The 144,179-nt window shown below is 35.2% G+C and overlaps 2 protein-coding genes across 2 annotated transcripts in view; one reads left to right on the top strand and one right to left on the bottom strand.

Moving 5' to 3' along the window:
• The first annotated feature begins 25,199 nt into the window (after positions 1 to 25,199).
• Positions 25,200 to 115,964, top strand: LOC149065561 (tyrosine-protein kinase transmembrane receptor Ror-like). Its single transcript, XM_089253787.1, has 9 exons — positions 25,200 to 26,107; positions 84,471 to 84,564; positions 85,584 to 85,645; positions 87,063 to 87,362; positions 92,707 to 92,779; positions 106,604 to 106,769; positions 109,111 to 109,423; positions 112,062 to 112,280; positions 114,437 to 115,964. The coding sequence occupies exons 1-9, from the start codon at positions 25,987 to 25,989 to the stop codon at positions 115,882 to 115,884; spliced, it is 2,796 nt and encodes a 931-aa protein (XP_089109913.1). The 5' UTR covers positions 25,200 to 25,986; the 3' UTR covers positions 115,885 to 115,964.
• A 27,223-nt stretch (positions 115,965 to 143,187) lies between these two features.
• LOC149065560 (uncharacterized) overlaps positions 143,188 to 144,179 on the bottom strand; it is a 3,763-nt gene continuing 2,771 nt past the window's right edge. The window contains exon 2 of the mRNA XM_089254010.1: positions 143,188 to 143,793. Coding sequence (XP_089110136.1) covers positions 143,188 to 143,793 — 606 coding nt within the window. The remainder of the gene's footprint in view (positions 143,794 to 144,179) is intronic.

The raw sequence follows: 144,179 nt of genomic DNA, 5'->3' as shown, positions 1-144,179 counted from the left end.
GAATCTCTAGCTTGTCTTCAGTGGGAGTTTGAGTAAGCAGGTAGGTCGTAGTCGTTTGCAGATCGTGCAAAAGCCTAATTTAATGTGGAAAATATAGAAGTTTTTGACTGGGCAGCATGTGGCCCCGATCTCAAACCTATTGAGAATCTTTGAGGCATGTTGTCGAGAGGTTTATGAAAATAATTAAAGGTATTCATCTGTAGATCTTAGAGTTTTCTTTGAGAGTTATTGGGGCATAATTTTGAACAGCACATAATGCAAAATTTAATTTCTTCGGTGGAAACCTGCATAAGCTTACTTATTATGGAAAAGGGACATTCGACCAGATTTTAGATAATTTTTATTTTGCTGAAAATTTGACTTTGTTTAAACTTTTGTGTCGATTATTTAAATGCTATTTTTGTTTATTTTGTAGCTATGCTGTATGTAAAGAGTGTGTAGTCTAATTTTATTACTTTGACAATAAAGAATACAGTACATGCTTACCACTAATAAGTGGTAATTAATTTGTGGTTTTGCAATTAGTAGTTTTAAGATACTGTGTGATCTCAACTAGTGTCTAAATTTTTGGGATAGTAATAGAGAAATGCAACGTCTCCCATAGAAGCTTCTACGGCCCAGAAACGCACATTTCACTACTACTGGGGTACACCGTACATGTTCTCACCCCATGCTTCCTTTCTTTTTCATTACTGTTTGAAATCTATTTATTTCACCCGGCCCGGTCTTTTTTCATTTTTAGCACTCTAAAAATTATATATTTATAAACAATACTTGGTAATTTTATCAACGTTTAACAACATGTTTGGCGTAAATCGGTGATGTCGCGTGCGTATAAATTACCCAAATGTCCCGTATTTTTCTCGATCAAGCTGATCCCCCTAATCACAAAGAAATAAAAACTTCATAAAAAGCATTTGATTGCTCTGATTATATTTACGCAAAAAATGCCTCGAAAACGTCATCCTAGGTTGTAATAACACCTTGATTATAACGATAAAAATTCGCGGAATCTTTGCAGTCGTTATAACCGAGTTCAAGTGTACATAAAAACACCCTCTGCAAAAATCCACGTCTTGCATATCCATCCCCTCAAAGAAACTCGGGAGACGAGATGAAAAATTCATTTTAATTTTCACCTAACCCCCCCCTCTTTTTTTTTCTCCTTTTTTTTCAATTAAAGAGAGCCGCATTCCATGCAAAATTAAAAATGCACTCACATAAGAAAAAGCAAAAAAAAAATTTAATTTAAACCAAATGAATTGAGGCTATTGGAAAAATAAAAGAAGTAGTACAAGATACGATACAGAGAAAATTTCATTTCAGCAATTTTGGAATTCTAAACATCTTTTTAAGACTTGCTAGAACAAATATTAATAATAATGAGAAGAAAAAAATGTATAATAAGATGCAATAAAAGGACAATAAGTAGAAGTTAAAAAAAAAAAATGGAGGACGTGATATAAGTGCTTTTCTCTTTACGACTTAATTGACATCAACGTCAATCATACGGAGAAGAATTTTTTTTTTTTTTTACTGTGGAAGAATTCGCACTTCCACCACCATATTGTTACAATGTTCGCTTCGATAATGATTTTCTTTTTATTTAATTATTATTATCGTTTTTTGTTTTTTTTTAAAAAAACAGTAAAAATCATTATATAAAGACCGCAACGACGAGAAGTTTATTTTAGTCAGCCATTATAAAGAATGAAAAGAATGAAAGTATTAAAGAAGGAAGGGAAGAGAGGAATCTCATTAGCTTTCATCAGCGATGTCAAAGCTTTAATACTTAAGCACTTGGAAATTCGGAAATAGTGGGAATTATCCGATAGTTATGAGAGAATTTCATTTTTTTTTAAAAAAAAGTAAAAATTCCTCGTTTGATTTTTTTTTTTTTTTCGAAATGTTTTTGTTGCTGGGATTAAGGAAAATTCAAGGATGATGCGACTCTCTGTTATCCGTACGAAGGTTCCAACTGCTGGCATGAATGAATGAATGAATGAATGAACGCGAGGGTCTCTGCCACCGGACTTATCCCGTTGCTGAGATCTCTTCCAGCCCAGCTTCGTGGCAGAGTCTGGAACAAAGTGAGTGCACCTAACAGTCTGAGTGTGTAGCTAGTGTTGTGTATGATATTTCAGTGCTGCCATCTATACTTCAAATTGTGAGTGAAGTGTAATGATTGAATATTTGTAACGTTGTAGGCCTGTTGCTCTCTGTGGCGAGACTTTTTAACGGGGAGATTGGCTCGCATTCGCGCCTTGAAGTTGGGAACCACAGAAAACCAACTTCAGCCGACCATTCCAACTGCTGGCAATTGAGCTAAGATGAATTCAGGAAAGGAGGAAAATTCAACTGCCCTTGCGGGGAATCGAACCCAAGTCTTTTCACTTACTGGTCGCGCGGCCGAATCACGACATTTATTAATTAGAAATAAAACTCATATACACGATTACAGAACTGAAACACAAACGTTGTGCCGGATTTAAAAGTTTAATTTAATCTCTTAAGCATTCCAAAAATGTATTAAAGATAATTATTTAGACATAATTAAACAAACATTTTAAACATTATATTCAATTTGCGTTTGAACCGTATTTAAACTAACTCTAATTAAAAACGTTTCACAAATATAAAAGAATATATTATCGATATATGAACTGCAATGCAGCGTTAGAATTGAGAAACAAGTCACTGGTTCCACGGAGCAGTGAATTCGAGAACCTACTGGTCCGCTAAACGAAATCTGTTCCAAACAGTAGTAATTGATTTTCCCAAATATATTAGCATTTAGAAGAGTGATATATACCACTAAGGGGTCGCAAAAAGCCATAAACAATCCACCGCGGATCGGTGATCTTCCCATAGGAGATTCTTCCGCGACCAATTTATCACCGCGAGGGGGGTGGTGGGGGGGGGGCACGAAGTTTTCGCCGCCAGTCCCGCGGACCACTACAATTTTTTTTCTCAGTAGTCCGATTGTTCAATCAGTCGTCTTGGACCAGCGGACCACCAATGATTTCGAACGCTGTGCAATGCCACACGCACACACAAAATAAATGGTATTTACCAAGTTACTGCTCATCACCATCCTTCCTTGTGGCCGAAGTCAGGCCAGAACGGCTTTTGAATTACATTTTTAATATTTTAAAGGGGGTCCGCTGCCGAATTATAATTTAAAAAAAGCTCAACAGGCGTTCAAAAATTACCCTGTGCCAGTTTTGAGAGTAAAAATACACTTCGTAAAAAATTTAATTTTTTTGTACGGTCCCTCTGTGCTCTAACTCCCAATTAGAAAGTTGTTGCCCCGTCTCTTCTGATGCCAGCAAAAAAAAAAAAAAAAAAAAAAAAATAAGTATAATATTCACAGAGATATTCGAATTCGAAAAACAGAAAAAAATCGGGAAAGGGCAGCTTCAAATGCGGGTGAAACGGTTTTTCTCCACATTTAACGCTGTTCTTGCCCAAATTTCCTCCGCTTTTCGAATTTGAATATCTCTTTGGATATTGCACTTAGAAACATAAAATTTTTTTGTTAGCATCAGGAGAGACAGGCCAACAACTTTCTAATTGGAAGAGCTCAAGGGGACCATATAAAACTTAGATTTTTTATTTTTTTACACTCTGTATGTTCACTCTCAAAACTCGTACAGGGTAATTTTTGAAAGCCTGTTGAGTATTTTTCAAACTGGAATCATATCTCTACGACGGACGGTTGATGAGATGAAGTCCGTGCTAGTACTTACAGGACTCCCTGTATATTTATGGTATATATGAGATACATATTCCATGGAAGCTAAAATTTCACCTTCAATAGGTTTTAAATACAGTCAAACTTGATAATAACGATCTCGGTTTTGATGACACCTCGGTTATAACGTCAATAATTGGCTGTCCTAACTGATCCCCATAGAGAATGATAATGAAACTTTTTTGTAACTGAATGAAAACTTTTTTATAACTAATGAAAACGCCTCGACCTTGGATATAACAAGGTCGAGGTGGACACGACCTTGCCGGTCGTGGACACATTTTTTAATGCATTTGCTTTCGTTTTTATGGCGTTTTCAAGAAATATTCCAAGAAGTAGGCATCACATTAAGGCAGTGTTTCTCAAAGTGTGCGTCGGGGCTCTTTTTGTCACGGGCGTTGCGATTAGCTGTAAATATTGATGTGCAAGGGCGTAGCGAGGCGGGAGGACTTGGGGGTCTGGTCCCCCCCGAGATGTGAGAAAATGATCGAAAAAAGGGAAAAATATAGCCAAATCTATTGTTCTATCATTTTGGTCCCCCCCTCGAAATGAAAGTGTTCCCCCCTGAACGAAATTTCTGGCACGCTCCTGTTGATGTGTGTGTGTGTGTCTATTTATGCTTTGAAGTGGTCCTTTTATGAATGCACAATATCTACTAAACTAGTCTGGGTAGCCCCCGATGAACCATGAATAGGCAAGTGAGCCGCGATATGGGATATTGAGGGAAGAAGCGATAACCCCGAAACTGACAATAAAAGTTTTAGTACAGCTATCCGTTAAAATAATTAACGTAAGGGCTAATTAAGATTTTCAGACCTTTCAAAATCAATTTAATTAAGGTTAACTTCTATGCGAAGGTTAAAATTAGCCTATTTGATGGATACAAGGCATAGGATTTTGATGTGAAACTCTAATGGAGAAGCTATAGCTATGTTGTTTAAATAACGGTATAAAATATACCTACACCTGATTAGGTGCAACAAGAGCAGCGATTCTAGCTGCAAAATTTTGGAAGTTACCCATGGGAAAATATGTGCACACATTTAAACTGGTGTACGTTTTTGTATCTCTGGAACAAAAATCATTGGAAGTGTTTTTGTTGATTTTTTTTACAATTTCACCGTTGTAGATAATTATAAATTTAATATATGATTTAATAACCCACACACACATTTCAGACAGAATTATTCAGGACTCAACTACATCGAATTTGAGGATGGCCAGGAGTCAAAGTCAGAAACAGAGAAGCTTGTTTTTATTTTTTCGAATGATTCTACACTGGTACATATTGTAGCTACTGAATTCATCGCGAATTTTTCAGTTTCATAAAAATGTCAATTATAATTAGTTATGAGCATTTTTTCAAACATTTTTTCATTCAGCCTCGTTGGAAATTTTGCCGGTTGTGGTTTTATTTTTGCGGATACAGAAAACTTGACAGACCAGATTCAAATTTAGTGAGCTCAAACTTTTTTATGTATACAATTTATATTTTCCATAAATTCGAGAGATTTAAACTACGAACACTAATTCAGACTGAAAAAATAAAAATAAAAATCAAGAAACAACATAATTTGGGGTGTTAGTGTGAAGACGAGACTCTCGTGGATCTATCCACTTTGAAACAAGCTTAGCTTTATACCCGAACTTGTCGCAGTTCCTAAGGTACTATTTACATAAACAGTGATTAAATCTTTGTGAAGTCTTCTTAAAGCTTTGAATTTGTTTTCTCCTTCACCCTTCTCTAGGAATGAACATATGCATTCTTGGTTTATATATGTATGCAAATAAAGCTGCGGAACGTGATGGTGCGAAAAGAAAAATCTTCGAATTTGTGAGTGTTGTCGGGAGGGTTGGTTGATAGTAATTGTGATGCTGCTTTTTCAAATAAGAATGGGCGTTCGCGCTGTCATTTACCCTTCACTACTTCAAATTTTAATTCTTTCCAAAAAATAAAAGTGTGCAAAGTTGTTCGTTTCGCTTCAATTAATTTTTTCGCTCTCTTCAGAAAATATGTCCCAGTTCAAATTTAGAATTTTCTTAACAAAAGTTTGAATATCTTTCAGAAAGAAAGTTTCATTTTCTTAATTTTTTCTTCTAGAGGCAGAGAGAGAGACAAAGGGAAACACGTTTAATTCTGCCTGATTAGGCGAGTTTGCGATGGCGGCTGATTATTTGACAGCAAAATTCACCCTCGTTTGTTGGTCTAGACATGCTGAATAATTCAGCGTTTTTTTGTTTCGTATTTGCATAGCGAGTTTATAGAAGAGTTTATATTCCTTCGGGAAAGTTTAAGTTTGACAGACGCGTATGTATTGTTTTATGTATAGGCTATTCACAAATACTTAGTTCATATGTTTATGCATGAAAAGTTTTTGGTGGTGTGTGATCACTCTATAATTAGGTATTATTGTATCTAATGTGATTGGCAAATTTATTTTTAATATGAGTTATTTTTTCATCGACTGTGTTTCCCTTTAAGTGTTTTACAGAGGGGTTTTAACAAAATGGTTTACATTAGGTCAAAACCACCCTGTCGTAACAGTAACGATCAAAGAAGAGAAGACGTCTTGTTACTTTGTGAGCGTAAAATAAATTCAGCAATTCTCAAAAAAAAAAGTATTTTCCTAATGACAGATTAAAAGAGTATAACTCCCGTCGAAAAAGATAGATTGCATCAGAAAAATCTATTCTAGATGTGATATTGAACAGAATGACTTAAGGCTCCTAGAAAGAAGAGCGGAATCATCATCCTCCATCTTTGAACAGAAAACTGGTTTTGCCGCTACAAGCGACGTCTATTCGTTAAAAAGTAACAGATAGGGAACAGTTATTGTGACACTTCTTTCCATACACTTCTAATAACAAACGTCCCTCCTCCCCAATATTCCAAAAATACGCTTGTATATTCATTCAAACATCATCCTTATTCCTAATTTGAAAACGGATGACAGTACACGTACCAAATACATATCATGCATAATCAGAGCTTGCGATATCAAAGTGACCATGTTTTCTCGAGAAAAATATTGCCAACTATGGCCAAATATGATACCAAAACTGAGCAAAGTATCCAATTATTGCTAAAATCTCCAAAAAAAAAAGAAGAAAAAAATCACCAATGGCGAAAGATGAAGTGCTACTGCACATCACAATGGATCAGCAACGAAAAAAAAATTAACATGACAAATATGTGTGACGAATATTCCCAGTCATAATAATCTGCTTGATTTCAGTGAAAAATAAAAATTCAAGTAAGCTTCATTGAAAATGGAAGAAACCGTAAGGAAACGGGAAGAAACCGGAAAATTTTACTATTAAAAAAGCCGGGAGAGCCGAAATCACTGGAAAATACGGGACTGTCCCGGAAAAATTGGGGTTATAATATATATGGCCACCCATAAAACACCTACTTTTCTCTTTTATTTGTGTTACATGTTTTATTCGGCAGCGAAATATTTTGTCACGTGACAAACTACAGATTTTTCAAGTCTGGAAATTGGCACCTATTCAAGTGTCTATACACCATGAGAAATAATAGAGTGAAAGATATCTTATAGAAACCGACTATAAAAGTTTGATAAATTTATAAAGCTTGAAAAATTCGCTTACATTCAAGCGAATTTAACCAATAGGCTTATTGTTGTTTTTTCCAAGTTTTTTAAAAGATCTTTTATCAATCTTATATGGTGTAATACCGGCCCCTTAGATTTAGGCTTCTCCAAACACTAAAAATTTGAGCCGTTTCAAAACCAACCACAAAATTGTAATTTTTATGAAATTACCGAAATTTTAAATAAATGTTTCTATAGTTAGCGAATTGTTGGATTTACTTTAAGTTTTATATCTGTGGCGATATTTGAAAAAACAGAAACAATGCTAAAACAATGAAGTCTCAGACAGAAGCGTGAATTTCAACCACGCATATTCATCAAGTAGTTTATTTCAAATTAGAAATTTTTGCAGCAACTTCCGATTATTTCGTAAGTCAGAGGAAACTCGGACTATTCGAACAATTTGCAGAATTCACTGTTTGTAAATTTAAAGCTTCTCACTTTTATTTAGAAATTGCATCTTCTTTGAAGAAGAGGAGGTTTGTTAAATAATGGAAAAGCAGTCGTGGAATTTCACTTTTAAATTGCTGTAATTGAAATGAGGAACCTTTCCTGGAATTGAAATAAATTTTAATTACTTTTAGTAGTAGGAAAATAATATTAATGAAAAAAAAACACCCTTCACCATTTCAATTTGGAGACAAAAGATTTAAACAAATGTGGCCGTGACATAAATTAGAAGGTTGCCTCCAAGAACTCTTCAATTATATATAAATTTTTTTGTTCGGTATTTTAAATGATTTGTGGGAGGATTTGGATAAACTGTTTAAAATTATTTGCAAAAGAAATTGATTTTTTTTTTGAAAGAAAGTATAATAATAAAATCATATTTCTGAAAATATGTTAGTGTAAATTATTTTCCTCCTCAGAAAATGTCAATGTAGAGAAAAACTCATAAATTTCTTTAATGTCTTGTTCAAAATGATATCGATGAGAGGTTTTCTTCATCATTATCTTTTAAAAAAAGGACAAGACCGAAGGAACACATTAGAATCGATAAAAGTACTCGAAATAATGATTTCAATGTTTTGGCCAAATGATAGATATTTACAAAATGTTTGAATGCTGCGTAGGGTGGTTATTACGAAGAGATCATTCAGCATAAGTAGTCTTGACGCAGGTATTCATCGGAAGCATTACGGCATGCGTTAAATCTTTGTGTAAAGAGATGTCTGCGGCACGCGTTAAGTTTATACGTGTGCATGTATTTTTCACGAGAAGTCTAGACATGAAAGATATTTACTGCAGGATTGAGTCTGAGCGTGTCTATATTTATATTTGTTTCATGTGCAAGCCCATAGATATAAATGCATTTATTGCATGCGACAAGTCTAGACTCTACACATTCAAGGCGTTTATTGTGGCGCGTGAATAACAATAACAAAAGATAGACCAATAATCAGCCAAGAGCTACTGTTTTCTCCACTCCATACAAGCATCAGGCTTAAAGTCTGAGTATGATTATATCTACTACGTATGACAAGTCTATAGAGATGGATGCATAGATGTTTATCACAAATGTAACAAGTCAAGATAACACGTTCATCGTGGAATGTCTACCGCATGTGATAGGTGTATACGTATAAATATAGATGTTTAATCGCGTACAATAGGTGAATACGTATAATATAGATGTTTATCTCATGCATCAAGTATAAACGTATAATACGTATAAATATGGATATTTATCGCACGCAAACAAGTGCATACGTATAAAGTTTAATGCTTATCACAAGCGACAAGTGCACAAGTATTAAAGAAATATGTTTACCGCATGTGACAAGTATGGACGAAACATACATCGCGTGCGGTCTAGTGCGTGGACAGCAAAAGATAGACTCAATAAAATTGGCCAAAAGCAAGAAATCTTCTCCACCCTATATAAAAATCAGGCAATCTTTCTTCTGAGCAACAGATTATTTTACTTCATGAGTGAAGTTTATAGAGATAGAGATACATACATATTTTTATCGCATACCACAAGTCTGTATGTATAGAGATAATCTTTACCGTATGAGAAAAGTTTAGATATAGAGATAAATGTTTCTCCTCATGGGGGCAAGTGTAGACGACACATTCATCGCGTACGTTGAGGCGCGTGAACAACAAATGATAGATAAATAATCAGTCAGGAGCTACTATTTCTTCTACACTACCCATATAAAAGTATTTACATATTTATTCATTCCTGACCACAATTAGCAAAATGAATTTCAGTGAACAGGAGATAAACGCTCACGTATCAACCCTACTCACTCATCCGGAATATGACCATATGTTGATATGATTCCCCCGCAGTTGCTAAATTAAATTAATACTCTTATATTAATTCTCAATACAAGAAACGCCCGTATAAAAAGGAACACACAATTCTAATTTTTCACATCATATATTCAAATACGCTCCTTCAATTATTTTGTCTTAATCGCATTTTAATCAATGTGTTTAGAATTAATGGAATAAAATTTCTCGGAGGAAAATATTTCTTGTAACATGCTCAACACGTTCGAATTATTTCTCTGAACGTGAAAAAAAAGAAAAATTTTTCCTCGCAATAATGAAATGAAATTTAATTCCCAAGATGATTCAAGATTTATTTTAAAAACTTCACGGAAACTTACGAAACAAAAAAAAAAATTCTTCCTCCCCCTGTTGTTATTTTTATTTCTTTTTTTACAGACACATATTATAAAATTAGTTTGCGTGTGAAGAAAATTAAGACACGTTTTCTTTGGCAAGTTGGATACGAGATTATAATTAGAGCATTCTTTTATAAATCACAAGCGGAAAATACCAATTCATTTCAAGTAAAACTTTTGTAATTTTTCCGAAAAATACAACGAAAGTAAAATGAATAATGATCTTTGAAAAGCCAACGCAGAAGTTCTTATTAATTTAGTTTTATATTTTAACGAAATTATTGTCAAAAATTCATCTTTGAATAATTATTTTTACAACCCCAAATCTGATTATTTCTGTTTTGAACAAATACAATGAATTTGTATTGAGCTTTAACGTAGTCCCGTAACCAATGTTCTCCTGAATAAAGTATTTTTTTTTTTTTGGGAAAATTGCTTCAACTTTCTCTTCGTATTTATAATGCGTAAAGAGAGGGGGCAAGAATAAATGTTGGATAGGCGCGACTTAAAATTTGAATTTTCGACTAGACACGGCCCATATCGACCAAGTAGGTAGCCTAGTTTTGGAATTTGATTTAGCTAGGGGTTATGTGTGTGTATGTGTGAGAGCTTTTCGTGAAGGGACTCAAGTCAGAATCTAAACGCATTCCAAACAGAAGGGGGAACACGGAAAATTGGTGAATCATTGTCAACATAGGAAATGAGGGATGGATGCGTTTGTGCACCATCACCGCCAAGGATAAGTTAAGGGGGGAAAGTGGCACAGCCATAGCTGAGAGGAAGAATTACAACTGGTACTACCGCCGGCCTCTATCTGCTGCATCTCACGAAGGCCTTCTGGCCAATTTCTGTCAAGTTCGCCTCTTGGGAAAGCGGAGATTAACTGAAGAAAGTGGAAAATTGTTTCTCCTGAGGTACAAAAAAAATTTCTAACAAGGAAAAAGAGTAACGCGCTTGGGAAAAGTGCAACCATCTCATGAATAACTTTATAGATGGAAAAAGTAGCAGATACAGATTCTATATATGTGCTATCGCGGAAAGGAATTCCAAATTTTCTGTTGAGTTTTTTTTGTGTTCTATTTATTTTATAAAACTGTTTCTGTGAAATCTGTGTGGACTTCATCCAACTTTGCGAGCCCAAGACTTCATTTCAAAAAAAATACATTTTTTTTCAGAGATTTTTTTGAAACTGCACTGGTTTATCAGAGAAGTTTGTTTAGTAAACCATGAAATTGACTAGGATATATCTACATATTTTTGTATTTGAAGTGTTTAATTTTTATATAAAAAGATGCCGCGCTGGTGTTCAAATAAACAAAATCACTTTTTGAAATTCTGAACATGAATGATGTTATTCGCGAATAACATTTTTTTTGATAGACGTGTTTTTATCTTTCTATTTTATACTAAAATACTTCGTGAGCAGAAATTTTATAACTAGTTCATGCTGTCAAGCGTCGGAGTTCTTGTGAAGCTGGCTTAGTTTTTTGGCATAACTTCTGTATCGTAGACAGCCTGGCTCAAATGCCCCGAGTTGATAAAGTCACATTTCGTAGTTTCATGACTCTAATGCTACTCAAAAAATTTATTGAAAGATTATCAAAAAGATATTATTTCTAAAATGTTCAATTTCTATTCTCGATTTCAAAGATAGATGGTCCCACCGACACAAAGTAACTGGAAGTGAGGAAACTGATTTATCAGACATTTCAATGACTGGCGCCCAAACTTCCAACAATGTTTTGTTGGAATAATTTGTTTATCGATGTAAATCTGATTAATCGAAATTGGTTTCAAAATGTAAAGGTTCCAGTCCTTTGAAACAAACATTAGTGTGTTGTGACAGTTATAAAACATGCCAAATTGTCTCAAAATCTTTTCTTCATTTTTTGGATCGTTCAAAACAAATAAATTTTTACACTTTTCACAGCACTTTTTTCACAAAATTTTTCACAGGACTGAATTAGATTGATCGATCATTTTAACACAGATGAATCGCTTCATGCAAAACAGCATCAGTCGCAAAAAATAGTTTGTAGTAAGTGCAAGTAAGTTAAGAAAGTGCAAGAAATTGTTTAAGACTAGTTTTATATATATACATAAATTGTGAAAACTTTGCTACGGATATCTTCAATCAGATAGTACAGAATGACGTATTTTTTTTGCGTAAAACACGTAAAAGCGTATATTGAATTAGAAAAGGTACAGATACAAATACAAAAAAAAACAATTCAAAAAGTGGACTTATGCCATTTTTGCCTGAAGCGATTAAGTTATAAACAGTATTAAAATCCCTGTCGAGCAATAGCCTATGATTTACCGTGAAACTCGGTTATAACGACATCGAAGATTCTCCCAAAATTCTGTCGTTATAACCGAAGTGTCATTACAACCGATTTCAAGATTTTTTGACGAGAAATATAATCAACAGGCAATCAAATACTGTGTATGAAGTTTTTATTTCTTTGCAATTAGGGTAGTGTTTCTCAAAGTGTGCATTGCGGCTTCTAGGGAGTGACGTCAATAATTCTTAAGGGCGTTTCGAGAAACTAGACAGAGTAATGTGCGTCTGCTCAGTGCTTTAAAGGGGCCTTATCCCTAGACCGTTCTGATGACTTGTGGATAAACGATAACTTGACAAGGGAGTCGTGAATCGAAAAAGGTCGAGAAAACCACTGAATTAGGGGGTGAAAAATTTGACCGAGAAAAGTACGGGGAATTGGGAAAATTCATAAGGAACATCGCCAATTCTCGCCAAAAATGTTGCGAAATATCGGTGAAATTGCTAAACATTGCTATATTACCTTGAAAAGAAATACAGTCTGTTAAAATGTATTTGACGGAAAAAAGGACTTGATAAATATGTGAGATGAATATTTAGTCATATTCATTAAAATACAATTTTCCAATAATGCAAATTAATTTTATCCCTGATTCTAGTGAAGAGTCAGAATTTAAGACGAATTCATAGAAAAACGGGACATTAAAAGTTGGGAAGGACAAAATATGGAAATTTTTCGTATAGTGGTCATGTCAATAAGCAAGTCGAAGCGTAAAACATGCAATAAATTTTTCTTTTCAACGTTAGGTATAAATAAACCAACAGACACGAAAATTTCCTGGTTGTGATCAGCTCCAATCTCAAAAATTTCTAGGGAAAACGTCATGGAAACGGAAACAAAAGCAGCGAAAAATTTGTCATTATATCCGAGTTGGTTGTTTTCACCGACGTTATAAGCAACATTCATTAACATTATTCTTTACGGGAATCAGTCCAGACCGCCAATTATTGACGTTATAGCCAAAGCGTCGTTACAATCGAGGTCATTATTACAGAGTTTGACTGTACTAACATTTCTAAAATAACTGTTTTGAGATACGTGATTAAACTTGCTAGCTGCATCAAGATCCTACCTTTCACAACTGATTTATAACACTATGTATGCAATTTAAGAATCTGATTCGTGATGGCAACTTCCATCTTATTCACTATAGTCTTCTGTTAAAATATTGAACGGACGTAATAAAACTTTCTCAACTAAAATGTAAATTATATCTCAGTCTTATACTTCATTGTATATTTAAACCGCCAAAAAATATATCCACAAAAACGAATCATGCCATGTTTCTGGAAATGAAGTTATGTGCTAATGTTGGAGAAGAAGAAGAAAAAGACGATGATGATAACAATAATAATAACAAAAAAAAAGGAAAAAGCAATTTGCTTTATAAGCTAAAACCACCCTCTAAAGTATATATTAAGATTCATTCGTGAATTAAAAATGCAAAGGTCTCGAGCTAAAAAGAAACGTTGGAGCGGAGACAATTTCTTTGCTCGTCCCATGAATTTCTATTAAGGAAATTTCTCATTCCGTCAGCTTTCGAAAGAAATGGAAAAATACATCCTGCTATGACTATTACTAATGAAGATACACAGAAAGGATTTTCATTTTGAAAAACGCTATAAATTTTGGCTGATAAACACAAAGGATATCTTCGAATGCCTCGACACGTACTGTAGAAATTCTTGTTCTGTTTCGGGATTTAGAATTATGATAAAAAGTCCATCCCATTTCTTCTCTTAAATTTCGAAAAGCATTCTAGAAAACATTAAATTTTTGGAATCAGGTATAAAAATGCAATACCTATGGTCTCAATATAGCTCTGATGTTTGAATATTCTTAAAATATATTCTATATTTTGATTTAATATCGCGTTTGATTCCTACAATTGTAATAAATTTCTAGTTTTTATTAATTATTCAAGTTAAAAATGTGTTTGTGTGTTATTTTTAAAGAGATCTTCCTTCGGTGTTTCATTCACCAAGGCTCCATTTTTAACACATAATCAGTGAAATAACTTATGAATGGAAATGAAATTATTTAGGTATAGTTACTTTGGTCTATGATAGTGTTTTTCATATAGTGAGGCAGCCAAAAATCTCCTGAACTATGCGATAGCTATTCGCAATATTTTCAAATACAAATGCAAATACAAAGCCACAACAGGCAAAATGCCCAACGAGGTGGCTGAAAAAAAGTTGCCCATAACAAACATGAATGTCATATATTTCAAAATTCCAGCAACCCAATTAAAAAGGCAATTACAACAATATATACACATGATAAAATATTATACAATGCCCATAAGGAATACTTATGGTTGTCTAATTCTAAGTATGGATAGCTTCTTGATTTACCCCATCATGTTTATTGTATTTCTTTTTAAACGTGTCAGTTGTGTTAGAATTTCCTACCTCTGGGGGCGGGGGGTAAGCTATTCCATTTATTAACAACCCTATTAGAGAAAAATTCCCCGCGACACCATAACCTAGAATTGTCCCTTACCAATCGATACTGGTGTCCCCTTGTAAAAGCAGTCGGTTGACGGTGTACTAATAATTCATGGTCCATCCTATCCATTCCGTTGAAAATTTTGAGCATTTCGATCATATCTCGCAACACCTGCTTCATTCAATGTAAATATATTCAAAAAATGAAGTCTCTCTTCATAACTCAAGCCCCGTGTGTCAATAACGACACGCGTAGCTCTTCTCTGCATCCTTTCAACCAAGTCTATGTCCGATACGTAGGTATGGTCTACAAAACCTTACACCATACTCCAGTTCAGGACGAACTAATCCTCGGAAAAGCGGAAGAATGACTTAAGGAGAACGCGAAGAGGAAGAGACCTTTTTGAAAATGAAACTGAACGTTCTATTCACTTTTTTGACCACTGCTGAACAATGTTCAGAAAACCTAAGCCGCTCGTCAATGAGAATTCCCAAATTGGTGACCCTACTTACTTGCATTCGGGATGGTGACACCATTCAACCCGTAAGAGGAACGTGGGTTGTTAGAACCAAAATGAGCGACCATGCACTTTTCAACGCTAAAAGTGATGCTCCATTCATTTGCCCATGCTCCAATCCTGTTTACGTTGGTCTAGAGAAATTCCCTATCGCATTGATTCCCAACTACCCCGATTAGCTTCACGCAATCTGGGAATTTGCTAGCAATCCCATCAATACCCTGATCGAGTTTATTGACAAAAAGTGAAAAAGTATGGGGCCAAGGACACTTCCTTGAGGAACTCCACTTATGACGCCCGTTCAATTAGAGAATTCTTTGCACGTTAGTGGCGGATAAGGAGGGGGTGCAATGAACAAATCCGCTTTTTGCGAACAAAGTGTATAATATCATGCAAAACAGAGGAGAGTTTCGTTCTGAATTTTTCCCACTGACTTACCAAACCCACTGAGACCAACGAGTCTCTGAAAATTAACCTTAACCTTTCCTTCAAAAGTTCGAAGTTAGTTCTTCGAAAGCAAAGAACCATTTTTTTTATTGTTCGGTTTATGAACAGAAAAGTTATAAAAAAAGGTTAATAACCCGATGATCATTAGATGAAAAGTGTCTCCAAATGAAACATGTTCAACAAGATCCTTGGAACTACTGAGAATCAAGTTCAAAATAGAAGTACCCCTAGTAGCTTGTGATATCTGCTGATAAAATAAATTATCGAGCACAGCTTAAGAAAATCTTTATCATATTGATTCGTAGCCGATAAGTTTTCCCAATCGATGCCCGGATAATTAAAATCCCTTAATATTACTACACTCTCATGTTTACACATGTACGAAATTTTTTCATGAAGCTTGGAGATATAGTTTGAATCTCGATTCAGTGGGTTATAGCAAACTCCTACAATAAGCTTATGACGCTTTTTGTTTTCAAGCTCAATCCATGTACTAGTTTCGATATCGCTTCTCTGTACGTTACACTCTCTAGCCTTCAAACATGATTTCACGCAAATCAAGACCTCCTTTCCTATCAGATTTGTTTTTAAAAAAAAGTATCGTATCCTGAAACGTGTAAGATCTCAGGATAATAATGACAATAAGAATAATAAATCAGTTAAAATTTATAACAATTTTGTCATTATCCGACAGCATTGGAAAAATAACTAGAAAAAAATGTTTAACTGCTGCATATATAGTCGAACTTGGTTAATTCGAAGTCCAAAGTCACACTGGAAAAAAGTTTGAATTATTAAAAATTGAAATTCTCCAATTAATTTATCCCGGATGCGTAAAATGACAACAAATTGCAACTAAATCATCAACATTCACGTAGAATAATAATTATCAATTTTTAAATCCTATCATCAGTTCAAAACTGTTTTCCAAACTTTGCTTATCATTCTCATGCTATCAAGGAAATATACTTTCATTAACGTATTACGATCTGAACTTACTGACACTTTCCATGCTCTTAATGACGACAAAAAGATTCCGATTTTGTTACACTTTATGATCCATAGGTTGAAGAACATAATTGGTATTAAGTGATACACATTCTCGATGCACTTCATCTGAACAATATACAAATACAAATACAACACCACAACAGGCAAAATGCCCAGCGAGGTGGCTGAGAAAAAGATGCCCATAACAAAATGGGCATTGAATTATTAAAAAAACAAAGGAAAACAGAATTTTCAAACTTTTATTTGTCTTCAAAATTTTGTTGTTCAACAACTTGATCGACAAAAGCAATGTCTGAGTTCTTTTAGAATTTTTCCAAGCTAAATTTGCTCCTATAAAAAAATCATGATTTTTTTCCTCCAAAAAAGAAAAACAAAACAAAAAAAAAACACGAAAAAATTTGAATTAAACAAGAAATTGCAACATCAAATGATATAGAGAACTCAAAGGGAGTTCATAAAAATTCGAATTATCCAAAATTTCAATTAACCAATTTCTACTGTACCCTCATTTTACATTAAGATAGAGTGAAGCTGCATCTCGATCTAACTTGGATCACTAAACGATCTGTAATTCAATTGCTGTTTATTTTATGAAAACAGAGAATCAAAAAAGATGGCCGTTTCTTATTTTTCATATACATTTCAATAACTTTTCTTTAAAAAAAAAAAGAGAAGAAATATTCTTTTGGGAAAAATGAGGAAAAGCACAGATGATGGAGGGATGGAATACGAAGTCCGAAGCTTCAAATAATAATAATAAAAAAAAAATGTAAAAATTCAGCTGCGGCAGACATCTCCGAGGAATTCAATTTTTCTCCGCATGGGAGCTGCTTGACTTGGCTAAGGATAATACCTTATTTCTCTTAAAACTTTCCGCCCTCTTTTCTGAGACTTGCAGGTTGGAGAAGAAATGTCTATCAGATACACGAAATGAAGAAACTAAAGAAAAATAAAATAATAAGAGAGAGGTGCAATGAAGTAAGAATAAAAAAATCGAAGTGAAACATATTTTGGCTTTAGAGTCGGAAAGAAATGACAGAAAAATTACTTCGAAAAGTGTTTGAATTTTTTACGGAATTATTTCGGAATAAATATATATATTTTTTATTTTGAAATCATTGAATTATTGTTACTTCTGAAAATAATATTTTGTGAAATATTCGTGATTGATTTACATTGGCCTGGCACATAATCCCAACAGCTGGAATCCCGACAAGGCAAAATTCTGAAAGACCAAAATCCCGAGAGTATCGAAATCTCAACAGTTCGAAATGAATTTCGTTACAAATAAAATATTGATTCTACTGTTTTCATCAATTTATCAACATCATATTGCGGTGCCGAATAAGCTAAGAAATTACGATAAAAAAAACTGCAAGTCACAGTGATTTTCTACAGATAGGTCACACTTTTTGCTTTCCTTGACGACTCGATTTCTCGCGATTGTGAACTACGTGATGTAGCGACGTAGAATAAAATTAGACAGGTGTCAAAAGTGGTGTCCCCCCAAGGAATTGTCTTTGGCCTCATACTTATTTCCCTTCGATAAACGCGATTAGGACATCGATTGGATTGTTAGCAAAAATTTGCAGATGGCGTAAAGTTTAATGGGGGTAGTCGGGAATCAAAGCAATAGGGAGTTGCTCCAGAACAACCTAAACAGGATTGTAGCGTGGGCAAATGAATGGAGCATGTCTTTTAGCTTTGACAAGTGCATGGTCGCTCATTTTGGTTCAAACAACTCACGTTTCACTTACGGGTTGAATGGTGTTATTATTCCGGATGCAACTAGGATCCCTGATCTGGGCATTCTCTTTAATATAAGCGACTTGGGTTTTCTTAACATTTTTTGTTAAGTGGTCAAAAAATCGGATAGAATGCTTAGTTTCATTCTCAAAAAAGTCTCTTCGCCTTCTCCTAAAGTGATCCTTCCAGTTTTCTGGGGCTTAGTTTGCCCTGGATTGGAATACGCCGTCAGGTTTTGGAGACCATACTTACAGAGGGACATACTTGGTCGAGGGGTTGCAAAGAACCGCGCGTGCTCTTGATGGCACACGGAGCTTAAGCTAGGAGGAGAGACTTGAATTTTTGAAAATGTTTACACACACACACATTGGAAGAGTACAGGTGTTGGGGGGGGGATGTGATTGAAGTGTTTAAAATTTTCAACAGGATCGATAAAATGGACCACGAGATATTAATACCTCGTCAATTCCCTGCTTCGACAAGAGGACACCAGTATCGATTAATAAGTGACAATTCTAGGTTGGGGTGTCACAGGGAGTTTTTCTTTAATAGGGTTGTGAATAAATGGAATAGCTTACCTCCGGGGGTCGCGAATTCTAACACATTTGGCACGTTTAAAAAGAAATACGATAAACATATTGGGATGAATCGAGAAGCTATCCACACTTAGATGAGACAACCATAATTTTTATGGGCAGTATATTTATATTTTATCGTAATTATTAGTTTTTTATTGCTCTTATTGGGTTGATGTATTTTTGATATAGTTTAGATATGTATTCGACATTCATATTTTTTACGGTCATCTTTTTTCAGTTAGCTCGTTGGACATTTTGTCTGTTCTGGCCTTTGTATTTGTATTTATAAATTAACAAAAATAAGGTCTATCTGTTGAAAATTACTGGGTTTTTTTGTTTTATATTGTAATCCTTATTGGGTTTTCTATTCAGCAACTTTGTGGGTCTGGGGGCTCTCTGTGGACAGAGGTTGTAAATCGATGTCAAATCTATAATTTTAATATATTTTTTTCATCAACGATGTCATTCTTATGTAGAGATATTGATTTTTGGAGAGAAAAATTAATTTGCTGATTAGAAATGCGCTGATTTCAAAAAACAGTATTTCTATTTACATAACATCCAGTTTTTTCTGTATATCTTGTAATATATTTTATCTTGAAAATATCTACTCAACCCTTGGTAAACTAAAGTTTCGTGGCACATCGTTGCACGGAATAAACGCTGAACTGTATTTCTATCAAGATCTATCTAGCCAATTAACATGCATAAATTTATCGAGAAAGGACTTGATCAGTATATTCATAGCACTAAAATCTTCCGAAATTTTGAGCTTATTTTCAGTGCGAGTTCAGAGAAATTCATTAAACTAGCAGAAATAACCGGTGTTGTGCCCGGGAAAAGTGGTAAATGCACGAAGTGAGTCATTGTGTTTATCAGCATATGCGAACATCATTCGCTATTCAAATAAAAAAAATAATGGTCACTGACTCAAATGAATTATGTAAGAAAACATTTCCATGCTAGCCAATATGGGAGGTGGAAACACCATCTCCCGGAAAAATTTTAAAATACACTTCTATTTATAACCTCTGTTTTTGGGAGAGAATGTCTTCTCCAAAGCACGTTGCTCTTGTAGGAAGCAGTTTACCCAGCAGTAGTTCTGTCTATAGAAACAGGTTTTCTTTCCCGCTAGTGAGAAAAACTGCTTCTCTTATGGATCACAATTAATACGGAAGCAATATTGTCAAGTTTTTGACAATATTGATAGTTCTAAAGTGTGAAAATAAATTTAAGTACACAAAATTTAAGTCATGCCCTTTTTAGCACCGTAAAATGGGGTTACTTGAACCCAAAATGGAAATTTGTTTTTTAAATCATTCGTGGGTCCACTGTTATGCAAATATAGACATGATTCCATATCTCTTCAACAGGTAGCATCACTAGTTAGTGCCTGAAGTGGTAAACTACGTCCCGCTCTTACCACATTTTCTTAGTTGAGGTTATGTTGCTATGTGACAAAAACACGAATTTTTGTGACCTGATAACTTTCATGGAAGAGTAGATCAACTTTGCCCAAGAATATTAAGAAATCAACAAGGAGTAAGGCAAATACACGAAAAATACAAAAACTCCTAACGCATTTCAACCCACGATGGGTGTCGTCTTCAGAGGAAAAAAAAACATTTAACCACTAATCACGCTGACCAAAGATCCCACTTGGGTTGGATGCGAAATCTTGAATCTCGGTTGCTCAGCGGAAAAAAGTACGTCTGTTCACTTCAGACGTTTTGGTCAGAAACGACGTGCAGCTGCAAAATCAGTAGAATGTTCAAATTAGTGTGAGATCAGGAGAAATATCTGAGGAAGACGCATCAGCTGACTTTAAAATAAGTAAATATACTATATAAAATACTATAAAAAATAATTTGAAGAATAATTTATTAAAAACGGACCTGGACATCTAATCGTTTTTACCAATGAAGAAGTGCGATATAAAAAAGAAAATTAGTCCAACAAAACTAATGAAAAGGTGGTTGTTTTCAGTTACAATGTATATAAAGTAGCTTTTTCATACATTATTTATCCTTAGTAGGGCATGTTAGAAAGATATAAAGGGGTGCTATAAAATATTTCATTTTTAACATCCCAGAATTTATGGTGTGTTTTCAAATTTAATATCAAATTACATAAATGTTCATAGAACTAAAATGTGTCTCAAGGGGTTTTATTTCCAGATCCTAGGTCCTACTTTACCCCATTTAGTTAAAGGGCTTTATTTCATGGGAAATGTAGCTTGGGTCCAACTACCTCAAACATGGGGTTATATATGACATGATGTCGCTCTCCACTTGTTAATGCAAGATATACAGAAAACTGGATGTGAAGATATTTATTATTTGCAATGTTGATTTTTTTAAGGACGGAAAAAAACTCACCTCTGCCGGGAGTCGAACCCGGGTCCCTCGATTGCCGGACGAGTGCTCTCACCACTAAGCTACAGAGGAGATAGTTCATTGCACGATTCCGTTCGGCATATATACGCTCTAGGGAAGGGAAAACGCTATCTCCTCTGTAGCTTAGTGGTGAGAGCACTCGTTCGGCAATCGAGGAACCCGGGTTCGAATCCCGGTAGACGCAGAGATGAGTTTTTTTTCCTTCCTTAAAAAAAAATCAACATCTCAAATAATAAATATCCTCACAACATCCAGTTTTTTATATATCTTGCATGGGGGTTATACTTTTGAACCCAAATTTAAATAATTTATTGTATATGCATTGAATTAAAATTTTGGGTTGAAGAAAACCTAGAATCTTAGAAAAATATCACAAAAGTAGTAAAAATTATGTTATATGAGCATAATTATTTTTAAGGCTATCCTCAGGCTCGGAAGAGAAAAGTATCTTTTGTTGTTTATGTTCTTCCCCGAGATCGAACCCGCGGATCTGACGTCTACCTTCACGGTGGTAGACAAGCATCTTACCTCTGTATCACTCGGGCGCACTGCACGTTGGCTGGAAGAGATCTCGGTAACGGGATGAGTCAGGTGGTAGAGTTTCGGAGTCGATTTATTCATACAACGGCTTCCAAAAATTAAGCACGTGACGGCTTATACAACATAACGACGTCACTTAAATCTTGCCCTTCTGGATTGGGCGGTTAGTGGAACATAAAGACATGGTATTCGAGTGTACAGCCTCTTCATGTGGATCTTCCGTGCACAGTGCTGGCAGAATTGCCTTACCAAATGACGCTGTAACCATGGATGTAACAGTTGCCGAGGTCGTTCGTCGATTCCCCTTGGCTAATATAGCAATATACCGACTACGAAAACAATTCCGAACAAGTCAAACATTTGTGCTGAGACCTGTGCTCAGTCGATCAAGGGTTCTTCTTCTGATGATCAGTACATTGCTGTAGTAGCTAAGTGGAATCGACGACGACCTCCACAACTTTACATTCCATGATTGCAGCGTCATTTGGTAAGACAATATCTGCCAGTATTGTGCACCGAAGGCTCCACATGAAGGGACTGTACGCCCGAGTACTAGGTGTTTGTGTTTCACTAACCTTCCGATCCAGAGGAGCAAGATTAAAGTGGTGTCGTAATGTTATATAAGCCGTCGCGTGCTCAACTTTTAGAAGCCAGTGTATCTTCGTTGCCAAAAGAAATCCGAATTCCCGACGAATCAATTTGATCATTTTTGTCGCCCACAGTCATTTTTTGCAATTACACCAGGGCCTACAATTTATTGCCGATTCCGAACGGCATGTTTTTTTATACTCATCGAGAGGTTGGTGCCCTAACCCCTCGGTGTGAGACTCCCTGCGGTAGTAATATTTTCCAGTGGTCACGTCACCGTTTCTATTGTACTCCTGCGTCACCTAAGTTTCTGACAAAGATGAACCTGGTATCAAACTCGCGACACCTCTAAACATGAATAAGTACATTAGTACATTAGACAAGTATCTTATCGACCTAGGTTACTGCACCCGACATGAATTCTCTCTCAGTGCACATTTTTTCCTTAAATTTTTTAAAGTCTAGTGATTTTAGGATCACCCTGTATATTATCACTGTATCTCCAATTTCACAGCTGCCTTCAGCGATTCAATCCAAACACCGAACACGAGACCAAATTAAAGTAAGAGATCCAGACTTCAAAAAAATATTTACATCGTAATTTTTTTTTCTTTCATGTCAGAATAAACTGATGTTTCATATGAGGAAAAAAAATTCAAAATATTCGGAGATACTTCCACCTCATTTGTAGGTTGTTAGAAGATGTTTTTTCCTTCCTATTTTTTCAGGGCCCGGAGCGAACAAGGAATGAAAACGAGTCTTTCTTAGAGGGTTTGCCTTGTATTCATGAGTCATTAGAGAAGGGCGACCGACCATCAGGAGCGCTGCAACTTGCTTCTTTCCACCGATACAAGATGAAGGGAGCAACAAAAAATTTGCAATACGGTGCTAGGATGGAGAGGGGAGAAAAGAACTGACTTGATAGATGAATCATCGCCTTCTCTCTAATGCCAGTCAAAATATCGGGGATGCCTACGTATATACGTCTCAAAAAGATGGGGTATACACACATATATATTCTCCTGCATTTACATACATATATACACCTTATTTAACGTTGACGCTATAATGGGGGGAAATCGACGAATTACAATGTAGTGGGAGAAGAGAGTGATATTAAGGAATGCATTGTAAAATTTAATGTAAAACAGAGAGAGAGAGAGAGAGAAATTTAATGATTTTTTAGCCCCCTTCCTCCTAAAATAATGAATTCTTTTGTTATTACTTGCGTTGTCCGGCAGTGATTGATTTCTCTTCAATCGATGCACGTTATATATTATTAATATTATCCGTTTCCAGCTTGTATTCTTGCCACAGAACTCTCCATAAATTATTTTCAACATTGTATATCAGTCTATAGAGAGCACTCGCCAAACATTTTTAGCTGAAAAACTAGTGATCAGGTAAAATATTTTTTGCCGGAATACTGATTTTTACAGTATGGAGGTCTAATATTTTATTTGAACCTTTATGAATATAATGAATGTTTTTAGCATACAGTTGAAGAACTTAATTTTCAAGTCGGCCTGTGGACCACGTATCCCATCTTTGACCATAGATGGTCTTCGGGCTATGGATTGACAAACGCTGTGTTATACCATAAAATAACATAAATAACTGATTTTTAAAAATAATAGTTTAAAACAATCCTTGTGTGTGACAATTAGCATTTATTAAATTAATTCCGTTTGAGCAATTAGCATAAAATTTAATCATTTTCAGCAATTGACATTTATAAAATGCATTCATTTTACCGAAATCAGCATTCATAAAATTCATTCATTTTCAGCAATTTACATATACATAAAATTAATACCTTTTCAAATTTTTAAACTTAAAAATTTGAAGGTATATTAAAGACTAAATAATGAAAGTGAAACACGGAAAAAGTATTAACATCATTAACTAAAATTTAGTAGTTCAAATGAATCCATTAAATAGCAAATTTAAATATGATATAAATGTAAAATATTTAATTGATATGAAAGCGTTGATATAGTTTGAAACACTTGTAGAAGTTTAAATAGAGTCAAAGTATTTACTCCGACACAAACTTAATTTACATACATCTTTCATAAATTTTTTATTGAAATTAATTTTTGAAATCTTCTTGACCCTTATTCTAAGAATTGAAGTGCGAATTCATTGTCATCTTCAGCGAAAAACTATTAAAATCTTTTCCCAAAAAAAAAGTTGGTATAATAATGACATAGAATTTAATATCCCATTTGATTCCCTTCAGTTGTATCCGAAAAATAACAAAAACTAAATGTTTTTTTGATTTTATTTTCATCTCGTTGATTCCAAAAGATTCGTTTTATTTTAACCTCAGGGGGAAGATCATTAAGAAAAAGAAAAGCAATTGAAAGCCTGTGCTGCCCTGTCTGATATAGAGTGTAACAATCGCCGAAGGCCAGTTAATGGCGGGGTATGATTCTAGGGCTAGGCAAAAGGGGGATAGAAGTATTCTATTCGGAATGGTGTTGGCGATATCTTTGGCGAAGATCGGGGCCGATTCTGGCGTTTGTTAGACGTTTCCATTCAAAACTGTCTGAGTGAGATCCTAACGGGACTTGGGAAAAGAGTCTTGTCTCGCAATCCTACAAGTGACTCGTCTTTGGGAGTAGACGTTATTTTTAGCAACGGAGTGTTTGTTGTGTGTGTGTGTATCTTTTTTATCTCTTTTCCTACGGAATTTAAAGTGGTGTCTATATTATCCACTAGAGAATTTTTTTTTTTTGGAGAAGAAAAGAATCCGGAAAGACTATTGTTTCACTTGTGTTACTATTAAAAAGTTTTTCGTTTTTGTTTGTTAAGAGACAAAAAGTCGTTCGTTAAGAAAGGATCGAAGTTCTATTTTTCCGCAAGAGAAAAAGTTCCAACGTCTTGAGAGACGATGATCCAGGTGAGAGAAGTTGCACGTGCCACGAAGAGTTCCTCTCGTAGATTAAATATTTAGACTTTCGAGACTTTTATTACACATACAAACTTTGAGAATATGTTGAATTTCTCAATATCACCTTAGATTTTTTTTTTCTTCAATACATTTTCTTAATTTTTTTGATGAATTTTTGACTTTTATGGGGAATATTCAAATTCGATACTAAAGTTGAAAAAATAAAAAAAAACTCTTTAAAGATTGATTGAACAGATGAAAATTTGTTATGAACTACTGAAAACTTTTATAGACATGAGGAAATGGACTTCCTTCGAAGTCATGGAATCTCGATGATTAGTGAATAATTGATTTCGGGGAAACTCAAATAAAAATGCTGATGGTGGAAATCTTTGTGTCTTTGTCAAAGAACAATAACTTTTCTAGAATTTTGTGGCATTGAAAAAAAGAATGCTTATCGGAGAAAAATGAAATCTAGAAATTTTCTAACACTTGTTGCTTTACTATTCTGCGGCACATTGACTGTGATCTCCGAAAAGGGTAATGTTGCTAAAATTCCAACGGAAATTGATGCCAAACAAGAAATAGGTGAGTTTTTTAGTGTAATTGAATTTTCTTAATTTTGAAATTTCTTTGTAAAAAGTCTTAAAAATGAAACTACGATTTTTTTTTTGAAATTTTTTCGAAAGTTACCGAATGATGATTTAAAAACGGAAATGTAAGTTCAGTTTTTCTTTAAGGATGTTCGAGGGAATATTTTACGAAATGTGTGTTCGAGATGTCGTATATAAAAAGAAAAAAAAGATTTTTGGTAAATTTGTTTCTTTAATTTTGAATGTCTTTGCCAAAATCCACGAAATTATTACCTTAAAATTTCAAATTTCATTGGCCTCAACAATTTTTTTTAACTTTAAACTAAATTTTACGGAAAATGTTTTAATTTTATCCATTTTTGCTTGAGAAAACAAACTGTTAAATTTGAAAAAAAAAATGCAATTCAGCTTTTTTATATTGATATTTATCAAAATTCATTCTTTCAATGAATCTGATGATTTCTTGCAATTTACCAATTTTTTTATATATCTTTTAGCGTGTATCGTATATACAGTGGTGGTTTTCCTCATGTTTCACAGAGGAAAAAACGTTTTCAAGGTTGAAGTAAATGATAAACACCCAATAAGAGGCATATAAGTATAAAATAATTTATTAAATGCGATCCTATATAATAATCTAGTGCAGCGGTTCTCAACCGGTGCTCCGCGGAGCCCTTGGGGCTCCTTGAGCACTCTCCAGGGGCACCACGGCCGCTCGAGGAAAATAAAAAAAACAGTAAAATATAAAAAAAAGTAATTACAAATATTTTTAAATAGTAAAAATAAATCAGTAACTTTGATGAATAATTAAAAAGTTGGCCCACACGGGGCTCCGCCATAGAATTTTTTTACTTAAAAGGGCTCCGTGAGTCAAAAAGGGTTGAGAACCGCTGATCTAGTGCAATAGTTGTGTTCTCAGTAAGTAATCCTCAAACCATTGGAGGGACCACTCCCCATGGAAAACATCTTAAAAGATGAATTTAAAAAAACTGATTTAAAATAATTTTTCTAGTTTTTTTTCTTCGTTATAATTTCTTCAATTTTGGTTGCTGTACTTAGAAATAATGAACATCTGTATCTGTAGGGACACTTTTTTTCTTCTTTTTTTCGGCCACCTCGTTGGGCAATTCGCTTGCTGTGCCCTTCGAATTAGCATTTATTTTTGAATCTCTCTCTTGATTACATTATGATTTGAAACTCTGTAATACAATTGCGATTGAATCAAATTATCACAAATAGTGAAATATGCAGATAATTTATGTAAATCACATAAAAGGTATTAAAATGGTGAAAGAGTTTCATTTTTGGAAATATAAAATACATAGTATAAGAGACACTTGAAAAGTTTAGGTACTGCTAATATTCAATAATATAATATGAATTTATTTCTTATCTTATACACAGTATCATTATCTCAGTAATATGCCGGTCTTGTTTTTCAACGTCCTTCTTTTACGGGTTTTTTACACTATAAATATCAACTGTACATCTGAGAGAGTCTTCAAGACTTTTCTATCTTCATCTGAGTATCCTAAATTCATCTTCATGGTAGTATTTATAGTATCACTAAAAAGAGCAAGTGAGATAAGGTCAGACGAATCTATTTTTTATTCCTTGGTATTTGGCTTTATAAAATTAATACAGTCAGGATATACGTTCACAGAGGTGATTTATAATATGAGTATTAAAGCTGTGATAATATTGCAAATATTAGCTAACATGAAAGGATAAATTCATGTCACTAAAATGAAGAGAGATGTGTCTATTTTGAAAAGTCTTTACTATGTAGTTTTTATTTATAGTACGAGTATAAAAAACCAGTAGCAGAGACATTGACAAACATGACAAGTACAGGTACGGTGCTGAGATAAGAAAGAGCCTTTTTTGTATTGCTCAACCTGTAGTCATTACTACGAACATTTATCCTTGATTTAAATGATTGCATATAAAAGGGGATAAAAGGAGAATGAAAGATGCTTGTCTGACTTTATTGTAGTCACTTTTATTGGTAAACGTCAATTTCAGATTTTATTCCTTATAAATACTAAATTAGACGCCGAAATCTACAAAATACATTTTTTAACTTAATTTCAGCTACATATATGAAAATGAATTTGTTTATAAGAACTTTGAGCCATTGGGATCTTTATTTACTTCGTCTGACAATGTAATATGATACAACGTTAAAGGAGAGGGAAGTAAAAAGCAAAAGCTAATAATCGTTTCCACGTACGGTCAAAATGTGTGCGGGCCTCTGCAGTTGTTACCAAACTCGAAACGCAGATTGTTTTTTGTTTTATTTATTTATTTTTTCATCTCATAGGAGGTGAGGATGGATTGTGGCTGAAAATCAAGCAGCATGCAATACTAGTGCAGCTATAGCTCCCTTCAGACTGAAACAGACGAACTAATATCCCAAAATGAGAATCCATCGCATTGAATGCGTCAGTGGATTGTTTCCTCTCGATTAGCTGCGAGTTCTGCCACTAGAGTGGTCATATCATATTTTACCAATATGAATCACATCAGCGTGAACGATCTATAGCTGCAAAATAGGAAAGGAATTCTTCCTCTCTTTCCTCTCACCAGAGCAACGTTCTTGTAGGATATCGGGGCAATTTCCTGGGACAACATCAGACAATAGAAACAGTCATAAGGCTTTCAATTTACAACCAGAATCACTTCCGTCGTTTCCGTCTATTTTCTTCAATATTGACGATGGTAGAAGAAGCATACTTGGTTGATCTCAATCCAGCCAGCGAATGGGAGACGGAAAATAACAACTCCTTTATAATATGTTGTAGTAAGAAAGGCTTCTTCATAATTACTCGTACTCTCATATACAACAACGGAATGTGAAACAACCATCAGTCAAGTTGCTTAGAGCTGGGGTTCTTAATCTTTACAGCCGCGACCCAAAGATCAACAGCATGATCAACTTCGCGATCCATCGGCTATTGTTAATTTAAAACTTCTTGTTAAATATTCCTGATAAACAAAATGTTTTTAGTTTTCGAACCTAGTAAAACACCCAGTCCATAGTGTCTTAATTTGTGGACCAACAGTGCCTGAGCCCAGGGATATGGATCAAACGGGGGGGGGGGGGGTGTAGCATCATGATGTTATTAAAAGAATTTAACAATTCCCAAATCATTTCTTTCTTAAAATCTGAATTTTCCTTAACTCTGGAATTTTTTCACTCTCTTTTCAAGTATTTTCAGATATTTTTCATTAATTTCAGAATTGTTTTCATCAATTCTGCAATCATTTTTCATCCATTCTGCAATCGTTTTCTATTAATTAGGAAATGTTTTTCATTAATTCTGTATTGTAAGTGGGATCTTATGACCCATCTCAGGAGATCCCGCAACCCAAGTTTGGGTTGTGACCCATAGGTTAAGAACCCCTGGCTTAGAGGAAAAACTTGCTTGATAGAAAACCAAATTCGGGAAAGTTTTCTTTGATGAACGTCGGACACAATATATTATATTTTTTTTGTATCAATGCCATTTAATCAAAATATTTGCTAGATTTTTCTAGTCATTACGTTTATTGGTATAATGAGTAGAAAATAGAATATTTCTGTCATCTCGACTCATATCTTGAAGATCTAAAAAAATGCTTAATTGGCCCATTCCAAGAAAAATATCAAATCAATCATCATATCTCGCGCGATGTATATCTGTATAAATTCCAGCTACGACGTTTCATACGCAGAGGGATAAAATACATTTGTAGAAACAATCTTTAATATTTTTATTGTAGACAACTCTCTATTTATTAACTTACCCTCAAGTGGCAATATCAACTGATAATCTCAAATGTCTTTGCCATAAGTAAAAGGGGAAAAAAAATATGAAAAAGGCTCTCGTTAACTAACTTGATGTATCTTGACGTTACTATTCCAACTTGCTTGTTCTCATTTCCAAACATCGGAAACAAGTCATTCATTGTGGATTTATCTGCAGGGTGACGACGATTCAACTTGTCATCTTATCAGTAAACATAAGTTCAGGCTCAGGTCGGAGGTTACTGAAGCTTCTTTTTTCACATTTTGCTTTTACTAAAAAAAAAAAACTGAACTGGGTGGTAGACTCGGGTTTGACCTCTGAAAGAAGGGCACGGTGCGAAAAACTATAATGGAAGAAGAGTGTCAAACCTATCAGCATACATCAGCTTCCTGCATGTGAGTGAAAGATACAAGAAGGTTGCTTTCGTGAAGCATTTCTTTGCGAGTGTGGTTTTGACGAGGGGTTGGGGAATGGAATACATTATGTATGGAAACATGCATTTTTACCACCCTCTACATCCGCAACAGCATTCCACTACGCAAATAGTTTCTGAACTCGCAACTCACGCGAAATGGGCAAAGGAAAACGTATATAGAGAAGAATAGTAAAAACTCAAAAACCCTATATTCACGCAAATAGAGCAAGAACATGAAACATCAGACCCTTCATGAAAAGATTCAAATCCCCCATCGGAAAAACAACAAAATTTAAAAGCTTTTTTTTTCCCCCATTTCAACAGATATCAATATTTAAAATCTCGGTACAAACAAGTTGAATTCGGTTTATCATCATTGCGAGATAGTGAGTTCATCCTTCGAGGTGATAAATGGAAGAAAAAATAATAGCATTTTGTAGATGCGTTAAGAATTTATCAACTAAAAGACTTTTAATTACGGTATTTATGATCTTAGTTACGATCCGATTTGAGAGCTTTTTTTACGAGGGTATTAAGACCCGACTTGTAATTACAAGGTATTCATTACCCTTTAATGAGCGGTTTAACTATTTACGATATCTGTGTGCGGGAATTAAGGAGATTTATAACAGAGTTTAACCTGCAAATCCAAAAAAAAAAAAACCTAATTTCCGAAATTTTTGAATTTTATTGTAAGGAAAGAGAAAATTATTGTGAGGGGGGGGGGGGTAATAATATTACTTAAATTCTTATTTTAGCTATTGAAAATTTGAACATTCAACAAGTGAACCGTATTTTTAAAATAAACCGCAATATAGATAAATCAACAGGTGGGAATTTTTACGAAATAAAACAACTACCTTATTAAGAATTTCTTTTTTCCGAGTAAATATTTATCTTTCTTCTCATTTGGGATAATAAATAGAATTTCCTAACAAAGGAGAGATTTTTCTGATTCACGTAGGGGGGGAGGGGCGGAAAGAAATGATAAGAAACAACATCTTTTGAATGGGAAATCATCTCCGATAATTACCTCATCGACTGAATTACCGGAATCGGAAGAGAGCGAAATACCCTGGACTCGGGAATTTTTTGGTAATCGGATAACCTCACGAAAGGTAATTGGAGGAGAGAGCGAACGCACACACAAACCGTTCCGAAACAAATCATTTCGCTTCACCGAATACGGAGTCAATCGTTTTCTCTATGTTCATTATTGATGTCCTTTTCCGTGGCACCTTGAGTTGAATGTAACGAAGTATCTGTTAACGATCTGTTGTCGTGCGACACTTTCTATCTCTTGAGAGCAGCCCTGTGTTTCCCCTTCATCCTGCTGCCCGGGAAGGTGAAAAGAAAAAAAAAATCGACTCGACACCTTTTCACGAAGTCCTTCTTCGAATCAAGTTTTCGATGGTGTCTACCATATAAGATACAAATAATAAGTATCGCACTTCATTATAATGAAATGATATTGATTTAGATCAAGGCTGTGTTTCAACCTTTAGGAGAGTGCGGGCCACTTAATTAAGGGATCCATAACAGCGCCACAGCAAGGACGTAGCGAGGGGGTGGGGACTTGGGGGGTCTGGTCCCCCCCGAAATGTGAGAAACTGACCGAAAAAAGGGAAAAGATGGCCGAATCTATTGTTCTATCACTTTGGTTTCCCCCGAAATGAAAGTGGTCCTTCCCCCGAACGAAATTTCTGGCTACGCCCCTGCGCCACGGGTTACTTAGGTGATGTGTAAAGGCACCGCGGGCCACTTGAGTGATGTGGAGCTGTGCCGTGGGTCGGGCTCACTAGAGCTACCAAGCTGAGACGAGAGATGTGGCCCGGCACCTGGGCTGACCACTGCGATGCAAAGGGCTCACACTAGCTACCAAATCGAAAGGAGTGACATGGTCCAGGACCTGGCCTGGCCACGGTAAACAACAAAGGGCTCACTAGAGCTACAAAGCTAGAGACATAAATTTTGTATACAGGGAATGTTTTCTAACTAACTTTTTAAATTTGTGTATCTACTTTTTTTTTTAAATGTGTTTTATATTCGTGTATATGCATAATAAAGCACCAGACACCGCCCAGCCCTCATCCGGGGCAGTGGCTAAAACTGACATTTGTCGATAGAGACTGGGCATGTACGCTATGAAATGAAATGTGCCGTGGGTCTTTCAAGTGATCTGGAACTGATCCGCGATGATCTGCAAAGATGCTGCAGGTCACTTAAGTCATCTGGGAATGCACCACTGGTCACTTGAATGACATGTATGAGACTGTGCTATGGGTCACTTAAGTGATCTTAAAACGTGTCGCGGGCCATTTAATTTTTTGGAACAGCACCGCAGAATTGCCAAAGTAAGCGCTTGAGTATGCAAGCAGCTCGTGGTGGTAGTAAGATGCTCATCTACTGCCGTGAAGGTTGCTGTAAGGTCCCAGGTTCGAACCGGGGGAAGAATATAGATAACAAGATATTTCCCTAACGAGCTTGAGAGACGACAGATGGCACCTTCATTTCCAACCGAACTCGTTAACAGCAGTAAAATGCAGAGAATAGCTATGTGGTTGGTGTAATATATGAATATATACAGCAGGAGCGAAATGTGCGTCTGCATCGGGCTGTAGAATGTTAGAAGCCATAGAACGGAATTGATATACTGTACATTGATAAAGTATCTCATTTTTACCTGGAGTTCATACAAAGTCATAAGTTTAAATTCAATTTACAGATATAGCGAGATAAAAAATATGTGTCACATACGCCTTAATACAAACAAGAACGTTCTAGTCGATATGTTTGACGGACAACGAAACCAAAATTTTTAGCGGGCTCTACACACACATTCCTCAAACTTTTCTGTTCTACCTCCCCTTTCGAAGAAGAAAATATTTCTCATCGCCACCTTGTTGACGGGACCCATATTATATATGTAGGGCGTTGGTATCACCCACTTTGAAAAACATTGATCTAAAAATGTATTAAGAAAAAAATTAAAAAACAAAAACAACAAATAAGTGATTTCCAAGTCTCTCTAGGGCAGGGGTTTCCAACTTTTTATGAAGCTGTTTCACACGTAGTCGTTCCATGGAACCCAAACAGATTATTTCTCTGATGTACGGGGTGTCGCTTCAAGTTCCCCGCAAGTTCTGCGGTTAAGAAACCTCACACCTAGCGAATAAAAACTTTTCCAGAACAAAAAAAAAAATCGTTTTTACGACTTATGTGGGAATGATCTCCAAAATACAAGTTATATGGTGACCTCAATAATTCGCAGGTAAAACAGTAAATAATATTTCTGGTGCCTTACCATCACATCACATGGAGTTGGAACTAGTTTCTAGTTTAGAAATTCATTGTAAAAAAAAATCCAATAAATTTCAACTTTAAAACACAACAATGATTTGAAGGAAAAAAAAAATCCCAACGCTATATCTCTTTCTTGAATTATTCCCATGGTTCTGATGTCCGCAGTCTTTTCAGTTGTTTGCTCGTTCGCATGGTCTGAATTGATTTAAACGATACTATTTCATTAAAATTCATACTAAAAGAGTTTCAGTTATGCTTTACGCTGATATTAATTTTAAAGTTTCCTGATCATGCTGATTGAATATTACAATTCCTGTTTCCTCATCAACGTTCCAAATTCAGTTGGCTAGCAACAATTTGGGACGTTTTTGACGAGAATGGGCTACAGTTTTTAAAATTCTGCCGCGATTAAACATTACATACTCTATGTCCTAGAAAGGTTGGTTTTGCAAAGTAATAAAAAAGATATGCAGTTTTTACAAACTTGCTATTCCGCAGTGTGCTATAGATCAATAAAAATATTTTCCTGTATGGAAGACTAATATAATCAACTCAGAAATACATTTTAAGCACTGCTTCGTTATGATTTGCCAGCCATTACTCCGATAAATAAATATTTCATCATAAATATTTCATATTTATTTATCAGCCTCTTATATTATATTGCCTCTCGATATACGCAGCTTTTGTAATCTGCGTAAAAGTGAAACTTGAGATCACGTATTTTTCGATTGCCGAACTTGCATAACTTAGCGGGATAATTTCTTGCTCAGGAATCGTATTTCCAATTTTAACCAAGTAATATGTCTGAATAGCTCCAAAATTGAACATCCTTTTTTTTAACTGCTGTTTGAGACATCGTCTTGTCTATGAAGATCTATCTGGAAATTAAAACCAATTTATCAGAGTTTTGATTAATCCAGTCTTGTGTAAATGTGGTTTTATTTTATTTTGCTTTTGCATAATCATTTGTTGTGTGTTTCTGCTTGTATATATAAAAACTTGTATGTTAGTTATTAAACATACATTTTTCTCCCCCACAATGCTATCCCACTAATTTTTTGATTTTGTACGTAAAATGTAACTGTATATTTCTACCTTTAAAATTGGCTCCGCCAAATTAAATAAATTCTGATTCTGATACATATGCCGGAAATCAATACGATATTAATCTTTTAATGAAATTTGTTCAAGGCGCTTAATTGGGACGTTGACCAAGTGCTCGCAGGCACGAAACACCCATTGTGCTCTTGAGCAACGGATTGAAGATGCCTGCTTTACGAGCATCAGTAACAGGAAATTTTTTTTAATTTAAAAGCTCTCCGAGTTCCAGGATTTTTAAATTCTCCGTGATGTTCGATTCTGTGGAATCCTAAAAAAAGCTATCATGGAACCCTAGAGTTGCGTGGAGCACCAGTTATAAAACTATGCTCTAGGGCAGTATTTCTCAAAGTGTGCGTCGCTAACCTTTGTCAGGGGTGTCGCGGCGAGCTGGAGATATAGATTTGTGTGCCTGTTTATGCTTTGGAATTTATAAGTGAAAAATATCTACTACATATAAAAACTATTCTGGGTAGCCGCGTTTGGCAAAAGTTTGAGAACCACTGCTCTATGGGCTACAGAAAAGAACCAGCATTCCCAGTAGCGTCTACTAATAAGATGGATACATAAATCCCCCGAAAAATATTTCTGAGGGTATTTTGCTGTTCAGGTTAGCAACAGAAAACCGCATTTTCTCAATTACTGTAATTCGCATATTTATAATTATTATAGCGTGAAAAATTTTTAAACTGAATTTGCAGACAACATATTCTTATAACGTTTCTTATTCTGCATTTTACTTTCACCCCCGTCAGAGGGGCCAGAGCGTATGCCACGTGAATAAATCACTATATTTTCACGATGAGTTAAACTGGTCCAATACCTGGAAGTACCATCGTGAGAGGGAACTTCTATACGCACTCACATATTCAATTTTGCAACCACACTTACACGGGTCGAAGTTCTCGAGAAAAACAGCAGCTATGAAAAATCAATTGATTCGGTTAACAATCGATCATTTTGTGAGAATAAATTGTATAGGAACCTACGGTTTAAAACCTATTCCTGAATGGCTACAAGAAGGCTTCCATGCTTTAGTACGGCGATTTCAACTAGGCATTTTGATTTGGAGGTCGGGTTGCTGTCAACCACAGCTACGGCTATCAGGACGCATAAACAGAGCCCCACATATTGAAGCCGGCTCGTATTCCAGGACTTATCACGGGCCTCGTTAAAGAAAATTTATAGCGGAAGTCTTCTATTTTTGCCCCCGCCTCAATATTTTGCTCTTCTAAAGTAAAATATTAGTATAGTAGGCAATTGAGCTGTGTGAGAGTTTCATATCAATAAATATGAAATCAAATCATTTGGAGCATATAAAAATTTAAATTTTTATTTAACCTCCTAATGAAAACGAAGTTACTTTTTAAGTTCATCTTTTTTTCCAAAAAAGTACACTCTCTGTAACATTTGAAAATAATTCACTGAGATATCTACGATTGAAATGATTGATTTTTGATACTTTTCGACGTGCTGAAATGTTCAAGTCTAAAAATAACTGTGGAGATAATCATAAGAAGTGGAAAAAATAATTAATTTTAACAACAAATATTTCGAAGAATTTTCCTCCCAATGATGAAAAATTAATTTCTTTTATTATAATAAACAAAAGAGCGAATTTCAGTAATTAAAAGTGGAAAATATATTTTTTTCTATATTACCTCCAATTATTATTTTTAGGCAAAATTTTAATTTTTAGAAAAAATTATTAATTTTATAAATTTAAAATTTGATTTTTTTCTAAATGTACAATTAAAAAGTTATCAAATACAAATACAAGGCCGCAACAGACAAAACAGACAAAATCCCAACGAGGTGGCTGAAAAAAGTTACCCATAACCAATATGGATGTCATATATTTCTAAAATACAGGAACCCAATTAAAAATGCAATTACAAAAACTATAAACAATGTATCAAAAATATTATACAATGCCCATAAAATGTATTTATGGTTGTCTTATTCTAAGTATGGATAGCTTCTCGATTTACCCCAACATGTTTATCGTATTTCTTTTTGAACGTGTCAATTGTGTTACAATTTACTACCTCCGGGGGTAAGCTATTCCATTTATTTACAACCCTATTAGAGAAAAATTCCCTGCGACACCATAACCTAGCATTTTCCCTTAAAAAATAATACTGGTGTCCCCTTGTAAAGGCAGTTGATTGACGGCAAATTAATAAATCATGGTCCATCCTATCATACTTCGATCATTCGATCATATCTCCCCGACATCTGAGTTCATTCAATGTAAACGTACACAGCTGAACAATGTTCACAAAACCTAAACCACTCGTGAATGAGAATTCCCAAATCGGTGACTCTAGTTGCATCCGGGATAGTTATACCATTCAACTCATAAAAGAAACGTGGGTTGTTCGAACCAAAATGAGCGACCTTGCACTTGTCAACGCTAAACTTCATGCTCTATTCATTTGCCCATGTTGCAATCCTGTTCAAGTGGGCCTGGAGCAACTCCCTATTGCTTTGATTCCCGACTATCCCCATTAGCTTCACGTCATCTGCGAATTTGCTAACAATCCCATCGATATGTTGATTGAGTTTATCGATAAAAAGTGAAAAAATATGGGCCCAGGACACTTCCTTGAGGAACTCCACTTGTGACGACTGTCCAATCAGAGAATCCCCCCTTTCACCATATACGATAGATATCATCTGGTCCTGGTGCTTTGCTTGCACATAAATTTTTTAGATTTAGGACCTCCATGTCTTCCACTGTAATATCGTTGAGGATTTGATTACCCCATGCAACACCCCCGTACATTGAATATCAATTTCTCTATTAAATAATGATGCGAAAAAGTCATCGAAAGTACTACACATGCCTACATTGCTCTCTACCCTAGACCCTCCTATCGAGAGGGGGGGCCAAACTCCCTATCCGTAAACCATAGGGAGTGCGATGTACAAACATGCTTTTTTCGAACAAAGGGTATGACATCGATCAAAATAGAGGAGAGCTTCGGACTAAATTCCTCCCATTAACTTGTCACCCCGACTGATACCAACCGGTCTTTGAAACATCCTCTGATCACACCTCAATTATTTTCTTCTTTTGCTCACATATTACTTGAATTTTAGAACCAACCATGAAATTTTAATTCCTTTCTGACACTCTCCGTGAAAAACCCTACATATTTCGGTATAAAACATAATTTATGGTGCATAACATTTTACACTTCTGGAGAAATAAACCAATGGTTATTTAGTCTAAACATCAAAAAAATTCTTTCTGCAGACAATCCTCCTCAATTTTTTAACATAAAAAAAAAAAAAAAAAATTATTATAAAGAAATAAAAGATCAGTTTTTTGAAAAGAAATAATACGATAACAAAAATATGAATGAATTTTTCAAATAATATTTTTCAGAATAGTAAGAATTTTGTTCCCTTTGAAGATCATTGAAAAAAAAAAAAAAGGAATCGGAGCTATTTATTTATGTCCCTCAGAGTATAGAAAAACACGTGTTAAAAGACAAGATAGGAGAAAAAAACATCAAGATCAAGGTGTTTTTCCTATTTTTTTTTCATCGCTTTTCTTCGAAACCAAGGAGTTTTTTTTTTTTTTTTTGAGTTGAAGGGAAAGCCAAAGTCTGATCTCACTATAAAAACCTTTTCCTCAAAGCTTTTACGAAGACAATGGTGACGGAAGCTCCAAGCCATTAAAATGCAATTTACAAACATGGAGGGATACCTTTCGAATTTTCTAGAGAAAATAAATTTTTTCTTTCTCCCTATCCAGTTTTTATTTTGACTGGGGCAATTTACCTTTGAAAGTCTATTTCTTTTAACTTCATAAGGTATAAGAGAAAAATATTTTCTTTTTTTCCTTCAAGGAGAAGACATTTCCTTGGAATATTTTTTCTAGGATTTCCTAGAGATTTTTCGTATGTTTCGGTTTTTACGATGATACGGATTGTTTTGGTGTTTACGCACGTAAAGAAATAAGTCGAGCTTTTATATATGCGCGGACACTTTTGGGAATGATTCAAGAAATATATTTTCATGTACATCTTTGGCATAGGCTAATACATATTATGATGATCCAGAAAAAACAAACAAGAGCGTTAAAAAAATAATAAATGTGTCTTGGATCTTATCCAGAAGCCGTGGATACGCCCTAAAAGAATTTCTGCTCCTTGATTGTTTTTTTTGCTGTCATATATGAAGAAAAGTGAATGGCCCTCTATTTTTTATACTAAAATTAAATTCGATATTTTAGTCAACCCTGATTAAATTCAAAATTTCTCTGGAAGAGTTCTTTCGAATTCACGGGAATCAAATTCTGAGAAAATATTCTATTAAGAGATTCTACCTCGAAAATTAGGTATAAATTGATAAATTCGAATATGATAAACTCTTTTATTGCATTGGCCGTTCGGCCTTTCGCATGGTGAGAACAATTCGATATAATACAAAGATTGGAATATAAAATGAAAATATTAAATTGAAAAAAAAAATGAATACAAAAATTCTAAAAAATTCAATATAAAATTCAGTATAGAAATTCAAACATATAAGAAATAGAAAACGGGAAAAAGAACATGTAAATTATTAGAGATTGAAAAACCGTATTATTTTCAAATTTAAAATATGAATACACCGACACAAGGGAATGCCCCTCTATTTTTCATACTAAAATTTAATTCAGTACTTTATTTAACTCTGACTAAATTCAAACCCTCTATGGAGGAGTTCTTTTGAATTCCCGGAATCAAATTCTGTGAGAAAATTTTCTATTAAAAGATTCTACGTCGAAAATTTGGTATAGAAAACTAGGGGACTGGAAAAGTTATAATCCTATAGATGGAGTTTTCTGTATCCAAATTCGGTAGCCGAATGTGTAATTACTTGGTGTGAGGAAACTCACTCCAGAGTTGAAAATGCTGCAACACCTGGACGTGTGATGATGTTACACGAACACAGTGTGCTGCTGCTGACAGACTATTAGAAACAATCCACTTTACGGTTTGCTGATAAGGAATTAATCTCCGCCATTGTTTCCGTCGACTGAATGAGAGCGAGAGAGAGAGAGAGACAGCGATCGAATTTCAATTAAAAGGGATTAATATCCACTTGCACCAACTCCCTCCTAGTTGACGATGTATAGTGTTTGTGAATCGGCAGTTGCAGAATAGGCTACAACTGCCGATCGGGGTTTCAATAACAAAAAAATACGATATCCTATTCGGAATGTACTTCAGAAATTCTAATGTTTCAAAACAGGCGTTATTTGGAAAAAATATGACAAATAGGACGGAAGGATATCGTTTGGCTTTGTTAATACAAATAGCATCAAGAAACATGGGGAAAAGGTCTAAAATTGAAATAAATATGCGAACGTAAGAGAGTTTCTTTACCCGAAGTCGGCGAAACACGCACCCCTAAGGTACCAAAAGGTAGAGAGTTCCAAGATTTTGTGAGTGTGAAATTCATTCAGAATCTTTCCCGTCACACAGTGGTGAGTTTTGGGAAAAAAAGTGGTCAAAAATCTTTACTCGACTTTGCAATACGTTCTATATTATTGAAAACTGTTCGTAACAAGAGAGAAGTATTATTACAAGATTCCTCGGAGAAATGGTTATATTTGGAAATGATGATTTTGGGAAGAAAATTCATTTCTGCGTCCATGGGGACTCGAACGTCTTTTTCTCGTTTGACGGACGAGTGCTCTACCCCTAAGCTATGGAAACAGATAAAATATTCCTTCCATGGAGCGTATATACAAGGTGTCCTGTAAGTCCAAATTCGACCTTTAATCTCATCATCCTTTCGTCGAACAAATATGGTTTTAATTAAACAAAATACTAAAAATGTTTCAGGGATCACCATGTACAAGTTTTTGGAGTCAAAAACATGGCGAGTCTCAAAATAAAAAAACCAAGTTTTTATACGTTTTCCCTGTCCTCGAACTTCCAATTAAAAGTCGTTGCGCTGTTTCTCTTGAGGCCAACAGAAAAATTACACGTCTTACGTGGTTCGCGTGATTAAAAAAAAAACGAAGTATAATATTCATTCCGATATTTAAATTCAAAATTGGAAAAAAATGAGAAAGAACAGCATAAATGAGGGAAAGAAGCGTTGTCCGTTAGTTTATTGTGCCCTTCCCCTTTTTTCCGCTGATTTTGTAATTCGAATATCTCGGCGAATATAGCACTTGGACACATGGAATTTTTTTATTGGCCTCAAGAGAGACAGGGCAACAACTTTCTATTTGGAAGTTAGAGGACAGAGGGGGGACCGTATAAAAATTTAGATTTTCATTTTATGACATACTGTATTTTCACTCTCGAAACTGGTACAGAATGATTTCTGAACACGTTTTGAACATTTTTTAAATTATAACCATAGTATAGTATAGTATAGAACCGAGCACCTCTACGTATATAACCATACCTCTACGACGAAAGGTTGATGAGATAAAGTCCAAATCAGCACTTACAGGACGCCCTGTATATATTGAATGGCTCTGTACACGGATGGTGGCAGCAATCACCTAATAGCTCGTGAATGACATAGGTCACCAGATGGTGACTTATATGTTGAGAAATATGTCCTCTCCACTTGTTAATAAAGTATTGAAAGACTGGTTGTACTTAAAAGTGATGAGAGAGAGAAAGAGAGAGGTTTTAGGAAGAAAACTCTCAGTTGAGAGATTTTGCTGCCACCACCTATGTACGAAGCCATTCAACATATATATATACAGGGTGCATAGCAAACAGGTTTTTTAATCCTAGAGGTATACTTCAGATTAGAAAAAATGTCCAAATAACGTGTGGTACTCAGACATGATATTCATGCTTCAAGGGGTTGTATTGTTATTAAAATAAAAAAAATTAACTTTTTATAAATTCCTCGTGTGATCCAAAACCCAATTAAAAATTGATTGCCCTTTTTTTTCCTGATGCCAACAAAAAATTTCCATGTTTCTAATTGCAATATTCACTGACATATTCGAATTCAAGAAACGAATTCAAATTTCCAATTCAGGAAATTTAAGAAAAAAAAAACAGTCTAAAAAATGCGGGTAAAACGATTTTTCCGCATTTAGAACTGTTTTTCCCCAACTTTCCTACGTTTTTCGAATTATAATATCTCAGTGAATATTGCACTTAGAAACATGGAATTTTGAGAGACAGGGCAACAACTTTCTAATTGGGTTTTGGGGCACATGGGGATTGTATATAAAACGTCAATTTTTTTATTTCAATAACTATACAACTTCTTGAAACATCAATGGCATATCTGAGTACTACACGTTATTTGAAAACTTTTTCTAACTGGAAGTACATCTTTTTTTTCCCTCTTATTACTCTCAGCAAATTCTGATGCGGTTTCATCACCGATTCCTTATGTTTATTTCACAAGAAAATGAAAACGTTTATTAAGAAAAATTGAGATTTGCAATTTATTTAATTTTTTTGCCTTTCTTGTGCGCCTCTCAAAATTTTGCTTAGTTTTAGCATTTAAAAAACTTGATTCTGAGTTAATTTCTTCAAGTGATAGTGATTTTTTATTCAAATTTAAGCTATGATCTTCAATAGAAATGAATTACCTTTTGATTGAGACAATACTAGGGAAAGACCAACGTGTGTAGACCCAAAATTGCAAAAAGGAACCACGGCTATGATCTTCAATTTTCAATTTTGTTCATCACATCAACAAATACATTGTACAAAACAAAGAAAATCCATCCAAGGGATCGTTGTCGATCCATACTAGTGGACACAATCATTGTTGAATTAATTTTCAATCACGAAAAAATAAATAATAATAAACTAATCATAATAAAGAAAAAGACAAATTACAAGCGAACAAAAGAAAAAACGCAAGATAAAAACATCATCTATGAATATGGCAGATACATATACACAGGCACAAAATGTTACATTGATTTAAAAATTAAGATGAGTGATTTGTTTTTATTCATATAAATGAAGTAAATAATTGGTATTCAAATAAATAATGGCAATAACGGAAGGTGTGATTTGTCTTTTATAAGTATATTTTGGACAAATATCTCTTTTTTTCAGACACCTAGAATCTGAAAATAGAAAGACAACAAAAAAACCTGAAAGATATTTTGCTGCTTTCAATTTTAAAGCTTATTCAATATTCTGGCATGTTTAAAGAAATTTTCTTAAATTCAGATATATTCTGCATTTGTTAAAGGCCTCAGCTATGGTATGTTGTAGAAAAGTCGCTGCGGTCAGCCGATACTGTATTAGCAGCTAATTTCACTTTTGTCATAAACTAAACATGCTAAAGCATGTTGAGAAATGAACTTCAGGATGACACATCAGGACGTTTTTGCAACCACTACTCACAAAAATGAACTTTTTAAACAAATGACTTGGTTGAAACAATAATTTATTTTTTTAATAAAAATAACAAAAAACGAAATTCAAAATGTATTTCTAAATTGCTAACACACTTTAAGGAAAAGAAATAACTGCCTCTAAAACTCCCTGGCGAGCTAAGAAATTTCTGAGCGACGGTGGTTTCGTAAAAGGTTTAGAGCGTTAGACTGATGTGCGGTATACTTTATACCTGAATCACCATATTGGAGTTATTGGGGTTTATTCCGCCTGGGCGGAAATTAAGAGGTGATGAACGGGGGAAAAAAAATACGTCGAGAAGCTGGGGTTTATTCACTTTACATCTGTGAAAAAATCAGGGTTGAGCGGCAGAACCTTTTTTGGGTTTTTTCCCACGATTTTCACAAAACGCACCACTGTGCGACATATAGGTAAAAAAAATACAGCTTTTTCACTTGTGGAAAACAGATAGCACCAAGACGACCATAAAAGCATATGTCCATAGTAAACATTCCTTCGTCGAGTGGTTAGCGTACATAATATCCCAATGATAGACATGGAAGTGAAGCGACGTTAGTGTCACAGTAGCAATCACTCTGCTTGTGATGTACATGTTTTTTTCGTGGTCTGATAAGTCCGCAGCTGAATAGTCCCAAGCATAATCTATTAGAAGTCTGCAAATAGTATACGGCCATGGCAGAAGTTTGATGAGATTTTTGATACACTAAAGGGGAAATGGCCAAAGGCAGCCAACAAGATGCATAATGGTAAAACAGATGATTGCCATTTCACTCTATTAAGGCATTGGACGTATACTAAATACTATAATATTAGGCTATTTTCCAAGTGAACAGCTCTCCGCAGCTATTTGTAGGAAAGTGGTAAGTGAAAATAAATCAAGCATTTTGGGTGATGTTCGCCTGTGTGCTGGAAGACCTGCAGTATCCCCTGGCAATTCTCAGTAAGTATCTAGAATAATTTGCGTACAATATATCACTCATGTGAAGTCGAGCTATCTGGTTTTCTTTTCAATGACTGGTTGTTCTTTTCAATGATGAACTATAGTTCGGCTTGTAAAATAATGACCGTCATCAAGTCATCAAGGGGTAATCAATCACACACAATATTTATTACCTATCATATCTTTAAAATTAAAAAAATTCTTTCTTTTGCAAATAAAGGTTAATTGGTATGGGCTGGAATATTGTTGATAACAACATACTCTTGCCAAATATTTTAGGCAGATAATCCCATTGTTCTTTTCCACAGGGATGAAATTAGAAATTTTGGAATTCAGCTATTAGTTCTAACTTCGTATATTTTCTGAATTATAATACACACACAGTAATTCTTTCAGTAATAATCACTGCACTGGCGAACAACTTCTTGAATACTGAACACGTATTCAAAGCATAGATTGGCAAGGCAGATCTTAAAACTCTAACTCCATAGAGAATGGAAATATGTTTTTAAACAAAGTTTCTGGATGGTAGGAATTACTCACTCACATACTCACAGCTCTTCATAAGTAACGGAAAGCAGCGCTATATATATATACGGAAGGAAGGTACAATAAGATATAGCGTGCATGTCTGCAGTGAACAAAGCATTTTGCATTCTTGAATCAATCAAAACGGAATACGTAACTGGTGTCATGTTATGGTATTTTCAATAAAATTGGACAATAAAGTTTTCCATCATCTTCCTGCAACTGTGGCATGATTGGCGAATTGGTAAAATTTGCCTAACTTTTGTTTCCCACTCTTCAACTGGATCGCTATAGTCAAATTTTAACCGAAATCTTTGTTTCAAACTATTTTTGTTCAAACAGCGGGTACATTTAACAGTTGGAAATGATTTTCCGTCGCTGTTTTCGCTTTTTATATTACTTTCAATACGATATCCAGATATTACAAAAGTGAAATGACTAAATATTTCCGAACATGCTGTACGTGTTTGTTGGAAAAACGCCTAAGGCTCAATCGAACATACAATTGGTGCATTAGGTTATAAGCTTCAAATTTCTTTCTCAAGTTAAGCTCCTTAATTATAATGGGAACACGCCCACAGACAACTAGGAATGATCACTAATCCTCTCTCGATGCACGCTTTTCTCTTACAGGACATAACAGCTCTGTATATTTACTGCTTGTATGACTAACGCTCTCAGCCGTTTTCCTTAGGGGAAATACCAAATGGAAACGGGAAAAAGAACAGGAGCAAAAGTCCTAGTCAAGTGAATATAAAGATGAGGGATATAATTATACGTATAAGGTTCTTCAAGGATCGCTATTTTTTGTGGCTTTATCATTCAGCTTTGAAAGCGATATGATTTACAGTAGGCCTACTTTTAGGGGGAATCATCTGCAATAAAGCCGTTAATAGGAACAAGCGTTAATGTACTCATAGTTATTGCTGAGTGAAAGTGAATTGAATGACTGTACTGAATGTTTCGGAAATACAGTGCACAAAGACACAAATCGGAATCATGTCAACGAAGTTGTCACACTCCTACACTGAAGTACTGAAATACTCACACTGCAGTCCAGACTTATCACTTAGTCACTATCAATTGTTTGCCTTCAGTAATCCTCAAAAAGAATGGAGGTTAGCCTCGGACGTTGAGGTTAATAAAAATATTAAGGATTGAAATCAAAATAGGCTTTCTGGATATTATGCCGAGATGAACAGGAAAAAAGTTCTGTTTCACTCCACCGGGAATCGAATCCAGGACTTCTTGCACACCGGGAAAGCACAATTACCATTATACCGTAGAGAGACAGCCCTTTCTCCCCTTAAAACACGCACAGCAGCGCGATTTTTGCTGAGTAGAGACATTGCAGCCTCTTTTTTTAACATCGAATGGCCTCCAGGTGGCGGCAGTAGAGAGTGTTTTAAGGGAAAATGGATTGGCTCTCTATGGCAAGTGCGCTTGCCCGGTATACAAGAGGTCCTGGGTTCGATTCCCGGTGGAGAGAAACAGCACGTTTTTCCTGTTCACCTCGGAATAATATCCAGAAAGCCTGTTGATTTCATGTATCTTAGCCGAGCATATGAAGGATTGTTTGCTCTCATAGTCCAAGGCTTTCTCTGAGAAGGAACCAGAAAGCGACACAATGGAATCACTTCCTCCAGCCACATGACAGCTATCTGATACGTATATTTTACCGCCAGGGACTCTGGTTAGCTCATCATTTAATTAATCAACTCTAGTGCTACATGAAGAGGTTCACGATGACGTGACGATGAGCATGCTAAACAACGAGTGCCATCTAGGTTATACAGACAGCGTTTGTGTGGACACAATTCTATATCCGAGGATGATGTCACTCTCTGCTATCCATGCAAAGGTTTTTAACAGCTAGATGATGCGAAGATATATTTTGGAAAGAGAGAAAATTCAACTGCCTTTGCGGGTGAATCGAACCCATGTCCTTTCACTTTCCGGGTGAACGCCTAGACCACTAGACTACAGAGGCAACGAATATCTCGATCATTCCTTGGAGATTGTGTGCACTGAAAGGGACCGCACATGGACGACCGGACCTAACTTGGCCCCTTTCAGTACACACGAGCTCCAAGGAAAGATCGGGATATTCGTTGCCTCTGTAGTCTAGTGCGTTCACCGGAAAGTGAAAGGACGTGGGTTCGATTCTCCCCGCAAAGGCAGTTGAATTTTCTCTCTTTCCAAAATATATCTTCGCATCAGCCAGCTGTTTAAAACCTTTGTAAAATTCTATGACTGCAACGTGTCTTTCTGCACCCATCCTAGAATTTAAAGATGCATTTTTGAAACACCATGTACTGTCATTGCGTCGACCATGGATTCAATTTATGGTCCAAGATGTTTCAGATATCCACATTTCAAGTTACATTTGTCCATCGAAAAGATAAGAAAGTGACACACACTCGACAAAATGGCGTTCTATACGAAAAAGAATGGCGACTGACGAAAATATACTAACAATCCACTTCTTAAGTCTCCCTTTTTTTTCATGGTTTTAGGTTGTGTGTGTGAGCGCTCCTTATACGTTCTTTTTTTTTTTCCTATACCTGGGAGTGAGCAAGTGTTAAAATGGTGAAAGAGGGAGCCCCCGACTCTCTCTCTAATGGCAGCCATTCACGGAAATCGCAAAAAATCCGATTTTGAACAGGAACAAAAAAGGGACAAAAAACAGACTAAGGACTACAGAAAATAGGTAACAATGTATAGGGCTAAAAAAGAAACATAGGAAAAATATAAGACAATAAATAAAAGTAAAATAGTAACAACAAACTTTTCCCAACGCGCAACACACGGTCTGGAGCGTTAATCGAAAACACCTTTAGCAATTGATTGCTTTCAAATAATGATCGAATCGATTTAGTATATGCAGTAAAATATAGTAAACAAGACTTCGGAAAATAAAATAATATTTCGTTCTTATCGTAATTTAGTTAGGCGCCATGTTGAGACGCGTTTCACCCAAGAATTCTAGCAAGATAATATCCATTTTTTCGTCACATTTTGTTGTTGTTGTCTAATACTTGAGAAGATAAAAACCAGCATATGTTTACGTTTTTGAACACGTAATATCGGGAATTTTCCAAAAAATGATCAATTCTTTTCGCATTAACAGGATATTTTTGCTGTGTTCTTATCATTTTCTAGTTGATTTTGTTCCTCAACAGTAGCTCCTTGTATAGAACATTTTCTGAAGATATTACAATATATGAAGAAAAACGTAGGTTTATTTATTTAGTTTTTTTTTTTTTGGAACAGCAGGGTGAATGATTAACGCTGCAATCTTTCAATACGTCGTTGATCCCGGTGTTCAAGTCCGGGAAAAGTTCCCGGATGTTTGTGATGTATCGAAGCTGACTTGATAGAAAAATTTCAGGGTTCATGGACTTTCTGAACTCCACTGGGAATACATTTTGTTTTCACATGATTTCTTGACATTTTTTTAATAGATGAAATTTTGAGTGATAACTATAATATTTGATGTAGAAATCAATAGTGTGCAATCTCAGAACGAAATCAAAAATGCGAAGCCCAATTTAGAAAAACCCCAAGTATCCACTAAAGAAGTACAAGCCACATACAAACAACAAATCAGGAGATTGAAAGACATCCAATTGATAATTTTTGCCACATCACGGTCATTTTATGTGTACAAAGGTGAATTGGATCGGGAATTACGGTTTATAGCTGATTACAAACGCTGTTAGAGTGCTAACCACTTAGTGTATGGACATTCCGGTAGTTGGAGTTACCAGACATCCTCATAATCCCCGTACATGTGCATCGAAATTCGCATTTCGCCCAAGCGCCCCGTTATTGTAGGAAGGAGACAGTCCAAAAGAAAACTTTGGAAGAAAACCACGACAGTACCATTACTCGCTTAACAAGCGCTAATGCCGTACATTGCGAGGTGATTACCCACTACCGTCTCAACAGCATCAGAGACTCCCGCGAAAAGCGATATTCCAGGGCTCCTTCTACCTGGCTGGAAACGCCAACCTACCAATTAACTTACTTTTCAAAATCATAGCACCACATCTCATTATCATGGAGTCCCCATGCACAAGGAATCCTGGGCCGTGTCCGGGTAGGCCCGTGAGTTAAAATGGCCTAGGTAATGGGTAAATAGCCCTCTTTCTTCTTCCATTCAGAAACAAACAAAATGAATGTGTGAAACAACACTCAATGCGTGATTCTTTGATAACTACTCCAGTAGAAGAGCACTACATAAAAATCGCTGTATAAATATTAAAAGATATTCTGTTTCGGTTCGGTCGGAAAAGATTTGTAGTGTTCTTCATAACTATAGCGGTGCCATCTGTTGCAAACATATATAAGTGACGTTGTCAATGGTGCGCGCATGCATCCTGATTTCTAAATTTGGAAATCTGATATCCTTACCAGTAGTTAACTACGTATATACCAAATTTTGGTATATTTCAATTTTGGTATATGTACTAGCCGAAGCGTAGTACTCTACGTATATACTGGCACCATCTGTCTCTCAAAAGTCGAAGTAATACTTTTGTGCCAGGCAAGATTCTGACTACAATTTGATTTCTAACTGAATACAGTATAATGTTTTTATTGGTGAGAGAGATACTGAACTTGAGAATCCTTAAATGCCATTTTTTCTCCTCTGGTAAGGTTGGGTGACCTTATCTAATAATTAAGATTATATTCAGACGATCGAAAGTAATTTTTGATAAGAGTAAACTGTTATTGAGTTGTAGAGAATATTTCCTCTTCACTTGTTAATACAAGATTCCTCGAAAGACTGGTTATATTTGGAGATGGTGACTTTAGGAAGAAAATTCTACTCTACCACCACGGTGAATCGGATCCCGGTCTCTCGTTTGTCGGACGAGTGCTCTATCCCTAAACTATCACCTCCAAATAAAAACCAGTCTTTCGAGGAATCTTGTATTAACAAGTGGACAGGACATATTTCTCTACATTGTCACCATCAAGTAGCTTATCAATCACGAGCTATTAGTTGATTTCTACTGCAATCCATGAACGGATCCATTCAATATATACATTTGCTACAAGGAAGAAACATTCTGTTTCCATAGCTTAGGGTAGAGCAGGACCGTAACTAGGTTTTTTGCCGTCCGGGGCAAACATGATTCAGCCACCAGGGGCAAACATTATTTTGCCGCTCCCACAACTTTGAAATTCCATATTTTTATAATGGTATTTTTTGTTCTCACCTAAAATTGCCGTCCCTTAAATTTTTCTGCCCGGGGCAGTTGCCCCCTGTGCCTCCCTCTAGTTCCGGCCCTAAAGTAGAGCACTCGTCTGGCAAACGAGAGACCGGGGTTCGAGTCCTCTTGGAGACGGAGTTGAATTTTCTTCCTAAAATCATCATCTCCAAATATAACCAGTCTTTCGAGGAATCTTGTGTTATTAAGTTATTGCCACAGACATACTAATCATCTCAAGTCAAAATCTGATTCAGAAAATGCATAATCTTTGAATATAAGTCAAGGACTGATGGTCAAAACCGTAATCGATTACAAAACAAAGAAAAGCAAAAATTGGGGAGGGCTTCAAAGTAACAAAAATTAAGGCTTAAAGGAAGTAAAAGGACGCGTTGCTCATCAATCTTCTACCCATGAGACACACAAATTAGAATAACGTGTTCCGCGTGGTGCTTTAAATGCAAAAGACTTCTGATTTTCCACTAAACGAAAAATCCAAGACATTTTTTTTTTTCTCATCCCAGTCCCTTTTCTCGTTTTCAAGTACTTTTAAATCAATTTTATTGTTCTTTTTACAGAATTCTTTTCCTTTAGTAATAGGATATCGTATAACGTCTCTTATATATACATTCTGATTTACTTTCCAATATTTACTTTGAATAAAAGGAAACCGAAGATATATTGAACAGGAGGGAGAAGAGAATATTCTACGAATATGGTGTTGGTAAATTTTTGTAATTTATGAGCTAATGCATTTTAAATTACCTTGCGGAAGGAACAGATTTTTCGAATTTTTCCTCTCTTTTTCCCTTGTTTTTTTGTTTTTTTTGGTTTCGTGGATTCTTCTAGTGTAGTCTAATCAATAAAAATGCTTTACGCGTATTTCATTTTTTTCCCTTAAAATTCATATGTATTAATACAATAAATCTCGATCTTTATATATACGTATGTCCAAGTATTATAAGTATAATCGGAATTGTTTCGTGTATTCTATGTTAAAAGTCTATGGGTTTTTTGTTTTTTTTTGGATCCGTGGTGTGTCTTGGAAAAAAAAAGAAGAGAAATTGGAGCGTATTTCGTGGACGTGATCAACAACGTGTGGAAAACAACATTCAATATTCTGTCTCGGAAGTTACTTGTCTTTGGTGTGTGTGTAAAGGAAAATTCCTTTCTCTTGTTTCCTATTTTTTTTCTTCAAGAAAGCTATAAATTTCTTTGGAATTCCTTTGAAATACCTTTGAAACGAATAAATGCCCTTATGTTTTATTCACCCATTTTCTCCATCTTCTCTTTTCTGTGTATATATATCTGAAGCTCTAGAGAGGTTAGGGGTCTACGTGACTCGGAAGACAAATTTCCTGTTTATTTTCCTTGGTGTTAATCCTTTGCTTTACACCCGCCAATGAAAACCAGCTCATGGTTTGAAAAAAATAAGAACGTATTTCGTTTATTTTCTCTTCGTCAAACTCGAGTTGAATACGATGATATATAGTCTGGATTCATCCAATAGTATATCTATCACGCATGTCTTCTATTGGGAATTTCAATACGATTTCAAAGAACGTTATTATATGTATGAGAGTTTTGTATTGGGTGTGATTCACGATAGTTATAATCATAATGTAACTAAACCATACAGATCGGACACGATTAACAATCAACTGCTGCCAAAAGACGTCTGTGCAAGTTTGAGTGATTATTTTTTGTCAGGTAAATGTCCTTGCATTATTAGGCACGTCAGAACACCCCTTGGAATCGGGTATCAGTGTTATTCGAAAATACAATTTTGAAGAGTAATTTTTCATTCCTTTCGAAAATTTTAAGGGACATTTTTGTAAAAAGAGGGGCATGCGTGCGTGTGTGATTTTTTATCAATAAAAAAATAACTATTAAAAAATTATCTGAAATTTAAAGGAGTATTTTCCCTCCTCAACGAAATTTGGGAGGAGTGAAATTGAATTTTAATGCGCGAGTCACTCATTTAGATGCATATTAGCGAACACTGCAGGATATATATTTCGTCGTGATGAGTAACGGAGGTCAATTATGAGATGTTGTTAATGCACGTTCTTGGCATATATCTGCTTCTGTCGCCAAATAACTTCCACCGTGTCCTTGGTTTAATTCTGCTCTGGCGCTACAAGACAATTTTATAGGATGCTAGAATGGTGCTGAAACGCCAAACGAGAAAGATTTGATGCGTAGCTGCCGAAATGGTTCTCAATCAGGGGTGTACGCAGGATCTGCCTCCGGGGAAGGGCACACTGGCGTAGCAGAGTGAGTGTAGGAGTACATCATTGTATTCAATACAATGATATACTTCTTGGAGATCATAGAGATTAATCCAGCGTCACTGGTAGACTCATCTGCGGGTAGCATGAGCACCGCACGCCACTAATAACATTGCTATAACGCCATAAAGAAAAAATAAACAAAAATGTGAGAGAAATAAGGTCTACCCATGAAAATACAAATACAAATACAAATACAAAAACAACGCCACAACAGGCAAAATGCCCAACGAGGTGGCTGATAAAAAGATGCCCATAACCCATTTTTATTTACAAACCTTGGAAATGTTGCAGTTTTTAATTGGAACAAATCGATAAAAGCCACACAAGAAGACATTTTCCGTTTAAGGTTTTTAACTTTTAAACAAATAATTTTAATTCCTGATCATCCTGGAGGTCCCCCCCCCCCCGTGCCTTCTCTTTCACACCCATCTGTTCTCACGACCACTTTAAATCTGAGAAAATTGTATTATATTCGTGCGACGTCACTAAACGTTCATTCTCGTTCTTCGGGGACTATACAACGCATACTATCTTATTCAATCTGAGAATGATTACGTAAGTGGATATACGGTATGTACAAGAACGAAATTTAATTGGTTTGCATTTCAAATGATCAAGTTTATGTTTTTTGAGAGAAATGCCAGCAGTAGATCAGCAGCATCTCAGAAATGCATCAAAAAGATTGTAGAGGGTAATAGAGGCAAATGCACCGATTAAAACATGTATGCTAGAATTGTTTACATTGTTTCGAGTGTTGTTATGGTGGCTACGACGTCACCGAATATCACAGTAGTGATCACAAAATGGGACCTTAGATGGCCTAGCATTCAGGTCATAACAAATCATTATAACACTTGTATGTACTATGTTAGAATCAGCTCAGTCGGGCCCACTGGCGCAACGGATAATGCGCGCGACTCCAGATGATTTCATGTTCGAATCCTGGATGGCTCGAACAACTTTCTTGGATTTTTAAATGCAATTGTTTTTCGTTGGGTTTAACAGCGCTGAAGAAATCTAAAACACCGCACCAGCACACACACACAAGCCCCTTATACTCTTGAGTAGGTACTTCCCTTTGTCTTCGTCGGCTCACACTGAATTCCTCAAGTTCGCAGGCCACTATATTGTTGCAGTTCAGCTTGTCCAGAGCAATCGGCAGCATGTGTCAAGGTCGTAGTGGGGGGGGGGTGTAGGGGTCCACCCCCCGAAAGGTGAGAAAATGACTGATGCATATGAAATAACTATGCTAAGTCTAAAGCGTTCCATCCAAGGCTGCAACTAGATGCTTGGTCGGCAGGCCTACATTTTGACGAAACACACCAGTTGTCACAATCCAAAAGAAATTTCTGGCTACAGCCCAGACATGCGTAGATTATTTCCAAATGAATTTGTGTGACTTTCAGTGGCAAAAAAAAGTGCGTAGAACATATGGTGACATTGACGAGACGTAGATTATTGATGAAACGTGATAGTATGATTCTCATTATAACTTGGGTGAATAATGGTGGCGAAAACATTTCGAAGTTCTAAACTGGCTCAATCCTTTTTCAAAATGCACACAGAGGAACCACTTCGTCATGTGGAAGTGACATGGCGCCAATACGACAGCACAAGCATATCATTACCATATTCGCATTGTTTTATCCAATATTTTAATACGTAATTTTAAGGATGCGATTATCGTTAATTTTGCGATCTGGACACATCGCCGTATTCAATACAATGATATACTTCTTGAAGATCATAGAGATTAATCCAATGCCATTGGTAGACTCATCTGCGGGTAGCATGAGGACCGCACGCACGCCACTAATAACATTGCTATAACGCCCTATGGAAAAAAATAAAAATGTGACAGAAATAGGGCCTACCCGTGAAAACGTCTACACGCTTTCCATTGTATGTATTGCTACCGACACTATTGCGTTTTTTTATATATTTCTCCTGTTCAATCTCTGCCCACTAAGGGGCACCTCCCAAAGGATATTCTTCTTAAGCCCCAGGTGTGGGGGCCCCCATCAACATACTCTTTGTCAATTTAGAACTTTGCTCTATTGTTAAGCAATCAATGGCTGCTTCGTTGGGGATAGAGGAACACCCCTGGTAGTAGGCTGGGAAAGTATATTCAATTGTCAATCATATAAGCACTAGACGCGATGGTAGTACACACTACTACCGTATATGTCAAGTTTTGCGGGAGAGAAGACGGGAAAAAAGGTTTTAGAGAGAAGCCAGCTGTAGTCAATGAATGGGTCCCACGAATTGAATAAGTTATGTTTGATATTGAATATTTTTGTATTTGATTAACATTTTTTGACATATAATATCGAAGACGAATATTTTTATATTGAAAAAAACGAAACAAAATATCAGTCGTAGTAAATTATAAATGTCGAAAATAGTTCTAGAACTAACCGGGAAAGCCATAAGGCATGTCCAAACGGGAGATTTTTATTTTGATACCAGCGACACAAGTTTTATCTGACAAATAATCGTGTTTCGATATTCAAGCAGGCGTGATGAATTTCCTTAGCGTGTTTTTTTTATTAAGACCTAGGCCTTCCCTGCGCCACTCGTATCTGCCCCTTGTATTCAACTAGGGTGGTCTCTATTCAAAACGATTTCCAATGTGTGACGGCTCAAAAAATATAGAAAAGGCTCTTCTCATCAATGGAGTCATATTTATCTGAGTTTTTTGATGGACCGTGATAAATGAAATTGGGACATCTTTGGGGTCTTTTGTCAACTTTGTCGTCAGTTGATGAATCCTGGGGAGAGTTCTTGTTCAGTTCCCACTGAGAAAAGATGATGTGTAACTATGACGTAGGCCAACATGAGGGTAGATACTCCATTTTGTCTGGTTGTTGCCCCGAGAAAATATTCAACATTGAAAATTTCTATCACAACACTCGGCAATGCCTTTTGACAACAAAGATTACTATCCATAAGAATAATTATCTAAAAGCCATGGACAAAAATTTAAAAAAAAACGACAACATTTTCTGCCCATATCTCATCAAACAATTAACTAATGGCTAAGGGTTCTACGTCTAAACTAAACTATATATAACCGAGAAAAGAGTTGTAAAACTAATTTCGTGATTTCTTCCCGACGAAGTACTATCTCGAGAGATTTTTCCATACCCGGTACAACAATCTTGTGTTGGGAATCCCGTGAGTAATATTGGATGGGAACTACATCACTGTCTATGTCGGTGAAATGAGAAATACAGAGAAAATAAATTGCCGAGGACAAAATAAATTACATTTTACCCTAGAGTGCACTTCAAATAATAGAGTGTTATACACATAGGACTTGCCTTGCATATTAGATACCATTCATGACCTACTAAATATGTGGTCATGGTCATATAAATAACGGAGTAGACTATTATTATTTTTTTGTGTGAGAAGTCCAATTGGATATAACTGATTGTGTCATACGATCCCTTAGAGACCGATATGAAATTCACCGATGGCATAGTATGGGTATGAAATAAGTAAGTGACCCCAGTACAAGAAAAAACGTCCTTATCTTTGGTCTATCACCGGTAAGGGAGTTTTATACCTTGCTAACCTATCAGTGCACGTTTATGTCTGGTTTACTGAGGATGATAAGTGCTCAGAAAGTGCTGCCATCTATCATCCACATTAGCATTGAATGAATGCGCACAAAACGTATTCTTGTGTTGCTAGTCTAACACTCGATGATACTGATACTGCGAGCTATTTAGCAAATTTATTCAAGAAGTTTTTTGCAAATTTATTTGTATAAGGCCGGGATTACACTATTAAAGTTGGATAACAAACTTTTATAAAACTTTAAAAATCCAACCAATAAAGCTAATAGGTTACATTCGAACAAATTCAATGGATAATCTTATTGGTTGAATTTTTTCAAATTTTATAAAAGAACTTTTAGAAAAATTTTATAGTGTAATACCGGCTTTACACACATAGATTTGATTTGAATATAGACGTTATTCATTGCATACCAAATATGCGGACTGTTATTGAATACTAAATACGATCACAGCGTGTTGTTGCTTTTGTATTTTGTGAGAACTTCAGTGGGATATAACAGATTGTGTGCAATACAGAGACATCCTTAGAGAGTGTATGAAGTTTGTTGAGGGCATAAAATACGTAAATGCAATAAAAGAATGCTGTTGTTTCTGATATCTATCGCCATTAAAGAAATTCACTCCCACAAAAAGCAAGCAGCGTGTATGTGTCTTCTGCCATGTGCAATAAGTACCATGTAGGTCCTTCCATCTATTATCCAAAACAGCAGTGGAACGTGTAAAAATGCATTATTGGGTTGTCGGTCTACTCTAGTAATGGGCAAACTATGGCCCGCTGGCCAGATGCGGCCGACTTAGAGGTTCTATCCGGCCCGATGCGATTTCAAAAGAATAGTATAAAAATGTTCAATTTCAGCGTTTTGAACAAGTTAATTTAAGGGAAGGGGTGTTCTTCTTTTTTGCGCATAGAAAATACAGCTATCAGAATTTGAATACTGTAGATATTGATTTAAAAACTTTTGCATATGCAATAAAAATGGAACTCATATGCAATAAAAGCGGAACACATATGCAATAAAATATGCATAAAAGTATTAAATATACTTATTTTTTCACAGTTGTGAAGGATAAACTATTGTATCTCGTTGGGAATGAAACCGTGGCAGTTTCCAAAGCGTAGGCGTACGCAGAATTTTCTCAAGGGGAGGGGGGGGGGTTTCAATTTTTTTTCTTCTCGGGGGGGGGGTTACGTTACGAACCCCAACCCCCCCCCCCTCCCTTTGCGTACGCCAATGCTACAAAGTATACAACACATTCCACTTCGATTCTAAGCATAAAAATTTCTATTATGAATCTCAATGTCCGAATATGTCCGGCCCGCCAAAATTGTTCTTTTTGTTTTTTGGACCGTTCTTAAAAAAGTTTGCCCATCACCGGTCTACAACGAAAGCTGCAAACTTCCAGCAAATTTATTCAACTCAAAAATATATAACAATCAGAAAGATTCTTCAACACAACGACTGCTTCCACAAAGTTTCCATAACTTGATAATCATCGAAGAAACTAGATAAGACAGCTGTCGAAAAATTTCCCATGTAGCGGAAGAAAATTAATGAAAATTTGGACAAAGAAAAAACATGTCTGCAAGAAAGATTTCCAGAAAAGTGCTATCATAGATTTCCTGCTGTAGAACCGGATTAGTTCAGTAACGAAATGGCAGAACATAATGGCAATTAAAAAGCATGTTGATACGAAGCTAACAGATAACAGCTGAAATAAAAAAAGAAATAAAAATTGGATTAGGAACGTCTGTGTAAAATAGAAGCGAACATGTTCCACAGACATAATCAGATATTGGAAAAAGGCTTTTTGATATGCAGAACGACGAATAATGCGGTCTTGAGGAACTTGTCTCAGTTGTATGACTCATTATCATCCCTTCGACTTAATTAGCTCAGTTCAATTAGTATTCAACCTTTGCTTTAGGCGAGGGGAAATGAAATGATATAAATTTTTCTCGACACACGCTCGGAACTTTGTACATGGACCGCGTTTGTGTGTTCAGAGTAAACTTTTACCATTGAGAGTAATTTTTTTTTCCCTCTCTTATACTCACCGTCTTCCCCTAATGAGAAAAAGAAATGAGAAAATGTATGTAATTTAAAGGATATATATATTCATTTACTTAATTCGAATTCTTAGAAAGTAAAATTACTAAAAAAAAGATTAGATTGATATCTTGTATAACAATGGTGAATAATCAAATACTTGGTACAAAGACATTTTTTTTATCTATTATTTACAGTCTAATTTTTATCACAATTTAATTTTTTTTTGTTTTTAGGTATTCAATATATCAGTTTTTTTTTTGACGTGAATATGTCTTCAATTTCACGTGGGAAAAAACCGATCGTCGTTGAAATAGACGAGTTTTGTTTTGAGAATGTCTCTTTTTTTTTTTTTGAAACCGAGCACAACTCAGGTCTATCGCCATAGGCAATTTACTATATAGTGAGTTGTGCCGGAAGTGTAAGTGTGTGTACCTAATAGTCTGAGTGCGTATCTAGTGTTGTGTATGATTTTTCAGTGCTGCCATCTATATCTCAGGAGTGTAGTGACTGAATATTTGTACTGTTTGTAGGACTGTTGCTCTCTGTAGCGAGACTTTTTAACGGGGAGATCGGCTCGCATTTGCGCCTCGAAGTTGGGAACCACAGAAAACCAACTTCAGCCGACCACCACTGTGGCGACGGTGGGGCTTGAACCCGGGTCCCCGCGATGCGAGTCCGTCACTATGACCACTCGACCACCACAGCGGCAGAATGTCTCTTAGAGCAACCTGTAAAAAAAAAATAAATAAATAAAAGCGAAAAATATTTGGAGGATTTGAGAAAAATAAATGGGGGAAATAATTTATGGACCGGCTAGAAATAAATGAATGGGATAAAAATAATTTGAGGACCGGTAAAAAATTAATAGTATAAAAAATTTAGGATTCAATGGGAAGAACACATCCCTAAGAACATACACGAAACAATTTGGGTGTCCTTTTTTTGTTAAAAAGTTGATGATTTAATCTTCACGCCACAGTGCGTGAAATAATGAAGGCAGGGTCGTGTCTCCAGTGGTGTAGGTGGTAGCATTCTTTCCCGGTTCGCAAGAGGGCCTGGGTTTGAGTTCAGACCAGATGGCTTTTTTTCCCCCGAGTTCACCTCGGCATAATATCCAGAAAATATCTATTTCCTTTACTTAATCCTTTGTTCCAACAAAACGAGGCTATGGACCCCTTTACCAAATAATATTCAGCATATGATAATGTAAAGACAACAAGTTAATTGTTTTCTCATCCAATCTCACGGACTCTCCCGCCCCCCGCTTCCCTCCTAAAATCTCTATAAGGGTTCCACGAAACCCTTGATTAGAGCACACTAATTGGACGTATTCATGTTAAATAAAATACTTGCATTTTATCTCCAAAAAAAAAAAAAAAAAAAAAAGCGTACCTATAACTTTTTTTTAGATGATTCTGTTATTAGAGACGTTTATACGGGAAATTCCCGAAAAGCCATAAACTCATTCCCCTCCACGATTGCTATTAATTAAAGCTACAATTTAATTTGCATAACTTTTACCGAATACTGAGCAACCGATTCGTTGGCAAGAGGATCCAGCTCGAGTGGTTGGTGTCGGGTATTCTAGTATTTTCTGATAGGAGGCCTCTCTCTCTCTCTGTATTTCATGCTTTCGTAATTTTCGGAAGCCGGATTCGTAATTCCCCGCTTGCAGAGTTCCTTTTCCATTAGGTGCTTTCTTTGCTCCGAAATCTGATACGTACCAAAACATGCATGGACGGTTATGAAAATTTCGGAATTTATGCACCCGTAGGTTCCCACTCCTCTACTACAGTATATATGCGGGATTTCAACTCGACTCAGAAAAGTATCGAAAAGTACATATATATATACAGTATAAGAGATCAGAGAAGAGGGTAGGTATATATATATATTCCCTCTTTTCAAGGAAGCAAACAAACTTTTCACTGATATGGGTTTCCATATTGAATTTTTCGATTTCCTCAAAATTTTAAAGTTTAGGAGTAGAACTTTGCTCTTTCAGCCGAGTAACATGCGGGTTTCGTTTCTCGTACATAGGTGCCGTTGATTAAAAATTCTACCCAGTTCCTTGGAATGCTGATGTACTGTCCACGGTACTGTTGGCAACAAGATAATACAGAAAACGACGCTTTTTTGCATATTCTATAAAATTCAAATTAAGAAGAGTTGATACCTTTAACATTATGATAAACTATGCTCTAATAAAAATATCATTAAAAATACTATTTAACAATTAATTTATTTCAAATTTCTACACATGTTATTGATTACATGTGCTATCCTTTGGTGATATAAAGTTTTACATATTTAGGATACGTAATTTTTTTGTAAATTTTCAAAAAAAACATTAAAAAATCATTACAAACAGCTTGTGCACATGATAAAATACTATGACATCAATGTATAATTGAATGAAAATATTGATTTAAACTAAAGGACCGTTCAGGACCGTTTTTGATTTAAAACCGTTCAGTTCATGAAATTAAGCAAAAGGTTGAGACTTCATTGACTCAATCTTATTTAAATTTTAAATAAGATTGAGTCAATGAAATCGCATTGCTAAATAAAAGAACTGTGTGTTTGTAGGCCACCTTCAGAATCATCACGGACCACCTCTGTTCCGCGGACCATAGGTTGAGAAACACTGTATTATAGAAATTTTTTTGAATATGCATGTTTATGGGTTTACCGTAGCCAACTATCCGACTGTAAACGTCTTTTAGTTTTTGTCGGCCATTACTCAGATGCGTGTGACTAAAAACAAAATTTTGTTGTGGCACGGAAATTTCTGCTATGTGTGTGTGTGAAAAAATGGTTAGCAAAGATGATTAAGACGTAGTAAATGTGTGAAAAAGAATGTGTTATTCTCAGATTAAAATACGATTAAAGTCGGCATATGCAATTGCTAAGAATTGAATATTTCATGTAGAAAACAGCGTTCAAAACTACCATCAAAACGGAATCATGCCAATCTCAAATTTCGTACGAAAAATGTCACGGTTGTCCATGTTCTGCTATTTGCCAGAAGAATGTTATAGTTTGTAGTTATTTTTGATTTAACCCTGAAATGCGTAGCTTTGCGTATATGCAAAGGGTTTTTTAGACGTTTATTACTGCGGTCAGTTTAAAGATAAAATGTTTTGTTTGCTTTTATTTATTTTTTTACCTTTCAAGTTCGCAACCCAATCTTTTTTCTTATTATACTGCGAACCAGAAAGAAGGTAATTATATATTTGGAATGTAATATATTACTTAAATATATTTATTTTATGGGCAATTTTTTAGGCTGTATACGGCATTTTTAAGGCCCTGTATAAATTTACAATTCGGGATAGATCTTTTTAAATGATTTTTCAGGCTTTCTATACGTGTCATCTTCTATGAAGAAAATTATCAGCTCGGAAAAAACGCATGACGTTCAAATGAAAATTTCTTATTACTCTGTTTCTTGCTAAAAATGCTTTAATGACATTTTGGTACCCCTCGTATCAATATAATAACAATTTCAGGTCGCTTGGTTTTTAAAAATATGTTTCAACACGCTTGGCACCAAATGGGAATAATACTTTTTTTAGTCATTTTTTTGTCCCCCGCGTCTCGAATTCCATTGGAATGCATGATTTTTTAAAATTTGCTCTGTAGACATATATCAATGAATGTAACATGCATTTTACTGTGTTATTTTATTTTCATGATAATTTTGGTAAAAAAAGTTGAAAATGATGAAAAATTTGTAAATTTGCGCCATAAAAACAGATTTATATTTTTTATTCATTCATGGTTTCTCATAATACAAAATGCATGCTACAATTTATTGATATATGCTTACAGAGCAAAATGAAAAAAAAATTGATGCCTTTTAATGAAATTTGAGACGCATGGGACAAAAAACGACCGTTCCAATTTGGTGCCTTTTGGTGTATAAATAAGTCGCTAAGCTTGTTGAAACATATTTTTTAAACTAAGAGACCTGAAATTTGTTATTATATTGATACTGAAATGTTATTACGGCATTTTTAGCAAGAAATATTGAGTTATAAGGAATTTCTATTTGAACGTCATGTGCCACCCCTTAAGAGTTAAATTCAACTCATATATATACGATGATTTTTAATGGACATTTCGTTGGTTTCATAATATCGAACAGATACAGACTTGATCTTCAAAATACGGATGTCCGATAACCCTATTAATGTAGGTATTAATTACGTACGACTTAATCTAGAAATGAAACCTCAAACGATTCAAGTTCTGAATTTACAACTTGAATAAGGTCTATGCCAAGTAAATAATGTATTTGAAAATGACCACGAGAGTCAGTATATTGAAAACGAAAGCCTGGAAACGGAAATTTATGGCGTAATTGTCATGCAATATACATGGTTTTAATTTTTAGTATCTCGCTGGACAATCTTTTTAAGATATAATGTTCTATATTTAGGTTCTCTCGAATTTCTATGAATTACTTTATTAAGCCAAATGTATGAGAAATTCAAAAGCTTATTTACCCGCGAAATTGCCGCTTTCAGTTCTGAATGGTTTTTCCCCGAAATGTATTCAGAGATATTGTCCGCGGAATCGAATGACTCTTCAAAGCTTCCAGAGTGTCCATCCATCGAATAAAGCGTGCGCAGCTGCTGGGAGATTGGGAATATGTTCAATAGCGTGGTCCTATTAATATGATAAATTCTGACGGATACAAGAGAGAGAGCGTTGATTCCTATATATAGCGAAACCGTCCGTTTGTTGGCCATTGCTGTCTAGAGTCTCTCGTTCTTCACTTTATTAGAGGAAGCAGATGGATCATCCAATTAAATGGCTGCTCTGGCTGGCTCTTCTCAAACTGATTCAGAACGTGGCCGGCCAAAGAAGTGACCCTTCTCTTTCCTTTAACAACAAAAGGTATCACAAACAGTTAGGTTCTTCGGATGTGATGATAATACGTAATATATTTTTGGTCTGTAGGTTTTTTAGTAGCCCTTGGCGGAAAAGAAAAACGAACATAAAAAAACAAACTATATTTTGTTCTTGAACAAATATATTGAGTATCTCAAGATACTAATGGAAGAATTTTTTGACGTTAAGGTATCATTGATTCACTCTCGGGATAATAATTCAATTGTAGTGAGTTACTATATTGAACGCATTTGGTACTGCACATATCAGAAGAGCTTACAATGTCTTGGATTTTTATGGGTTCGATGCGTGGAGCTTTGGTTTTAACCGAGGCTGTGTCGTTATGGCATATTTGGTTGACGTAAGCACACAAATGTATATCAGAATTGCGATATGGGTGCTGTTCTACTGTTTAACAGACGGTCATCGTGACGTGAGAAAGGTTGGAGATCCCTGCTATAGAATATCGCATTTGTAACTGGAAGAATCCAAAAGTTCTATACAATACAAACACAACGCCACAACAGGCAAAATGCCCAACGAGGTGGCTGAGACTTAGAATATCTAACCTTGAATACATTAGTTTAAAATACTGATACACTACTATCTTCAAAATTACCCCCCCCCTCGGGCGTCAATACACATTTGATGCTTTAAACCGTATTTTACAACCACCGGTAATAATCCCTGCGATGTTGCTTTTACCTCATTCGATGACACAAAACGACATCCCCGCAGATTTTGTTTGGTCAGTGAAAACAAGTAAACCATAAATACAACCGTAAATACTATTAGAGACTGATCCACCAATCCAAAAGGTGCTAATGTCCACTTCACCACACCTCAATCGTTTACGACGAATTGATTCGTGTAAGTGACGGAAAATATCTAAAAAACGCTCCTCGTTCACTGTTTTGACCTCGGGAATAAATTTACGTCATTTGCGGGACTCCATTCGTCGTAAACGATTTAAGATGTGGCAAAATCGACAATGGCACCTTCTATAATGGTCCATCAGTCCCTTGTGATGCTCACTTCACTTGTTGTTACTGATTAAGCTAAATCTGCAAAGAGGTAATTTTGTGTTATCAGATGAGATAAAAACATCTCAGGAGACATTAGGTGATTACGAAGGATGGCTTCCAGAAACACTACGAGAATTGTCAAATGTGTATTGATGACTAAGAGGATTATTTTGAGGATTGCTTTTCGGTATTTTAAGGGGTCTCACACCTTTCAACATGGTGAAAATTATGATCTAGTAGAAATATCAAACATATATATGAAACATAAATATCATATAACTATTGATTTATTTCAAATTTTTACATATATTTTTGATAATATGTACTATCTTATATTTTAGTATAAATTTTTATATATTTCTAATACTTATTTTTCTGAAAATTTTCAAAAAAAAAGTATTAAAAAAATAGCTTGCGCGCATGATAAAATATAGCATGAATAAAATAGCATGACATCAATGTAATTGAATAAAAACTGATTCAAAATATATAAAGGAAACTGTTCAGTTCAAGAAATGAAGCAAAAGATTGAGATTTCATTGGCTCAAGTTTATTTATAATTAAATTTAAAATTTTATATTTTGAAAATATGTGTAAAAAAATTGAAATAAGTCAATGGTTAAGTATTATTTTTAATGGTATTTCTACTAGAGCATAGTTTTCACCATGTTGAAAGATATGAGACCCCTTAAACTATTCAAAGTAAGAAATCGTTAAAGTCCCCAAACGTTTCGATGTAGATCCGTTTTATCAATCCTATATGCAACCTGTGAGCTAAAACCATTGTCCTCAATTGTCCACGTGTTCCACTCTCCTCAGGCCCTGCGTCGTCTGTGAGAGACACTGTACGGAACTTTAAAAACAGTCCGCCTAGCTAAATGAGATGCTCACAGAGACCTCAACATTAGTTCTAGATGTTGTAAACATTTGTTAGTAACTCATTCATACTCATCTGTTGACAGAAACTAACTTTAAGCAGTAACCACAGTTGAAAATAATCGTAAAAAAAAACGTAAAATTCAAAATTAAAAGTTTCCTTCCGGACTGAAGATGTTATGATAAAAATTGGATTTATAGAGACACGAAAGATTTCCAATCCACTTCACAGCCATTGCACATTTATCTGGTACACTAAGATCTGTCTTCTCTTGGAAAAGATAGTGTACGAGGTGAAACCTTTGGTATATTTGGATGATGTTACCCTTTCTTCAATGAGAAATCCCTTTACGAATTTTCTAGAGTCTAACTCCTTAGTGATTGCTCTAGGACACGTGAAATAATCGTCCACCTGTCTGCCATTTCCCACTCGTTCATCTCGAGACATCGTATTTCCTCTACCTAATAGATCTTGGAAAAAAAAATAAGAGTATGAGGAGGAAATAGAACTCTCTTCTTCTCTGTCATGTAGCCTAACTTTCTTCCCATCCAGCCCAGGGTCTTCCCCAAATTTCAGCTCTTCCCGCACTGTACGATGAACAGAGTTTTACTCAAGATAAATGACACAATGGCAACCTCCACGATCCTTTTATGCCTTCGACGAATTTGCTGCTGCTTCTACTGTACGTACCACACACAACCAACACTCTACTCAGCAGGAGAGTGAGTGAGTATGAGAGAGAGAGAGAGAGAGGAATTTGAGGAAAATATTAGGGATTCACCAGAAACGGAGACTGTATTTCCATAATGGACCTTCGATTCGCTTTTGTCGTAAAGTGTGTGTGTGTGAGAGAGAGTATGTGTAATGATGTTACTGAGGAGAGTTAAGTAACCTAAAACTTCACCAAAACTCTTGAGGAACTAACTGTATGTATGTGTGGTAGTAGGCATATATACCACGTGCCAAAGCGTTTTCACAACTCATAATTTCATTTTCGGCAGAGACAGAGGAAAAATGCCATTAAATAAAGTGCGTGTCGCGAAAAATAATTTCGGAGTTAACTAATCCTGAGAAGTTAGTATTACCTTTGAACACGTCCTCGCGTGCCAACAAACCATCTTTAAGGAAGGATGTTCTGAAGAAAAGCCATCTACTGATGTCTTTCGCATTTGCAATTTACGCAAAGATTCAAGATCGCTTCTCTCTCCGCTAAACATATTTAAATACGCGCGATATAACATTTACCGAAACGAAAAATAATCGCCAAAATACGAAAAATATAAATGGAAATTTTTCGATTCCGTCCGATTTAATTTTTTTTTGAAAGACATTGATTTGTTTTTAATGGATATTTTTTTTTTTGCATTGTTTGTTGAGCTTCACTAACATTCGTTAAGGAGGTAAGGAAGCTTAACTTAAGCTTTTAAGAAGAAAAATCAATTTTTTTATTGCTTTATCTACGAAATCTGAAGTCTATAAAGTGCTTTTAGTTCAGTATGCATTCAAAAGAGATAGTTTTTTTATCGTTCCATGGTCAATGCTGGCTGATTTCGACCCGTTATTTGTCCACACGGCTTACACAGATACAAATATAGAACCATTAAATCAAGGTTGAAGCTCCAACCCGGGGAGGGGGGGGGGGTTCTTCAACCTTTCTTGAATCTCGAGCACTGCCCATACTTATCGTTAAACACAGAGCGCCCCTTAAGGCAAAGGTGCCCAACCTTTAGGAGAAAGCGATCCACTTCATTGGTTTGAAAATATGTCGCAGGCCATTTACGTACGCGACATCCACTTGAGTGATCTGTGAATGTGCCGCGGGTCACTTGTGTAATTTGGAACTGTGCCCCAGGTCACTTAAGTGATCTGTAGACATGCCGCGGGCCACTTGTTTGATCTGAAACTGTGTCACACATCCCTCGAGTCATATTTGAACGTGCCGCGTGAGTCACTTAATTAATGTAGAACTGCATTACGGTTCACTTGAGTGATCTGTAAATGTGCCGCTAAATTTTTCACAAAATTATGGTTTGAGGTCGCGGGTCATGAGTTGATCACGTAAGCCTCACGGCAACGTTTACATACGTATGCTTGAACTCTTGAATGAAATTTTTACAGGGTATTTAATTGAATAGTTGATCAAGAGCTAGCGAGCACAAAATTCGGCATGAGAATGGAGCAAAAAATTTTAAAGCTGCATCGTTCTTAAAAGTGCCACCAGGTATATCCGAAATTTCTCAAATTTCTATTTTTAAAAATTAGTGAAGCCAGTGACGTAATAAGTGCATTTATAACATGACAGTAAGTGGATTCCTACTACCCATCTCGGAGATCCATGCGAAACTAGTTTTGGTCGTAACTCATATCTCAAGGCTCCCTGGCTGTAAGTAAGTTCGCAGGACCTATTTCAGAAGCCCGCGCGACCCAAGATTGGGCCATAACCCATAATTTAAGAAACCTGGCTTTAACTGATCCTTCTACATTACACGGGGTGCTAAAACGAATGCTTGCTCCGGCTGACAAAGTATGTAGTTGCGGCCCTGCTCGGTCATACTAATAGGAAATAAATAGGAAAAATGAAACGGTGAATCCCCCCATGGACCAGTTTGACTGATGTCAGGACCCGGTACCGGTCAGTGGCCCGACGGTTGAGAAACTCTTACCTATGCCATCGTCGCGGATCATACGTTGAGGAACGCTGCGCTAGGGTACTTCACATAATCACAGAATAAAGGCGATAAATTTCAAATTTACCAACGACACTCGTGTGAGGCTTGAGTATTTATTATGCATATTCACCGTGAAAGTCAAATTCATCAAACTCACCAAGACGATTGGTAAGTATGCATAATAACCGGTTATTACGTATAATAACCAATTTTATCTCACATTTACCTTACCATAACCATACTTCGAACCCAAATTCCTCATCAGTATTTCCAACCAATCCAATAGAAAAATTCGAATTTGTATGCATACCGCACATTTTTATTGTATGAATATTTGCGGCATGCCGGTAAATACGTAAAAAAAAATATAATAATAATAATAATAATAATAATAATAATAATGGAGTCTTTCATATAATCTCTCATAAAATGCAATTTGAATGAATGCATTTATCGAGAGAGAAAAGACGAGAGAGAAATTCTGATCATCTCCTGAGAAGAAAAGAGAGAAGAGAGACGCCATTTTTTTTTTTTTTTTTTGCTGTCTCTCTTTCTTTAAGAAAATACAAACAAAGTAAAGAAAGCAATTCATTTATTTCGACTGTACATGGGCCAATGAAGTCCTTATCACCTCAAATCCGGTGTTTCTCGCCATTGTTTTCTTGGTCTTAGAGAACAATATTGAAGAAAAAGATTTTTGTTTCAAAAAAAAAAAAATAAATAAATAAATATAATAATGAAATAAATTTCGAGGGCGAGGGTTTGGCTAATCCAAGATTTAATTTACTGAGCAAGCTCAATGGACATACAACAGCAACAATAATGAAAAAAATAAATTCTAGAGAGAGAGAGAGAGTAGGAAAAGCAACAAAAGGGAGAATAGGTTATTATTATTATTATTATAAATTTTTTAAATATATATATATTTTTTTGGCTTCCATTTTTCATCAGCGGTATTATTATTGTTCCTTATCTATTAAAGGAAGATAGGCGGCGGGGACGCAGGAGGAGGGCTTCTTAATTAAATAAAGATGAAAGCAGAGCTAATCCTGATTAGATTTTTATGAAAGTACTTTTCCGAGGTAATGACAGAACCTTAAGGTGACAATAAGAGAGGAGGTTTGTCTCACCTGTTGGAAACACTCGGTTTTTTTTGTGTGTGTGTGTGCGTGCGGGGATATTAATTATTTTTATTCATAAATTTATTAAGAAATAAGAATTTTCGTTTCTAGATTTCTACAAATTCCAACGAGGTGGCTGAAAAAATTACGCCCATAAAAAAATAAATGTCAAATATAACCGAAATGCCCAATATAAAAGCATATATCACCGGAAAAATAATAAAATATATTGTGTATATATTATTTTTATAATATATATATATATATAATACACTGCCCATAAAAAAAGATTATGGTTGTCTTATCTAAGCATGGATAGCTTCTCGATTTATCCTTCTATGTTTATCGTACTTCTTTTTAAACGTGTGAATTATGTCAGAATTCACAACCGCCGGAGGTAAGCTATTCCATTTATTGAAAACTACATTAGAGAAAAACTCACACCACAACCTGGAATTGTCCCTTACTAAACAATAATGGTGTCCCCTTGTAGAAGCAGTTGACTGACGGTGTATTAATAACTCATGGTCAACCCTATCCATCCAGTTGAATATTTCAAATATTTCGATCATATCTACTCAACACCGGCGTTCCTCCAACGTAAACATATTCAAGAAATCGAGGCACGAGTAGCTCTTTTCTGCACCCCCTCGACCACAAGTCAATGTCCCTCTGTAGGTATGGTTTCCAAAACCGTACGGCATACTGCAGTACAGAAGGAATTGAGCCTCAGAAACGCGGAAGAATGGCTTTAGGAGAACTCGAAGAGACCTTTTTAAGCATGAGCCCAAGCATTCTATTCGCTTTTCTGACCACTGCTGAACAATTTTCAGAAACCTAAGCTACTCGTAAATGAGAATTCCCAAATCTGTGACCCTAGTTGCATCCGGGATAGTGACACCATTCAACTCGTAACAGAACCGTCAGTTGTTTGAACCAAAATGAGCGACCATTGCACTTGTCAACGCTAAAACACATGCTCCATTCATCCAGCTCATACTACAATCCGGTTTAAGTTGGTCTGGAGCAACACACTATCGCTATGATTTCCGACTGACTACCTCCATTAGCTTCGCGTCATCTGCGAATTTGCTAACAATCTTATCGATGCCCTGATCGAGTTTATCGATAAAAAGTGAAATACAAAATTATTTTGTATTGTATTTTTTATGGATTAATTTTTTTTTTATTATTAAGACGGATTTCACTTATATTCGCACGTTTGTTGACAGTTGCTGTACAGTAATTTTAAGTTTACAAGAATATCAGATAGCACGTAATTGTTACTAACACATATACAGCTGTCAATGCTAACAATTTGTTAGCATTGACAGGTGTATATTTATATGTGATACTGCCGAATCGCGAATTACCGAAGTAAATAATTAAAGAATCATTTAAAGCATAGTTACCAAAACATTTTGTTCCATCGCCCCCTTCTTGAGAAATGCCTTTCACTCATCGCCCTTTAACTCAAGCGTGCCCATAGGATCTTATGTTATACCCGTAGCTTCTATCGTCCCCTGGACAATTCCACGCCCACCAGGGGGTGATATTGTCCACTTTGGAAGACACTAATTTAAAGGGATTTCAGATTAAAATTATTCTCAGAATTAATTAGTTTAATCCGTAATTAATCAAAAGCTTTTTCAGAATTAGTGAAAAAAATGATTTCAGAATTGATGATTATCAATCTCAAATATAATTTGATAATTATTGTCGAAATTGATAATTATTAAAAGAAATAATTTCAAAATGAATAAAAGAGTAGGGGGTAAGCGAAGTAAGGGATAGGAGAAAAAGTTTTTTCATCAGCAATCAGTTTTACAATATATGTGGACCAAAATAAGAGGCTTTTAAGAAGGCGAGACATCTCGTCAATGTCGTTGAAAGGATTAATTTTTTCCTCAAATTTTGTGTATATTTTTATACAATTTAACGAGAAGACTTTAGGCTAATATATATTTTTTGAATATTGAAAAACTTCAACATCAATTTTTTCAAAAATCACCAAACTTTACACATATTTCATGCATAACATTTCTTGATATCATTTCAATAAAAAATTCTCTCGTCAAAGCATGCAATAACACAGTATCAACAGACATGCAAAGTTTCAAGTCATCTGAATTAGTAAAGTCTGAAAATTTTCCTTACCGGACAAAAAACATAGTTTTGAGAAAAAAGAATTTTAACGGAAAAACATAGCACAAATAACTCTTTCAACTTACATTAAAATATATTAAAAATACTTATGGTGCGCAGATAGAACAAAAATTCAAACGCAGTTAGACGCGGAAAAGTTCAAAGTAGGCCTATTTAAAAATTGAAAATGTTTGCAATTTTTCGTGTACCAACCTCCTTAATTTTTTGAAACAAACTTAAAAGTTATATATCCATTGGTTATTATAAATACAGTGAGCCTTGCTACAATGATACACGATATAAAGAAGAGAGTAAATCCTTCTACAATGATATTTTTTCAAATCTTGCTTGGAATGGTCTATAGTCTAATGTTAAACTCCTCTCGATACAACAATATCCTTTACTACGATAGACCCCCCTCTATAACGATATTAGTTTAGAGGAATTTGAAACCATTACCAAAAAAACAAAACAAAAAAAAACGACAGTACATATTTTTTATATTTCACACTCGTAATATCCTGCAATATACTTTTAAACTACTCGTCACATGTTTTAGTTCTTCCAAGGAAGTCTAATAATATCGGAATTCGGTACCACCTGATTACCGAAAGTACTGTTGTACACTGAAAATCAGTGTACTCAGTACTACCGAAAGTGTTGATGAAGTTTTTGGTATCGTTATTTTTTGTGTGATACACACAAAAGTGTATTAAGTGGTAAACCTCTTTGCAGGGATAATACATCTAAGGACGGTATTACACTATAAAAGTTTGATAAAAGTTCTATTAAAAAACTTGAAAATGCAACCAATAAGCGTATCGGTTACATTCAAGCGAGTAGTGCATGCAATAGGTTTATTGGTTGTTTTTTCAAGTTTTGTAAAATATCTTTTATCAAACTTTCATAGTGCGATCCAGGCCTAACTGAAATTCGTTCACCAACTAATCAAATTAAAATTTCAGCGATGGTGTTACTGACAATGCCAATTGAGAAAAGATGCCAACAACAGCATAAATTTGATGGCACGTGATGATAATGTTGCCTGTCGATATATATATAACGATAAATCTCTATACAATGATATTTTTTCTTGGCCGTAGAATATCGTTGTTCCGAGGTTTCACTGTAGCTGAAAATAACTGTCTTATCTGACAAAAAACATTGTTTTGAGGAAAAATCATAGATAATTCTTGCCTAACTTATATTAAAATATATTAAAAATACGTTTGTGGTGCCAGATAGAAAAAGAAATTCCAACGCAGTTAGATGCAGAAAAGTTCAAAGCAGGCCTAAATTTAAAAATTTAAAAAAAAAAAAACCGCGAATATTTCTGAAAGTTTTCGTGTATCAACCTCTTTAATATTTTGAAGCAAACTGAAGAAAGTTGGAGATCTATAAATTATCATAAATAGCTGAAAATAACTTCTTGAAAACTTTATAAGATTGATATGCAGCCGGGATCGCGTTTCAGAGTTGACTTAAAACGGTAATGCGTGGGCGTGAAGCTGTCAACAAACCATTTTTTTTAGTTTTCACGAAATTTATTTTGAGTGTAATCCGAGTGAGGTCGAGTGATACCAATACTGCACATACACAACACTCTCTGAATGTTTGGCAAAGAATAATCCGATTTTTTCTCCCCCCATCTCCTTGCAGCAGTTAGGAGCATATTACTTGAAACCATATTTTCCACTATGCAAACATCATATCCCATCCATATTTCCCAGTACCTCCCTGCTTGCCCATCTTTTTTTTTTTTGCCTGTCTTCTCGCCACAGCCCTACACCTTACAATATTTAACGCTTGTGGTTTCGCAGTGCCAAACCTCACAGCATATTCAGCCCTGCCCTCAGTCAGTCGTCCATCCAAAACTCACCCCTCCTCTCACTCACTCACTCAAACCTTGGTTCCATCTGTTTCGTCCATGGAATTGAAGGAAGAGGAACTGGAGTGTCATGTGTGGGTCAACTTGGGGTCGCACCATGTCACTCATTCCATGGGAGGGGGGGGGGGTTCAGTAACCGGGTGGGGGAAGAGCGGTTGAACTCAGTCAACAGCACGTAACATATGGGGTGGAATGACAGTGTTAGTGGGTGTCTTGTTGACTTGGCGACTGTGGTCTTTGGATTTGGCGTACTGTCAAGTTTTGGATCTGGAACTTACAAAAAATAACTTTTATACATAGTAATGATAGATTGAAATTAACACGAGTGAAATTTACATATTTTCGGTTTCAATGGAGCGTCTGAGATCAAGCATGCGGCCGCTTCCGGTCGTAAAACGGGGTTAAAATAAATTTTGATTTCAAGAGCTTGAAATTCCATAATTTTATAAATACTTTATATGAAAAATGTGAGTCTTTTAAGAAGATTTATATTAACAAACACATCTGCATATACAGACGCACAAGCCTGTTTAGTCTAAGGTTTTTGATGATCTCTGCCCAACGTAGCCTGCGATAGAGAGCTCTCTATCGCAATGAATTCATGAGGTAAATCCCGATTCTATGCGCTAAAATCCTGTCACCTATCCCCTTATAAGAAACTATGCATACAAACTGTGCCATCTTAATTCTTCAACCGACATAGCAGAAACAACTAAACCTCCTGTAAAATAAATTTTATGAAGTGGACTTTCTTTCGATTTTTTCAGCAGATGCAAAGCAAGAGAGATACGAAAATGTGTTCCACTGAAAAAATCAGCTTTTCAAACTATCTGGATTTGTCTCATTCCTAAAATAAAAGACTTTTAAGAAGGCGAGATATCTCAATCGATGCCAGTTAGAGCGTTAAGATCACCATAGCCCTTGCAAAGTAATTTTTTTTAGGATCCCGACCTGGCTAGAAATTTCTGCCTACTAATTTACATATAAAATTACTTACATACTTCTCGAAAATTGTAACCTATCATCATAGTAAATTGTAGATCTCAATTATCTCATATGACGCCCTCTCTGCACCTGAGGCTCCCGGAATATGCTCGGTGTTGGCCCATGCGTTAAGACGGCACTGCATACAGGATTTTAGAGTATCACAAAATGATTTCATACGGGGCCTCCGAAAAACGCCCAATTTCAACCCAAATCAGTTGATTATATAAAAATAACTTATTTTATAAATTTTTTTGCTGAAAACTATACAATTTCTACATGACAAGATCGACCGTTATGAATGCTGAAAAAATTAAAAAACATTAAAAACTAGGTCTGGTCCGATTGATCGATCAATTGTTAATCACAGTTAAGAATTTTAGTTGAGTAAGGGCCGTATTCACCGACATGGTTTAAACCTGTAGTTACAATTTTTGGATAAGAGATTGACATAGATTGGTCAAAACCTTGAATTTAACCAATCCGTGTCGATCTCTTATCAAAAAATTGTGACTATAGCTTAAACCATGTCGGTGAATACCGCCCTTAATCGACACTCGTTCAATCCGATAAAAATTCTATTTAAATTTTTATTAAAAGTTTATAATTTAACTTGATTTGTTTGAATAAACCGATTAAAAATATCTTATATAAATTATGTTCCTATACGAAACACATCAGGGCCGCAACTAGATGCTTGGTCATCCGGGGCAAGCACGCATTTTGACGCCGCCTTGTAATGTTGAAGGAGAGGTTTCAGAATGAAATTTGCACCCCCTTCGGTCCAGCGCCCGGGGCACGAGAGCCGCCTGCTCCTACCTAGTTGCGACCCTGCGAAACATCGGAAAAGTGACCGTATTTAAAAATATTTGAATCAATATTTTGATCATGACACGATAGGAAACACAAGTCGATTCAACGAAAACTAGTGATGATTTCTAAAATTACTGATTAAAAAATATAACAAGATCCACGTTAAGAAATTCCAGGATATGACAAGCAGTTCAACATATCGTCCTCCTTATACCAGAGACAAATTTTAACCTTTTGGGTTTATCAGCTGATTGAATCACTTATTTTGCTAAGTTTTCCAGAAACGCAAATGCGTATCCCCTATTGAAGCATATTTTACAAAACATTATTCTCTACCCATTACTCTACCCATGTTACCATGGGTAGAGTAAACATTCAAAAGTCGTTTTCCCAAGTTCTAAAAATTTGCACACATTCGTGTTTCTGGCAAAGGAGGACGATATTAAATAGCTTCAAGTGGGCGCACAGCTTTTTTTAATCTATTTCTGTATTTGTTTACATCCATTCTGAATTGTGTAAAGTGATGTATCGAGTGGTTAGGGAGCTAGCCTCTCACTGTGCAGGTCTGGGTTCGGGCATGGATGTTTACTAACACTAACAAATTCCCTGGACGGATCATGCTGATCCCTGGGGATCACAGATTGATGCGTGAAATGAACAGCGTTTATTTTTACAGCATCAATTAATATTAAATAGTTGCCAACACTACGTTTTCTATGAATGAATAGCATTTGAAAATATTCGATTAATCGATTAAAATTTTTTGATTAACCAGTTAAAAATTTAAATTGATTTCCACAGCCCTATTACAAATATATTATAACAATCTCATTAAAAAGGTTGCACGTATGAAAATAACTCTCACAATAACCCGTAACATCGAAAAGGAAGATCAAATTTTCATTCTTTATCATTTCTAGGATCTTCTATTCGTTTTGTAATTTATGTGTGTGTGTACATATATGTATATATATATAATCCTAAATTCTGTATCTTGTTGCATGGTTACTGCATTTGGTGATTTATCGACAGATATATGGCCTAGTGACAACCCTGGGTTATTGAGGGAGGCAGAGGTGTTATGAGAGAGAAGAGACTGTGGACTCTCTCTCTCTCTCTTGCTCTATATATGTGGAGAGAGTTGGGCACATATTGGTATGGATGAGCGAGCCACAGATCTCGCCTGTCTTGTTAGTCATACATCAACAGCCCGAAAATCGTGAGAGCTTCAGCGTCTGCCATTCCAAGAGGATCGTTTCTCCCTTACTCTCAATATAAAGCGTGCATACAACCAGAGCTAAGGTGTTTGATGTGCGAAATTTGTTCCACTTTCATTTCAAGGAATCTTCTCAAATGTTTTTATATATGCGTGTGTTGCCCAACAAGGTTCTCAAAAATCCTCTCCATTTACACGGAAAATCACCTTATTCCAGGTTATGAGTCTTTTTCCTGGTGTAATCGGAACCCATACGTACTTTAAAGCGAAACAGATAGTGTCGAAAAAAAAAACATTATTTAAAATGAATATGTATATAGAATATAAATCTGTCTCTGAAATTCTGGAGAAACGCGTAAATTTCATTTATGGTCGATACGTACGTGGGCATGTTTCGGATTTTTTTTTTTCGGGAATTCGAGAAAATTCAGCTTTTTGAATTTCAGTTCAAGATGCGTTCCTATCTTGATGTAGATTATGCTCAATACGCTTTGTTTCAAAAGTCATTTTCATGCAAATTTCTGTATGAAATAAATATTTTTGGGAATTAAAATGTTTAATGAGTGTCAGAATTTTTTAAAATTTGCTTACAAAGAAATTTGTTTTTTTATGACTTTTCAAAAATGAAATTTTAAGAAATTTTATCTTGGATTTTCAAACTGAATTTTTTTTCATGACCATGAAGAGAAATAAATTTTTTAAAAATGTGAAAAAATCGTTTTTTTTCCAAATTTTTTTGTTACGAGGTACATAACACTTCCCAAAATCGTAATTACTAATTTCATTCTCATTAAATTAAGTTAATTAATTCATAACTTTTTGATTGAAAAGTTACATTAATTACAAAGAAAAACATGCTAAATTAATGCTCAGATTTTTGAAACTTCTCAAACATGTTATTTAAGTAACCAGTCATATATAATGATTTTATATATGTATAATATTTTTATATATAAAAATTGTGCAATTTGGTCTAGAATTTAAAGAGCGGTCAAAAATGGGTTGAAAGTTCATTAAAACTTTGAAAATTAATTAAAAAGAAATTAAATAATTAGTTAAAAATAAATGAGTTTAAAAATTATGGGTTTCACGAATATAATCAAAAGGTGATCAGAATACAAAAATCATTGTTCCAAAAGTCGACGGTAGATGGCACTGAAATGCAATATTCGAAGCAGATTATGCAAATCAGACTGCCGACATCGGATGAAGAATTCTGTACTCAGATGACAAAATGTCGCAAGTGACTTTTCCAAAATTTCACGAAGAGCAAATTTTTAAACAATATTTTGTAAAAATGTAATGCAGTGGATATTTGACGTATTGCAATTTGCCTCCGTTGGTTCCTCATAAACAGAAAGAGATGGATGAAATTTTGTCACTTTCCAAAATTTTGACGAACGAGAGACACAAGAATGCGAACAACTAATTTTTTGGGAAAAGTGACTTGTGACATTTTGCCATCTGACCACTGAATTCATGTGCATCCATCTAATTTATTGACGGCTTGATTTACATAAATCTGCTTTGAATATTCTATCTCACGCCATCTATTAGTGACTTTGGAGCTAATTTTTTTCCTTATTAAAAAAACCCGATCTGCCTCCGATTTTTTATCATCCTTTGTACTTTTCGGTATTTTTTTTTAATTTTTACGAATTTTTCACGCACCTTGTATATCTCAAGTTGAATTTAATGTGCTAGGTCGTCCCGAAAGAAAGACAGATCCAAGTCTACAGATCCAATGCTAGTTCAGCTGAATATTTCATTTTGTGACAAACAATTTGAAATTAAGTTGTCCGATCTCGTTTTTATCATATAATCAGTGCATTTTGAATATTTATAATGATCAGTATGTCTTATCGAAATTTTAATTATAAGCAATTTTATTTTGTTATTGTATTTTAAAATGAAGATTTTGTTTCTTAATATTTTAGAAATATTTATTAATTCTATGGGAATTTGTGTAGTAAGTCGGTTATGACTGTTTGACAGTTTGATGGTATCTCGAATACTTGAATCTCGGAATTTCAGTCTAAAACGGCGGTTTTCAACTTGTGATACGCGAACTGTCATGGGTAAGGGACGGAAAATTTACGGGTACACGAAAAATAACCAATAATGACAGAAAAAACAAGTTAAATAATGAAAAAATGCAGAATATGTTATGGATCAATATACATGGGGGCTACCCTCGCATTTTTAGAGGTACAGTTGAATCCCGTTATAACGAACTCCAAGAGACCAGAGAAATCACTTCATTATAATAAAATTTCGTATTAAAGGCATTACAGGTTTTTGCATTATTCCTATGTAAACGTATCTGGGAGATTAGAAAAGTGTTCGTTAAAACGAGATTTTCTCTATAATGATATTCGTTAAACGGGATTCAACTGTATTATTGATCCAGGAGATGCATTGGACACGCATTTCAAGGGATGAGAAAAATCTTACACGTATTTCTAAGGGTACGCAAGTCTCGTACTCATATTTTGTAGTTCGCACGCCCTATACACATTTCCAAGTATTTTAAGCATCAAGGGTTTGGAACCACTGGTGTAGAGGATGAGGATCCAAATGAATGACAAGTCGAAAATTTTGACGAAAACTAATAATTGACCACTCAAAATTTAGAAGATTCCTTAAAGTACAGTCCAAAAACATTTCGTGGTACTAGTTTGGAGAAAAAACTATATGAATTTAGTATGAAATGCTTCTCTGAAACTTATCGAATCTACAAAACAATTGTATGTTATCACATCCATCATATTGACCACACATTGTACCATCTGACTTTCATTTTTGTACGGTCCCACCATAATTCACCTTATTTTTTTTTATAAAATAAGGTGAAATTTACAGGAAGGTAAATAGAAGTGAACTAGGACAGAGTTTTTAAAATACCCGAAAAATACAGTATGTTCTGAGTTATGGAGATAGATTCTTAAACATTTTTTTCACGATCAAAAACTTACAAGGAGAACGTTCAGAACTTTCGGGACGACCGATAACACAACTTAAGCAACTAAAACTTTCACACACACACATTGAATATATCTTAGGAATCTTTTCCTTTTCCTTCTCAGATACCACGAAATCAAGCTAACAACAATGAAGAACATAAACTTGAAGTGTTTTTGATCTTTACGGTCATCAAGATCTCGTCAACTTGATCATCTGCTACATCCATGATAGTCTTCATCAGCATTACATAAGAACCTTTTCCTTTAAAGTATTGCTGAGAACTTTAAGTGTAAAGTACTGGAAAGAATCTCAACTTCTCTACAGCAACGGAGAGTGTTTTCAATTTACTAAAGCATTTTTTTCTCAACCTATGGTCCGTGAACCAGTGGTGGTCCGTGACGATACTACAGGTGGTCCGCAGGCAGATTTGATACAAATACAACGCCACAACAGGCAAATTGCCCAACGAGGTGGCTGACTTAAGAACATCATGAATCCCCGCGCCATTTTTTGGAGGCCCTACCTACTACTGCTACACCACACATGCAACCCCCCCCCCGCGGAACCCCCCAACGAATCGGAACATGCGGGAATGTGCGTGTAGTGAAACCTGACGTGAAGGTTTTTTTGTTTCTCTGTAATGCTTGTTATGTGTAGTGCTGCCATCTGCCACCACCACGCCACTCGAGCCAGATGTTGCACTGGTCCTTGAGTTCAGAAAGGTCGAGAAACACTGAGCTAGAGGAACTAAATAAGAAAATGTTCGAATGCAGATTGCAATGCAGTGCGTGTTATTATTGCTTATGCAATTTATAATTTCGAATCACGTCTCTATATAACCAGCCCACTAGTCCAACAATAAACCAACGAGATTTTATTGCAAAGTCGTGGCATTAAACGAAAATATATATCCATTATATCCCCTAAAGAAAACTGGTATCTATTTTCTTCGAGTTTTGGGCAGATTTCAGCTCTCAAGGGATGTCCTCATACCAGCTTAGGTTCAATCTTATGTGCACAATATATACGCAGTGTGTGTATATATGTACGTGTATGTGTATCTCCCATGACATGGGTGGAGGGTGATTCTCTGTCGTTGGTCAACACAGCGAGGGCTCTCATGGATCGGAATGGAAAAGAGGATCACTGTATATAGTGGGAGGATGGAGAAACGTGGGGTAGTAGAATCGCACAAATAGTCGGAGGGGAAAACATAGGATTGAATATGGGCATTGTGTAGAGAGATCTATCAATTCACCCGTAACGTTGCCCATTGCTAATGGTTCTGCGATGATAAGGAAGTACCAACCTTACCTTGAAGTACGAGGGTACGGGGGAAAGAAAAGGCCAAAAGGGACCAAAGGAAAAGTGAATAAAGTGAAAAGCTTCTAAGGAATGAAAAAACGATTTTCAAAGAATGGTAGAAAATATCTTTTTAATGAGATTTCTCTCTACATTTCTGCGGATAGGCTTTCTAATAATGTGACGTATCTTATATTTTTTACTGAAATGTTTTGACTGGTTAAACTCATCTCAAACGTTTTTGATGTCGCTCATGGTAGAAAGCCTCACATAATGACTGTGAAATGAAGTCAATCTTCCTGGTTGTTTATCGTGGAAAAGATTATACTTTTATTCAAAAGAGATTCGGTGACTCAATCGTGTTTTTAACCTGAGTTTGTTAAGCCTAGAAATCCAGGAGTGTTCGGGCTAAAGGTATGCAAAAAATGACTTATAGTAAGAGAACCAGAGATGCTTGGTTATTAAAGTGCTGTGCCGTCGATAAGAGATTGCTCCAGGCTGCCCTTAACAGACGCGGAGCCCGGTGCGAAAATAATAGCTTCGCTCTTTAGCCCCGATTTTTCTCCTCTGTGAGAGGAAAATCGAAAATTCAGAAAATGAAAATCACGGAAAATTAGAATAAATACAAGAAGTACCCATGAAAATTCAGAATGAATGAAAGAAATAGTTTAAGATTTGATGAAAGTTTTTAGAATTCCAAAGTTGATAAAAATTCAGAATGAATGAAAGAAATAATTTCAGATAAATGAAAGAAAGGAATTCAGAATAAATAAAGGAAATAGTATCAGAATTGATGAAGATTTTCAGAATTGTGATGAAAATTCAGAATTCATGAAAGAAATTATTATGACCGTAAATGCAGCCCCGCCCCCACCAAAACGCGGGCCTGTCGCACACCACTAAAGGCAGCTATGGATTGCTCTGAGTTCTAAGTTTTTTTTATCAAGTTTACATATACATATATTGTTGAAAGTTACTTTTGAGTCGCTTTTCTCAGTCAGCATGTTGATGCCACGACGTGAGGTTCAGTGCATGCTTCATGCTTATCTCTGCAGCCGTTGATTCGATAATACCTCAGAAGCCACTAAACGCTTGGCAAAAGACGAAGTACTGTTTGATTAATTGCAGAGCCACTAATGATGATCACAGTGAATTCCATTACTTCTGGGTACCTTTAGTACCTTTAGCCCAAACATTCTTATTAAATTTGACGAGTTGCCCTCTTTAATGCATTTGAAATTTCTAACTAATCGTAGGTAGGTGGTTCTCTCGCTAAGTGTATAGGGTACTCTTTCGTTATAACCATTTGGGGCTTTTTTTTGCCCTGGCGAATTTTCTTCGAATTTATGCCTCCTGTTTAGTGTTAAATATTTTCTTTAGTGTGGTGCCCATAAATTTGTTCTTTTTTCGGAGCAAAGCGTGCGGAAAGAAACAAGCTAAAATGCACCAATTTAGTGTCGAAAATGCGTGGTATGGTTATAACGGTGGAGTACCGACTATGTGTGAAGAATCGCAATCGCCTAATTCTCTAGCGAATCAAATAGAATTGCATGACCAATTTGTATTTTGCTCAAATTCGCTACACATTCAAGTGCTATAAATATTAAATATGGAAATATTTGAATTTTCACTAATTTTCTGAGCTTATTGGTGGTGCTACAAGAACTTTGTTTAATCCTGAATGAATGAACGCCAGGGTCTCTGCCACCGGACTTATCCCGTTGCCGAGATCTCTTCCAGCCCAGCTTCGTGGCAGAGTCTGGAACAAAGTGAGTGAACCTAACAGTCTGAGTGTGTAGCTAGTGTTATGCCTGATATTTCAGTGCTGCCATCTATACTTCAATTTGTGAGTGAAGTGTTATGATTGAATGATTTATCGTTGTAGGACTGTTGCTCTCTGTGGCGAGACTTTTTAACGAGTAGATCGGCTCGCATTCGCGCCTTGAAGTTGGGAGCCACAGAAAACCAACTTCAGCCGACCACCACTGTGGGGTTCGAACCCGGTTCCTCGCATCGCGAGTCCGTCACTATAACCACTCGACCACCACAGCGGCTTTTGTTTAATCCTGTAAAACATCAAAAATGTGGCGCTATTTGGATTTTTTTATACAGCCACTTTTTAGACGCAATATGTAAGTGATAGATGTCAGTGAGAAGTGTATTTTTTGTTTATTAAATATGAAAAATGTCACATCATCAAAAATGTAGAGGAATTACAATGCAACCGAAGAGTTAAGCCGAAAATTTTAGAATTAAAAGAGCTTGTTAAAAAAGTGTGACATCATATATTACAAACTGCAACTCATTCCAAGGTATTTGTATTTTCTATTTCTATGCCTTCTCTTACGTCTAAGATGCAGTAAAACGAAAAAAAACTGATATATTTATCGACATCAATACCATAGATATAATATTCGTTTCATATTTTCTTATTATGGGTTAAAACCTCTCAAGTCGCAGCATTCATTCAAGAAGAATTGAACGTTACGACATCTCATGTACAAAACGAAACAACTAATGCACTTCAAGGTTTTCCAGATACGAAACATTCAATTCAGTTTCGTTTTGACCAAATGACAAACGGGCTTCTTTTAGTAGAAAGCCACATGTTTTCGATCACGAAGAGTCCGGTATTGATCTATTATGGGCAGTTCCTTCATATATATATATTTCTTTTGCTGTTTCGAGACCGATACTCAATTAATAGGAACTTAGTTCCAATGTTTCCAGTTGTTTTTTGTCGAAAAAATCCTTGTTACTATAGCAACAAATATATTTGTTCTTCAAGAAAAAAAAAAGAACAAATATTTCAGACATTTCGATTATAGGAAACTTTTCGACTGAAGTCACCAGACATATTACACGTCGTCAATCCAATTTTTAACGCTTTTCGTACATACCAAATCGCACATTTACAGTATAATATCATCGAGATTGGAAAATACCGCTCAAAAAATTGAATCAAAATTCTTTCTTGTTATGGTTAGAATTTTTTATCCAAGGATTAAAGCTCCAAAATGATATTTCATGCAGAAAGTATTTAAAAAAAGCGTTTGGCCTTAGTGTGACATCGCAAAAAATAGAATTTCTTCGAGTTTAAAACGTGACACCAAACAAGCATTTTTATACATATATTTTATTTAGCAAAAAAAAACCAAAAAAACATAAGAATAAAATATTCTAGTGATTCCACTGAAAGACGCTTTAGTTTGGAACTAGTGACAGCATAAAATGAGGTTTTCCCTTAGGAGACAGAATACTGCCATATTCATCTGTATAACGTCTCGATATGCCAATTTCTTACATTCGGAATTTTACTGTAAGAAAAGAAAATATAAATTTCTTTTTTGTACATATATATAGTATGTATTTTATTTATTTTTTTCAAAGAAAATTTCCGTCTAAGGATTTCTTTTGCCATTCAGATTTTTTATACGAATTCTGTCAAAGGATGAAAGATATAAAATGACTGTTTCTCTCTTATATCGTTCCTTTTTCTTCTCTCAAAGTTATGCGTTCTATTTTCTCTTATTCATGTGAAAAGATGCCATTCTTTCTAGAATATTCTACTTTAGCACCGGCTTCTGTTGCGTTGTCACTTTATTTGTGTTATCTTAGAATTTTTTTTTGAGGTTTTTATGCTTGAATATAGAGTCGAGAATCTTGTTAGAATTGCTTTTTGCTTTTTTTTTCAAAGTTATTATACCATCAAAGTTTTATGGTGAGAAGATTCTGGGCTGAAAGAACTCTGTTTGGTAAAAATTCGACTGAAAATGTTTTGTCGACAACTGTGGTAGATATTTTCAGTAGACATGACAGAGGAGTCATTGTTCAGAGGCGACAGTATAAGACTATCACAAGCAGAGTTTAATCTCGAATATGGCTAGTTAGACAAAATAATTTACCGCCAAATGAATGTGGTTTATAGTAAAAGTGACCCACTTTTTGGCGATATTGGTGAATGAATACTCGTCATTAGGACAACATTCTACTTTCTATTTACTCCCCAAATAAACAATTCCATTGTGATTTGATGAAATGGCAATCGGGAGCAGGAACCCCGACCACAAGTATTTTTTATTAAGTCGTTAGGTATTTATTTCCTGACGTTCAATGATTAGTTTTTCCGGCTAATCAGCTGTCATGCGTTTGAGTATAGTTACTCGACATTTATTTCATTCCAGTGATTCCTATCATCAGATGTTCGAGGGTCTTGAAACAATGATTTCTTTGAGATCTCAGCCAGTATGGCTGATCAGCAAGTAGATCAGCTCAACTTGTTGGAACTGTGATGCTGAAATCACTCATTCCGTCTAGCTAGACTGCTTTTGAATTTTATTACGCAATATAGACAGGTAGTAAAATATAAGAAACTCGTGTTGTCAAACCAAAACGGTTTATACCGTCGTCTGTACATAATGGCCATCGGCAATTTTAGACGCTCGAACTGCTGCAACGGGGGTGTGGAGTTCATTACACGGATCTCTTCATTAAAGATCTCAAGGTTCTCTCCGTTTTGCGGCAACAGCAAAATGAAGAGATTTACAAATCAAATACATTACCAACCAGTGGTACCATTCCGTATGGTATACCTCGACCATCCAATTAGTCTCATCACGCGTGATAGTTCATCGCAAATAGAGATACGCAATTTCTGTACCTCTGTATTTGTATTGTGTATTTTTATTATTTCTCGTACTATTTATTTTGTTGCACGTCCTATACGTACTTCCAAAGATTATTTTAAACCCATGCGGTTAATTTTATATAAAGTTTAACTCTTAGGGGCGCGGAAAATATATGCAAAATTTATATAAATACATATATATATTATACCTAATAATAATTTCTTATTTTTCGTAGGAGACTTAGACGACAGAGATAATCTAAACACTGGTCCACGGGTCGGACAGATGGTGGATAATCCTATCGACAACAGCATCGAGCAAGAAAACAGGTGAGGATATTTATTTAAAAATAATATAGAAATTTTAATCTTAATTTTTTAACTATGAAAATTTTGCTTCAAAACATTCTTAAACATATTGAACACAGCTTCTTCGTGGTAAGTTCAATTTTAGCAAATATAACGAACATACATCAAAGGTAAAAGCCAGTTTACTCTTTTTTTTAAATAAACATTTTAGTAACTAGCAAATCTCCCTCGAGGCGATGTTAAATTAAGCATTAAAAATTGGATGATTACTTCTGAAACGTTAATTGCCGGGAAAATAGAACGTCATTAAACACGGCCATTAATTACGCTTGATTTTTTGATGGTTTTTATTTTTATTTTATTTCTCAACTTTAACGTAAATGAAAAAAAAAATTACTCTGTTTTTTTCCGCTTGATTATCTGTATTCGAATTATTTCGGAGTTTTTCATTATTTTAAAACTTCCTTGCTTTTCTTTTTACTTTTCTCAAACATTTTTTTAACCCAAAGGCGTTTTTCTTGGAATATTCTAATTTTTTTTCTGGAATTTTAAAATTAACGCTTTTGTATGTATATTTTGCTTCATTTGAAATTCTTTTCATTTGATAAGTTACTGAAGTTTAAAAAATATTTTCAGTTATGTTTATTTACTTTTTCTGATGAAAATATGCTATAGTATTGGTTGAATTTTGGTGGTATTCCCAATTCCAAGAAATATGACGACTTTGTGCCCATGTTAACCATGCTCTTAAATCGTCCAACTATATCTCCAGCGCATAAACTAACCGTAATGCGAGACCTCGAACCAACTACAAATGAGCAAATCAATAAATCTCGTGGAATAATTTAAGCACACCTGAAACCGACGATGTCTCGACATCTTTAATGACCGTAAAACCCAATAAAACTGAGTTAGTTAATACAAATTATGATGGTAATTCAATTCTGCATGATCGATGTCTTACATATATTGTCAGCACAAATAATTAATAAATTTTGAATATGTTAAAATGTAGAAATTATTCGCAATTTTTTTTTCAGTGATTTTAAAAACATGGAAACAAATCTGAAGCCTGGGGTTCACGATGAAAATGAAAACTCAAGTATGTTTGATTTGACAATCTACATGTATCATACTAAATCATATCTAAATAGCATGTAAAACATTGTATGAAATTTTTTGAATATTTATATTCTAAATTTCGATTATTTCCATCATTGTTTGAAGTTTTTTTTGTTGAAATAGAAATTAAAAAAAATATATATACTGTAGTGTATAAAATATCGTCTGTATAAAATGCTTATATATTCTGCTGATGTTTGTTTCGCCATCTATTGCACATCTACGGCACTATGGAATTTTATCTAAGCTCTCAATATTTACATTGCTGTTTGCATTCCGTGTTCAGTTATTGCCATTTATTTCTTTGAGATTTTTTTTTTCTTTCTTCACTATTTTGATCTGAGTAGAGAGAGAGAGAGAGAGGGGAAATACCGAATTTTGTATCAAATCATGAAATCATAATGGAAATTTATGAATTCATTTTCAACCTATGCCTATGCATTTACACAATCAACAGCTTTCATCAACACATAAATTTTAAATTCGGAATTTCTCTTTCTAAAACTAAATTTCATGGCATGTCTCTGTTTTTGCTCATATTGAAAAGTGACTAAGCAAAACATCTCAAAAGGACTAAACAACATTGGCGAACCGTAGAATGCAAGCAGCATAATGAAAATATTCAGGAGCTTCGGTGATATTTCACTGTGTCTAAGTCATCGATGTGTAATAGATGGCGTGATAAATGAGACCACAATAAAATTCAGTCTAAGAACGATGTACGATCTAAAAAAAAAACTCCGAATGGGTGAATGAGAATTTCATAATTCATATTATGGGTCTTATTTGGCACCAATGGTAGATTTATTTTTTGCCTGAGATATAGTCTTCATTCTTCCAAACGCTATAGAATTCGAGCAAATATCTCGAAAGCTGTCAAACCATAAGCATGATGCCCCGTTGAGAAAAAGTAAAAGAGATTCAGAGCAATTTTTTTCTCGTGAAGATCGTTTTCTTTTTCCTTAAGGTAATAACTCTATTCAAATTCGAAACTTTTTTATAGCCTTATATATTCTTTTAAGTTGAGTATGAAATATTACAGCTTCTTCGAAGAGAAAGATCTCCCGTCTCACGTTTATATTGCGGTTTGCATAGGCCTCATCTTTTTAAGACGCTCCAGATCGAGAGTGCATGTGAATGGCCTCAAGTGATATATGTGTTTTTCTTACCGATTTTGTTCCTCAGATATCGTCCATACATTTCTTTTTCCTTTAAAGATCTGTTAGAATAAAGAATATATCATTGGATTCAACAGTTTTGTTTTATTCTTCATACCGTATTCTACGTCTTATTAGCATCAAATCAGTTTTTTAATTAGATGGAAACATGGAATAAACACGGATATATATGTTTGTTTGTTTTTAGTTAATTTTGTTGTCCTGTTTTTGTTTCTTAAGGCTTCTTGTATATAGAGAAAAGTTTGACCAACATTACCAAAGATTCGGGTGAAACGGTGAAAATGAAGTGTGAGTTTCGTGGACGACCTACGCCTGATATTTCGTGGTTTAAAAATGAAGCGCCTTTGGAAGCTGAGCGTGGTAAAATTGACGTGAAGCGCTACAACCCTGGAGGTGGGAAAGTTGGCTCGAGGCTCAAGATGGTTCATTTGGATACTCATGATTCCGGTTTTTACAAATGTGAGTCTTCCAACGGAGAGCATCGTGCTGAAACGACCGGAATACTCATCGTTAAAGCGGGTAAGTACTGATTAATTTAATGCGCGAGTATAATGTCATCGCACCCGTTTTTTAAGTTAACATAATTTCTTTGGATTTTATTATTTATATAAATCTTTAGCATTTTCACTTGTATGATGTCATATATTGGAATTCCTATTGCCCATTTCAACCTTAATTTTTCAACAAAATTTTCAATTTGACTGAAATAGGTTTTAACTGCCAAATCTTTAACTCTTGCAACGTATATTGTATAACCCATTATGATTCACCGCCAAAAAACCGTATTGAAATTACTATTTTTTTCTAAAAAGACGGTTGTAAATTGGTGCTTTTAGCATATTTTTAATTGAAACAATACATCAGCACAGCAATTTGATAAAGTAGATTTTTTAATTAGCTAATAAATAGTTAATTAAGGGTAAAGTACACAGTATTGCATTGATTTTAATGTTATCTATAAACAGATAAAATCTGGCTTAGCAAAGTTTTTTTACCTTGAAATTCATCTCCATTTATATACCATGAACTTCATTTCCATTTACCTCAATTTAGTGCGCTTTTTATAAACTTCCAATGACGTAAAATTTCAGCAGCTCTCAGAAAATGACACCGACAAGGAATCAACTCTTTCTACATAAAAAGATACTGTAGTTGTTATATAGCCATATTTTGCAATGAAAAAACACTGAAAAAAATTGAGGAAAGAAATGGGGTATAATGGGTCTTTCTTGACCACGCATTTGCCACATATACTCAAATAGACAATGGGCGATAGAAGGTTAATTATTTTTTATCACAGTGATTTTTATAACTGTGGAATTATAGAATTTTACAAAATATAATATTCCACGGGACATATTTTTATTTAAATTTTATTTGTAAACTTAATTAAAATCTATACCTCAAGTACTTGAAGATGAATGTATTTAAATAAATAAATAATAAAATAAATCATTCTTATAACCTAATTCTATTACCGTGACGGATTATTCAGAATTTTATCTGATTATATAAAGACAAAATCATCAGTGTCTACGACGTCGATTTGACAGTTAATTATTCACACAACCGAAATGTGATTGTACATAATATGAAGTAGAAAACTCCAAAAAAAAAATTACAACTTTTTATAAAGGTTTTTATTATACCAGTGCATATCATCATTCTGTGAAAAATTTGGAATATCATAAAAATAACACTTGAATATGATAATAACCTCTTGGTGAATATAAAAAAAAGGCGGCGCGCTCAGAATCGCAATAAATTGTATGCCTCGGTCTAATTAGCCCTCGTATGCAGAAAATGATCGTGGTGCGACAAAGATGATCAAATGACTTGAATAATAAATGTTGCAAATTAGAATTTTAATCGAACAATTCAAGCCCTTTTCTTCAAATTAATTAAAAACATGTTTACCATGGCTTTTTATATCAAATTAAGAACTGAAATTCTTCAATAATTTATTCATTTCTGAATTAATTTAATCAGTTGTTAACAAATAATTAGATTATATGAATTTTGTTCACGTATGTAATGCTTCTAGCATACAGGATGTTTCACAATAAAGTGTCCGAAGAACAAAATATATCATGACTGATTGCAAAATTAAAGTAAAATATGAAAAAATATCAGTAAAAGATGAAAAATTGAGCTATGGTAGTTTCACTCCCGTATAACAATAATTGTGGGGGGGGGGGGGTGAACATAAAATTTGAAACTTCTATAGGACTCCTAATAAAAAATGTTAATTATTGAAATATGAAATATGCGGATTTTCCTATTTTCGAAAATAAAGTTATCCTGTTACATTTGAATGAAAAATTTTCAAGATATTGACGATTGAAATTCTTAATTTTTGCCACTAACTCCTTGTATTTCTTTTTAAAATCTATCATTTTTCGTACTGTCATTTCCTGCCTGTAATCCGGAGATTATACGCTATAATTATTTAAATTTCTCGATGCTGATTTTATAGATTTGTACAATCTCCATTTTTTTGAGAGGGAAAAATAATATTTTGAAGGGATATGCATGGAATAAAAGTAATATTCAGAAAAGGAATAAAATAATTGAAAAAAAAAATTAAAATAGATGGCTATAGGTGCTAGTAAAATTTCCATTTCTTTGTAAAAAATCGTGACCAACAACACATACCATTCCTGAAGATTTCATATGTGGTTGTTAGAACTTTGCAAATATGGATTATCTGCTGCTACAGATTGTATATGCAGGAAATTACAGTACATATAATTCTTACCGTCTTCGTACAAGTACACCTTTACAGTTATTATTGTACTCATACCACATCTCGCTTGCTCTTCTTCACAAGTTTTGACTGAGCAAACCAGGCAGTATTCACCATACAAAAACGATATCTTAAAAATCCAAAAAAAAGTCATGTCTTAAAATTTCCAGAAAAAAACCACATCTTGAAAATCCAAGATTTAAAAAAAAAAAAAAGTTCGAAATCCCCTTTAATCCCTTCAAAAATCACAACCTGTTTAAATAAAATTTCCCATGATCAATAACATTGTATCAAATAAAATCAAGCCCTTTCAAAACCCATCTTTTATTCCACTTTCAAACAAAACAGTAAAAGCCGCAGCTTGAAAGATGCCATCTCAGAATTAAGCAGTTATGGAAGGGTAACACACACACATGCAAAATTCATAGGAACAAAAAACCAGTAAAAAAATAATTTTTTTGTTTCGTTACCAACAAAACGCCATCTTTTTCATTAATAACGGCTGAATGAAGGAAAATTTCTTTTATGCATGCAAATTGTTGTTGGCTTTAACGTGCACGTGGAATAAGAAAAACAACTCACGAAAGAAATAGAGAATAACAAAAAATATCAATTTCAAAAAACCATCAAACATGTAATAACCCACTTGCACAACACTGCATACCTCACTCACCATTGGCCACAGAGTAAGAATAATATATCTTATTAAGATTTATATCTTTAGTCTATGCCATTGGCACATCTTGGCTATTTCGGAAACTTTGCCCCTCCGCCACTTATAATATCCTCCGTTACACAGGGCACAGGGTGTCTTGTAAGTGCTGATGTGACCTTCACCTCATCGAACGTCCGTCGTAGAGGTACAGTTTCAATTTAAAAGGCTTAAAAGGCGTTCAAAAACAACCCTGGATAAAAATACAATGTGTAACAAAGTAAAAAAAAAAATCTAAATTTTTAAACGCTTCCCCCGTCCTATAACTTCCAATTAAAAAGTTGTTGTCCTGTATCTCCTGAGGCCAACTCCCCTCAAGTTTCCAAGTTCAATATTCGCTGAGATATTCGAATTAAAAAAATCGGAGAAAAGTCGGGAAAGGACAGGGCAAATGAGAGAAAGGAGCGTTGTCCATTAGTTTGTTTTCTGTTTTTTCATAGCTTTTCTCCGATTTTTGAATAAAAATATCTTAGCGAATATTGCATTTAGAAACATGGGATTTTTTCTGTAGACCTCAGGAAATACGCGGCACCAACTTTCTAATTGGAAGTTAGAAGACAGGGGGGACCGTATAAGAATGTATATTCTCTATTTTGTGACACATTGTATTTTCACTCACAAAACTGATACAGGGTAAATTTTGAACGCCTTTCGAACATTTTTTAAATTGAAACCATACGTCGACTGACGGTTGATGGGATAAAGGCCGCATTAGCACTTACAGGACAACCTTTATATAATCTAAAAAAAAAACGATACATTAAAAATCTTAAGAAAAATCATGTCTTAACATTTTAAAGAAGATAATATTATAATATAATTATATAACTATTATATAATTATTTTATATAATATTATAAAATAAAGATTAAAAAAATTTTTTTTAATGAAATTTAAAATAATATTATTTTAAAAAAATAAAAAAGCTATTTTTCAAAATATAAAGTTCAATATCTGTTTTAATCTCTTAAAAAATCACAAAACATGACAAAATTAATTTGTCACGACCAATATTTTAACAAATAAAATCACAAACCAGTTTTAGAATCCATTTTTTATTCTATTTTCCTCTGATTACACAAATTTTCAAATATCGATAAAAAAATATTTTTTTCATAAAAAAAAAAAAAAAAACAACAAAAAACAGTAAAAGCCTCAGCTTGAAACATGTCATCGAAGAATTAAGCAATTATCGAAGGGTTGACACAACACACACACACATGGAATCGTACGTAATTCTTAGAAACAAAACCAATAAAAAAAAAGTTTTTTTTCGTTTCCTTACCACCAAAACGCCATCTTTTTCATTAATAACGGCTGAATAATAACAATAATAAAAAAAAAAATCCTTTTATCCATGCAAATTGTTGGCTTTAACATGCCCGTGGAATACGAGAGAGAGAGAAAAAAAGATCTCGAAAGAAACAGAGAATAGCAAAAAATAGCAATTTCAAAAAACCATTAAACACACCCCACTTACACAACACTACATACCTCACTCACCATTGACACATCTTGGCTATCTCGAAAACTTTGTGTCCCTCCGCCCTTTATATATATATATATATATATTGGAGCTCCCCCTTCAGGTAAATTGCGTTTTGATACGTAAGAGGCGGATGCTAGACACACACATCCATATACACACGAAGAACACAAACCAAGAAGAAACAACGCCAAGAAAAAAAAAAAAAAAAACTCTATCGATTTTGCAATTTCTGTCGCTAAAAGATGAAGATTTATAAAGAAGAGGTTCATAATCGGAAGAGGGAAGAGCGGAAAGGTCCAAAAAAAAGAGTCTCTAGACCCATCAAGACCTGGTCTAAGACATGAAAAAAAAAAAGGTTTTCTTAGATGAGAAAGAAGTGAGAGTCGAGTTAATTTGTTGTTGGCTTAGCGGTTACGACCTTTCCTGTCTCGTATTTTGAAAATGAAAACGGTCTAACCCATTCATGGCCGAGTTCTTTTCTTACCCCCCCCCCCCCCCGTAAATAGCTATTTTGCTTGTCTTCTAGATTACATATTAAGTTTTATAAATGTGTGAATAACGTTATACTTTAGGGGATGTGCTTGATCACCACCCTTTTTTTTTCTTGTTACAACCAAGAAAAACCCAATAAATTCTTACTAAATAGGTCTTGGGCAAACGGTAGTAAGTAGATTAGCGTGTTTATTAGACTTCGGAGAATTTTACACGAGTCTTAAAGACTTTTTTTTTTGGATTATTAGGAACAGAATATTTAGTTTTTTTGTTATCTGGTGTCAAAACTTATTGTTATTTATGTAGATCGAGTGATCAAAGTGAGAGAGAATAAAGGAAATTTTTGAATTTTTTTAGGTTTTTTTTTTTTGTCCATGTGATTATATTAGAAATTGTTTTTTGTTGTTGTTTTTTTTTTTTATAGGACGGATGCATTCGCCATCGATGATCCCGAGTTTCCCGCCGCCGTTTTTGCATTTTCCTGCTTTGGGTGGAAGGTAAGTTTTTATGATTTTTCATGAAATGTCTGAAATCGTTGATGAGTTTGATTTTGTCGACGGAAGACAATATCATTTTGAAATGCCTTAGCTTAATTGAGAACTATAAAGACTCGATGAATATAATTTCAAGAATTGCACGTAATAAAACGCCGAATATTTTCATTCCGTACTGCAAGTGACATGCACCATGGCTCCAATCTTCTTCTAGGTAAGAAAATGCATTGTTTTGATCATGAGAGCTTTCAATAATTTTACGACATCTTAGGGAAACATGACATTCCGTATAATTTATATATATTTATCATCATTCCAACTATATTTATAGTTTGAGAAAAAAAAAACACAGTAGCCTAGAAAAAAAAAATAGACAATATATATCAAAAACGAATATAAAATTAAAAAATACAATGTGTATATATATATGATGAGTATAAAAATGTTAAAAATGAATGAAACGAACGAGTAAAAATTCAAATAATAAATTGTAAACGAGTGAAAAAATTCAGACAATAACTCTCATGAATATGAAAAACGTTATAAACTGATAAAAATCACTAATATAAAATGTAAAAAATTGCTGTTCTAGAACCCTACGTCTCAAAAAAGAAAATCAACATTTATAGATTGTTGTTGCATGATCCTGCAAAAATCGGTTCATAATCAAGATGATTGGAAGTATTACACTTTCAAAAATATCAGTGAACTTAGATCTCAATAATGCTGTTAACTTTTTCCCAAAAATCGATTACAGATTTTTTATTAATTATTTATTATTATTTTTTGTATCGACAGTAATGACACATTTCCGGAATACGCCTCATATTCACATTCTCAACCAACTCTCAGCTAGCCTTATTTCATTAGCTACGCACAGCTGATTTCAAAAGTTGAAAGTAGTCACAATAACGTGACTCAACCGTGTAGGAATTCGGGAAGATATTGAAGCAGTGTTCTTCAACCTTTTTATACCGGTGAAAACAGTAGAACAATTTCGTGGACCGGTGGAAAAGGGAGAAATAATTTGCGGACCGGACAAAAAAAAAAGGAATAAATATGGGAAATGATTTTTGTGTGTGGTCCGGAAAAAAATAAATATGGAAAATAACTTCTGGACCGCCAAAAAAATGAGTAAATATTGAAAATAATTTGTAGACTCTGGCAAAAAATAAATAAAGATGGATGGGAAAAATAATTTGTGGAACCAGCAAAAAAGAAATGGAGAGATAGAAGAAGTAATTTTCGAACCAGTACGAACAGAATACATTTGGAAAAAAATTTGCAAAAAACAGGAGCTGCAAAAAAAAGGGATCGGAGTAATATTTTTGCGGACCTAAAAAAAATGAATAAATAGGAGAAATAATTTGCTTACCGGAAAAAATTAATAAATATGTAAAATATTATGCGAACTTGCAAAAAATGAATTAATGTGGAAAATATTTTGTGGAGTAACAAAAGATAAATAAAAAGGAAAAAATAATAATTTTCAGACTAACCAACAGCAAAACAAAAATAAAAACAAATTTAGGACCATTTAATTTATTTTTTCAAATCTGAAATTACGTAGCGGCCACAAAGATTGGACGAAATTTTTCAGCGGACTTTCAAAAAATTCGTGCGGACCAGCGATTGAAGAACACTGAATTAAAGTAAACATTAAACGAAAACATTAACCATTTATTCAATCTATCACTCAAAAAAATCGCTGTTTTTATATTAATATTTTACATATCACCACGAATGATTTCAATACGATCCTAGATAGCGGATCAAGCTTCAGCAACAACAACTACTGTCATCATTTATCAACATAAAATGGGAATCGAGCAACACTTTCTTTTCCGATGATCGTTTGATCATCGCGTGCTACAAACCAGTCATCTCGATAGATACTCATATTTCACGAATGGACGAAAATAAAAAAGAAAAAAATATATATATTTAATAATACAGTAGAAAATTTACTGTTTAAGGCTGAGTGGTGCATTTTTGTGATGGACCGAGATGATGGGAAGAAGGAAAATAATAACGCGGATACATTTCTTTCTGTTTTATTGTTGTATCCATATCACCGCGAGAACGATGCCACATGTTTTGAGGTTCAATGTTACTTGGCAGTTGTGATGGATTGCTGATGCAAGGAGTGTTGTCAACGCAATGGATCCCCGAGCTATACCCAAAACCATCTTCAAGTAAAAGATTAAAGGCACAAGCTTCGGCCAAAAGGATTGCAGAGTTCATAGAGAAGGGATTAAGGGACAAGAAGGACACGAGATATATTTATTTCTTCATGGTTGGCTTTGGATTCATTGTTTTTTTTTGTTTTTGTTTTTGCGTTCATCTCCTGGTTACCTATCCTTGGCGAATGTTCCCCTCACTCTCTCTCTCTCTTTCTTGTTGAACATAACCGGGATTCTATTTGGTGAGGTTTTTATTATTTTTAGACAGAGAGAGAGAGAGAGACGGTCGATATACGTATACAAACTTCATTGCGATGTTTTTTTACCCAATTTATTATGGATTATCTTAAAAAATAACTTGAAAAAAAAAATCCGAATTTTTTTTGAGAGAGGAAAATCCATTGAACAAACATTGATAAAAACTCTCTTACGGTATAAATAAATAAATATTTCAAACAGTACTTTGAGTTGAAAACACGGTTCAATAATATGATTGGGAAATGCGCGAATCTAGTGAAAAGTCTGGATGTTTCAAATCAGGAGACATCGTATGTATATTTTTAGTTGTTTGTTGCGCCACCTATTGAACATTGATGACACCAGGTACTATGAAATGTCATCCAAGTCCTCTGATATTTGCATTTGGTTATTTGCAAACTACGGTAAGTTACTGACGTTATTTCTTACCTTTCCACTTTTTTGATACGAAAAAAAACCTGCCATCAAATTTTATTTAAAAAGTTGAGGATTAAAGTTTCATGAGTTGATGACCCGTCATTTATGATGTCACATAGGATACCTTGATTAAGAATTCGATAAGGCCAGTGGTTATTAACCAGGAGTTCTCGGACCTCGTAGTACCTCTCCAACAAAAACTAATTTATTGTTTTTTTCATTTATATAAGGAATATTTTTCGGTAAAGGGGTCCGTATCTTATTGACAAATGGGGGGGGGGGGTTTAATGGTAACATTGGTTCAAAGGGTCCATGGAACACAAAAAGTTAAGAACCTCTGACCAGGCATTGCAATAAAATTTGACGGCCGCTCTCTCTATTTTATATAGGAAAAGCAACGGGAAAAATAAACTACAGTAAGTAAATATGGAATAAAAACAGATTTCAAACATTGTAGGGTGGGGGTTAGTGAAAATTTCACAGTATTTACTACCACCTATGTAAAACAGATGGCGCACCGAACAATGTCACAGAAATTTAGGAAAAATTTTTTTTACCCACACGTTTATCACATGCTAAGACGGAGAGCTCGCGCGACCACTACTTGTATCCATCACAAAAGGAGCACTCGACAACCATGTGACAACTGTGAAATATGCTCGAATTCAAATCAACAAAACTCAACAGGTTATTTAATTAGGGATTCAAAATACATTGCAAGTATATGAAACTTAGCATAAACACGGAGCACTTTCGACCGTTACAATGATCACCCCGGTGCTCGTCGTCAGCAACGGGTCGTAATTAGTACAAAATCTTCAAATCATTAGTAAATAAAATTAATAATTCTATTAAAACCAAGTAAAACAATAGGAAAACAATTCGAAGAGAAACCAAATTAAGATATAGACAATATATAAATTTTTTGCTGAAAAGTACTCCCTTTCTCTGAAAAAGAATTAAAAAAATAAACTACGTTGAATCCAATTACGAAGCAAACGCCGTTGAGTGGAGTAAGAGGAGGCAATAAACTCATGGATCTTTTTTCTCGAATAAAAAAAAACTAGGAATGAAATTAAAAATAATAATAATAATAATAAGAGAAGAGTTCGAACGAATTAGTTCTAATAAATGAGGGGAAATGAGGAAAAAAAAATTAGTGAAAAACGTTCGAAAATTAAACGTAAATGAGATGCATGAAAATAATGAGGAGAAGTTGATTGCTCAAAAAATATATGTACTCAAAAAAGAAAAAAAAAATTAATAAATAAAACAGAGAAAAAAACGTGAATTAATAAAGATCATTACCCATTTTCAAATTTCATGTATTTATCTAGAGATATTGCATCCGCCATTTTTGATTTCGAGGATTGTCTTTTTTGATTGGTATAAAATGATTGACCAGTTCGATAATATTACAGCCGAATATACGGGTAAACCGGTTCAGTTCTATTTAGAAGCTTCAACTTATGAAAGAGAGATGGCGCCAAAATCATTGCATGACATGACGCTTACAAGGTTCATGACGAAAATTATCAGCGTGGCCTTACACCTTGGTACATACGGGATTGTATTTCGGCGAACTGTTTGCCCTGCATTCTTATTTTTAGGGGAAAAAATTTCTAATTACTGACTTATGAACTTAAAGAAGTTCATATACACAGTGGCGTATTTACAGGGAAGGCTTTTTTTAGTGGGATGTAGCTCAGGGCTGGAAGTTCAGAGGCGTGGCAGATTTGAGGAATGAGTTGCCAACAAAATTAGTGTAATAGAAGGTTGGCGAAATTTCTGTAACCCTCAATAAGTCCACCTCTGCTCAGACAGCAAGGGACTAGGTCAGTGAGTGACTAAAATAGTAACCTAGAGAGTTTGCAAGCACGTGAGTGAGCAAAAGAGTGACTTGAAGCGTGAGCAAGCATGTGAATGACCAAACGAGTGACTCTAGAGACACAGTTGTACCTGCAGGAGTGGGAGGGGGGGGCAAGAAGGTTATAATACAGGGTGGCGAATGCGAGGAAAGAGTAGTCAAGAAAATTAGTCTAGAATGGAAGAAGGGTGGCAAAATTCATGTAGCCAACAGGCGGCAAAATCATAAATGAACCTCTGGATATAGATGAATATTTTGATTCTAAAAAAAGTAATTGAAGTAAAACAAAATCCAATATTTCGTCTGGAAGACTAGTGAAAATGTAGCTATTGTACTAGCGCCATCTGTTAAGACAAAGTCAAGTGGATTTTGCTAAATTATCTGAATAATGAACAAGTTTATGAATGTTTCGCTGCTATATTTCAGTGGATTGCTGTGGTATGTGTAGACTGCATTGTGAACGAGTGACCTTATACTCCTTATACTGTACATTACAGGCTACGCCAAATTGTTTGTTGGTTTGTTGAGTGGAGTATCTGTCACTAGCAATGCATATATGCTAAAAACTTGATTATCTCTATATTACATTAAAAAACATAGCTAGAAAGTTCTAGCACATAGGGTCTGCATAATTTGTTCTATATGTATACAATCCCTCAAACTATTTATGACATTTTAAGTAACCGCCCGTCATTTGAAATCATTACAATTGGAAGTATGTTTCTAAAGTGAACTATTGCAGAGATAGTCCGCTGGACAAACAATTTGGAACATTTTTATATAATAGAATCACTCTTCATATATACAGCTTAGACGTGGTCTGTAACAAAAAAACTAATAGAAAACGGTTGAATAAACGACCGAAATGCCTGACGTGTTGACAACCGTATTGAGGTAATTTGTCAGCAAAGTGTTGCACGTTTGGTTTCCGTCCTTTTCTCACGACAGCTGGTGGTCAAGGCTGGACTTCTTTTTCCTTCATCCTCACGTTTTTCGGAACAAACTGGAAAAGAAAGAAAGAAAAAAAAAGCCGTCATAAAATACTTTCCGACAGTCAAGAATAGTTCCTTGCAACTCCTAAAAGCTTTCCTCCATTTACTTTTGTTTAGTCCTGGAAGTCCGGACGGACTGTGTTCCGTTTCTGACGGGTGTTGGAAAGACCACGAAGATAACATGACGTGGAAAGTGACATGAATGAAAAGCAATCTTCCTAATAGTCCTTTAGAATTAAGGTTATTGATTCAACTTGGTCAATAAATGCTATACGAAAGTCAACGCAGTTTTACCTTCAAGCGATCAATGAAAATAAATATCTAGTAAATATATGGTTTCAGAACATGTGAGAATGATATATTGCGTAACAATTATTTCAACCCTTTTAGACAACTAAACATTCGTCTAATAGAATACCGACTATTATTAGTTACTGAGTAACACTGATTTAAGTTTAGTTATCCAGGGTTAAGTAATATAAATTAATTGAATAATAATTGTTTTTTAAAAATTATTGTGAAAATTCTACTCATGTTTACTTTTTCAGAGGCTTTCAAAATCTTAGTTTGTTACCATGATATTATTTTCAAGTAATTACTACTCACCAATGTTTTTCACAATTTAGCACATACACAATGTCTACCGACATCCCTCGGACACTGACAGATTTATTTACTTATATACACATCTCAACAGGCCAGTATTGCCCAGTTACAGACTTGGGTAAGAGAAGAAAAGACAATAAATATAAATGGTTCACGGAATACATTCAAAAGACCGATACAAAATTATTTATTTATTGGACTGAGCACAACACATAAAACATACAATCAAAACAACAGAGAAAAACACAAAAAAATAGCATTACGATCGCACAGACACTCTGTGACCCCAAGGGACTACAAGTCCTTCCAGTGGGTCAATATAAATTAGATTAACGAGTTAATTGGATTATGCAACAGCCTTTTGTTAATGTACTAATTGGTTAAATATTAACTATCAAGTACTGAATAATTAAGCGAATAAGAATGAAATAATAGTTTATCAATGTTGCAAACATATTTTAGATGAGAATTTGTTAACTATAATAAAAATCGAGCATTTACTTACCTCTCTTATAATTATGGTCAACCCAATACGAAATACAGATACTGTATATTGCGCGATTGGTCTGCATGTTCAGAGATTGAAGAAATACGCTGTCGCTTTTGTATCACAACATCATGTTTTGCAATAAAATTATTTAATTTTCCACTTTGCTTATTCCAATTTTACACACATGATCAAGAAACACAAAAATTCGTCGCAGTCTATTCCAAGTTTAAATATACAGGGCGTATAGGTAACAGGGCGCATGGCATTTTACTGGCGAACCGTTGATCCTAGAGGCATACTTTCAATTAGAAAAATTATCCAAATAACGTGTGGTACTGTGTGTACTGAAATATGTCATTCATGTTGCAAGGGATTGTATAGTTATTAAAATAAAAATGTTAATTTTTTATACGGACACCCTTTTTACACGGACAACCTTTTCGAGACCGTCCATCCCTTAGGAAAAGAGCGCATACCATCCCAAGATGGTCTCTCTGTGGGTGGTCATGTCTGTCTATCTTAAAAACCCAATTAGAAAGTTATTTCCCTACCTCTCCCGATGCCAACAAAAAAAAAATTTCACGTTTCTAAGTGCAATTTTCACCGACATATTCGAATTCGGAAAAACGGAGGAAATTTGAAAAAAAAAACAGCATTATAAATGCGGAGAAACCGTTTTACCCGTTTTACGAAATACCCTGTATGATTAAAATTGGGAAAAATGGCTATAAGAAAAATATTTCGCTATTTTGAAGTAGTGTATTATCCACAAAACGTCAGACATGGGAATGTTTACATGTCTGAAGAGATCATTAATAAACCCCGAGGAAGTGTTTCTTGCACTTTTCCTTTCTTGAATGGGTTCAGTTCCGGACCAGTAAAGCCTTCTAATGGAGTGGATCGAGCGACGGAAATGATCAGAGCCCTCGTCAAGGTGGGTTCACGTTAAATGAAGGTTTCAGCAAGATGGATCCAGCCTTCCAATATGGATGAAAAGGAAGGAAGGAAGGATGCATGGTGTGGATGTTGGAGAGCATTCGTTATGTGTGTGTGTGCGGGACCCCGTCGCTGCAGGCCAGACATAAAGATTACTACTGTCATAGCCGATTGGTCCTTGATAACTTAGCCATACTCCATGGGCTGCTTGTCTGGATAGGATGTGATGGTTGGGAAAACGGGAGTTTGTCTCCAATCTTCGTTGTCGTAAAAGAGGAAGGGGAAAAGCCACTTGTGGATTCCAGACAGTCTCTTTCTCATTACCTTGGGCTATCGGTACATCGACTCGAGTGCCAGGGTTAAGTCGGAAATGAGTTTTGCCTCAAACTCCCTAGAATATGATTATCTCGAAACTTTTTTTGAAAATTTATTTCTTTACCGAGACTGGCATGGGGATGAAAATGACTAGAATTATCGGGATAAAATTTATTCATAAAAAATTATATAGACGCCGAAATACATCATATAATACATTTTTTTTCCATCCAAAACTTTCAGAAACTTGTCAAATGAAATCATCCTAATGATTATGAATCTATGCGGTGTGTGTATGACACGGAAGTTTACTCGGTAAAGTGAGTTTTTAGGCGCTGTATATTAAATACCCCTAAATAGTAATTATAAAACTTTATTTGTTTTGTTTATCCAGACTTGTTGGAATAACAGCTTTTGGATATGAGTTTTTGACAAGAGAAAACTTTTAAAATTATGGGATTTTTTTTTGCTGATTCTGTCTGGAAAGATTTTTATATTTAGTAAAAATTTGTGCTTTGTTTTCAAATTATAAGTTTTACGATATTACCGTAGATAGGCAAAACGTCAATCTTTGAAGAGTTTTATCTTACTAAAAACCTTCACTATTCCCTCCGACACCTGAGTAGACTTTTTTTTATTCTTTTCCTGCCGAGACACCTAGAGTACCATCAATCTTCCAGGCAATTTGTCAAAGATGACGTATCCTTGGCATCTTCTTGAACATGTTCTTTAACTCAAGAAGAATAGAAGAGGAATACTTTCTTCTGGACATTTCCTTAGAACAAGAAATTCCATTAAGAGGAGGATGAGGAGGGTATCTCATTGAATGTAGTAGCCCAAGATCATTACCGAAATTTTTGATGGACTTTAATAACACCGGCCCCCTTTCCCACAACATCGTCTTGTACATGATACTAAAATGTCTAGACGTATATGCAAAATTAGTGTTTAGATTGCTTCATGAGCCTTCAATTATTCCACCCTTGGCTCTATTTTTTTTGGGAGAAGAAGAAGATGAATTAGATTCAGTCTGAATCAGATGCGTCTGCGTTTCTGAATGAATTCAATTCAAATACATTATCGATCTGTTATATATAAGAATATTATTATTTATCATTGTTTGGACATTAGATGATAAGGGTAATTTTCGGTGGCTCGTATTCCGTACATCAATCATGAGTATCGATTATAGATGAATCATCCGCTCAGCTGACAAGAGAGGCGACGAAGAGCCAGAAACAAATCACATCACTTGAATCGGAGGTTTGATAATGAATTTTATCACGTTATTTTAAGGAATTATTTTTCAATACTTACAACATAAAATTGTTGATTTTATTCGTTACGGAATTTGGGGGATTATTTCATTCCTACCCGCGAGATTTTTTTCCTTAATTTCCCGAATATGATCCACCGATAATTGAGAATGCATAATTTTGCATTGAGTTCTTTCTGATTGTCTCATCATGGAAAGTGCAGGTTAGCTCATTTGTTGACACTTTAAAAAGTTTTCTTCATTTTTAAGTATAGAAATTCTAAAACAGGTAAGTTCAATTTTATATCTCGCGAGCACCACGGTGCTCAATAGAGCACCCAAGTAGGCTCGATGATCACAACTGATATCATGGCCGTGAAGTCTTGCTCGTCACCGCAATTAAATTACTCCATTAAAGTTGTATTGAATAAGTCACATTATACCGGTCTTAGTTTAAGCATGTGTTAGAGTTGCCATGTAGGTGCTCTCAGGGCGTCCCTTACCGGACGCATGGCCCAGAAAGAAAATAATAACTTTGCCAGAGGTGTTGTAATAATTTCACACACAGGGCCTCTTAGCCCAATTTTATATATTCTGTTGGAAAAGGGAACCGACATCCAAAAATTGATACATTATTACAAATTCTACAGGAGTATTTAAAAAAGGTCTATACAAAAATAATTAATGAAAATTTCGAACTGAATAAAATTTTAAATCGATGAAATAAATAATTTCAGAATTGATTCATAATGATTAAGAATTCATTCATTTGATAATTGATTGATAATTCAGAATTGATGAATCGAAAATAAGAAAAGTAATTGACAGAGATAATTCCAGTACCTATGAAAAATCAGAATAAATGAAAGAAACAACTCCAGAATTGATAAAAATTCAGAATTTCTCAGAAATAACGAAAGTTCTGAAATTCAGAATTGATGAAAAAAAATTCTGAATTTTTGCTAAAGAGAAATACGAAAGAAATAATTCTACAATTATTTCAGATAAAAATGCAGATTTGCAGGATTGACGAAAATTCAGAATTTATGAAAGAAATTATTATTATATAAATGCGAGGACCCCCAAAACGCGGGGCCCGCTGAGACCACACCTGTCGCTCATCCCTAAGGGTGGCTCTGTGTGCTCTTTGCTTAATGCGGGTCATGAACAGTGATCGTGACTCAAGAAAAGACCCGTGTTATAATTACGCACTTCACCAAGATCCCACAATATCGCGAAGTTCTAGTTAGTTTTTAAGATAATAAATGAGATCATACTGAGAAACTGAAACATGACTGAAATTATACGGCAACTCGTGTGACTCGTCGCGAATGCAGTATGTGGTCTACAAAATACGAAGTTACCTTATCGCTAGGCTGTACTTATACATATACTGTACTCATATGCCCAGTACTGTACTCATATGCCCAGCATGACCCAACCCACCCGGGTAAAGGGCTTACATCCCGGAAGGGACAGAGCCCGGGTCTTCTGTGGTCTGACAGACAGGCTGTACTTATAATGGCTACTAGACATCCGTGAAGTTGCTTTTTTGGCATATATGAATATGTTGGAAAAAAACTAACGACCAGGAGTTTGTTGTGCTATGTCATTCAGATAATACCTATTCATCAATCAAACATCGCCAAACGGCGCCTGTGCAGCATGCATGTCAGGTGCCTGCTTTTTGATCTAGTGGATCCTTGCATATTTAGGTACCATTTATTCTGAGATGGGATATACAGGTTGTCTTGTGAGTCAGAATTCGGCCTTTATCTTATCAACCGTTCGCCGTAGAGGTATGGCTTTAATTCAAAATGCGCAAAATGTATTGAAGAATCCCTCTGTATCAGTTCCGAGAGTGAAATTACTGCGTGCATTGAATAAAATAATCTAAATTTTTATATACGGTCTCTCTGTCCTCTAATTTCTAATTATGAAAGTTTTTATCCCGTCTCTCTTGAGGCCAACAAAACTAATTACATGTTTCTTAGTGCAATATTCGCTGAGATATTTGAACCAAAAAATCGGTGAAAAGTTGGGAAAAACAGTGTAAGTGAAGCAAAAAAGCTTTGTCTGTTACTTTATGCTAGTCTTTCCCAACTTTTTTTAGTTTTTAAATCAAATATCTCAGCGAATATTGCACTTAGAAACATGGATTTTACCAGAATACCTTTGAACATATTTTGAGCATTTTTTTTCAAATTGAAACTATACCGCTACGACGAATGGCTGATGAGATAAAGGCTGAATCAGGACTTACAGGACACCCTGTATAATTTATGACAATCTTAATTCTTGTTTTGATAAGAAAAAAATCCACCCTTGTAAAACTAGCCCACAGAAAAAAATGCACGCAGGCCCCCGGTATTACACTGGCTAGAACACAGTGAAGTCTCAAACAATTCATCCGAACTTCATCCCTATTAATTCAAGTGCTTAACCATGAGGAAAATAAGGAAATAATAATCCGATTAAAAATTAACAAAGCAAAGGAAACATAACGAAGGATAAAGAAGATCCCACTAGGACAATTTTTCCTGTTCACTTGACGGAACAGGAGTTATTGCTTTTACAGGAAACCTGTACCCAAGTCCCCACCAGAGAAGATATATACCCGCATACATATAATGTACATATGTATGCGCACCTCCAGTAATAGGGAAGATCTCTCTTGCATATTAATATTTTAATCGGATTACTGGTCCACACCTTCGAACTTGGCATCAAGCTTCCATCCCTGCTACCACCTACCTAGGGCAGCGGCGAAAGAGTAGTTGGAGATTTGGTTGCTTCAAAGTACCATCAGATGTTTCGATGGGAAATCCCTGAAATTTACCAAGAGGATTATACAAGGAGGAACACAAAACCGGAGGTGATGAGTTCGGAAAAGATGGTTCGGGGGAGAAAATGATTATACATATGCATTTGAGGGTTGTCTACATTAGGTTCTACACACTAGCCTACATCATCTTGTCTGATATTATAAACTAATTAAGAAAACTGAATTCATTAGTCTTTCATGTTTATAACTTAAACCTCCACAAAAAAATAAATAAAATTGGGGTTTTTTTTTTTGAAAGTTAATTCTAAAGCAAAATTATAAAGTTAATGAACCAAGAGGAATTAGATGGATCGGCATATTACTTAAAATTTATGAAGTATATATCTTTTTTGGGATAATTAATTGGTTCGTTGTAAGTAATTGGCTCTTATTGAAAAAAATCATGTTCTACATTAAATCATCTCAGGATTTTTCTTGTTCAATGGAGTAGAGCTGATTTAGTCTGGGGAGAAAAAAGTTGTACTGCTACTAAATTTTCGAAATGTATATATATTGGTTCATGCTATAACATCAGTTTTAAGATAATTTCAATTAACAAAATACTTCGATGAATTTAAAAATGCAGAGTTTGAAACGTTGAAATTTTGAAAATTTCCATTCTCGTTTTAAAAATTAATACTCAGAGAAGAAGAGTTCCTTGTTAAGAGTTAATTAATGTTAAAAGTTACTTGAAAAGATACAATTAAAATTTTCTTATCAATCACTGTGCAAAAAACGAGAGCGGAAACCATGTGAAGGAATCCAACTCTTTATAACCAAATATTTAACATGAGGACTTACACATCGTGTTATGAATAAATTTGTTATTTGAAGAACCTAATTAGTCTCATCCCTTGTGGTGCGTCTGGCTTGTACAGCTGAGCGAGCTGAATTACTTTTGATGAATACAGTACAAACTGACTAAATTCGCCTTCGAAATATAGAAACTTTGAATATGAATCGTGTTGCTGGTGTATACCCGACGAACTGTTTTCACTTTTGTACCAGAAGCACAAGAGAGAGAGAGAGAGAGAGAAAGAGGGGCGAGAGATATATTCCAAACAAGATAAGCATTGTGGTAGACATTAGCATTCAGGGGGGAGCCATTGTTGCCTTCTGTTAAACATGGTCTTTCCTCCGTTTCGAGTTCTGTTTTAAAGCCTATTTCATATTCATCTGTAAGAACGCCTAAGCAAACATCAGATTCGAGCTTTCCCCTTGAATATTTATGAGCAGTTTGGTTGTGATTCCATTCGAATAGACCGAGAGAATACTACCTCTGAATCCTAATTATCGTCTGGATGTCATGAATTCCGAATTCCTTCTAAATATTGTTCAAATGTGCTGAGGAATCGTGTTGCGCGAATTCTGACGCCGAAACAAATTAAAGCATCACATGCAGAACATATTCGGGAGACTTTCTTACTAAGCCGGAGACGATACCAGACCAATAACACGTGTCCCAATATGTTGGTTAGAAGTATTTTCGAAACATTTCTCGGAATTACCATTTCCCCGAGCACTAACTTTTCCACAGCTTAAACTTTTCAAAATTAGTGATTAGTGGTGGTAATTAACATCGAGCAGCAGGCCATAATGATCTTATTCTATAAACTTTCGCTGTCTATATTTTGAATATTCATTTCCATTTATCTTTTTAAGATATAAATCTTACCCATTGTAGACTTCCAGAATTTGAGCAAGATGATATTGGTTTCTGCCAAGTATATAGAGGAGTGGCTTGTTCACAGCTCATTGGAAACAGAACGGTTTATGTGAAAGCCAAGATGACCTTAAATCAGATGGAAGAGAACCTTGCAGCTTTATTTACCATCCTTGCTGCAGGAAAGGTTGGTACAATAAGAGATTTTTCCACATTTTCAAATGTTTTTTATAAAAATGTTGTGACCAGAAAAAGTTCTTACCCAGCCCTTTTTCTTCTTAGCCGTTGATCGTGAACACAAACTTAAATTGCAGAAATTTTGTAATAAAGTAAATAATCATATTAGGCTAGTTTTACATAAACAAATTAATTTTGTAAAAAAATAAAATAAATTAGATTCATATATTTTACTCACACTGCCTTATAGTCATTTATAGAAAAAGTTTTTCCTTGAAGTAAACATGAGACAGAAAAAAAACTAAGTTTCATCACCGTATGACAGAAATTAAGAGTGATTTTTGGTTCTAAAATTGGTGATTTCTAAAATATTTTGGTGCTTGGAAGGTCAAAACTTTTTGGCTGTCATGAAGGGATCGATGCAAAAAATATAAATAGGAATATAATTAGAGGTTTATTTTTTTCCTTTTAAATGTCTCTCACCGTTACTCGTTTGTAAGCATACTTATCTCCAAAGTGAACGATTGCAGAGATAGTTCTCTGGCAAACAATTTGAAACACCCTGTATATTTTGTATGTCGAAATTAACGAATAAAGTTAATTACATGTTTGCAAACAAGCGAGTTATAGAATTTTACTGATAATGTTTTTCATCAAAACAGTGAAAAATCAATCATGAAACACTCAATGCATTAACGTCAGAGACGTCTTTAAAACCGATATCTAATTATTTGATCAAGTAACAATTCAATATTTCACCGTTGAATTTGTGAACGACCCCCGAAGCTCCTCTTAAACTTTAAAACTGAATATCTCGATTAATATTTGTCATGTCGGGAATGAAAAATGTTTTGATTTAAATATTTCCCAGAAAACAAACTTTTCTAGACAGGTTCTGGGAGGAAAATATAAAAAGCAAAATTTTGTAATGTATTTTAATAATTTAATTGCTTTACCTGAAAGTTTCATAATATGAAAGCGGGGGATTTATAAAGAAGTATACGGCGGTTTCTCCAATGAAACAGTAACAGTTGGAGACACGGACCACAACTGCAATCCATTTGGTTACATGTACTCATAAAGTTTGAGTTCCGATACCGCGCTCTTGCGCGGTAGCGGTAGCCCAGGTCGATAAGTTACTCGCCCAAAGTGCCAAAGGATGTTTAGAGGTGTCGCGAGTTCGATACCCGGTTTGTCCTTGTCAGAAAACTTTCCTGACACAGGGGTACAACAGAAACGGCGACATGACCACAGAAAACATTGCTACTGCAGGGAGTCCCCTCATCGAGGGGTTAGAGCACCAACCTCTCGATGACAATAAAAAAACAAGCCTGCCGTTCGGATGCGACAATGAATTGTAGGTCCCGATCTAATTAGCCCTCGTGTGCAAAACATGACCGTGGTGCGAGAAAAATTATCTTTATGGGCAAGTGACGTGGGCGGCGATATCGCATACATATAAGATATAGCCCAGATACTATTGCTGTGTCAATAACGTGTAGGGCCCTTCACAGAGAACTCTTTTCTAGAAATTTTAAGTATTTTGTTGAGATGCTACACACACAGTTGTATAGCAACAGTAGCATTTCATTCTCCAATTGGATTGAAAATGTCGTTGCACAACAATCACCGATTCCGTTTTGCTCGATTCAAATTCATTTGATCATTTTTGTCGCACCACGGTCATTTTCTGCACATAAGGGCTAATTAGATCGGGACCTACAATTCATTGCCGATTCCGAATGGCAACGTTCGACATTGTTTCTTTTATACTCGCCGAAAGGTTGGAGCAATAATCTCTCGGTGTGGGACTCTTTGCGTTAGCAATCTTTTTCTGTGGTCATGTTGTCACCATTTCTGTTGTACCTCTGAGTCAGGAAAATTTCTGACCTAGGAGGAATCGGGTATCGAACTAGCCACATCTCTAAACATCCATCGGTACTTTAGGTGAGTATCTTATTTACCTGGGTTACCGCAACCTCTAAATTCAAGAATGCAAAACGCCTTCTTCACTGTAGACGCAGCCATTTTGACTGTTTAGTCATGTGACACACGCGCTGTCGCCTACGCCACTTCCCTCAGTAGCGGGAGACAAACTTTATGAGTAAGTACATCACTTACATCTACCTAACGGATAGCAGTAGTTGTGGACCAGATCTCTAATTGTTGCTGTTTTATCTGGAAACTATGATTCTTTAAGAATCACGCTGTATTTACCTCATTTAAAACATTTTTGAAATTGAAAGTTTTTGTCTACGACCAATGGTCGAAAAGGGAAAAAACGCTTGGATAAGGACTTTCAAGACACACTACGTATTTTTTTTATCCGTTAAACCTAATTTAATTGTTAGGATCTAAGCCAAGAATGCCACAAATACGCCGTACCTTTCTTCTGCTTCGTCCTACTTGCTCCTTGCGATGACACAAACCCATTCCCAGTGCCACGTAAAGTCTGCAGGCAGGACTGCGACACCCTGGAATCGTCAACATGCAAACAAGAGATGATGATAGCTAGGAAGCATCCATTCATCAGCCAGCAAAATCTTCTTCCATCTTGTTCAGATTTACCAAACCCTCAAGAGACACATTTGAATCCTCTGGCTAAAGACAACCACGGGAACTGCATCAGTTTGAATATACCTAAAGTCGTTCTCGTAGACCATGGTAAGTTTTTACTGTATTTTACAACTCGCCATATTTCATCCAAAATTTCAATAATGTAATCCGGGACTACTTTACCCTGGAGGATCCTGCGCAAATCCTGAGAAAAAGATTCATCGTTGACCACAGCGTCTTTTCTAATGAAAATTTCCAAATGGTTTGATTTTTTCCGACAAGAGACATTATCGGTCAGCTCATGTATTTGAGATAGTGATGCATACACTATTTTGGATATCGTTTGCTTAACATATCTGTGCTAGTTGATTTCACTTAGAATTTTTGTCAAGAAAAAGTTCCATTTTGCTGTCAAAAGAGACTTAATAAGAAAATAAATGCTTCCTATTTACACAGAGTGATTCCATAATTCTCCTTGCCGGATTTTACTGGTGAATCACTGATCCTAGAGGCTACTTCTAATTAGAAAAGCATTTAAATAACGCGAGAGCTCAGATATATACGTCATTCATGTTGCAAAGGGTTGTATGTAGTTATCAAAATATAAATGTTAACTTTTTATATGAACACCCTGTCCTCAAAAACCCAATTAAAAAAATTGTTGCCCAGTCTCTCCTGATGTAAACAAAAACTTTCCACGTTTCTAAGTGCAATATTCACTGTGATATTTTTTTGAATAAAAACAAAATTGAGAAAAGTTGGGAAAGAACAGCATGAACGAGGGAAAGAAAGGTATATCGTCCGTTGATTTATGATGTTCTTTCCCAACTTTTCTCCGATTTTTTAATTCAAATATCTCAGCAAATATTGCACTAAAAACGTGGAATTTCTTTTGTTGGTATCAGGAAATGCAGGGCAACAGTTCACAATTTTATTATTGGGTTTTTGAGGACAGGGTTTCCGTATAAAAAAATTATTTTTATATTTTAATAACTATACAGCTCCTTGCAACATGAATGTGTTCTACATAATCTGAGTTCTACACGTTATTTCGATACTTTCTAATTGTGAATACGCCTCTAAGATCAACGGTTCGCCAGTAAAATGCAGCAAGGGGAATTATGTAATAACCCTGTATGTAGAAACTAATTGTCTTTTGAATCATAGGCCCACCTATAAAGTTGTGATTCACTGAACATTCATCATTATATGCTCGATAGTAATTTGATAGTAATGTTCTGAGCAAAATTGGGGCTACTTTTCACCACCCAGAAAATCGTGTAAAGCAACCCGAAATATAGTTTTTTATTTCGTTATAGGCTTAATTCAGTTCAATATCAGCTTAATATAATTTCAGTATCAATCCTATAACGTTCAAAATGAATATTGCTTGTTTCTTGTTTTTGATAAAATAATACCGATTTTCATTCATATTAGTTGTTTTTTTTACATGTTAAATGAGATGAATTGCGCTTTTAAAAATTTTGATCATTTTTCTCATTCAAGCCAAAAAATCCATTTTCTTGTCAGTTTCCCGTAGTACTATGTGGTAACACAATAAATTTTAAGTGGGCCGACAGTACTCCAAAACATTATCTTGCTAAGAAATAATCAGTATATCGCCAATATGTTAGGTTGATGTCAATATATAAGTTTTGGCGTCGATTTTAAACAATTAATAAAGACTTTTTATGGCATTCAGACATGTTTTCACATCATCTTGTAATGTATCGACATCATTTTAAAAATCATTTTACATTTGTTGCTATGCCTAGCATGAGTTTTCCCGAATAAACTCAAAAACGTTGTACAGTAGCCTCTTGTTACAATACCACGAAATATTTAAAAAAATTGTACAGAATGTATCTATAGATGCATTCAAAAAAAAATTTACAAAGCTAGAAAAGTCCTTAAAATTTAGTTTAAAAATTATTTTTAAGCGGGAACTTTTTTTTTTTTAAAGAAAGAGAGCAATTGTCAACTGCATTTGACATTTTTGCTTGATCGGCACACATTTTTTTTTTTGGAATGGTTTCCCCTATTCTTTCTTTTCTAGTTTCGTTTAAATTGGGTGCCTTCTAGAATGGAAATATAAAAAATTGTTCTCATTTTTTTTAGTTGAAAAAAAAGAGAGAGAGAGGAGCCCCCGCCATACCTTCCATCTACGTTGAAAACAGGGCTAACGAAATTGTGGCAAAATGTTCCTTTCGCTTGAAATATTTTACGCGATTCCATAAGGAAAATAAAAGACCAGTTCAAGGGAAGAAGAATTTCTGAATAAATTTTATGAAAAAATATGGCAGAAAATGTAAGGATGTGAAACGTAAAAAAAAACGTAAAAAAAAAGTGCGAAATACACACAAAGGCTAAAAAAAATTTTTTTACAAAAAAAATTGAATGGTAAAGATGGGTAATACCGAGATAAAAAAGAGAAGAAATATGCAATGTGATTTACGAATATGTGCCAAGATCTAAAAATAAAGAAAAATTCATACCAAATTTTTTATTAGTAATGAAAAAGCGTATAAAGAATATTTTATAATATTTTTGAATTTTAAATTTAAAAAATATATATATATATATATAAAATGACTATGTACTTCGAGTGCAGAATTTTATTAGGGAAATGAGATGGTTTTTTTCCGTTCCGTACTTATCTAAATTATCGATTTTGTATCTTTTACATTAAAATTTCGTGTCTCTAATATTTTATTGAATTGTGTATTTTCTGAATAAATATGTATAGATCAGACGTGTTACGTAGGACAAGGTGAGTCCTATCGTGGTCCGGTCTCACATACGTTGTCTACTCATACGTGTCAGCCGTGGAATCAACTTGCTGAATATGAAGAGCTGTCTGGTAACCATAATTACTGTCGCAATCCAGGAGGGTTGGAAAGTCAACCTTGGTGTTTTATATCGGATCCGCATATCAGGAGAGAACTTTGTGATATTCCGAAGTGTCGTAAGTGGAAATTTTACTTAGTGATTATCTTTGAATTCAATTTATGATAGAAAATACTGAATTAGACAAATGTCCCTAAAGTACTCGATGTCTGAAAATAAGTAAATTGGATTGACACTTTCACCTCCTGAATGAATTTATTTTGACAAAGGTAATGCAAAATTTTTTGGAGGACACTGGTGTGAGAAAATTGTTCTGAAGAATATGCAAAAGTAATAAGCATTTGTTTGATCCCTGTCCTAGTTTTTCCGAAACTATAAGCGCTCTATATTGTTTTTTTTTAAACGTGATCGGACCCGTGCATTGCTATGCCCCCACTTAGACGGGGATAATGGAGTATTAATTATACTAGAAAACCCACGCTACCAATTTGACTGACGACTTAGACGCCATTCATGTATTACGATTTTTAGCCATTTTTGACCCCCCCCCCTCCTTGTCAGCAAAATTTAGTCAGCTCTGCCTATCCTCACTCCTAACGCATGTTGGGATCACAAACGTACGCGGGAGTGAAACGAAAAGCCACCCATGCCCCTCCCTAGAGATCAAAAGTTTATTTTTAATGCAAAAAGATATTAGAAAAAATTTAAAAATCGGAAGAAAATACCTTTTGTGTGCGACCCATACCTGAACCTTTTGTACCCCCTCCAAATGTCGATTCTACTTACACCTGTGACTGGATTAAAGGAGTGGTATAGATTGCCGTTGTTTGTTGGTACGAATCACCAAGCATGTTCTCGTCTTTTTTCATCATGGTTTCTCTAAATTCTAGAGATGTTGATAGTAATAGTCAATAGCAAGATGGTTGCTTAAAAACAACCATTTGAGTAATTGGAAGTAATTCCTTTCTATTTAGCTATCGATGCGATAAATGAAATTATTGCGGATATGTCTAGTTTTGACTAGCCAATGATTCCCAATTTTTTTCCGAGTGCAAGGTGGGTACACACCACGCGTGATCAATTATTTCAGGGGAATATACTAAATAAATTCAACAAGCGTTTGCTTCTTTTTCAATATCCTACCTACGCCCAAATCAGTTGAGGTCGCAGCTTTCCATCATAGAAGAAAATTGTTTACACGAGTAGCAGTTTCTTTGCTTGTCCCGTAAATAATCGCAGCTTGCTTTCTCGTTCACATCATACAGAAGCATAGACGGTACTGAGGTGAGGGGAGGAGATGGCGATCCGCCATTCAATTTTATCATTAGCATAGGCGGCCGAGTGAACTTAGACAATTGACCCCGATCACCGTGCTCGGTGAACGACATTCAACAAATCCGAAACCCCATCCCCTATCGATGCTGACGTAATACTTGAATGGCCCCTTAGCGGTGTTAGTCTACTCAAATATTTTCACATTTTTTGTACCTCCTCCTCTTATGCTTCTTCATGTGCGCGACTGATCATTTTTAGTCAATGGATCGTCCACCATTCTTGTGTCAGGATATCTCCTCATGTCTTAATATACACTAATAAATGTTCAAGTTTTTAATAAATGCCTCATCTTTCTTACTACGTAGTATCGGCAAATATTCTTGTGTTCGTGTGAGGGTAGCGAACTGAAAACTGAGTCATTTTTCCTAAGTCTCCTGAGTTTTGAAGTGTTTTTAGTAGTGCTGTGTATGAGAGAGGGAGAAAACTAGCAATTCTCTCTCTCTCGAGAAGTCCAGTCTTCCAGTCTCGTGGTCTCTAGGCTGGCTACTCTAGATCGATTTGAGTATTCCCGTGTGAGGAGTGCCTAAGGCCGGGTTCACACTTTACCGATACGATAAGCGATCCAACCCCAAACTCGACACGAATTGGTTCAAATACTTGAAATTCAGGTTTTTAACCGATCCAATCGTGAGTTGAAGGTTGTATCGCTTATAGTATCGTCCTAGTTGAACCCAGCATAACTATGTTGCAACTTGTTTTACCAGAAAGTTTTCATTAAATTTTTTGTGGACTCTGTGTATTCATGGTAGGTATCAAATATAGAAAGAACCACGTAATTCATGAAGTTTTGAAACAAAATTACATTAATTTTATTGAATATTTCAAGTCCGTGTTTTATTGAAATTTATTTCACGGTTACGAAAACCTTTTTTTGATGAAAATGCTATTAATACAAAATTTTATTTGAAAATAAATATCGAATGTCTTCTTTAATTTCAGCTGATTACTCCTGGTTATACATATTTCTACCTTCATTGACCACAGCGGTGCTGTTGATTCTATTGGTCTTCATCTGGTGCAAGAAACAGCGTCGTAAAAGTAGTTTAGCAAAACTCTCCCCTCAAGGACCATCAGCTCATCTCATTCCAACTCATCATCAAACGTCACAAATCATTCACAGCCAACAGCAACAAATCGAAATGCAGAAGTTTGTCCCGAGAATACCAGTTTGTATTCTCGATATATCACCAAAATCGTTTCGTTATATCCACGAGCTGGGAGACGGCGTCTTCGGAAAAGTTTATCGAGGAGAAATGACATGCACAGGTGCAAATGGTTCCGGTATAGTCCAACCGGTAGCTATCAAAACACTCAGAGACGGATGCTCGGCTCAAACACAACAAGAATTTTGTCGGGAATTGGAATCCGTAGCTCAGTTGCAACATCCTAATGTCGTTTGTTTAGTCGCTATCTGCATCCGTGAAGAATCTTTCTGCATGCTTTTCGAATACAATTTTCAATGCGACTTGCACGAGTTTCTGTTAGTACATTCCCCACATTCCGACGTTTCAGCAAGAAGTGAAGACGGCACACCTCAAATCTTGGAGCTTACCGATTTCTTGATAATATCCATTCAAGTTGCTTCCGGTATGGATTATTTATCGAGTAAAAGATACGTACATAGAGATTTGGCTGCTAGAAATTGCTTGATATCCACCAATTCCTCGGTTCTGCCGTCTTCTAAGAATTGTTTGACAGCGGATTTAAATTCTCTGTTGGCGAATTGCGATATAATTGTGAAGATTTCGGATCTGGGTATAAGTAGAAATAGTTGCAGTTCGGACTACTTTCGAATCAGAAACACACTGTTACCGGTACGGTGGATGGCTCCAGAATCCCTTTTATACGGTACTTTCACAACCGAGAGCGATGTATGGTCGTTTGGAGTACTGCTTTGGGAAATATTCAGTTACGGCATACAGCCATACTTCAGCTACGATAACCAGGATGTAATCGATTTAGTATGCACGCATCAACTGCTTCCGAAGCCCGAATATTGCCCGTCATACATTTATTCGATCATGAATGATTGCTGGCACGACACAGCAAATCACAGGCCCGGATTCAAAGAAATATACAACAGGCTTTGCTCTATGCATACAATCCACGAACGAGCTTTTAGTATTAGTCATTCAGTTCTAACTCACAACAGCAGCCATCCTAGCAGCACAGGGCCGAGCAACAAAACACTATCAACCAATCTTAGCGGTGCAACAACAAGTAGCAACACACCGAACGGTAACGTTGCTCTATCTGGAGCATGTATCGCTCTTAGGCCGACACAGATCAACGGCCAAGCGGCTATTCTACCGTTTTGCCAACCAACTAATTTCAATACCACGAAAATGATACCTGCACACAGGACACATCAATGTGAACAAGTCTGATATCACATCTAGAAAAATAGAAAGAATTCACGAGAAAAAAAGAAAAAAAACTTGAAATTATTCGATATATCGATCGATTGTAATTTATCGTTTATCAGAATTTGAGAGAAAATCGTACTAAAAGTTTCTAAATAGATAAACTTCAATGTAAATTATGGTAAGATAGGTGCTGTGACAAAAGGGTTGGGGAGAAATATCATATATGTATGGAAATTTACTGAACGTTAATATTAGATATATTTATATAGAACTCCAATTCAAACATTCCGAATTAATCATCAAATTAATAATATACTCTGAAACAAATGTTGAAATCTCTGCACATACATCATAATTATACCATTATGTTTTGCAATATTAATTTTATTCACTTACCCACCACATGTCCGTCCAAATTCACCCCCTCGAAGATCGTGGCCAGAAAGGTAAAACTTTCAAATCACATATACAGTATTTCATTGATCTTGCAAAAATTCCTAAGATTTTTCTGAATAATCTCTTAAATTTGAAATTTAATCTTCAAGTAAGTTTTAAATGCTTTTTTAACTAGATACGTATCCAATCAAGTTTTTCTTGGACATCTGAAAAAATATTATGAAACATTTCAAGGTGAGTTTTCATTTTAATTTGAATCGGGTTCTTTCTCAAAATATTTTTTATTCAATTCTTACTCTAGCAGCTGAGCAGCTGAGTTGATATATTTTCTGATGAACATTACCATGCTTGACATGAGCAGTATTTCTAATGAACTTGCTGACTGAAGTGTTTCTCTGGAGTTTTTGTGATACTAGTTTTTTTCTCATTAAGATTGCGTATATTAAGAGATAGCGATAAGTGTTTTCGTGAAGAAAGTCAAGTTTTCTGTAAATCAAAGAATGAGCATCCTTTTTTAGATGAAAACGGCGATAGTCTTTCTTGGGGCTTGTAGTTCAGTTAATTATCATCAAAGGGTAGCGATTGTGCCATTGATAAATTAGATGTGTTGTGACCATATTTCATCGAGACAGATACAGGACTTTGAGGCGATATATGCTGACAAAAAAGGGCATAAAAAATTGTCACCACAATAATCACCAATCATCCCTAAAACTGCCAAGATATTTAACATAATCAAAAACAAAGACTTGGTATCAATACGAAATAAATGGCCTAGCCCATACTAAATTCAAATCAACGACAGAGCAAAGAAAGCACAAAATGAATCTGGAATGAACATATTTCTCCTAAACGAAATTTAGTTTGAATATTGTATTATATAAATTACCTAAATCCACATATAGAGTTTCGATGAAAAAAACCAGGAAACAATGTTATATTTTATCAACAAATCGAGATGGCCAAAAAATACTATCAAGTTTGTGAAGTTCCAGTATAGTAAAAGCACTCAATTAATTAATTGAGATTAAATATAACGTGCTTCGAAATACAACCGACAGAAAATTTATCTTAATTTTTCACTATCTTTTACCACTAGATGCAACCAGAACTATTCGGATGCTAATGGCCAATTAATTCATCAATGAGGCTCAAGTGAGTCAGTGCTATCAGCCACAAAGTTTCGACGGTCGATTAACAACAATTAATTGCCAAAAAAAATCAAATCATTTCGATCACCAGCAACACTTTTTAAACGTACTGTGAACGACTATAAATAAACAAAGCATATAAAGTGTAGAGATGTAATTTCTCATTCATATAGCACTTGAATAATATTTATCTGACGATAAAAATAATTTATAGTGCATTCGGGTATTATGGAATAATACCAATATGCAATACCGGTTTTTTTTCCGCTTTCAGGTATGGCCGCCAAATGAAACAGTGATAAAGTACTTGAAAATGATCCCCACATGGTGCTATAAAGTCAGTGTCGTTCGGTTGTCACCATCACCACGGCTTCTATAGGAGAATATTGGTTTTTCTACTTCATGAAATTTACTCGGGCAAGTTTACAAAGGTGTTTATTAATAATTGGAAATATGCCCATTAATTTGAAACCAAGCACACTGTACATCACAAGTGTTTAATTTTATTGTGCTGTGCTAATTTTTAGCTTGCGATTCTCTCCGGTTATATGGAACACTATTTTTTCACAGATAGTGTGTCGGATAATATAGAATACTATAGGTATTATGTGACTTGGGCTAGAATATCTCCTCAAAATGGGACGTTTAGTAAGATAAAAGAGGAAAGAGAGGGGTCTAGAAATAATGTGTGTCCTGTTCTCTGTGGGTCCTTCTTCACGGTTTTGGGGCAGATTAAGAATATTGCATTTTAAATAGACTATGACAACACCGCATCATCAACTACAAGAGACATACGATGAAATTTTCATTTTTTATTGTCATAGACTCATCAGATCTTGTTTTTCATCAATTCCAATTAGTTTTCTTCATTTTGAACCCCCCTATTCCTTATTACCTGATTATTCCTCATTGCCCCATGAAAATTGTTTTTTAATATCTTTTTATAGTTATAATATTTATATTTAAATACGACACTTGTCAATGCAAAGACAATAAACCAAATTTTATGAAAATATGTGTTTCAGGTTTCTCTACTACGTTTCAAATTGAAATAATCGAAAAAATAAAAGTGGTATTCCATATTATCCGAATGTACTCTATATGGTGAGATATCATGTTCTCAAAACAAGAATCAGTCAAACCTCAACATTTTAATTACACCTGTTTCAAAGATAAATGCATGAAGTAAAGATACAGTAAATGCAGTCGGTATCCTATTGCTGTTCACAGGAACTACAGTCGTAAATGAGAATGAACTGGAAAATTTTAAATCCACACAAACGAACAATTCATAAGGAAAGGATCTTAAGACATTAACATTTTACGATTCTAAAGTATTTCCTCTCGGGAAAGAAGAATAAGATGGAGACAAAAGAGAGCGCAGCAGTAATTAAGAAAGATACGTTTATCAGCTTTCCCAACCGACAAAGCGATTCGGTTCTGTGCCGAGTTAAAAAGCAAACAGGAAAGAGCCACAAGAGAGACATTAAAAATAATTAGAGAGTAATCAGCGGCAATACGTTGCGGCCCAAGAATGACGTGTTAAGCGACGCCATCGCCGGTATCCTTTTGAGAGAAAGAGAACAACACATCCAACAACAGGAACAAAAAAACTAAGAGTCGCAATTTATGGCAAACGTAAGTACTTGTCAAAAACTTGAATTTTACGTGAAATGGATACTTTCCCCTCTCTTTCTTTAAATGTTTCTTCGTCGATCCTGTAAGCAAATTAATAAAACACCGCAGTAAAATTACGAAATTAAACTTCAGAAATACTCTCCAAGGAGATGATTATTTTACTTACACGATACTAAAAGTACATTGATGTTGATTCGTGATTATTGCTGTTTCGTGACGTTTTTTTATGCTTACTGAACGTCTAGATGGTTTGAATGGGTCCCAAGAAGCCAATTCGTAATTGAATTACGTATAGTTTAGAATTGGATATGAATTGAACACATTACTCACACAACATACTTGTTAATTATGTTAAAATTATCATAATGTTACCATTGATAAAAATTCCTAATTTTTTTTAACTTTCTCATTCTCAAATAAATAAAATATTATTCTCTTCAAATTCAATTGAATCAGTTTAACCCTCTATGGTCCAGTGTATATTTGAATGTATATGGTAAAAAAATATATCCATTTCTCTACACACCAATTTCTTTTCTAAATTTTTTGGTATTTTAGAAAGAACATCTTTTAATGATGTTTCAGTACAAAATACGCGGCTGTATATTTACAGTATTTTTTTTATTATCTAAGAAGAGTTCATTCCCCGTTACTCACATTTTTTGGGAGCTGTTGAAATTTTAAGTGAGCAGAAGTTATAAAAGCGCGCGTAAAAAATTGAGAGGATTGGAAATAAAATTCAAAATAAAAACTATTTAACTAGCAATTATATATACTTAGTACAAAATCAAGGAAAAAAATTGTATATTTTACCACTATACACAGGGTGCATAGGTCACAGGGAATATGACATTTTACTGGCGAACCGTTGTTCCTAGAGCCATACTTACAATTAGAAAAAGTATCTAAATAACGTGTCGACCTCAGATACGTCATTCGTGTTACGAGGGGTTGTATAGTTATTAAAATAAAAAAAATTAACTTTTAATACCGTCCCCGTGTGCCCAAAAAACCCAATTAAAAACCCTGCTTTACCAGATGTTAACAAAAAAAAAAAATATCCCCGTTTCTAAGTGCAACGCGGTCCACTTAAGTGATCCGTATTCGTGGTGCAATACTCACTGAGATATTCGAATTCGAAAAACGGAGGAAAGTTGGGGAGGAACAACATTAAGTGCGAGTAAAACGGTTTTCCCAGCATTTGATGCTGTTTCCCCCAGCTTTCCTCTGTTTTTCGAATTCGAATATATCACCTAGAAACGTGAATTTTTTTTCTTGGCATCAGGTTGGGTTTTTTGGCGCAGGAGGACGGTATAAAATGTTCATTTTTTTTATTTTAATAACTATACAACCCACTTGAGACATGAATGACATATATGAGTACTACACGTTATTTAGATAGTTTTTGTAACTGGTATGCCTCTAGGATATCAACGGTTCGTTAGTACAACGTTATTCAGAAAAGGTGGGAAACACTTTAAGAGGTGATAGTACACACCAATACAAACAATTGTCATCAAAGAATGCATGGTCTAACATGAAACGCAAACGCTCTAGCGCGTTTCCAAACGGCCGCTCCGCAAACGTTAAAACGGCATTCCTGTCGAAATTTATCTGGAGAAAAAGAACGCCATGCATGCAAATGTAACCTGGTGAAGAAGAAGAAACCGTATGTAAATCTGCGTCACAGTGAATAAAAGGCGCTGACGCCAGCCCTATGAAGGTATTCCAGCATGCAACCGTTCCAACAGTTGTAATGTACGGGGAAAATGGCGCACTTTAATAATACTGAAAAAGCAGACATACTTTTCATTTACGGAGCTTGCAAACGGAAATACCACAGAGGTAGCTTTGTTCTTGTGTGTACTACCACCTCTTAAAATTTTTCCCATCTTTTCTGAATCACCCTGTATCTATCTATCTATCTACATATTACACTGCTAAAACCTGAAATTGGTCAATTCGCGACGGGCCGGCCACTTGACGAATCGGCTAATTTCGTTAAATATTGACCAGGCCAACGTCTGAATTTAGAATGGCCAGTTCGAGAAGTGGTCGGTGATCCCTGGCTAAAGTCCGATAACAAAAGACATGATTCGGGGTTATCGTAAAGTTGGAGCAATGTTTCGTGATAATTATATCCACTTTAATTATAGCAACCCATCAAACCGCACTTATGATGCGGTAATCATTTTTTCTCCAAAATCTGACACAGGAAAAACTATATGTTTATATATGATAAATTTTATACTTTTTCTCTCAAATTTCACTTTTTTCTCTCTCGTCAGGTGGAGCAAATCCAATACAGCTGCTATGTATAGGCATGAATCACACGTTGGCGATTTAAAAAAATGGATTTTGCTCCTACCGGGCCGGCCGTCTGACGAAACGGCCGGCTAAAGTACGAATCATTTCTGCAATTCGGACTTTGGCCATTTCAGGAATTTGCCGCACCTCGGGCTTTCACAGTAACATATATATATATATATATATATATATATATATATATATATATATATATATATATATATATATATATATATATATATATATATATATATATATATATATGATATTAGGCATCAAGCTACTATATATATATATATATATATATATATATATATATATATATATATATATATATATATATATATATACAGGGCGCTGCCATGAAGTGGCGACAAACTCAGAGTGGTGATATTAGGCATCAAGAGCAAAAAAATTGTCAAGGAATAGTATCGCAAACCACGTACAGTCGATGAAAATTGCAAAAATATTTATGAAGTGTGAGACGTCGAGTGGGACAAAAAGGCCAATACAACACAGCCTGTGGTGTACAAAATAAAGTGCAATAACAAGTACAAAAAAGTAAAATAAATAAGTACAGGAACCACATTTACTTGACAGGATGATTGCAATAGAGCCTGTGCAGCACAGTTCAATGTCAGAAAGTATAGACGAAGAGAAATGATTACAGGAGTTGTCGACAACACAGGCTGTGTTGTAATCATGCTATAGAAATGTTTATTCTACTTATTATTGGTTTTTTTGTCCCCCCTCAATATCACACCCTTTATAAGTATTTTTGCGATTCTCACCGACTAAACGTGGTTTGCGAAACCATGTTCCACGGCAGTGTTTGTTCCTCTTGATGCCTAATATGACCCCTCTGAGTTTGTCGTCACTTTAATGCAACGCTCTGTATATATAAATATATAATACTAAGCATTTTAGAGAGAGAGAGATTATTAAAATCTCCACTCCAATTAAAATTCAATTTCTATGTTGAGCTATTTTTTTCAATTAAATATATGATAACAGTACCAATTTGCATCCGTTTGTGTAAAAAAATATCCGGTTGAACCATAGCGGGTTACATACAGTAACGTAAATTGGTGAAAATAAACCTTCAAAAAATCATCGTCAATTGAGTTATAATTATTACAGAAGTACTTAAGCCTTTAAACAGATAGTTATTATTCGTGATTGTTGGCAGTTCTAAAACTCGCTTGATAGGTTTTAGAAAACCATTGAAGTCCATTGACCAAAAGCGTCTTGTAAATCACGCTGAAATACTGAATCTTTATTGCCTAACTCTCAAATATAAGTGGATATCAATATCTGAAATTATTCAGTGGCACACAACATTCGCCAAATGGTCGTGGGTAATTTTTGGAGAAACGAGGGCTTTTGAAGATGGGATAAAAGTGCGGAAAACTGATTTATGGTCTTAGAGTCTTAGATCAAGGAGTAGAGAAGTAGTGAGGGATGTGATATATATGGATGGTTCGTAACCGACGTTGTAATTTGTGGAAAAGAACATCTCCGCAATCATCTCTATGAAAACGATTTGACGTTATTGCATTATGGCGTGAGTTTATAGATCTCTCTCTCTCCTTCTCGGTAATTCGTGCTTCGTGGTCCATACAAGAGGATCGATAGCAATTAGCATTTTCTATTCGTCGATTATCGGAAAAAAGCTGTTTTTGTAAGCACCTGTGCACATTTCCTTTGTTCTCTAGAGTAATCTTTCCGTGCAACAATCCTTGTTCCATTAAGAAATACTTCGTACACGGAACTGCTTTGCTACAAGGGGAAAGCAAGTTTATGAAATATTTAGTCCGGCGTAACCGCAGATCATTTTTTTTCCTCTCGAACTGAATCGATTCTTATTCTTTGGTGTACGTTTTGACAATGCTTTCGATTGCAAGTAATAAAGTATACTGTCTTGCGAAAAACAGCTAATACTGTCATATAACTTTTGAAAGAATCATTCTAAGGTGAGAAAGTTATTAAGATTATTAAAAATTTAAAGTTGAAATTTTTAAAACCGTTTCTAGAGCCCTCTTCAGTCAGCGCATACAGAGTAGTTTCAAAGCAAACTAAAATGTTAAATATGTCCCAAAATATTGCGTCCTAATTCTTACAAACGCTAAGTGCTTGAATGTCCAACAACCCTTTCAAGCGCTAACTTAGAATTACATTTTCCATTCAACTTAAAGTTTGATAGATTTTTCACATTCCAGTTACTTCATTCCCAAGTTTATTCCATTTTCAACCGAACATAGATCCTCCATACATTCCATCCATTTCAATAAGCTTCTATTGGTCCGTCCTCTGTTACGTCACCTCACCATTTTAATTTTTATCAATGATTTTACGCAGCTAATACTGAGATAAAAGTCAATGATTCTAACTGATAACTCGATGTATTAAATTTTTACTGTTGCGTACGTTTTGAGGAGTTCCACCATTCTCTTTTGGTATCAGGGAAGAAGATGATAATTATATTCCACCAGAGAATGCGACCTGGGTAACCAAGCTTGGCGAAAAAATTCTATAAGTTGACTGTAATTTTGGTAACCCGATGTCAACGAAGGAATAATTAGGCCGCACGAGACCAATGGGTTAAAAGATGGATTCATTTGTTGGCGTGTTTTTACCACATTTATGCCAAACCTCACAATATCCACCATTTTATAGAGACTTTTGTACTTAAAGCTACCAGTTAGTAACACATAGATATTTTGGAACATGGAATTATATGTTAACCTCTTCGTATACACGTGTAGTAATTTCTGCACTGTAGGAACGGTATCACTAGGCATTATTAGAGAAATATACCCTGATATATCGACTTCATACAGTATACCAGCAGATATTTCTCGAATTATAATCTCATTACGAAACGAATCCGCGACCGAAAATACGTCCTTCATACGTGATTTATATCCCAACATGCCATTTTGATTGTGCAACTGGAATCATGCACTTTCATCATGAAAGATAATCAGTGCCAAAAGGAAAGGGATCATTGTTTTCGATCATTTCATTATTAATTTTTGAAGATACAATTGGAATAATTGTTGTAAGTGGAAATTTCCTCTCAATATCAAACTGGATCAAGAATAATTAGGATTGTACAGCGTTTTATGGTATCGTTAAAATATGAAGATATAGATTGATTGATCCACTGTATAAATTATAATGAAACTGAAGTGTTGTGAGGAAATTTCGAAGACATGATGTTCTGTGTCAGGAGCCAGATATACTCATTTTTTACAAGGATTTTCGTATTTTTTGGTTCCTAAATGATTTCAGTGAAGAAAAGATGTTATTAGGGTAAGTGATACCATGTTTATCACGATTGATTTTGGACATAAACTACGGAGAGAAATATAAAATCTACATAAATAAGGTAAGTTGTGTGTTTTCTGTTGTATATATCGTGAGAGTTTTTACGAATCAACACCAATGACCGACTGTCTCTTAGAACAGTGAGAGAGCCTCGTGAACATGTGTAATACTGATGATGATGATCATCGTTGGTGAATATATGTGTGGCATGTCTTGTCCATTAAATGTAGTTGATGAGAAAAATGGATTAAAAACAAACTTTTTTCTACAATTAGTTGCTGACACAGAATCTGTAATAACGCTTATATGTAATTAGAAGGTTAATACAACATTATATATAAATACATATACTTTGAAAAGAAATGAAACTTCCATGTTGTGTATAAAAACCGAAACAAAAAAAAACCCGTCTCTTTTTTCTTATTAGTGATTATGTAGTAATTTTATATGTAGTTATTAGATCAATATTCAACATCTCAACCGTGAGTAAAAGTGACGGTTGAAACACTGTGATGTTATACCCTTAGGTAGTTATTTCTTTTTTAAGTGTATGAAAAGAAAAATGCATTTCTTGCTGATGTGTTGACAAGCAATAGAACCTGTGCATAAAATAATGGGAGAATTGTATTATTATATTTATATATGTATATTGTTTGATATGAACTACTTGATGGTTTTAAATGTATAATTCTACAGCTAGTTCCCAGTTTTACGGGCTGAATTTGACTAGATTCAGATGTTACGGATGGAAATCTTATGAAACAGCATGCATGCATGCATGTAGTTAGAGGGCGTACTAGTCTGGAGTAAAAATTAGGTCCTCTATTTTGGGATGGAAAAATGCATCTCATCTCAAAAATGTATGGCGTGTTAAATGTGAATACTGTATTGTTTTTTATTCATTTGCGAATATATATCGATCATGAATAATGGCGATCAAGTATAAAACTTCCATATATACACGTAAAGTTCTAAAAAATCTTCCGCGTGAATTGGGAACTAACTGTGTGTATAGAAAAAACAATTTATTGAATTAGAGATTCGATTTTTTAATGTGTTGCTGGTGTTTTCCATGTCTGTGTTGATAATGTGCAAGCCAAAGTTTGTTTTTTTACCTTTTCCTTACGATCTGGTTGAAAATAAGTCAAAATTTTCACTAGCAGCATGTGTTCGTGATATAATATCGAATCACTATCACATGGAGAACATATGTTTTTGTACCAATTTAAATTTTTGCTTTGATTCAAATGAATAATCAAAGTGTCGGTAACATTGAGTTTCAAAGCTTATTATAAAATTTTAAAGTGAATTTGACGCTTTCAATGGCACATATTTTCAATGAAAACTGTGAACATGGAGATTAGTTCGTTTCTCGGTACTAATATAGCGCCAAGTTTATCATCACTAGTTTAACCCTATAATGTAGATAAAAAATTTGTTTTCCTTCATATTCACCTGTTTTTCTTTATCCCTTTCTCATTGATCTGAAAAGAAACATGAATTTTAGTTTCAACGCAACATGCTACAGGAACTAAAATAGGATAAGTAGGGTTCCGCTTTTGGTGATTTTCTGTAGTGTGGTCTAATCTCCACAGTCTACAAAATAAAACACCATATAATACACTCCAAAACTTTCATTAAACATTCTCCGTGTGATAAAGTCATATGTATCACACAGCTTTCTACCAGAATGTTTTGTACACATTAACAATTGTATAAATTTCTCTCCCTTCGTGAACTACACGTCTTTTTTCGTACTTGTCACGAATATTGCATATAGTACATTGTATATCAACAGCAAGAATTAATGAAAAGAGCTTCGATAAAATATGTAACACGTGTAAAAAACGAGTCATTTTCTACCATGTATACACTTACATATAAACAGTTCCAATGGTAAAAAAAATTATCATCGGGATAACAAACATTTTTTGACATTATATCACACGTTTTTAATGCATTATTTAGCGATGTGGCTGTTTTGTATCACTTATATATACATATAATTATACACACGAGTATATATACATATACATATTATACTTATATTGTGTACAATGTATGTTTTATTATAAATGATTTTTTTTTAAATTATTATTATTCGCTACTTGCAAAGCTCGGTGTTTATTGCATGTTTTAGCTCTGACGAATAGTTTAGCTGTGTATGTATCGTATCACATTTTTCAATACATATCTATATGTCTGACAGTGTTCGTGTTCATTTGTTCAATTTATCATTTAAGTCAATGTATAGAGAACATTATTTTAGTTTCATACGAAAAAAAAACGCGTTAACATTATCACATGAATAGCTTCGAAATTCCATTGATTCAAACACAAAACAGTTTTGAATTTTGTTATAAATAGTGTGAATTTATGAATCATTTTTGGATAGTACTTGTAAAAAGTTGAAAAATCACATAACATATCTTTTGAAACTCAGTCACATTTATCAGGCAACATGACATAAGTTCTAACAATGGGCCTGAAAAATCTGATTTATGGATTGTTTGACTAATATTACGCAAATTTACCTCGTACAGTAACCTAGACATATTTCATTATTTTTGAACTCGTTATAACAGATGATTCTTTCGATGAACAAAGCGTTTGTCTAAAAACAGACATAAAACAACATACGTATGATTATTCAATACATGATGTATATACGTTCCCCGAGACATCACAATAACTATTAATCATACTGGAAATCTCCAGAATAGTTTAAGATATAATCAGTGTTTTCTGTTATTCTATTGTATTCGTGTGGGTTTTCGTACCATTCAACAAAACTATAAAATAATTTCATTATTATATAGTTCCTGTTTTTTCAACATTATTTTGAAATTTATTTCTAGTAATTAATGCTTCAAGTTTGTTGATTGCACAACTTGTCGTTCATCACGGATTTTCTTATTTACCTGTATCAAATATTCAAAACTCGGTGAGAATATGACCAACTACAAAATTTTGGAAATAAAAGTCTATTTTGTGCGCCTCACTTGGATTTATTGTGTGCATTTACTATTCTCGGGGAATTTATATTATAATAAGAAGTTATTTCTTGACATATATTAAAGTGATTCGAGTATTCATTTACATTCGCGAGTGTGTATTTCATGGCAATTATATTGCGTCGAAAACGCTAATAAACGCCAGAATAGGAAATATTTGTACGAACTGTCACTGGCTTTATACGCGTGATATATTGTCTAGGCAGTCAAACTAATTTGCGATGGCCAATACAGTCGCGAACATGAAGGGGACAACATGAGGCTTCAAAAGCTTTCTATTAAATATAACTTGAATGAGAATTGAGCATATTTCACAAAATTAATATGCGTTCATCAATTCACAAATATTATATCCCTTATTGAAGATCCACTCCTTTGTTATACATATTTTACATATTAAACGTTATTTTTGAATCATTCTTAGAAGGAGTAATCAATTCTTCAAGATGATATTTGGTGCACACAGACACGCTAAATTTCAAGAAATGTTAGTCGATTTAGAATATCAGACCTGTGTTTGATATTCGGTTAATGGAAAAAGTCATTGGTGACATGGACGACGGGAATTAAAAAAAAAAAGGCTCGTAAAAATTTACGACTTCTGTATATATTTAGGTCCTATAAAATGTACGTTACTATCGATAGCCTCAAATTCGCAGAAATTTCCGCAGTTGGTGAGGAATCTAATTTACATACGGAATTATCATTTTCGAATTTATGTGCAGCTGACATCGTCGACTCGACAACGTATTTAGCTTGAGAAATCAATAGATCTAGTTGGTTTTAACTCGTTTAACCATCCCGGTAGCAAATGCAGTTCATGCCGAATAGAACAAAGCATGTTGCTGCTTGTCACCTTTGCCCAACTCTAGTCACTCCACCATAATGGCAGTTTCGACACTAATAACGGTCTGTTTAACGCCAGCTGACGGTAACTTTGTCTAGGTGGACGAAGTGACATTATCGAGGCGTTCTGCAGCGGAAATGGTTTAGTTTTTTTATTTTTTGTACAAGTACATGACCTAGCGGTACAAGCCAGTTCCTTAACGGGAATGGCAGATTAATAAATGTGATCGGAATTCTCGGAAACTATCGCATCTTCGTTTAAAAACTAATAAACTTAGTTAATGACTAACTTAGTTAATGACAAATTTACCATTGCTGAATGCAAATTACTCCAAATTTTCACTTACCTAATCGAAAACAACTGTCCGTAGCATGACAATCTGAATTAATTTTATTAATAATTGGAATTTTTATGGGCCTATACTAATACAAGTATTAGTTTTGACAATAATACCAAAAATATCATGATTAAGTTTATCGAACCCTTTTAAAAAATTGAAGAAAAAAATTGTAAAAAAGTTAAAATTTATTGAATGAAAATTTTTTAAATGATGTTTTAATCAGTTTCAGTGAATTTGAAACGCTTTTTGGAGGTTAAAAACTCAAAATTTCCTTGGAGAGATTCTCTGTGCTCCCCCTCAACCTTCAAATTAGCCAGTGTGCTTTCACTCCCCCCCCCCCCCCCATAAAGTAGGTCCTACTTACGCTCCTGTCCCTTTTCCCTTTTTTGTGACGAACACAGCACCGTGACGTGTATACGCCTCTCGATAACGTGTACCTATGGTACTGAAAATTTTGCCCGCTAACGAGGCTTGCCCCTTAATGGATATCAAAATACATCGAGGCCCGTCGACGTAATTTTAAAAAAGTGTCCGTTATCAGGAGGTATGCGTTAAAGGGGAGTGTCTGTTAAGGAGGGTTTTACTGTAGTTCTTATAATTTAAAAAGGGATCTTCTATCCACAGTTGGAATCAGCCCAAAAGACGATTAACCTAGTCTAAAGCAGGAGGTTTTCAAACTTTGAAACAGTGCGCAGGCCAAAAATAAAATTTCCACGAAGCCAAATGGCCAAGAAGTCATAAAGTGGTATCTCTATTCACACAGTGGCATCTTAACATGCGAATCCAACAGGGCCACAGGGCTTCTAGTCAAATCGGGAGCCCTACATTATTAGAGAATTTTATTTACTCCGAGATCTTTTTTTTTTTATAAATACGAATTTTCATTACTGTATTCCTGAATGTATTTTCTTAATTAAATATGATTTTTCATTAATTCTGAAGTCATTTACTAATCAAATATGAATTTTCATACGTCTTGATTGCTTCCACTAAAAAATCAAATTGCCTCCCTGTTGGGCGTGGGTCCTATGTTGGAAAACAGGGATCTATAGATCATATCTCCACCTTTTTCAACATTCCTCTAATTCCAGGGTCTTTGATCATTTGTTATGAGTACAGTCTGTCCACTTCCAGAAGAGGAGAGCACCCTTACTGTAGCTTTGACGCATGCTTGAACTCAAATTACAATAACGATAATCCTTGAATGTTGCTTAAGTAAAGTGTTTAATCACGGTGTTGATCAATACCTCGTGAGCACGAAATCAGGCATAAGAATGGAGCACTCTTCGATGAGCACCGAGAGGCTCTCTGGTAGCAGGTTGAGGATGCTTGCTTTAATAAATTCATGTTCGAACGCTTCAATTCCAGCTATGTCTCTCATAGTAAGGAGTAGTGTGAGTACAGTAGCCCACTGTACACTCCCTAAATTCCTTATATATAATGTTTCCAGAACTGTATGACGTGTTCAAGATGAAGACGAACTAACCAAATATTTCTCCAAAGTAGGCAATATCGTCCCTTGGGGACGGTGAAATGAATTAGCGGAACATGTAGAAATTCTACAGATACAACATGGGATCCTATGGTTTGGCTTAGCAAATGAGGGTGATGGGAACATTACATTTTTCTGAAAAAGAGGGGCAATTAGTCTTATAAATTTAAAAGAGTGAGCTAATCCAAAAAGACAATGGTTGAGATCTTAAATACAATGTTCTCAAAATGAGTCCGGCCATTATAGTATATGGCTACCATTATTATTATCCCATCTCTTCATCAACAATTGACGGACATTGGTACCAGAACCTAATACGTTGCTTCATAAGAATCCATAACTAAGTGCAGTTATCATCTCAAGATATTACACTGAAGAGCCAAAAAAACTGGTAAACCTGCCTAATATCGTGAAGGGCCCCCGCGAGCACGTAGAAGTCCCGCAACACGACGTGGCATGGACTCGACTAATGTCTGAAGTAGTGCTGGAGGTAATTGACACCATGAATCCTGCAGGGCTGTCCATAAATCCGTAGGAGTAAGAGGGGGTGGAGATCTCTTCTGAACAGCACGTTGCAAGGCATCCCAGATATGTTCAATAATGTTCATGTCTGGGGATTTAAGTGGCCAGCGGAAATGTCTAAAGTCAGAAGAGTGTTCCTGGAGCCACTTTGTAGCAATTCTGGACGTGTGGGGGTGTCGCATTGTCCTGCTGAAATTGTCCAAGTCCGTCGGAATGCACAACGGACATGAATGGGTGCAGGTGATCAGACAGGATGCTTACGTACCTGTCAAAGTCGCATCTAGACGTATCAGGGGTCCCATATCATGCCAACTGCACACGCCCATACCATCACAGAGCCTCCACCAGCTTGAGCAGTCCCCTGTTGACATGTAGGGTCCATGGATTCATGAGGTTGTTTGTCTCCGTACACGTCCATCAGCTCGAAGCAATTGGAACCGAGACTCGTCAGACCAGGCAACGTGTTTCCAGTCTTCAACAGTTCAATGTCGGTGTTGTCGGGCCCAGGCGAGGCGTAAAGCTTTGTGTCGTGTAGTCATCAAGGGTACACGAGTGGGCCTTCGGCTCCGAAAGCCCATATCAATGATGTTTCGTTGAATGGTTCGCACGCTCACACTTGTTGATGGCCCATCATTGAAATCTGCAGCAATTTGCGGAAGGGTTGCACGTCTGTCACGTTTAATGATTCTCGTCAGTCGTCGTTGGTCCCGTTCTTGCATGATCTTTTTCCGGCCGCAGCGATGTCGTAGATTTAATATTTTACCGAATTCCCGATATTCACGGTACACTCGTGAAATGGTCGTACGTGAAAATCCAAATTTCATCGCTACCTCGGAGATGCTATGTCCCATCTCTCGTGCGCCGACTATAACACCACGTTCAAACTCACTTAAATCTCGATAACCTGCCATTGTAGCAGCAGTAACCGATCTATCAACTATGCCAGACACTTGTTGTGTTATATAGGTGTTGCCGACCGCAGCGCCGTACTCGGATTGGTTCCATATCTCTTTATTTGCATACGCATGCCTGTTACCAGTTTTTTTGGCTCTTCAGATTACCTCTCATTACATTACATTACCTCTCCGATGCTACAGATAAGGTTTGGTTGCACGTTTCGACCTGGCCCGAGGGTTATACAGTATATTTTTCCGAAGCCTGGACTCTGTAGTCCCAACAATACAAATGTGATTAGGAGAAACGGGTATGAGAAGACCCCAAGTCGATAGTCAACAGAGGTCCGATTTGAGATATGGTGTGCGTGCCAATATCTTACTGTCGTACTCGCTTCGGCAGTACATATACTAAAATTGGAACGATACAGAGAAGAATATCTTATTGCCCACATACATCTCCTGTTAGATACGTGGCACTAGCCAGTGCTTTAACCTTTAGCACCGGATCAATGTCCGAGTGGAGAACACTCACATCCCACAACTTGAATGCCTCAGATTAAGTATACCACTATCCACATTTTAGAGAAGCGATTCTCTACCTTTTTTTGACTAGCTAAAAAGCTAGTCAAAAAAAGGTACAGCATCTTCACGTCTTCCTAGCATTGTGACGTCAATCTTCACGGTGGTGGACGGGAATCTTCCCGCCACGCCACTCGGGCACGGTATCAAGACACTGTCCGAAATTCCAGAAGCAAATCGGCCACACTTTGAACCTTTAAATCTGAATAACTACTGTACGTCACCTAGATAAGAGCCCATGGTGTCCACTGATAGGTGTTGCTAAAGGGAATTCACAGAAATCCCATTTAACTGAATACATCTTGAAGTTTTAGTGCTTTATTATCTTCAGCTGTACAGTCAAACCTCGTTTGTGCGTCTTCCGGTTAAAACGTCACTCCGCTTACCAGGTCACTTTTTGGAAGTCCCAATTGTCCTCAGGCAGGAATTGACACAGCTATGGCTTAATGCGTTTAACGAGTCACTACGCTTACTAAGTCATATTTTTGCTCTCCCAAGAATGACTCATTAACGAGGTTTGACTGTAATTGCTAACGCTTATCGTCATTAAAGCACATTCCCCAATGCTCTATCTAAAATGTCAATGTAACTAGATAACTTTGAATCGAAGTATTGTTACAGTGATTATCCAGATTAGTGTTGTAATCAATTTTACTGATTTTTTATCATCTGCGAATCAGATAAATTAGTAAATTGATTGAGACAAGAAAGCGTAGAAATATTTACACGATCTAATTGTAAGAAATCATAATTATTAGAGAGCAATTCACTAAAAAATTAACATATTATAGTGATAAATTTTGTAACATTGAAATATTTGTGAAGCGTTTGAAGGAATAATGTTACCAGACTAATGGAATAAATTGGGCCAAGACCTTTATCAGCTTTAAGGTACGTTATTTTATTCATTTTATAGTACTACAGAGATATGTATTTATATTCGAAATGAGTCAGCACATTTATTTTGGATAATGAAGCTATGAAGAGAGACAACGTGCTCAATAGTCTGCCAAAACTTATGGAGACAGAAACGAAGATGAAATTAAGTTAAAAAAGTAAACCAATACTATAAATAGATATATAATGATTAGATCTCAAACACAAAAAATAAAATGAAAAATAAATAAGTAAACAACCATATTAAATGAAAACCATCAGAATTTATGTGTGTGGAGAATGAAAGTACATCATAGACCTATATTCCCGTTCATATGACCAATAACCATCCATTTCTTTTGAAGATAACGGCATCAAAATCCTATTAACAAAATTTGGTTTCATTTTTACCAAAAGCCAAGTTATCGATATGCCAATTACCTTAGTACTCATTCTCTCTCGCAGTTTGTTCATAATTTGATTGCGAATCCGACAGAAAACAACGCCTTTTATCTCTCGAAAATACAAAACAAAAGCCAAAAAATTTTCCATTGAATGTATACCATCAAAATAATTATTACTTCAAACAAATAAAATATAGGGGAAAAATAAAATAAAATAACACCATCGCTTAAACGAAATTATGAACTCACTTGTAAATATATTTAAAAAAATAAAGCGTGCAAAATATATAGAGAGAAACATCTAAAACTAGATAACGGTTTGCACTCGTTGTAGATAATCAACGAAGTTTCAGATTCCGCATTTTATGGTTATATTTCACATAAACAGATTTTTAACATGACGTTTTCGAGCATAAAATCTGAATAAAACGTACTTTATATGGCAGAGGGAAATGGCGTTGTTTCCTCTGTTTGGGTTAAAGCTTGCCAGAAATTTATGTTTCCGAACATTCTAAATTGTTTAGCGTTTCGAAGCTTCTCGCGCCGAATATTTTCCCTCAAAATTTATGCCAAATTATACGGAGAAGGTGGAAGTAAGTTTCACAAGAGGTTTACTACAAATGTACTAACAAATTTTGATCATGCGATTTCTCTCGAAAAGTTGATTACTTTGGAAAAGAGAGAGATTTTCCCCATCCTTGGAGTAAAAATAGAAACAAAATTTAATCTTTTGCATAACTACCATACTGGGAACTATATTCATTGCTCAATCAATTGGTAGTTAAAAGGAAATGGTAGGCGTGTTTATTCGGGAACGAAAGGATTTTGTTTCTGTCTCTCACTCTTGGTGTAGAAATTGTTGGCTTTTTCGATTATGTCTCAGAGATTTCTAGAATTTTCAACTATCAGTAAAAGGCAGTATAGGATAATTGAATATTGACAATTCCGGAGTAACGATCAAATTTTTATTTGATTGTCGATGAATCAATCTGAAATGATGTTGAATTCTTGACAATACAATCATTGCACACTATTTTATTCACGATAAGCTTTATTTAAATTTCGCATTCGTGCTTTTATTATGCGTATTTATTACTAAGACTTGAATAGAAATATGGGATGTGTCACTGAGAATGTCTGAAAAGAATTAAAAGGCTATCTGTTTCAGCCTGTCTTCACAAAATCTAAAGGACTTAGTCTCCGGAATATTTAAAGAAAATTTAACTGAGATATCGGTGACTGAAATTATTGATTTTTTAACACTTTTTGAGATAATCTCCGTATTTTCCTTTCACACTTGGTTATTTCAGCCCTTAAAAAGCAGCAAACTTGCGAGTTTCAATTACGGTATTTGGTGACATTTTTCCTCAAATGTTACGGGGTAAATTTATTATGTCTAATAGAGGACAAGTGTAAGTGTGTTATTAATTGGTATTTTTTTATTGAGTCGTATGAAGATTTTATTTTTTGCTTACTCTATTTTTTTAAGAGAGTTCGACTGGATATGATGGTTTTTCATATTTTACTTTAATATTACAACGAATCGTAGAATTTTTATTATTTTTTAAACATTTCGGGAAACACCCTGTATATCCGTGATTATCGTAGCTCGATGTATTCTACCCATATCCAAAGAACGCCGGAACGTGAGAACACATCTCGAATTCTGTTGAAAATGTGCCAAAAAAGGCGATTTGGAACCATGCTGTCTTGATAATTTGCCACAGCTGTCGCAAACTGGAAGTAATTGATGGAGCATCCAGACCTTCGAAGGTTCTTATTCGACTCCACTTTTAGCTCTCCAACCGCCACCACCACCTATCCATCCAGTTAAGCGAGTAACTATTCTAAAAAGATCAAATCTGCAACTAATGGGGCATCACATCATAACGTAATACAGAAACTACGGATATATCTCATAATTTTGAATTCAAAATTCAACAAGCGTCGGATTTTATTTAGGATTCAGAATTTTGTCTCATTTCATTAATTTTATTCATCTGTTTGTAAAGTGATAAATCACTTGGCTATTGAACGCATCATTTTATTGACGATAACGAACATCATCCAATCACGGGATACATTTTCGAGCTCACTATAAAAGTAAACATATGCTTACTCGTTTTGATCGTGTGTTTATAATAAACGACTAAGTCTGACTTTTTTTTTGATTGTCTTCTTTTTTCTTTCTTCTTTTCCCGCCTACGCACAAACCGGTTGCGATCACAGTGTCACAGCCTTCGCTATACAAAATCTGTGAATGACAATCTGTCATTCACCTGTCATCAATTCACATACAACAGCGCACCGAATCGCTTAAGAGCAACGCATAGTGCGAGTGTGTAGATGTATTTTTAGGTATTAAAATGCTACTTCACCTACCCGGCCATATCGGTATATTGCCATTAATTTATTTCCATTAACGAGTTGGTTTGGAAATGAATGCACCATCTATCGGTGGTCGCCTTAAGCTCGTTAGGGAAAATATCGTGTTATCTATATTCTTCCTCCGGTTCGTGACTCAATCTTCACGGTGGTGGACGAGATTCTTCCCACCACGCCACTCTGGCCATTACCACCTAGAGATACTGTATCTCTAGGAGGTAAGGCTCTGGCGTGGTATCAAGATACTGGCCGAAATCCCAGAAGCAAATCGGCCACACTTTGAACTTTTATAGCTGAATACCTACGTCACTTATATAAAAGTCTATGACGTCAACTGACAGATGTTGCTAAAGGAAATCCATAGAAATCCCATTTAACTGAATATATCTTGAAGTCTGGCTGCTTTATAGCCATGGAAACAGGTCACAATATAAACTTAATTACTCAAAAGTATACAGTGAAGGTCAACATCAATCTAAGAATAGATCTTGTTGAAAAGTATCAAACAATATAGGCCTACTATCGAGTTTTTGTAACAGTCCGATGATGTTGAAATTACACTCATGGAAAATTCCAGTTTTTAATTGGAGCTGGAAAAGTTAGATGGCAGCACTTTCCTAAAAAGGATTGCGATACACGCATGAACGGTTGTATTTCACAATTTCAACTTTGTGCTTCGTGGGAGTTCGTATATATACTGACATTAAAATAGCATATTCCGTCGTAGCTAAAATCAACCGACTGTAATGTATCGGCGCACCGTATATTCCTGAAACGAGAGAAAGTATCATGTTGGAGGATTATAGAGAAAGAGAAGAAAACATTGAAGAGATAAGTAGTCCGTAATGCGTTTTTTCTTCGCTCTTGATCATTTTCTTGTAAGCTGAGATGTTTGAGAAAAGAATAAGATAAAAAAAAACAACAGAACAATTTTTTTTTTGATCTTCTAGAAAAAAAAGAAGAGTATACGTACTTGGTATATACGTATATAACAGGGAATGAACGAGCTCTTGCCCAAAAAAGAAGAGCTTCCTTATTTTATTTTTATTATTGATTGCAGCAGCTGAGGAAAAGGACACAAACCGGCTTCTCCCTTTATGCCAGATTTCCGTGCCACTGATGCATTAACAGTTCCATATTGAATGACGGAAATCTTTTCCAATATGCCCTGTTGCATCAAAAGCATTCCCTCCACATAAAAATAAAATAAGAAAGAGTAGAAAACTCCAACCAAGGGAAGAAAAAGTATCTTAAGAAGAGATATATACAGTATTAGGAAACCGTCTAGAAAAAAAAAAAAAGAAGATAAGGCAAGTACACTGGGGTATAGGAAAAAAAAAATCCTGATCTGTCAGGGTTCTTGTCGCAAGTACGGCTCGATGCACAATATAAACTTCGATGATAGAATATCAGGGCGATATAGGAAGCATTAGAACGGATACAGATGGCGCTGTTGTCGGAATCGTAACGCTTGTTTAAACACTTTTTGATAAAAATTGAAGATAAGGATTTTTTTAAAAAAACGATGGTTATATTTTGAATCAAGTTTTTTGATGTGAATACGTCTACAACTTTAGAACCGTTATATAAAGCGCAGAAGTTTTTTCGTACTAATATCTACTAGACTGATAACAACAAGCGAACAGTGCATTATCACGTGAGAAGCTTATTTTCAAAATGGAGCATTTCAACCTTTTTTTTAAATTGCATTTTTCAGCAGTTTCTGAATCTATAGGATCTGGTCTGTCGGATTACGCAGCAACGTTTATTCGAACGGGAATATTTTTGGTTGAAATTATAATGTAAAGTGAGTCGTTTCTACTAAAAGGGAACAACATGTCTGCCCTGTTGGTGTTAAGGAATTTTTTTCTTCAAAACTTTGCATTTTTCGAAGTGGCATTCTACAGTAGAACCTCTCGATAACGGACATCCATAGGATCGAAAATTTTGTCTGAGAACGAGGAGTGAACGTTGCAATGGACAGTAAAATACATTGAGTCCCGTCTACGTAATTTAAAAAGTGTTCATTTTGGTGATGTCCACTAACGGGAGTGTGTCCATTATGGGAGGTTTCACTGTAGAATGGTTTGGCCACCACGAAAAGTTAGGGGAAAAAACGTTGAATAAACCATTTTACCCGCATTTAATTCTGTTTTTTCCCAACTTTCCTCCGTTTTTTGAATTCTAATAGCTTTGTGATTATTGCACTTAGAAACATGGAACTTTTTAGTTGGAATCAGGAGGAACAGGGCAAGAACATTCTAATTTGGCATTCTAATTGGGTTTTTGGGCACACGGGAGGCTATAAAAAGTTCATTTTTTCATTTTAATAACTACGCAAACCCTTGCAACATGAACGGTATATCTGAGTACTACACGTTATTTGGATACTTCTTCTAATTGGAAATATGCCTCTAGGACCAACGGTTCGCCAGTAAAATGACATACCAATATGCCCTGGACGGATTATGCAATCCCTTGAGCTACTACGCAATTGGTAATATGTGCTTGTATTTTGTGTTTGTTTTTTATGTGTATTTTGTTTTTATGCGTTTGTATATGTTACGTTGTATGTGTGTGAGGGTAAAATAAATTTAAAAATTTCAAAGACAGAGGAATTTCAAATTTGAAACAATTCAAGTGAAATTTTGTAGCAAAAATATATTATGTGTTGAAATATTCAGCCAACAATCGTAAGCGAAATAGACAGAATGAATATCGACGGACAGATTTTGTTGAAACTAATATACAACGGTAGTTCATTCACTGTAATATATTTGTATTGGGATAAAGGATATTCATATTGGGATAAAGGATATTCATATTGGGATAAAGGATATTCATATTGGGATAAAGGATATTCATATTGGGATAAATCGAGAAGCTATTCATATTGGGATAAATCGAGAAACTATTCATATTTAGATGAGATGGAAATATCTATTTTAAGCAAATTTTTTATGGGTAGGATATTATATTTTGCCATAATAATAATTATTATTTTTTGCTAATTTCTCTTATTTTGGTTTGCTGTATAGCAGATATGTTTAACATTCATATTTTACATGGACATTTTTTTTCCAGCCATCTCGTTGGACATCTGCTTGTTGTGGCTTTCGTTTTTGTATTTTTATAATAAGTCCAGAAGAAAAGAAATTGCACAGCTCTCGGTAAAAGTGAAAACAAATGTCCAAGTACTTCAACACATTTCAAAAGCCAGAAATTGGCTAAGTGAACATCGACTAACAGCATACTAATATACTAGGGAAACAACGTCGGTAAATCCAAAATACGAAGAGATCAACAGCTAGACGTGTTTTGGAACCGTATGAAGTTCCTTCTTCAGTATCCAAAAAAAATTGAAAAATAGCGGAAAGGCAAATGCTCCCTACATAGCGGGAGTTACTCGCTGTTCAAGACAGAGTCGAAAAAAAAGTTTTTTAAAGAAAAATAGTTTATTTCTATCTACTAACAGATCTTATTCAGACGAATCAAAGGTAGGTATCGCATTTAATATAGTGGCAAGGGACAGAATCTAGAGACAAAGGATTAAGAAGCTCCATGTCCAAGTAAGAAATTCCTAATGTCTAAAATTCCCGAATTTGTAAACAAAAATGGACAAAATGGATAACTACAAATGGATGAAGTAGAGCGAAATCTAACGATGCACCATTCAGATCGATTGCAATGTCCTACGGACTTGTGTCAGCGGTAGGGTAAAGTAATCAGCCTGTACTGAAACTAATGTGGATTGTGTTCATAGTCTCATTGTATTTAAATATTTAGCTACTAAGGTAAGTGAGAGTAATATGGCCCTGCTAAGCTTCAACGAGTTTTTGCTGAAACCTGGGTAATAAATTCCGAAAGACAGATAATGGTGACAGAAAAAAATGATCCCCGGTATATCTCAACGGATAATATAAAAAAAATCGGTCTTTTTTGAAAGAGTATCTTTCAGCCATATTCCCAACAGGTGAAGATAATATGGACAACAAAGACCCCAGCAAATCAGCGGGCATTTTTAGAGAACTTATTAATTTAAAAAGTTATTCAACTAAGCAAACTTTTAACTGAAAATCATATACAGAATGAAACATACTTCGTTCAGAGAAAAAAATTGCGAGCTTGAAAACGGAAATAAAAATAATGACTCTAAAAAAATTGAAATTTTTTTTAAGTTAATTTAGAGAAATTTTTCAGACAGATGAATCCCTTTTTGTTCCTTCTTAATGAATAGGAATTGGAGTGGGGAGGAATTAGATACCAGTCACGTGAAATTTCTGACAAGAAACATTTGATATCACACATGCTCAGTGAATATAGCATACCTGGCCATAAAACCAACCTTTAAAATTTATGACAGACAGAATTTTGTACAGTGTGAAATTGCGATGAATATAGTTGAAAAGAAGCATTAAAAACTGCACGTGTCGTGGTTTACGAACTGAAGTTGTGGAGTAATGGAACCTGAGAGGCTACACAGCGGAAGAGTACAGAATTTCAAATTCCGTTAGAAATATTAAAAAAAAATTGAGATAAAATCTGCCATATTACCAATATGGTCATATTACCATCAGGCACCTTAGTTAACCCAAAATTCATGTTCATATCGTTCATATCAATAGAGTGATTGAGATAAATTGCCTTCTTCATCCTCAAGATATTAGAAAGAAACACTGTATAAACACGAATATGAAATGAATTTTTTAACGTGTGTCCCAACATGGCTTAATTGTATCTGGAATTGCCTGAACATATTGCCTAAACTATTCTTTTTTAATAATTTTTATAACGAACCTGAAACGGAGATAAAATTCCACGATCGAAGAATCAATTCTTTCTGTATGTTTTAATGCTAATGCGTAGCTTGGCTTTGACCATATTCTTAGCCGGAGAACCTTCTACTCCTTAACATGGTTGCTTGCGAAGTTTGCACCTGTTCTTCATTATCCTTAACAGGAGAGAGAGAGATGGCATGATCTATAAAGGGAGAATTCCGTGTTTTAAGACAATTAAGAGAGAGAGAGTGTTCGTTTACCTAAAACAAACGTTTCTAAAGCAAGGTTAATAGAATTAACAACTACCTTAGTGCTACGTAAACATACAAAATTCCTGCGTTTACACATTACGCGTGTACGCCATTATTATCATTTTTTACAGTTAGAAAATGTTTTTTTCCCTTTCTTATGAAACCATCGAAAATACTTATCCGTGTTAATAAAATCGTGATTTTTTTTTGTTTCCAAGTTTAATTTAATTTATTCATTCCCCTAAACTAGGTCTAACTTCTATTTTTTCATACTCAACCACACTTTTAACATGCTAATGTTTTGCTCACGGACTCGCGATGCGAGGATCCGGGTTCGAACCCTACAGTGGTGGTCGGCTGAAGTTGGTTTTCTGTGGTTCCCAACTTCAAGGCGCGAATGCGAGCCGATCTCCCCGTTGAAAAAGTCTCGCCACAGAGAGCAACAGGCCTACAACGTTACAAATATTCAATCATTACACTTCACTCACAATTTGAAGTATAGATGGCAGCACTGAAATATCATACACAACACTAGCTACACACTCAGACTGTTAGGTGCACTCACTTTGTTCCAGACTCTGCCACGAAGCTGGGCTGTAAAGAGATCTCGGCAACGGGATAAGTCCGGTGGCAGAGACCCTGGCGTTTAATCATTGCTCACATACTTAGTAGTTAGGTTTTGTTAACCAACCGGAATAGTATGATTGCTTGAATTTATATACTGTAACCTTTTGGCGCCCATTGACCTGTGGCTTCACTCTAGTAGATGCCAATAAACCCTTTTCACCAAGGAAAACTGGTTTTAACGCGATCGCGTGCAAGCTTTTGGCGATAAATTTGAATGATCCGTATCAGACGTATAGGCGATAAATATGGTAACCTTGTTCGCACGTAAGAAAAGAAAGCAGTAGAGGGAAAGAATATAGTACAGACAGTAGATAATTAGATAAGAGAGTTACAGAAAGATAAGGGATGTACAGTACCTTGCTTTTTCGCCCTCACCTACGTGTTCTGTTTCTCCCTGCCATGAGTGTAATAGAATTAATAGTTCTGAAAAAGATGCATTATATATGGGAGGGATGCCGTGCAGAATGAGGAGGGGGAAGCTGAGAAGAATAAAGTGGGGGAAACACACACACACACAATTTTGATAAAAATTGTTTTTTCGGGTTCGAAGACCGTCGTCTGTTTGAGTTAGTTCTCAACGTTTCCCCGACACTAGTGGTTGGCATCATCAGGAGAATAGATAAACTGGATCAAAGTCAAGTTTTCCGGAGTCTCAGGTTGTATTTATGCACATAAGTGGCTTGAACTACACCTATTGTTTTGCGATTGGTCAGTTGATTCGGCCGGTAGCGTATTGAAAACAGTTGTTATGCTGGTAGAACCTGATTGGCTGAGAGATGTGGAGTTATCTGATTGGCTGTTGTCGTCATTCTGTTGCTGGATCTTGAAGGGGAAGGTTCTTGTTCTTCTGAGAGCTGGTGTCCAGGATATGCTCAATTTCAAAGTTTCTTTTCTATTATAGCTGTTTTTGTGCTAGTATATTTCAATAGCCTCTCTGTAGATTCGTGGGAAGAAGTGGTTAACATTAACTATTACCTGTGTTTTGCTGAACTGTACACTGTGGTTGTCGTAAAGCGCATGCTCTGCCACCGCCGACTTTTCTGTTTGGCCCATTCTGCAGCATCGTTCGTGCTCTTTTATTCTCGTGGCCACAGATCTTTTTGTGGTTCCAATATATACCTGACCACAGGTGCACGGTATTCGGTAGATCCCCGATGTTGATAGAGGGTCACGGTGGTCTTTTGCTGATCGCAGCATTTCACATATTTTTCTGGTTGGTTTGAAAATGGTCTTTATATGATGTTTTTTCATGACCTTGCTGATTATTGCCGTCACTCCGGGGATAAAAGGCAGCACAGCTTTTCCAATCGATTGTGACTCCTCATTTTCCGTTGGTGATTCCTTGATGGAGCGTAAGGCTTTTTTGATGTCGTCTTTTGTGTACCCATTAGAGCGGAAAACTGATTTTAAGTGCTCAATCTCTTTACCTAGATCTTTTCCTTCACATAGTCTTCTTGCCCTCTCGATCAAGGTTTTCAGTACGCCTCGTTTTTAGTGAGGATGATGATTGGAGAGCTTATGAACATATCTGTTGGTGTGAGTAGGCTTGCGATAGATGCTGTGGCCTAAACGTTGACCTTGACGGCTGACCAGAACGTCCAAGAACGGGAGCTGTCCTTCTTTCTCTATTTCCATAGTGAACTTGATGTTCTCGTGAATTCCGTTGAGATGGTCCAAGAATCGGTGAAGATTGTCTTCACCATGCCCCCAAACAACGAATGTATCGTCAACGTAGCGGAGCCAAATTGTTGGTTTGAGAGGCGCTGTTGTTACTGCCTGCTCCTCAAATTTTTCCATAAAGAAGTTGGCAACTACCGGGCTCAAGGGGCTTCCCATAGCTACTCCATCCGTCTGTTCATAGATGATGTTGTTCCAGGTGAAATAGGTTGTAGTAAGGCAAAGCTGGAAAAGGCCTACTATATCTTTTTGGAATATTTCATCAAGTAGTGCTAAGACATCTTTCAGTGGCACTTTGGTGAACAATGATACGATGTCGAAGCTCACCAGTATATCATCAGGTTGCAAGTTGATATTTCTTATTTTTTCGACGAAGTGACCAGAATCTTTCACAAATGTGCTTGTTTTTCCTATGTGCGGCTGCAAGATGGTGGTTAACACCTTGGCTAGATTGTAGGTGGGAGATCCAATGGAACTCACAATCGGCCGCAACGGAACCAGTTCTTTATGTATTTTCGGCAAACCTTTGTTTTCAATACGCTGCCGGCCATAGAATCAACTGACCAATCGCAAAACAATAGTGTAGTTCAAGCCACTTATGTGCATAAATACAACCCGAGACTCCGGAAAACTTGACTTTGATCCAGTTTATCTATTCTCCTGATGATGCAACCACTAGTGTTGGGGAAACGTTGAGAACTAACTCAAACAGACGACGGTCTTCGAACCCGAAAAAACAATTTTTATCAAATGATGGCCGCGAAAACCTTATCAACTATTTACACACAATTTTGTTTCATAGGCTT

Source organism: Pholcus phalangioides, unplaced genomic scaffold (genome assembly GCF_987345545.1).
Source record: "Pholcus phalangioides strain wild (caught in Gottingen) unplaced genomic scaffold, Ppha-v1.0 ptg000039l_1, whole genome shotgun sequence".
Classification (NCBI taxonomy): domain Eukaryota; kingdom Metazoa; phylum Arthropoda; class Arachnida; order Araneae; family Pholcidae; genus Pholcus; species Pholcus phalangioides.
The sequence above is the reverse complement of the archived record's forward strand: the minus strand, read 5'-3'. Positions and strand labels throughout refer to the sequence as shown.

Coding starts and splice junctions, on each gene's coding strand:
- LOC149065561 (XM_089253787.1), top strand. CDS start 25,987: ATGAAATCTAGAAATTTTCTAACACTTGTTGCTTTACTATTCTGCGGC. Junction 26,108..84,470: donor TGATGCCAAACAAGAAATAG/GTGAGTTTTTTA, acceptor TATTTTTCGTAG/GAGACTTAGACGACAGAGAT. Junction 109,424..112,061: donor AGTCGTTCTCGTAGACCATG/GTAAGTTTTTAC, acceptor AAATATGTATAG/ATCAGACGTGTTACGTAGGA.